Raw genomic sequence first — 144179 nt, 5'->3', positions numbered from 1 at the left:
TTTTTTAGTTAGCTTGTTTATGGGCAATTTCATGTCAAATCGGACAAAAATTGCACAATGGGTCATAGATTTAAAAAATATATATATTCAGCATATTGTGTATCAAGAGCATCAAACAATTACAAATGGAGCAAACTGGAGATCATTCGCCATACTATTTTGTTTTTGTCAGAGAAATGAGAATTTTAAATGTAACAAAATGGCATCGTTTGAAAGTGCCAAAAGCGAATGACCCGGTTCCAATTGCTGTGATAAGCGAAAAACTTTTTTTTTTCAATTTACCACCAAAGGACTACTCATCATTAGAGTGGTCCTCAAATACATGACAAAAGAAAATCGCGATTTCTTCTGCTCGCAACCCTTAAAGTGGTGACCTCTGGTGGGAAAATAATTCCCTATTTTTTATTTTTTTCATTTTTAAATAACTCGGGCTGCGGTGGGCCTCTGAATTTTTAATCAGTTGAAAAAATCCAACTTCAAAGCAAAATTTTTTAAATTCAAAAATTTCAAATTTTTCAACTCTTTTAGAACGTCTCTTTTGAGTAAAATGAACTCTCATTGTTAGGTTATTAACCCCATCCCTAGAAAACCAAGTAGGTCCCCTAGAATATCTGAAATTCTTCAAATGTTCAAATTTTACCGTGAATTTGTATTTTATGAAACTTTTAAAAATTGAGGGGCCCACCGCAGCCCGAGTTTTTCGAAAATGCAGACAATGAAAAATGGGGAATTATTCTCTCACCTGTGGTTACCACTTTCGCGGTTGGGAGGGAGGAAATTCCAACTTCGAAAATAAGGACCACCCTAATTTATCATTATAATTATGATGACAAAATCAGTGTTACCATTTTTAAAATCTATAAAAATCGATTCAATAAAAAAAAATATGGAGCTGGCGAGTTGAAATTTTGAAAAAATCCTCAGAATAATTGATTTTCATCATATTTTAACAAAAAAGGTGAAATTCCTGTCCCCCCCCCCCCCCGTGACTTAAAAGAGCACAAATATACAGCAAATCCGTGATTTCCATAAAATTACTTGCTTTAAAACATAGTGAAATATAATCAGATGTAATGTAAGTTGGTAGTTGAGTTGCTTTATACTATGTAACTTATATGTATCACTATCACTATTCACTTATTCACATTGGTGATTTATGAATGCAAGTTTCTTACAACTGCTCCTGATGAAAGTTATTTGAAAGTTAAAGTGAGTATTTTTATGAGACAAATCACAAAATTCTCTCGTAACTAGTTGTATATTAAAAGATAACACTTTTTCGTTTTTCTTCACATTTCAACAGGTGATAACTATATTTGCTCTAACGGGAGCTCTACGGTGTTCTGAAGTGTGTGACCTAGATCTTAAAAATATCAAGGATTACGGCGATCTCTATTTTGTTGAAATACCACTGACGAAAACAAAAACCAAAGTAAAAAAATCGTTCACCATTCATGGGGAATTTTACTATAATACCTATCTGCAAGAAGTACTTGAACCTCCGTCCGGAAAACGTTACGCATAGCCGAGTATTCGTAAATTATCAGAAAGGAAAGTGCACGGTGCAACCAATTGGTAAACAGAAAATCGCATCTATGCCTAAATGTATCGCCAAATATCTAAAACTACCAGAAGTTAAGAAATACACTGGTAAGCTTCAAGTAATCATTTAATCCATGTTCTTACATTTATTGCTATGTAAAATATTTCTAATCTATATTGTACGTTGCTTACTAGGTCATTCTTTCCGACGAACATCGGCTTCGATGGTCGCGAATTCCAGTGCCGATTCAACCACGTTAAAAAGACTGGGAAGTTGGAAGTCCGAAAAGTTGGTGGATATATACGTGCAAGAATCCTTGCACAGTAATTCTTGCACAGTAAAAACAGAATTTCCGATTTAGTTGGCTCTTGTATTAACGTTGATCCGAATCCGATTGTAATCCCGCATTTTGCTGATCAAGTTGTTGATCAAGTACAAGTAAATCAACTTGATGCCAATGCTGATACACCATCTACATGTACTTTGTTGAATCAACTTCATGTAAATACTTCATCGCAGTCTACATCGAATTTGACAGGAGGAAAAAGCTTATCTGTATCAAACCAAGTAACAAAGAACCAACGTGATAATGACGATGTATTTTTACCTCTGTCTCAAAGTACACCGAAGAACTCTAACAAATCTGTGATTTAAAAAAAACATCTTGCGTTGAAAGAAATGCCGAAATCATCATTTTCATCGAAGGGTAGTACTATTTTATATGCTTCGAAACGTACACAAGTGCATGAACCCATTCCTTTATCTAGGAAGAAACACGTTACTTACCAATCTACTAACATGCCGACATCAGTTTTTCAACAAACTGAACAAACATCTGATATTCTGCCAGAAAAAGATATCAACGTGATATTTGATTCTACATTACCTGTAATTCTTCAGTCTACTCCACCGAAATCATTGTCGCAATACGCCTTAGAAGACGAAGTTGATGATATGGATATGCTGAACATGACTGTATCTCAATCTAATACCTCTCTATCTCAAACAAGTTATCGATTATCTCAATATAATATAGAGGAAGAATTAGAAGAAGAAGATACATCAGCTATAAAACTTGTATTAAGCGTCTACCTACACCAATGCCTACACCAAAAATTGCGCCAATTTTCAATTTTTCCAACTGTAACGTTACAATTAATTACAGTTAATCTTTAGATTGTAAAAGATTAATCGTTAGAATTACAGTCCATGAAGAATTTCATTTTTTTTTTCTTTTGTAAGTACATACTTACAAATATTTATTTTTCGTTTTTGTTTTTATTAGAATCTCTATTTTCAAATTTTGTTTGTCTTTTTATGTGAAAGTGAAATACTGTTTTAGTTAGTGAAGTTTATTTACTTTGTAAAAAATTAATCGTTAGAATTACGGTTCGTGAAAATTTTCGTTTTTGTTTTTATTAGAATCTCAATTTTCAAATTTTGTTTGTCTTTTTATGTGAAAGAGAAGACTGTTTTTGTTTCAAAAATAAATTTATTTTGATTTGTTTTTCCTCATAGTACAATTATTATTATCTTTGACTCTTTGTATTTACATCGAACTCGCGTCATTTCATTTATGATTCATATTTGTTCGAAACAAATCGAGGGTCCCTGGAACATTTTTCTAAGTCAGATGTACCTACTCCAACTTTCGAGTTTTCAACACTAGTATGTAGTATAGTAACAACTTTCGTTAGTTTCGTTATCATTACGGCCTACCGGACTACGATCGAGATCATTCATTCATCAGACGATTTAATTTCAATTAAAATAAAATATAAGTGAAAACTGAAAAGTAATGTAATTGTTATCAGTATGCTATGCTTTAGCTTACAGACATATTATTCTTCCGAGTGGCGATTAATTACATAAAATGTTACCGCTAAGTGAAGGAAAATAAACACAAAAATCTCACTCCTCAAAAGGTTACCAGCACTCTCATTCACAATATGAAAATATTGATACCAATAAGTCAAGATTGTGAAGAAAACACCTGAAAGAAGTCTTTACCTACTTCTACATTCAATGCACCAACTGGGTACCTGATAGTACTCATAATGAAGATGCGAAAATGAAGAAGATGTTGACGTAGAGCAAATTCATACTTTTTTTTTAAATTTAGAAGTTGAAGAGGGTACTGAATCTCAGCCATTTCATATTAGAGTAAACCAAATTGTACGAGTATTTTTGGAATTTTTTTTCAAAGAGTTGAGAAGTTTTCCTGATTTTGAACTGTCCAACTAAAGAGATATTCGAACTAGTGTTACCTAAAAAAGATATTGCCATCCAGTACACTTTGTAAGTTGGTAGTGAGTTGCTTCATACTCATACTGTATCATCTAATCACATTGGCAGTTTGTGATTAGCTACATAGTTCATTTTCAAATTGAATTGTTTTAGGTGATTTTTCAGTTAGCTTGTTTATTCATTTTTATTTATTTTTCCAACTTTTTTTCAAATCAATCAAACAAATCAACCTATACTTAAACACACTGATCACAAAGATCACATTGAAATTGACTCGATTATTATTGAACAGATTAGCTGGTTTGTGATTGGTTTATGTTTGAATATTAAATATTGTTCTGGCGCTGTTTTTTTTTAGTTCACTTGTTTATGTGCAATCCCATGTCAAATTGGACAAAAATTACACAATGAGCCATTTATTTTCATAATATTTTGCATGTGTGTAGAGACCATTCAACGATGACAAAAAATACAAACCGGAGGTCTTTGCAATTTTTTTTTGTTTTGCCTGAAAAATAAGTATTAGAAATTTGACATAACAGTGTCGTTTGAAAATAAAAAAAGCGGACCGATGCCCTGGTTTGAGTTGCTGTAGACGAAAAACTTTTTTTTTCAATTCACTCTTCTGCCAAAGGACTATTCATATGTGATGACAAAATCAGTGTCAGCACTTTTATTAATCAATTTAATTAAAAAAAGCATGAAGCTGGCGAATTGGAATTTTGAAAAAAATTCTCAGATTATTTGGTTTTTTCTTCGAGATTTGTTTCAAATATTTCCATTTTCAGCTGAAATGATGATACCTAAAATGATTTTAACACGGTTTCAAGATATTCTCATCATATTTCAACAGAAAAGGTGAAATTCCTGCCCCCTCCCCCGTCACTTAAATGAGCACAAATATACAGCAAATCCGTGATTTCCACAAAGTGATATACTTACCCAAAATTCGCAAAATAACAGAATTATCACTACATTGGTGCTTGATTATAGGTGGAGCAGATGGAAGTTTTTTCACTTCTATGTTGAAATATTCTAAAAATATTCAATAGATTTTGTAAAAATCGTTTTTTTTTTGAATTTTTGGCGGCATTTTAGCTAAGAAACAGCAATCTGAAGGTCAATTCTGCAATGCTATAAAAATATTTTGATAAAAAATGAATCTAGAATACCATCAAGGAGATGTTTCACGAAATTAAAAAGCCATAATCAGCTATTTGCTGATTGCAAGATGGTTTTTGCATTTGCATTCACCTGATTGCATTGCTTGCTAAGTTCGCTTTTGAATATCAACTTGAAGCGGATTTCTTTATTTCTTGATCATTAATTTTAATTTATTTTTATTCATACTTGACGTAAGTGTGAATTTTGTATCGACCCTGATAATTTTTTATTCAAAATTTTCAAAGATGCTACATTATTTCAAGTTCAACAAAATGGCGTCTTTTGAAAATGTCTAAAGCGGATGCCCCGGTTACAATTGCTGTAATCAGTTGAAAACTTTTCTTTTTTCAATTTACTCTACTGCTAAAGGACTATTAAATATATGACGACAAAATCAGTGTTACCACTTTTAAAATCCCATAAAAATCGATTTAATTGAAAAAAAGTACGAAGCTGGCGAGTTGAAGTTTTAAAAAAGTCCTCAGATTAATTGGTTTTTTCTCCGAGACATTTTTTTGAAAGATTTCCATTTTAATCTAAAATGCTAATAAAATGATTTCTACACAGTTTCAAGATATTTTCATCTTATTTCAACAAAAAAGTGAAAATTTCCCCCCCCCCTCTACATAAATGAGAACAAATATACAGCAAATTCGTGATTTCTGCGCAGTAATATTCAAAATTAGTGAAATATCAGAACTTTCAAGTGCTCAATTATGTGGGAGGGGGAGGAATTCTTATCACTTTTCTGTCGAAATATTATTGAAAAATATTTAAGAGATGTGTAAAAATCATTTTTTCAAATAGGTATTTCGCACGCGGTAAATTAAAACAAAACGGGTTCACAATTAGGTAAATTTTTTTTGAAAACCCCGTCTCACAAGCAATTTTCTTGCCTCCCCCGTCGATTTTATAGAACCCACCACTTCTAATATTTAATTTTAAGGACGAACACCTGCCATGGTCTTGCAAGCTATTTTCACCCTCTGACATTGAGCGTTTCCCAAGCTTTAAAAAAATGTTAAAAATGGAAAAAGTCAAAATCAGCAAATTTTTCTTGGAATTTTCTCATTTTTGTTAAAAATTTGTCTGCTTACGAGTTTTTTTTTAAAAACAAAATAGAAAAAATCTCCATCGACTTGCCCCTCCCACAATAATATCACTTTCCTTGTATAGAGTCGAACTAAGTTCTTTAAAAATAAAAAATTGAAGTCCCCATAACAATGTTGCATTTTACTTGAATTATAAAAATTGGTACATGTTAAGTAAGTTGGTAATTGAGTTGCAATACCTAAATGTACTCTTATTCACATTGGTGGTTTGTGATTCGTCGACGATTAGCCGGTTTCCAGTGTATCTGATAGTTTCTTTCGAGGTCTTACAAGGACAGTGTTATCATTTTTAAAATCCTATACAAATCGATTTAATTATTAAGTGAAAAAAATATGAAGCTGGCGAGTTGAAATTTTGAAAAAATCCTCAGATTGATTGGTTTCTTCTTCGAGAAAATTTTTTTCAAAGATTTCCAGTTTCAGCTGAAATGCTTAGGTATAAAATGGTTTTCACGCAGCTTCAAGATATTTTCATCACTGATATCTCTCAGCAGAAAGGGGGTCCCCCTGCTTTACACCTCTTTCTATGCCAAAATGCTCTCCTATTACATCCGTAATATATCCTTGCTTTAAGATTGGTATACATTTCTTTTATTATTTTTACCATAGTCTTGAGAACACCCTGTTCAAGGAGAGCCTTTTGCAGAAAATTGTGTCGCAGAGAGTCAGAAGCTTTGGCGAAGTCTATGAAGGCTATAGGTGGACTTCAAGCTGATATTCAATGGTTTTTTGGACAAAAATTTTCTCAAAAGCCATAGAAAATAGAATAAGTACATATTAAATCAACAGCAAAAACGAGAACAAGCAGGTTTTAGAAAAAACAGCTTCTCAACAATCGATCACCTTCACACTGTTAATTTGATAATCCAAATTTACCATCAACTTGAGAATTGATTTTTCTGAATTTACCTTTTCAATTCGTAAATAGATTCTTAGAAAGATGCCCGATTTTCATAAAATTTCCGACGACTTTTATATCAGTATTATCAAAAATAAAATTTTGAATTAAATTCGGAATTTAGACATAAACAATATAAACATAACCAATTATTTTTGCATATTGCTTAGCATTTTAAAAATCTACTCGCTGATTGGCTTATAGCTGAAATACCACTCACTGATTGGATAATGTATTATTGATACGCACTCTGAAAAGGTGATGAAAACTCAGATGTTATGTAAGTTGGTAGTTGAGTTGCTTTATACATACCATATCACTATAGGTATTCACTAATTCACATTGGTAGTTGTGATTAGTAGGTTTTTGAATTGATTTGGTGGTCATTCGCAATTTTTTGTCAGAGAAATGGGCATTTTAAATTCAACAAAAGGCATCGTTTGAAAATGTCAAAAGCAGATGCCCCGAATTTTTCAACTCACTTTACTCTACTGCCAAAGGTGTATTCATATACGATGACAAATCAGTGTTACCAATTTTAAAATCCAATAAAAATCGATTCAATTTTTTAAAAAGTACAAAGCTGGCGAGTTGAACTTCATAAGAAATCCTCAGATTAATTAGGGTTTTCTTCGAGAAAAATTTTTTCAAAGATTTCTATTTTCAGCTAGAATTCTGATAAAATTATTTTCACGCAGTTTCAAGATACCTATTTTCATCATATTTCAACAAAAAAGTGAAATATTCCTCCCTCCCTCCCTCCCTCCCACTTAAATTAGCACAAATATACAGCAAATTCGTGATTTCCACGCAATGATATTCAATTAGAGAAATATGCATCGGAAGTTTCAAAACAATAGTGCTCAATTATGTGGGAGGGGAAGGAATTTTTCTCACTTTTCTGTCAAAATATTATAAACCCATCGTTGAGCAGCCTCACGAAGAAATCACTTTCAGATCTTAAAAGCGAACGGATTGATGATTGAATCCGAAATGGAACAAAATGCTATGCACAAATCCAGCCACATGAGCTAAACGTCCAGATATAAATAATTATAAACCGTTTAAAGATAATTATATAGAAACGTTATTAATTAAGTAGGTAAGCAAATTCTTCATCACTCAAATCTAATGTAGCTGGGTAATTTGAGACGGATGAATGACAGAACGCACTATCTGATTTTTTGGTCAACTTGCGAAAAATACAAAAACAGTTTTACAAAGTTAATATCCTCAAAAGTCAAATGCCCATAATCAATTTTCCTCAAGTGATCTTTATCTCTCAAATTTAAATGATAAAATAAGTCACAGAATAGAATTAACCATTCAAAATTGTGACTTCAAAATCAACTATTATTTTGATGAAGAAGCGATCACAAGTATGACGAAAAAGTGTTAATAATTCATTAATTATTTCAATACCTAACTAAAAGCATAAAGGTGACAAAAATTCTTACTTTTGCCCGATTCCGTAAAAAAAAAAAAAATGAAAAAAAAAATGTGCTTAAAGCAGTAAACTAGTGACACCTATACATGTGTCATATGTATACCAAGTTTTAAAACACGCAGTCGAAAAGATATTTTTTAGGCCCCACTGTTTTGAAAAATTATCCGAAAATGGTTGCTATAGCCAGTTAAAGAATCAAAAAAATGGAACCCATCATAATGTTTCAGTATTAAACAATCCCAGTAGGTATGTATCGGTAAGTTATTTTCAAAAAATTTGTACCTATTTTAAGAATGGTCAAAAAATGCGATTGGGCAACTACAACTTAAGGATTTGTCTTTCCCAGTCACATGTCCAGCTTCCCATGAGAAAGAAAGACGGGAATGCGCAGCTACGAGCCGATGTGTGGAGCAGAACATTTACATCGATAATTCTGACGACTCTACTTTGTCAGACGATGATGATGATCCAGAAATTAGGAAGTTAGACACGTGTACCTATCTACAAATATAAGAATACATGGTTGCTGGTTACTTATACCTTACCTACTCAACTTACATTTTGATTTTTGGTAAATAAACAGTTCAGTTGGTTTGGATATTTGTGTTCGGGTTGAAAATGGGCTTAATCGATACTTTAAAACCCTAAAACAAAAAACGGAATGAGGTTTGTCGATTTGAGTTGCTTTTGTGGTCAGGAGAGATGATCAATGTTGCAAAAATGACCGATTTTGCCCTACTTCACGAGTTTGTAGCGACACTCCTGACCACAAAAACAATTCAAATTGAAAAAACTCACTCTGTTTTTTGTTTTAGGGTCTAAACTATCAATTAAGTCCATTTTCAACCCAAACACAAGACAAAAATCAAAAAAAGTTGCATAAGGTAATTTAGACCACACGCCTATCCCCCCCCCCCCTTACTTGAAAATTCGTCCATCTCTTCACCTGTCGGTCGTACCAAAAAAAATTAGGTACAATATTGAAATTGTTCCTTGAAATATTCTTCAACAACGTGGTTATCAGGTTATCATCAATTTTCATTCGGAGTTATCGTCGAGCTTAAACGCTCAAAAAAACATTCCCAAAATCAGTTTTTTTTTTATTTTGTACCAAAAACTGAGATACATTAAAAAGTACCGGTCGAAAAAAATCTTGTAGTATCTATCATTAAATTTCTTTTCGAAACATCAGTATAAGTAAGTTGGTATTTGAGTTGCTTTATATGTACATACAATCTACTAGTTTGTTTTAAAATGAAAGTGTTTTCTGTATTTTTTTTTTTTTTTTTTTTAGTTAGGTTGTAGACGGGTTTTTCATCTAGGTCCAATCAAACAAAAGTTGCACGATGGGTCATCGACTTTTTTTTGTTTATAGTTATATTATTTAGCTTGTGCATAGAGACCACCAAACAATGACAAACGGCGCACACTGGAAAACTTTGCCACCAGAAATGAGCATTTCAAATTCAACAAAATGGCGTTTTGAAAAATTTTTAAAAGACGCCAATTTTATTTTCGTATGGTGCTGGTGGTCAAAACAAAAATTACCGTTGTAAAGTTTTGTTCATGGCTGTCAAAACAGTTCGATGTCGAAATGGAACACATTTTTCCTGTCAGAGGAAATAGGTATCTTCTGTAAGTAAACGGATTCGAGCAAGTGAAAGATTTAAAAGCTTTAACTTCACAATTTGTGAAAAATACATCGCTGGACACCGAAGGAAAAAAAGTTAATTGGCTCTTGATCAAGAGAACGACATTTTTAAAGACGAACCCTTACGTGGTAAATTTCTAGTATGAAGCTTCCGATGAATTCCGTCAGATGAATGTTCTACAAACAAAACGCTACAGAAAGCTCATTGAGCATCCTCCGTTGAGCAATAATTATAAACTGCAGAACAAGTACACTTCAATGCTTCCGATTTCAAGTGCGAAATACAAAGGCTTGATGTCACTTTTAACAAACGGAGTAATTCCATCCATCTACTTCGAGTTTTATGCAAATATGTACCGCGTTCTTCGAAGGTCAAAGATGACGTTCCTTACAATGTCGAACACGAAGAAAATGGAGTTCTTTGAAGAAATTGAAAAAAAAATCGATTAATTAAGTATTTTCCTTCTCGCTAAAAAACTGAGAAAATAATCGAATAATTTATTATTTTTATTAATTCATTTCTTGCTAAAAAAAAAAAGAAGAACATTAGGTACTTTTTTAATTTATGTTTTGTTAATGTTGTGGATAAAAGTTTGACTTGCATTTTTCAGAATTTAGCTTTTCATCAAATTTATCATTCTAAAATTGACAATTTGTAAGAGGTAGGTGGATTTGACTTTTTTTTCGTAGCTCAGCTGACCGCTCGCCAAAATTAATTAATAAGTTGAAAAAAATCAGTGCATAAAATAACATATAAAGTGGGTGACACTAGTGCCACCTAGTGAACCACGATTTTAGTTCTTTTTTGGGGGGAAAGCATTGTTTGATGTTGAAAAATCATGGCTACTGCCCCCCAGTGAAAATTTGTTATCTTATGCTCTGAAAAAAAATGGTACGTAATTAAAAAGTGATATGTCCATTTCGTTTTGTTTCAAATCAATGTTTGAAGTATTAAAACGCCTAATTTTAATTAATTCTAATGAATATCCGTTTTAGGACAATCTAATTATTGTCATAATTTTCAAAATTTCAAATATCAACTTGCTCTGATTAAAATTTTGCCACTGTTTGAAAACTTCATTTTCGATTTACTCAAAACTAATGAAAATGGACGTAGCACGTAGCACCCTTGTATTGGAAACCGACGATATAATCAGATGTAAGTTGGTAGTTGAGTAGTTGCTTTAATTAAGTATATTCACTATTCACTTATTCACATTGGTGGTTCAATACTTACTGCATAACGTTTGCACGCGTCGAAGTCGAAGTATCCGGAAGCATTCGGAACCGGATGTCTGAAATATTCGAATTACTGAAATAAATTTAGAGTCATGTGTAATTAATTAAGTAGGTAAGCGAATTCTTCATAATTCAAATCTAATTGCAGCTGGGTAATTTCAGAAGGTGAATGACAAAACGCAATTTCTGATTTGTTTGGTCATCTTGCAAAAAATACAAAAACTAGGTACTCGTATTTTGTAAAGTTGATATCCTTAAAAATCAAATGTCCATACTCAATTTTCCAAAAATGATCTCCATATCTATCAATCACTAATGTGTATTCGGAAATTGAAATTTTAAAAAATATTTGAAATTTTAAAAAATATTTGAAATTTCACGTTGCACATATCGTTTGATTATGCGTAACATCAAGTCCTTATATTGGAAATCAACATTTCGACTTTGGAAACAACATCCATGGATCAAAGCAGTATACTGGCCGAGAATAATTGTAATTTTTGGATTCCAGCATCCAATTAGAGTGGTTCTTATTTTTGAAGTTGCGATATTCCTTCCTCCCTACCTCCCAAAGTGGTAACGTCAGGTGAGAAAATGATTCCCTATTTTCTACATATTTTTTCCATTTTCGAAAAACTCGGGCTGCGGCGGGCCCCTCAGTTTTCAAAAATTTAATAAAATACAAATTCACTGTAAAATTTTAAAATTTTAAAAGTTCTGTTATCACTAAAAAGTTTCTTTTGAGTAAAATAAACTCTCATGACGAATTTAGCCCCCTCCATTGAAAACCCAGCATGACCTCTTAAAATAGCTGAAATTTAATGTAAAATACGAATTTCAGCTATTCTAGGGGTCCGATTTGGTTTTATGGGGAGGGGGTTAATATCCCGATTAGCGCAATGGCAATTCTAAAATTGCCATTTGTCACTTTTTTGGCAAATGGTTGGCAAAATGAAAATGGAATAATTTTGCCAATACTTTTGCCTAGCTTTTGCCAATATTTTGACATTATTGGCAGAAGAGTGGTAAAACTTGGATTAAAATGGAAAACATGACAAAATTGCCAACAATGGCACTTTTGAAAATCGTTGCAGAACAGATGACACTCTGTTTATGCTAGTTTTGACAAAAATTTGCCAACATTGACAAAACCGTGGCAAAAAAAACGATTTTTTCAGAAAAAAAATCATATACTTGAATGAGTTTTGAACAAAAAATTTTGAATTCACCTAAAATATCCAGAGAAGACATGAGTCTAGCCACAGGAATTTTTTCAACAATTTTTGACCTCGCAGGGGAGAGATATTGACAAAAAAAATTTTAAACCGCCACATCTCCAAACTTAATTCAAGCACACAAAATTTTTTTCTTCCAAGAATATACGTGCATGAGTAGGTCTAGGTACTACCTACATGTAAATTTGAAATTGAAATTTTTTTCAAATTTTTTCTCCAAGTGGGTAATTTTTAAGAACTTGAAAAACACTCAAAAATGTGTTTTGTGTGTCATGACACCTTCAAAAAAAGCGAAATGTACTGCCAGTGATGTGATGTAGCTTTGAAATTTTGCGTGAAGGCCTCTAAAAGTAGAAGAATATCAAACAACTTCTTGAATACCTCAATTTGAGCCAATAGACACCCCCTCTGGCCCCTCCCCCAATTTTGGGCGAAAGTAGATTAACAATATGGGTATGGTTATCACATGAATCGAACCCGCTGAATACGAATATGAAGTTAGATTTGCAGTTGATTTTCCTAAGGGCCACATTGAGGAAGGAGGTTGCCCAAAAATTGAATTTTTTGTGAAAAATGCTTCATTGTAGCGCTATTTACGTCTTGATCGGAAAGGTTGCATGGAATAAATACGCCATAGTGAAGCATTTTCACAAAAAAATTCAATTTTTGGGCAATCTCTTCCCTTCCCAATGAATTCAAAATTCTTTGATAAAAACTTGTTGAAAGAATGATTTTTTCTTTAAAAAAATCATTTTTTTGCCATTGTGGACAAGGGGATGGGGCGAGGGAAATTTTTTTGGGTCCGACATTGTTTTTAAAGGTACCCAACAATGTTTCATCAAAATTTCAAAAATTTGAGGGCAGGGCATATCACTTAGTTCACCCAGTAGTACCATAATGAAAATTTAAAACATTACAACGCGATGACAAACAAATATATTCTTTTAACGCACATACCATAATAGTGTAGGCATAGTGTAGTGGTTAGGGCATCTGGTTAGGAATCACAGAGACCCAGGTTCGAATCCCCGTTAGGTAGGTAAATAGTTCAGGGATTTTTCGTAGGAAGAGTTGAGCTGAAAAAATACTTCAAAGTGTATATATGCCAGATTGCAAATCAAAAATCAGAATTGCACCTTCCAACCCCCTCATTTTAATTTTTGAAAATTAAGTTCTGAAATATAATCGCCAAAAAACTGCCACCAAATGGTAAAAATAATAATGCCAAAAAACTGCCATTATTTTGCCATTCAATGTCAAAGACCAACCTTTTGCCATAATGGCAAAGCTGTAATGCTGCACGCTCATTGGCTGGAGCTTTGCCATACGCTAACCATTTTTTTGCCATTAGTACACTTTTTGGCAATGGCAAAATAATTTGCCATCAGCGCTAATCGGGATCCTTATGAGAGTTTATTTTACTCAGAAGAGACTTTTAAAATCCTTTGATAATCAATTTACTTAATTAAAAGAAGCATGAAGCGGGCGAGTTGGAATTTTGAAAACATTCTCAAATTGTTTCAAACATTCCCATTTTCAGCTGAAATGATGATAAAATTATTTTAACACAGTTTCAAGATATTGTCATTATATTTCAACGAGATAGTGAACAAAATTCTTCCCTCGTCGCCTCGTTTAGATGAGCACAAATATACAGCAAATTCGTGATTTCCATCGCAGTGATACCCAAAATTCGCGAAATATCAGAATTCTCAATACATTAGTGCCCGATTATAAGTGGAGCGGATGGGAGTTCCGAGTTTTATCGCTTCTCTCTTAAAATATTATGAAAATATTCGAGATATTTGTAAAAATATTTTTTTTTTTGAATTTTCAACAGTATTTTAGCTGAAAACAGCAATCTGAAGATCAACTTGATATGGTGAGATATGGCCCAACTACGTAGGTAGTTATTCGAAGCATAACTAGGTAGCGTGAACGTAAGTGGTGGGAACGTGTTAACTCCGCAAAGGTCGTGACGTAGGCAACGCATCGAGCAACGCATCGATCGCGATGCGTATATAATGCATCGCGAACGCACCAAAATTACTTAGCATAGGTATCTCGAGCTCGCCGGTGCTTCGTCGTAACGCGCATTTCCTCAGATATGAAACTTAGTAGATGTGACAGGCAGGTAAGGTATCCCGTAAGGGTACCTATCCCCTATTTATCCAGGCATTGCCCACTACATATAGTGGTTAAAATGAAATTAAGTCGTGATTCGAATAAGTTAACTATCCGATCGCGATATTATTGGGTATGGAGTAGATCTTCCCGGGCATCACTCCTACTGCTAGTAGAATAGGTACCTCGTGTAATACATTGCTGTCGCCTGGCCTAGTATGAGTGAGCCACCTTGAAAGAGACAGTAGAAGCGGACATTATGTGGACCTTGGTGAGTAACCTCATCATTTATTTAATAAGGTAATTTTTCCCATACTTACGAGTATTGAGAAGTAATCTCTTTCTTCGTAAGTATGTAAAATTAGGGTTTATTATCATCCCTGCTTAATTCATCACCTTCGATTACAATAATACTTTAGCGTATTATAACTTAATTCATTAGCGCGAGACGCATAATATGGACCGGTGTCCATATTAATGATGTAAAATTATGTAAATTCTTTTATATCTTGATTCACCTGACATGATCGAATTATAATAATAAATCAATTAGACACGTTGTATCGTATTGGTGTTATTGTTATTACATCGGATCATAAATGCATATAGTATTTCTGCATGATTTCTGAGCTCTCCGACACCCATAGACTAGCCAGGTATAGGGAAATATTAACTACTTACGTAGTAATATTTAGCCTTCTCCCCTCAGTAATATTTCTAATAATATTCTCTTCAATAGTTATGCCAGATTTAACTATATCATTTTGGCGCCCACCTTCCGCGTAATTCTCCTGAAAATTGCAAAATTTTCAGTCCGACTTACTAAAAAACCCACCCTTAAAATTTTAAATTTTTTCAAAATTTTCAAAATTTTCAATTTTTTCAATTTTTCCGAAACTTGAATTCCAAAAAGCTCTCTTCAAGAGCACAATTCAAGTGAAAAAATTAATCTAATACCTTCAGTAAACTCGCTAAAATACTCGTAAAAAATCCATAAATTTAAAATAATTAATTTCAAAATTTTCAAATTTTTTCAAATTCTTTTTTAAACTAAATATGGTGACAAATTCAAATATTAGAACATAGCGAGCCATACTCAAATGATAGTTCTGTAGGAGATAGATAAATTCCTACTTCTTTTTTGAAAAATTGCAAATAACCTTCTTTTGACTGAGATAGTTGCATTCATGATTTTTCGTAAAAACACCATGAAATGGCAAAGTATGCAATTCATCTGACTCAAAAGATATCTAAATTGCCTGTAAAATTAAAAATTAGTGATGAGTTAAAGTATACTAATTCGCGATTCTTTTTTACTAACATACTAATATTGCATGAAAATTGTCTTAACAGCTTTTTCTAAAAACTTCCGAGCATAACAAATTTTTTGTTTTTTACCAAAATCGTATGTCCCATTTACTGCAGAAAATAGACAAATTATTTAACTCGGAAATCACTCAAAAATCATAGTGTTTGCTTCTAAAAGGTCGCAAAGGTCAGAAAAGGGGCAAAAATTATGCAGTCTTTTTAACTAAAAAATTAATAAAATCCATCTAAAATCAACTTTTGAGCAAAATTCATGTAAAAATAGTCAAAATTAGATCCGAAGATAACTTTGAAAATGATTTAATCGAACTATTTCGTGTTAAAAATCTCACTAAATACATGTCTGAAAACTGTAAAAATGAACAAAAATAGTCTATTTTATGCTCTAAATCATAAAATAGTCTCAAAATGTATCTTTTTGTTAGGTTCTTTGTTCATAGCGCAAAGGCTGGCAAAGGTCTCAAAAGTCTCAGATGTTTCAATGTATTTCAAAATACATGATTCGAAACAATCCTAAATCCAATGTAAATCTCTAATATTCCTAACAAGATTTTTTTTTGATTTTTGAAAATATGCAAAATCTTAAATACGATCTTCCAAGATAGGTGGCCTGTCTAAATTGACTATTCATGTAGTCTGGCGCCTGACGTGGATTGAACCTCTTTTGGAAAAAGTCATACATGCCACGTATCTTCGAATTTCAGATACTCTGCTATACTTTCAAAACAGAAAAAATACTCCTTTTCCATAAATTCGGAAATATGCAAAATTCTAAAATTCCTGCATATATCCCAACGTATTTCCGAAAACCATTTTCTGAAAATAAAATTTACCAAAGTTCAAAGATATGCAAGTGCTAAATTCATATGTCCCAGCACATCCGTGAAAATTCTAACAGAAAATTCAGATTCTATAAGAATAAACCAATTTTTGACAAAAATTCATAACCTTTTGAAAACTAAAAAATCCGTTTCTAAATCAAAATAAATCATATTTAATAAGCTAAAAATACTCAAAAACATAATAATAGGAAACTTAAAAAGTCTCAAACAGTTTTGATCTAAAATAAAAACAATTCTAAGTTCGTTTTATGCAAAAAAAAAACTAGACAAAAATTACGTTTTGGGATACTAAAAATACGCCATTCTTTGTCTACTAGAATATATCAGCTGGAATTTTGGTGTTCTATAGTCTCGTAACGATAGCTATACATGCCAAAAAGCCTTTGCAAAGGTACAGGATAGGGGTCAAAGAATGACTATAAAATCATAACTATTCAAATTTACTGAATTTTGGATAAAATTCCCTAATTAAAATTTCTAAAATAACCCTCATTTTTCCATAAAATTCTGAAATATTTTGTTTCGAATAACTAGATCCGCATGCAGGATAGTTAGAACAATAGAAAAATTTAATTTCTCAATTCAGTCTTTTGGAAATATAAAATGAACTAATTTGTCTGGTATTCCTTTGAAGAAATTCAGGGGTTCAGGGGGCAAATGGTTTCAATGTATTGACCGACAATTTGCTAAGTGAATAAAATGGCATTGAAAGTTGAATCAATTCATCACCTACGAATTGCAAAATGACTAGACTATCACATATTTTAGGAGTTTTAATACTCGAAAATATGGAAATCCGGACTCTACCTGTGCTTATACAGACGACACATTTTTCTGTATTTTTCAGACTACGTAATGAGTTTGATTATTTTGAATAAGAAAAAGTGTCAATCTGGAGTGCAACAGAGCCCAGGTTATAGTAAAAATGCCGTAATATTCACTAAGTGAAAAATAGGTCAGCACAAGTATAATTATATTTTCCAAAAATCATGGTTTCTTCTACTCACTGAAACACATTCTAGGATGTGTCCAGTGAAGGGAAAACAAACCATATAAAACTTCCGATCAAATATTTCAAAATTCTCATTTTGAAAATCCCAAAAAGTATTTCATACACTACATAGGATCCTTATACACAATTCTATGTCTCACGAATTCGTTTCCTGTGTACTGGAAAAATGCCAGACAATATTTTGAGGTTTTAAGTGTCGTAAATGAAAAAATATGAAACTTATGCTCGGAGTATTTGCTGGTAAAATTACCCAGTGGACCAGAAAAGAATCTAAAAATCCCCAATAGATCTGAAAAAACCAAATTTCACCTTCTTTTCTAAATCTTTCTAAACCAAAATCTACCCCTATGAAGTTCTTTGTTACATAGATTTCTTCTCAAAAAAATAGTCAAACTCCAAACTATCAGGTTATTTCATATACCAACACTCTCGTTTTCGTTTCGAAACACTTTCCATAGCCACATTCCAAAGACCTTTTTGCCTTTGCAATGCACAAAGAGATGGTCCGTGAGAACCAAGCTATAAAAATCTTTGTCTTCCATGGGAAAATTATTCCGAGCATAAGAAATCAATAAATAATTATGTCTATTTAAAAAACATACATATTAGGCACAAATAAGCTATACTGCTTAGGCACATAATATGTGTATTAAGTAGCCAAGTAAATTTATGAGATTTCGAAACAATTAAACTGTCACTCAAAGATTTCGTTCTGAATAATTGAAAAAATATTTTGACATTTTTATGATCTGTAGATTTCTATTAAAAATCAGTCTTTTTATACACGCGAGTATATGCTTTGTTTCTGCCTATAAAAACGATTTAATCAAAAGCAACCAACCTCCAATTAACAAAAATGCACCTTTTTGGATGACACTAATGTCCAATAAAATATTCAGCTACCGTATTTTTCTCAAAATAAATAAACATAAACTAATCCGAAAATGAGAAGCAATAAATGTCACCTAATATGTCCAATGTTTTTTAAACAAACCCATTTAAAAATCACACGTAAAAATACCTTTAATATGCTAATCATATTAAAGGCTCGCGCCAAAAGGTATTAGCCTTAAGTCCAGTAAAATAATTAGGGCTATAAAACTGTCAAACAATCATATAGGTAACGAAAATTAACACCTATTATCTTGCCGCTTTTATACAAGTGATAAAAACGTCAAGATAAGAATTCGTTTACCTTTTTATCGTGGTGATAAAACTGTCATGAGTATTCTAGAATACAAAGACATTTTTATCACCTCGATAGCTTCTTTTTTCCAAATTAAAATACTCGGAGATGCTAAGAAAGAATCAATTTATTATATGCATATGTACATAATTAATATAAGAACATATAGAGTAATCTAGTCTAGGAACTATTATTACATAGGTATCCTATATTTATTTACATTGTACCCAAGCCCATAAATATGTCATCTTTTTCACATCTTAGAGTGTGGGAAAGATTTTCAAAAATCATAATGCATTTTGGCCGGAACCTTAGACAAATAAAAGCTCCGCCACATTACACACAAAAATCATTCGTGTTACAAGTAGCAACGTGTGCGGAGCTCTTCCTTCAAGTACTCGGCTACCTATTTGATTTCTTCCTTCACGCATCCAGCTACCTACTCAACTCATCTGTTCGAGAATCCAGTGAACTCCTGCTTACTCTAAGGTAATATTGCACAAGTTTTTTGGATTTCGAAAGCAATTCGTTACCCAAAACATTATTTTTCGCGATGGAACCGACTAAAAAACCTGAATCGGAACCCCCAACATCTATTTTTGAACCTAGGATCGAAATATTGACCCCAAAATCGCCTCAATATGATCCAAATTTAGGACCTGCAAAAGTTGTAGTGTTAGAGAATAAAACTGAGGCAAAAATAGATCACATGAAAAACACAGTTTTGGAAAAAGAAACTGAGGAAGAAATAGGAAAAATGTTTGATGAATCTGAACCCTTTTCGATATATGACTTGGATAAGAAAGAAATTGACAAGCCTTCTGATGAAAAACCGCATAAATTGGAAAAATTTGATGCTAATGACGAAAAAACTGATAAATTTGATGAAAATTTGGACAAATATGTCGAAGTGAAAGATCAATCCCAAAGTTTTCAAGAAATCTTGCACCCGGATATACCCATTGAAACTCTCGACGAGAGAATAAGTCGCTATTTGGACTCAAAAGCCAAAAATGAGACCCTATCTTTTGAGGAAAAACTAGCCAAATGCGCAGAAAAAGTAGAAAATGCGGAAAAACTCCCACCATTTGGAGAATCGTTCAAAAATGTGGCAACCCAAACCTTTTTGACTTTCAATAACAATTTGGATTCACAAATTCCCTCAACTGAATCAGCTAGTGAAAATATTGAAATGCAGGAAATTCCCTTAAAGAAAGAAAATAAAGCTGATTCAATCGATGAAAAAATGGAAATTCAAGAAACTCAACTTGACAAAAACAAAATTTTTGAAATTCCCGTGATTAAAGACGAAATTAAGATAAAAATTGAGTCACCGAAATCTATGGCTGGTCAATTAATCGATGAGGAAACAATCGAGAAAACAATTGCTCAAATTCAGGAATCACCTCAGGAATTAGAATCTCAAGCTACAACTGCTGCTTTGAATTTAATGACCACCGAAATTATGCAAGACTCTGACGACGATGAATCCACGCTTTCGGGAAACGAGTCACACTAGATGCTCCAGGGGCAGCTCCTAGTGAAGAATCAGCCCCAATTGAGGATATTTTTTCAAAATATGTTTGGATAGGCGATGGATTAGCGCATTATATGATGCGAGGCGAGAATGTCTTAGTGACACATTTACCCGAGCACCTCAGAGACCAGATCACTCTAGAGGAATTGCATAACAGGATATCTCAACTCGATATTCCTCAAAATTCAAAAATAATACTCTCGGCTTGCCAAATTGAATTTAATTATTCTCGAAAACCGTACAAAATCATTGAAGATCAATTAATTGACGTACTCGATCTACTTTTTCAAAAGAAAGCAGAAAGTATTATTTTGCTATTCCCACTGCTCAAACCTCGCATATCATCAGAGCCGTTAGTCAAAATTTCTAGGTACATTGACTTTAAGGAAATGTTTACCCGCGCTACAGCTGATCCTAGAATTAAATTTGTACAGAGCCCATCTATGCAGTTTCTAGAAACTGAGCTTATTAGCCGTGGTGGAAAACAGTTTCTTAGACCAAAAATAGGACCCCATGGAGAAATTCTGCCCGTACGTCAGAGATTCCATTTCGTCCCAATTTTACGAAGATTCTTTCCATCAATTTCGCAATATAAGGAAACCGAAAAATTAATCGAAGCTGAACTCAAACGAATTGAAAAAGCTGCCTTGTTCAAGACTGATCATCAAGATAGGAATATAGAAGGAGATACGAAACGATTATTTGAACCAAAGACAGCACCCTATATTCACCCTGGGGATAAGGAACCAGAAATCGAGCTTGGAGATAAACCCCCACCACCCATGATGGTATCAACTTCAAATCCCGAGTCGATCACACCGGAAGTTGAACTCATCACGGCTCAAATTCCACCACTCATGTCACTGGCTTCAGAAACACCTTCTCCACCACAAATTTATCAAAACATCCAACTCGACCCATTAACCACAGCAGAACTAACCATGGATAACACCCTCAGTTCATTAATGGCAGGGAATATTGAGGAACAAATTGAAGAACCCACTACATCAAGGAGTGCTCGCAAACGAAGAAGAAGGCGAGAAAAACGTTCAAAAACCCCAATACCCCCTGCTTCACCTCCTAAACCCTTCCGCCACTTACAAGATCCTGAAAATCTTAAGGAATCTACCATGGCACAGCTCTTACGTCCAGCCACAATAGACCCAGCGTGCATAGTAGGAGTGGCAGTTGGCCCAAAGTTTATATCCCTACAATTGGACACTGGGGCAATCCTCAGCATAATTTCTCAACCAGTAATCGATATCCTCACAACTTACGCACCCAAAGATCTTTCTTACATAGAATTGAAACAACAAATCTCCTTGACTTTGGCTGATAGCAAGACAATCGCGATAGCAAAGCATTGCGTAGAAATACGATTGATGTTGGGAAATCGAGAAATAAATATCCCATTTTATATAATCGATTCCGCGGAAAAAGTATTTATTATGGGTAGACTCTCTATGGATTATTGGAAAATATCGCTCAATTTGCATGAAAGAAAATTAATTTGTAATTTTGATCCCGAACATCCCATGGAAATTTGCTTTATTTCCACAGAAGGGATGTTTAAGCCAACTCTATGTTCAGCTAAAACCAACTTACAGATCGAAAACTTGAATGAAACCATAGCAACAGTTGAGGAAGCCGAACTAAGTATTTTTGAAATGATACAAAGTATGGAAACAGACCAAGACTTTTTCACTATAAAAAATTTTCAAGAAGGAATATGGGAACTAGATCTACCATCCTCATTTGAAAATATCGATATCGAGCCTAATTGTACGAAAAAATCGGTCAATAATAGTAAAATTTATGAGTTCAAAACTTTCCCCTATCGCTATAATTCATATACTAAAGTACCTAATTACTTACTAGATACTTTTATGAGAAATAAAATTAATAATTGCAAAATAGCGCACGAACAACGTGCGATACGTCGCAAGAATTATTTTTTCAGAAAACAATCGACCATGCGATATTCAGGGGCACGAGCTTCAGTTTTTGACACCCCTCCCACTACTCCTCCCGTCAGTACTACCCTAGGCACCCTAGAACAGTTACATCAACTCGCGGACGCATTAGAAATTTTGAAAATGGAGGCAGAGAGTGGACCGTACACAAAAGATAAGAAAAACACCAGAAAAAGGCTCCACTCCAGCAACCAATAATACGACCCCAGGATGACAAGTAGTAGTTAATGAAACTTAGGTGTTGGGTACTAATTTTAGTTAATAATTATATCCTTTAGAATTATAATAATTATAGAATTCACGTATCGTTATACCCCCATCATTCCCTGTATAAAAAGATACAGTAAAAAGAAACCGTTCATACCTCGCTTTATTACGCGGTACAAACAAACACTTCCACGCTCACCTTGACACACTACACCGCGGTCGGTCGTTCACCTTTTTATACCTGTGTTGTTATTACAACCCATTCCTATACGATTATTTACCTGCATAGGTAAAAATATAGACCCTCTTCATACGGCTCTCGCATCTCCGTTAAGGATAAAAAATACGTGGTTCTTTTCTGACTTACTTATTACTCAACAAGTGACAAAATTAGTCCCAAAAATTACAAGAAATGCGATAATAAAGTAACCATACCCTGCAATCATATGCTTCATTCTCCCTCATAAACTAATTCAAAATGCACCCAATAAGTTCTACGACTCATTGGTGGTAAATTTTTCTTTTACTGCATGAAATGTCTCTAAGGAATCCATTTCATGCAGCTCAATCCTACGTAAATTAAAATCCGCTTAGATTCAAATCGCCTCTCATGTGCATTACTATTTTACAAAAAATTACCATAGCATTTGTCCCAAATACCCTATTCGAAAACCACATGAGGGGATATATTGACCAATATTGTTATGAAAAAATCCTCCCCACCTTCATTAGATATCATGACAAAATTAATACAAATTAGTTCAAAATCATAACCTAACTTAGGCCTAAATCATTACCTTAATTCAGATTACGTAAAACAAAATTTAATCCTTATATTGAAAATTTATCAAATTTCTTCTTTCTTCTTTTTCACGCAAAAATCTCAAAATAGTTGACATTTCTTAGGAGTATTTGCTAAATAAGAAAGTAGTGGCGACTCACAAACTCGCGACCGCCACTTTCCTTCAGCAAACACCCTCAAAGGCCCCATAGTAAAAATGGCAGAATAATCGTTGATATTAATCAGGAGTGTGCGTTGAATAAGAAATCAGTAGCGACTTCGTAAAACACGTGGCTACCGTTTTCTTACACAAACACCCCCGATCATTTCATAATAAAACTAATTTGCCTAAAATAATCTAAGAAAATAGATAAAAATACGACACCTTACGGTAGTGATTACAGAGCTTAATAATTAGGATTGCACAAAATTATGAGAATTTCATCTTCTTTTCTCGCCGCAATATTCAGGTCAGAAAACTTCATTTTTCTCAAATCATTCCTGTTAACGATGAAATTCAAGATGAATATTTGCCCAAAGCTACGAAGGACAGAGAGCACCCACTGACACAGTGGGTTGTCTCCGTCCCCCGTTGCTTCAAACAAGCTATAGGTCATTTCGTTGTTCTTTCCCATAATTCCATCTTTATTAGTTCACAAAATTGGTAGGGGAGGAACAGCGGCAGTTTATCGACATAAAACTGGGTCTTCTCCTTCTTTGCCACCTGTCGCGATGATCAATTTTCTAAAAATTCGTGATCCCGTTGGTACTTTGGTTCCCTTGAAGATTTATTAAAGGGAAGAAAATGCGAGTTGCTTTCAAAATACGCAACTACCATTTTCTTACCTCCAATACCCCCAACTAATACCTAGACGAAAGCATTTCATAACTTTTCTGATCATTGATTGTGCAAAATAGCGACAAACAGTAAAGAATGCTGTACACACGTAAACATAAGTGTACGTCATTCTTTACCGCTGGACGATATCCGCTAGAATGACCGCAAGTCAGAGAAATAGCACGATAAATTTTCGGAGTTTGTGATCTTCGACTAAGCAAAATCCGCAGACCATATTTGGAAAATCCTGAAGGATTATTAGCTACGGATAAGGAGTACTGGATACTCTTTCATCATAGGTAGCCAATACTCCTTACTCATAACCACTACCCCATAATAAAATTCGTGAAATTTAAAATCTTCATTTTCTTCGATTCGAATACACATTATCCGTGTCCACATTTCTTCAAAAAATTCTTCTCGATCATAATCCAAATTAACAGCGTCTAAATAAATAAATTAATCAACTCTCACCCAATATTGAAGCATGAATCCGGTTGCTAAATTCTTCGGTCCCACGTCGCTCCTTTTGTGCACTCAAAACGATCATATATTTTTTCAAAAAATCTAAGAAGTACCAAAGAATTTTAGTACACAAAAAATTTACTTAAAAATCATTTGAATACTTCTTACCTGTATTAGAAGTAGCATTCAGGAACGATAAAATACATCGCTGAAGTATTTTATTCCTTGTACACGATGAATGAATCTACAAATTAGGATCTAGATCCGGTTCAACATCACACGTTTTCGCCAAAATTTGCAGTACGTTAATGACCATAAGATAAGGAATTTCAAATCAACACAGCTTCCCAAAATATCGTCGAAATTTCAAATTCTGAAAACCTGTACAAAATTACACACCATTCGAAAAATAGATAGGAATAGTATTCACACGTAAAATCCAAATTTATAGCTCACTTGTTTGTTATTCAAGAATTTCCCCCGATGATGGTTACAAAACACATTCCTAGTCGTCAATTCCATTTCACTTTCCCAAAATTCTAGGATAATGGGAAGCTCCCGTAGCCTCAAATAAATCTTGAAAGTACGATTGATTTAGGTCATTCCTTTTCGCGAGTCGACTTTCAACATCGTACCTGAAATAAGTAAAGAGATTACAAAAATGATCAAAATTAAACAGGAACAATCGTACTATATTGGTAAAAAATTGTAACTCACCTTTCAGTCGTTAATACTGTTTAGAAATCACGAACACGTTCACACCTGTCATCTCGATCCAATCCCAAAAAATTCCAAATTCTAGAATGAGGAATGCCAAAAATCCTTCTCAGGCTTAATCACGATATAAATCGACTAATACATCCAATACCAGTTGAACCTTTTCTTGTCGTCTCGATCATTTCTAAACACCCTGTAGAATTGAAAAAATCAATTAAAATGTTCATAATCCATGATAAAATAATACTCAAAATTTACTCACGAAAAAACCGGTTGATCCCACGTCGAAAATGTTGCAATCTATGTCGCCAATATCATCGATGAAAACTTGACCACTGTTTGATGGATGACCATAAATCTTCGACAAGCATTTTTCTTCCCCAAAAATCGAACACCTGCACATTCAAAAAATTACACATTGTTAACTAGGCAGTAATTTGGCGATCGTTAAAACATCGAACAAAGCAATAAAATATTATTGTACCAAAATTACGTCACCCCCGTTTGATCGTCTCCAGCCGAACGGATACGATTCTAGGAAATTCGCGATAAGGACCTATCTTTTGATATTTTATTTTTTTTTTCTTTTTTTATCAAGCGACTTCTTGTCTCGACTTTGTCGTGATTTTGTTGTCGACTTCTCATATTCTCAGCTCAGTAATAGTCGTACATTGGTATAAGCCAATTCGTGTTAGAAAGCCTCGCTTATAATTCGCCATTTTTTCGCGTTAATTTTTTCTTATTTTCAATTCGAGTTCATAACACCGGTACTAGAACCGACATTAGTCAAATTCGCAATATAGACTGCGGATTTTTTCGTTAACATATACATTCGCGATATAGAGTGCGGATCATTTTCTTTGTAATAAACATTCGCGACAAGTGCAGTTAACGTGATACGAAAAATTTGCCTGTAAGTACTCGATTACACCACACACAACCAGAATGCCGCCACTCGATCCTCTACCACCGAATTTCCTACCGAACGACCAGAACAACGTAGCACAAGATATGGAAGGCGACATTGGAGAAAACGGGATGATCATGGATGTGCACCAAGCCGCGGATTTGCTCCTTAACCTGGCGCACAACAACGTCCAGGTAATCCAACATCAAGAACCTTTACTTGAGGACCCGGAAATGGTAGCCGCCGGTTTGAATAACGACACTCCTCCACTCCTGACGTTTGCAGGCATCGCGGTACAGCGTCTTGCACGAGACGAGCACGTCTTACGCATAAGGTATTACCGTATCCATACCGTCAATGATGGCGTTTTATATGCTACCTGGCAGGAGCGCCAGCACATAATCTCGTTCCTAATTTCGCTGGGGATGCCTCCGGCTGCGGCAGCAAACGTAAGGCCGTACGAACCACCTGTCGAAGCAGAAAATCCGGCACAATAACAATGAAAGCTACCAGTTTCGAAAAGAATGAGAATCGAAAGTGTCGAAGTAAAAAACTCATCACACGCATCATATGACTTCCTGTATTTTATCTCGTATTACGAACTTGACGCTGTATATCGATTCAACCATACATTCTGTGTTCATGTTATAGAACTAAGCCATGCCTTTTCTTATATTTTTTTTTTGTTTCTTGCATTTTGTTTTAGTTTTGTAAATTTTTTTGTATTTAGCCATAGAGCATAAGAAATGAATAACAAAAATGGTATACAGAACGACTGTGTAAATTTAGTTACGTAAAAGAATACCTTTATTCGAGTGTGATTCAATTTAGGCATGTTACAATATGTGATATTACTGTACTTACACATGACATTTTTTCTATTGTTGTTACGTTTGTGTATCTTTCCCTCGTGATACTTAAAAATATAGACAAGATTATCACTGACTCCTAGTATTATTTCGTTAACACATACAAAACACAAGTATACTGTAACATCTCTGCGTAATATTATTAAAGTTCGTACACAATCATTCATTCGGCTACACAAAAATAAAATAGTAACAACACTACAAACAGCAAAAATAATACTTTCGGCCATGATTAAGGTAAAAAATTCGAATTCGGCATTTTTCCAACCAAAACTAATCAGCTGTTGATGCACAGATACTTGTTGCATGAGCAACTCGTTACGTTTCGGTTACAGTTAGTAGGCTAAACGCGCGCACGGATTGGTTATACTACACAATCCTACCAAACCAAAAAACATAAACAAAATCTCATTCCAAAATTTTTCAAAACACATTCACTGATAACCGTTCTAAAAGAGTGTTCCTTTCGAATTTAGAAGACTTGAATAGTGCACGATTTTATAATATTGAATGTAACTCTACGAAAATTACCGGCGTAATATAGCGACAAAAAGAGGTATGAACACTTCAGAGATTTCCCCATTACATAAAAATTACCATATTAATGATGTAAAATAGATACTCTAGAGTACATCACGTTTAAATTTCATTTTCCTTTCTTTTTCATTTTCCGACAAATACAGGTTTTTTCCGGCACTATGGCTGCAGAAAGATGTGACTACTGTCATTTGACAGTAGTACCGTTTAATGAAGAAAACACGACTTACATTTCGCAATGCCAGCACCTCTATCATCACCGCTGCCTAGCAGCTATGATGAGAGGGAGAACGGAAAGAAATAAGCGAAATCAAACAGTGACTCCCTGCGTACATCCCCGCTGCGTTAAGAAGTTGTCCATGGGCGATGTGGCCCAAGTAAGAAGAAGCCCTTCCTCATCCTCGAATCCTAAACTCGAAAACTACGAGACACGCAAGCGAGAAGACGAGATGGCGATTTTCAAACATCGCATGGCGTTGTTAGCGGTCGAAAATAAAGAAATTAAGGCACGATATAAATTAGTGCTACAGCATCGAGGTGACGTGGCTGAACCTTATCAACAGCGAAACCCAGCGACACTATACAAACCCCGTTCCAACCTAACAAACGACTTCGTACCTGTAAATGGTAACTATTTTCCAGCACCGCGAAATCCGACGTACTTCCCGATACGCACGGCCTCTACGTTCCACGTTGAATATACTACAGATGGAAGACCATTTATGGTCCAATCAAGCATTTTTCCACCAGCTCCGATCATCACGGATATCGATAATCGTTCTAGAACGATATCATTTAGGAACCAACATACCGGCAACCCTACGTTTGATTTACGAAATCATATAAACCATCGTCGATCAGGTGCTATGACCACGAACAACTCAGCTACGTACAACCAACCAAACGTACACCGGTCATCAAGTGAACCGAGATTTCCCAAAAAAGGACCTTCAATCTTAAAACACACTCAAGCCGAAGAACGATCTCTACTGCTTGAACAGCTTAAGGGTACGAGCGCCAACAAAGCGAGTCACCACCATAGATATTGGCTGAGATGGCATACCAGCTCCAATGAAATCCAGCCCTTTTACCCCCTTAATTCCTACCCCAAGTATTTCACCGCAGCGGGATACGAGCACGAGCCAAAAATTTACCGAAGCGTATACTTCACTTTTGATATACTGATGGTCGGAGATGGGCATGTTGAAGCGCTAGCCAGAATTCTAGAAATTAATCGACCGTTCGCCGGTATACTGGATCGCGACCTATACCGAAGGGACCTGTTGCTCGAGGACCTGATGGAATACTTAGATTCTTGGACAATCCTACCAAGACGTATAATGATAAGCATCGGTCACGCTAATATTTTACAGAGAACGCCGGAGGAGGAATTCAAGGAGACCCTACGATTATTAGGAAGCGTCTTGAACAAATTGAAGGTGCGAGAAGCAATCATCGTCCCTCTCATCCCCCACCCGTCGTTTGATCGAGCAACTTTCCACCGTATTCGTGCTGCTCTTGATCGCCATTGGATAGAAAATTTTAATGGTCTCGTGATCCGAATAGACGATCACTTCTCCGAGCTACACTCACGTCAAGCCCACTTCGATGAGATGGGACCTTACTACGACAATTCAGAATATACCCCAATATTTGGAACTCTAAAGAACCGTTTTATTCCCGAATTAAAAAAGAAGGTGAAAGATACGCCAATGGAAACACAGGAGCAGACGATTCAAGCGATAGTAGAAGAATTCCGCAATTCACAATCCCAACCCCCATCGTCTAACGAAGAAAAAACCAACGAAACGAGTTCTACGTCTACGGTTTCGTCATCGCAAAAATTTTCCGATAAAGATCAAGTATTGAATTCTAAATTTCAACATGGATCTGCAACCGAAGAAACTACTGAAACGCCGAATAATACTTCCCCAATTCCATCATCGTCAGAATCTGTCGAAAATAATCCAAAACCGAGTTCTACGTCTACGGTCACAACAGAGACGATTGAACAGATGATTACCGAACAAAGTCCTACATCGACGAACGATTCCGAACACTCCGAAGCGACAATCAATAATTCAAGCTCTAAGTCTACGACTTCATCGCTCGAGGATATGGATACGACGGATAATTTTGAACCTAAAAATACAGAACGTAGTTCTACGTCTACGTCTAACAAAATTAAACGAAGAAACGCTGCAAAATTTTCAAATCAAAAAGCGCATCTACAGCTCACAGAGAAAAAACTGGCTGATAAGCGAAAATCTGAAGAAAAACAAGTTCAAGCGAAGATTGCAAAGTTAGCGATAACGTCACCATCGCACAAAGCTGAATTACCAGCTCTACAGCCAGAAACACCTTCGACTTCACATACGAACCAACATTCACCCAGCGATACCACAAATCCCTTCCCATACTTCGAAGATATTGCATTTATAAAATGCGAAAACGTCGATACAGAATCCAATAACGATCGATTTTTCGATGAAGCAGTAAAAGAGGAAGATGAAGAACAATACACGCAATTTTATGCTGAAACAGCGATAGAATATGATTCAGAAAACGAAAAATCCGAAGACGAACATCCCCAAGACGTTGGCTACCAGCGAAAAAATGATAACTTATGAAAATCGACGAAAACGAACCCTTCATTTTATATTTCCCTTTCGTGCTTTCACAATATACTCCCTATGTCGTGTATGATGGAATTTAATACCCTATCCGTATTATTTTTTTTTAAATTTCGTATCATCTTTAATTTATTTTCGAAAAAGACATTGTTTGATTATTCTCTCGTATCTAGAAACCATTAGGAATAATTTACTTTAAAATAACTAAGTTATTTTGTGCAAAAATTTAGTATTTTGTACCCCTGTCATTTTTTCTCAATTATTTAATTTTGTACTTATGACGATAATCGTGAATTTTGTAGGATAATTAGTGTTATAATTTATTTATTTATAGACGTTTAGTGATATATTGATTGTCCCTTTAAATATCAACGTATTTACCTTACAGATATCGGCTAATTTATTGATCTTTATTATTTTTGAAATATTACGTTTTGTTTTGTACTTGTGTTTTTTGACTACAATTATACCATCGCTATACTGCAAGATAATCAAGTCTTTTCTTTTTAGATACAAATTACAGCCAAAACAAGAAATATGCCAGTCCAGAAAAACGGTAATGGTTTTAGTCTCTAGAGACTAAAAGACACTCATCGGAAAAACAAGTAATAAAGCTCCAATAATTACTAAAATCTTTCGATACTTCCTAACCAATCTACCCCAGAAAATCAATCTCTCCAGCGAATTTTATAGTTTGATCAAGTTTGATTTTGCATCGAAATCTCAAAAGTTTACTTTTTCTCTTCATACATTTAGCATCCAAAACAAACAAAATTAGATTTTTTTTTGAATAATTTTCTCTTTCCAAAATTATATACCTCAAAAAAGACAAGTATGTAATATGTTAAAATATACAAAACTTACCTTATGTTTTCACTCCCATAGCGCCATGACATTTTGACCAATTGACTGCAATGCTACATGCGACTGAACTGACTCCAGTGAGACGTAGCACAATGATCCATCTACCTCCTCCAATAAAAATTGACACAATGAACCATGTATTTCCTCCAGCGTGAAACATAAAAGCAATAAAGCATTTGAATCAATTATATGCGGACGATCAACATATTCCTATCTATTTTAAAATATAAATACTAATATTAAACTATAAGCTGCAAAACTACTCTATATGAAAAACTGACGTGTCAATTGTACCTTATAAATATAAGATAGGCAACAATGTAAACTTAGCATAAATACTTCTCGCTTTCTTCATCTTTCTCTCATATAATGTCTCTTGACCCTTCTTTATTTTCACTTCTTTTCTCTTTTTCGAATGATTACTATTCTTTCTCTATCTTTCTTTCTCTCTTTCTCAATAATTGAACTATTTATCTCAATTTTTTTTTCTTTTTTTTTGAGAACCGTTAACAACCTCTCTCCTTCAAATCAATCTAAATCTTACATATTCTTTTAATCTCTATCTTTCTTTTCTTTTCCTCTCTCTATACTAATTCTACTCTAAAGTACCCACTTATTTATTTAGTAATATTAATTATCTCAGTACGAAACTACCTAATTACCTTTCAATAATGGTGAGGAGGCACATTGGTCCAACTGTCCGTCGATTTCGTCTCCTTCGTGCAGGCCACTTTGTGAATAGGTCAACAACCTTTGGTCAGTCTGCTGTTTATAAACCAAAACACAATTAGGAGAAAATAGTATAAAATACAGACAGCTACAATTTTGGCATCAAAGTAGGGATAATGAAAAATTTTCCATTCTCTTACCTTGTATGATATCGATGAGCACTGACCCTTGGTATCATTTTCTTTTTCGATTTTCACCATTTTCAACAATTTCTGGCATTCTTCGAATCTGAAACACACATAAAAGAAACATGAATTAATAAGGTTGCAGGAAGCTTCCTATAAAAAATTATACTAAAATTGAAACGCATAGTCTAACAATAAAAGATCCCGGATTTCTGAAAAACCAAAAAACCTGCAACAAAAAGAAAAAACATACAAAAAATTCATTACAATTTTCAAAAAATGACCTACACATCAGTTTCATATGTACTTACCGATGCACCTACCTGCTGTACTCATGTACTTAAAATAGGAGATACCGTGCTAAGTAAGCTCCTCTTTTGACTGACCCCATTTTGAAGTTGTAAAAAACAATACAAATAGTTAGATTCTGTCACAGTATTCTACACTTTAGGTGTCTTCAACAAAATTTTTTTTTGAACTTTAAATTCTAAATACACCCCACAACAACACGTTAACACACCACCTCTACTACTCTCTCTAGTGGATATGTTTAGGGTCACTGACCTTTCCAATGTATCCCCTGGATCGATTGCTCGTTTGTGTTCTAAATTTTCGAATTTGCTCACTGACATCAAGTAATCGAGGGGTGCAGGAATCATATGGTGACCCTTGTTCCCACAATGCCTGCCCCCACCCATCTTTCGACCTCTCTTGTCAACTCAAAATAGTCTGCAATCGCAGCAAGTAACGGGGGGCAGGGGTGAGCTATAGCCTCATCAGTCTAGCTTCTGGATAGGAGGGGAAGAGGGGGGAAGTTGAGGCCTATCTCCCATAGCTTTTTTAAGTCATAACCGTGACTTTCCTCGATTGTTACTCAATTGAGTTAACCCCACGGGGGGCATATGATATGGTGAGATATGGCCCAACTACGTAGGTAGTTATTCGAAGCATAACTAGGTAGCGTGAACGTAAGTGGTGGGAACGTGTTAACTCCGCAAAGGTCGTGACGTAGGCAACGCATCGAGCAACGCATCGATCGCGATGCGTATATAATGCATCGCGAACGCACCAAAATTACTTAGCATAGGTATCTCGAGCTCGCCGGTGCTTCGTCGTAACGCGCATTTCCTCAGATATGAAACTTAGTAGATGTGACAGGCAGGTAAGGTATCCCGTAAGGGTACCTATCCCCTATTTATCCAGGCATTGCCCACTACATATAGTGGTTAAAATGAAATTAAGTCGTGATTCGAATAAGTTAACTATCCGATCGCGATATTATTGGGTATGGAGTAGATCTTCCCGGGCATCACTCCTACTGCTAGTAGAATAGGTACCTCGTGTAATACATTGCTGTCGCCTGGCCTAGTATGAGTGAGCCACCTTGAAAGAGACAGTAGAAGCGGACATTATGTGGACCTTGGTGAGTAACCTCATCATTTATTTAATAAGGTAATTTTTCCCATACTTACGAGTATTGAGAAGTAATCTCTTTCTTCGTAAGTATGTAAAATTAGGGTTTATTATCATCCCTGCTTAATTCATCACCTTCGATTACAATAATACTTTAGTGTATTATAACTTAATTCATTAGCGCGAGACGCATAATATGGACCGGTGTCCATATTAATGATGTAAAATTATGTAAATTCTTTTATATCTTGATTCACCTGACATGATCGAATTATAATAATAAATCAATTAGACACGTTGTATCGTATTGGTGTTATTGTTATTACATCGGATCATAAATGCATATAGTATTTCTGCATGATTTCTGAGCTCTCCGACACCCATAGACTAGCCAGGTATAGGGAAATATTAACTACTTACGTAGTAATATTTAGCCTTCTCCCCTCAGTAATATTTCTAATAATATTCTCTTCAATAGTTATGCCAGATTTAACTATATCAAACTTTGCAATGCTATAAAATGAAATCTTTTCGATCAATAATGAATTTAGAATACCATCAACACTATAAGACAGTGTCCTGAAGCTAAACAAGCCATCAGCTATTCGCTGATTGCAAGATGGTTTTTGCATTTGCGTTCGCCTGACTGCATTGAACAATCTAAGGTTAATTGCAGAGCAGAACGCTCAAAATACATATTAATTTCGTATTTTTATACAACAATATGCTTCGACTACTGATTTATGCACAAAATAGCACCCAAAAAATAGGTTCTTTTACAGGTAAGTGCAAAAAAACAGCGGAGTACCAACTGACGAAGAATTCGTGAGAAACACGAAGACATGAAAAAGGTATTTAAAGAACCAGTAATTAACAAAAAGGCACTCACAAATGCCAAAAAAATGCTTGAGGATATTAAAAATCTTCAAGAAAAAATGGAAAGACCTCAGATGGTTTGAGGTGATTTGCAATTCGTCAAATACAAAATGATTGACCGAAATTGTGTCAAAAACTCGGGAATTTATTTTTCAGATGAAATGCCTCATTTTCCTCAGGAATTTTTGAAAGAATTTGAGGATTTTTGTGAAGGAGAAAATGAAAAAATAACAAAAATTTTGCTTTATCACGTCTTCATACCGATATCCCAAACAAAATCTTCTCCAGATCTAAAATACCTGTTTATGTACCTACCTACATAAATGTATATTATGCTGAAAAATGAGACTTCGCATATTCTGGTCTATTATTCGCCAATTCTTGGGAACCTTAAAGTAAGTAATTTTAGTACAAAGTTCAATACTTGCCACCCGCAGCTGATTTTAGTTTTGTTTTCGCTACTTCAAACTTCGAGAACTTTCGAACGCTAAAAAATAAAGCTTTCGAGAAAAAACCAATTCAAAAAGGGTGAAATTCCCAATATTTTGTTTTTTTTAAAACATAAATGTGTTCACTGAAAATTATGAGTATGTAAACTCTGCTAATAAAAAAATGTCCTAAGATGAACATGTCGCCTGACGCAAAATAGCTTTTTGTTAAAAAAAAAAAAAAAAAAAAAAAACACAAAATGAAATTATCAATGATGAGAATTGGTAGTACTCTGAAAACCAAACCAATTTTCATATTGTGACTTTTTGCCCAACTTGAAAATTGAAGGGACTATCGCCAAATTTGAAGTAAAAACAGCTCAGCAGAAAAAAATGAATAGCGGAAATTAATTTTACGTTCAAAATTGAACGAATTTTGTTCTCTTCAAATTTTTGATCAGTTTTGAGTGTCGGTTTCTTCGTTCAATTTTGATTTTTGGCAAAAATTGAAAAGAACAGACTTTGTTGTAATATTGAATGTACATACATACAATCCATTTCTGCTGTTGAATTTTTCTTCTAGCTCTTTTCATTTCGAATTTGATCTCAGTCCCTTCAATTTTCAAGTTAGGCAAAAAGTCATCAAACGAGAATTTTGTTCAGTTCTCAAAGTACTAACAATTGCAATCGTAAAACATTTCATTTAATTTGTTTTTATGAAAAAACCAAATTGCCCCTTCGATTTTCAAGATAGGCAACTGCACAGTTAATCCAAATCCGAAGCTTTAGCAACCACTCTTTGGACACCTTGTATGTATCATGACAGGTCGCATTGTAATGGACAGGCTAAAGTGATAAGTTCCCCTTTCGGTTCCCTGTCTGTGCACTGCGTAATGCACAATGCCAATGCACTATCTTCTAAATTCACTCCTTTTGCAGTTAGTACGAGCAAATGTGTTGCTTGTGATGATTGGTTTCGTCGGTTTAATGCGTTCATTTCTATAAACTTGAACTTTATTCGTTAATAAAAAGTTTTCCACGTTCGCTACAGAAACCAGGTTTTTACTTCGCGAGAACTCATCTCAAAAATGCTTCGAACGAGATGTAGGTAAGTACATTTGAGTGGATTGATTGAGCGAGATAACAGAGTGTGGTATTGGAAAAAAAAAGAAGTATTGCATGAGTTTATGAAATCATCCGATCCCTCAAAATTCTAAAAAGTAAGGTAACATTTTCGATCGATTTTGTTTCAAAAGTAAGTTAACTAAATCGAATATCAAGCAAATTTCCTAAAATTTGGCAAACACGGGCCACTTGTTCTCTAATTCACACCTAAATCTTGTCAAAGAAATTTGAATTCCTTGGAAATCAACTTTTATTCTTTCAAAATCAAAATGTACAAAGTATGTTCATATTAATTTTTCACAAATCAAAAAATGAGTTCTCCTCGTGTATTCATAAAACACAAAACTTGTTCAAAACGAAAAATCGAAAATCCATAACTCTAATTATTTTATCCGACTAAGTAGGTACCTACTTCCAAGTACCTAAGTATAAAAATTACAAATCCGTTCGGAAGTGTGAAAATTCAGCAACCTCATTGGTTAAAAAATTTCAGAATTTCGTCACAACTCCGCAATTTCAAACCACCATCGAAGTGCAATTTAGGATGGTCCTCATTTTCGTATTAAGGATTTTTCTCCCCCCCCCCTCCTCCGTGGTGACCTCTGGTGAGAAAATAATTCCTTATTTTGTATGTTTTTCATTTTCGAAAAACTCGGGCTGCGCGGCGGTGGGCCCGGCCCGCCTTCAGTTTTCAAAAATTTCATAAAATACAAATTCACTGCAAAATTTAAAAAATTTCAAAATTTCAAGTTCTGTTATCTCTAAAAAGTCTCTTTTGAGTAAAATAAACTCTCATCACGATTTTACTCCCCTCTATTAAAAACCATACTGACTCCCTGAAATAGCTGAATGTAAAATACAAATTTCAGCTATTCTAAGGGACCGACTTGGTCTTCTAGGGACGGGGTTAATAACCTCATGAGAGTTAATTTCACTCAAAAGAGACGTTTTTTAGTGTTACAACTTGAAATTTTTGAATTTTAAAATTTTTGCTTTGAAGTTCAATTTTTTCAAATTTTTTCAAATTGAGAGGCCCACCGCAGCCCGAGTTTTTTAAAAATGAAAAAAAAATATGGAATCATTATCTCACTAGAGGTCATCACTTTGAGGGCTGAGAGCAGAAGAAATAGCGATTTTTCTTGTTCGTGTACTTAAGGACCACCCTAATGTCCAAACGACCCCTACGAAATGCCAACTGCTCCCCCCCAAACTGCCACTGTTTTCAGTTTCCAGAGCACCTTTTCTGATTTGAACTATATAGACTAAGTACAATGAGAGTAAAGATCGCATAAATCAGCACCTCACCCTCGGTTCCAATAATTAATTCTCTAAAAAGTAAAAATACGTTTAAAACTTGGTAATAAGTACAGCAGCATCTCAGTTGTATTTTGGAGTCTACAAAGCTTAGCCGAATGTAAACGATACCGCGCATAGTACTGACATATTGATGATGTTATGGCTCCAGCATTCTGTATAAGTGGTGTATTTGACAAATGGCGCTTTTGAGTCATTTTTATGGTCGTTTTATCTGATACGCGTCGCGGCATCGGCAACTTTATGGTAGCTCGATTTCCAACACAACTGAAGACGAACACACAGGGCAAATGTATAAGTGGACGAAGCGAAGCGCATTTAATGACCGAAATAAAAATAATCGGTTTCAATTTCGACGAACCGTTCGGTTCGAGTTTGAGATTGGAATATGGTTTTTTTCCTGCTTCCTTCTTATACGTTACAAGCGTATAGATAGGGGTCTTTTGAAACGTCTAAAAGAAGCGAGAAGCGGAGATGGTGCGGCGATCATGTCAAAATTTATAAGGATATAGCGAGGAGATGTGCAGTTTCGATGGAAACGCGATAAAACATTATTCGATCAGTCACGAGAGCAGTTTTGCGAAACATAAGCTACACTCAAGGGCTAAAATGTAAAGAGCTCGAGCGTTTGATATTTAGACGAGATATAGGTCGACTAGATGTGAATTATGCTCGGTGGTATTATGTCAATGCAAGCGATATATATGACACGTGAATCGAATGATTTTCAGTATCGGGAAGAAATACAACGAATCAGTAGAGTTTTGATGCAATAGTAAATTATTTCTAGGAAGTATTCTTTAGCATCTCAAGTAGCATTTTTAGTACCTACCTATCCCGAAAAACACAGAGTTGGAAATTCGTGAAAGGGCAACCACCTCCCTCCAAGTCGAGATCTTAAGAAGGCCCAACAGTACATAAATTCAACTTCATATTCACGTCCAGGAGGTTCGATTCATATGATAAAGACACCCATAAATCATCACTTTGCCCCTAAACTAGGAAATGGGCTCAAAATGCGGTTTTCGAGAGGTTGTGAAAAGCTCGTAAAAATTGCCAATATCAAAATATATACTTACATGCATAATATAAAAAAAAAGTCATCAGCGATTCTCTGATTGCAAGATAGTTTTTGCATTTGCTTTCCCCATATTGGTTGATGGTTGCATTGGTTGCTGAGTTCCCGATGTGCAAAAACGTCGACACAATGTGTCTGCTTGTGCCTGCTTTTTCAGACACATTGTGTCTGGTTTTTATGTTTCTCCTAATACAAATGTGTAGGCAAACTATTCCACCTTGCATGCTTTTTCTTTTACCACATAATAGTTCTCATTTATGTAGCCAAACAAAAGAAAATATTCTTTTGTGCTAGAACTACAGGTACAATTGAAAGAAAGATGAATTCTATCCTTTAACGTTGCCTGTACTGTGAACGATTTAGGGTAGGTGCAGGTACCTTGTATCATCTTATGTCTGTCTCCCTCCTTGCATCGGAAATGTGATGGAACCGGTTTTATTCCTACTTTTTCTCGGATGTTTGGAGAAGTTGCTGCTGGTTTCCTCCTCCCCACACAAAACCTAAGGGATGTTTCTCAACTTCGTTTACAGGAGCACACCACTGGTGCAGGTTCAAAAATAGGTATCAAATTGTGCATAGGTATGCCCATCGAGCCTCACTTAAGAACGTAATTTTTTTTGATCAATTTTGAGTAATTTATTCTCCCAAAAATATGTATGTGTAGCATATAATTTTTCAAATTTTTTGAGATATGTTTAAGCAGCGTGTGATGCATTTATGAGGATGAAATAAAATGTTAGTGTGCTGAACACCAGTGAACTGTGTGGGAGGGGGGAAAAAAACAGATTTTTAGACAAAAAAATCCAAATTTTTGGAAATTTTCCGAAACTTCTTTAAAATGAATGATTATTTCATCGCAAAAAAGGCAAAATTACTGCTTGAGCGAAGTAAGAGCAAAAACTTTAATTATGAAAAAGTTGTTTAAAAAATGAAAAAACGACCACTTTTGTGATGTTCTATTTTATATTTTCACCAGAGCACAATTTGGTGACTCAGTTTAAAAAAAAATTAAAAATTGCTCTTTTCAAATGGCTTAAATATTAAGAGTACATATTTCTGAAATTTTCCTTTCAATTTTTGAATTTTTGAATTCTTGAAATTTTTGAGAGGAACATCTTGGATAAGTAGTCAAAGTGAAGCGAGGGGAAAAATCAGCTGTTCGTTGATTGCAAGAGAGTTTTTGCATTTGCGTTCACGACATTGGTTGATTGTTGTATTTCTTGCCGAGTTATCTTAATAACATTATATCAACTTGAAGCTGATTTTTCATTTCTCAAATTTTCTAGGGATAGTGGACAATTAACATAACCCACATTTAATAATTTCAGGTTTGCAAAAATTTTCATAAGAATTTGTTTGTTTGGTTTTGGAAATTTGTGGCCTTTATTTTATACTTCAAACATAACCATTTCATGTCCATTCAGGGAAAATATTAGGCTATGTTTCCATACGTTTTCTAAAGTACGTATTCGAAATTTATTTAAATTTTTGATTAGGTATGCATTTTTTGAAATTTTTTTATAAAATTTAAAAATAGAATACACTAGGTAGTTTTCTTAAAATAGAATTGGATCCATTTCTTATAAATTCAAACATTCCAAGTTTATCAAAGCATTCACACAATATGAATAAAAAACATTCATCAAAATCAGTCTCGCATTGGGCTTTGATAGACAATAATCGCTGATTGGCTTAGATAGTGTATTATAATTCAGCAAAAAGCAACGCCTACTTTTTCTACCATATTAGAGGAGACTTCTTGGAACTTTTTGATATAATACAAGAATTTTCAGTAATTTCGAAATCTTCTGGTAATTTCTGGAAAATAAGTAAGACTTCTGGACAATTTTTGGAAAAACGTGAGGATATTCGTTTTTTTTCTGTCCAAAAAACGACGAATTTTTGCTAACTTTCAAAAAACCAAGAATTGGCAAAAGAATTCTTCTTCTTGACAATTTCTGACAAAAACGTGAGACTTAGGGCCAAATTTATAAATAATTCTCAAGTAAGCAATTAGTGTTATACTAGATACTAATGCTTAGCTGAGTAACTTAGCTGAGATACTCAGAAAAATTGAAATTCATAGTCCCATACTAAGTAAAGAATCTCTTTTGAGAAGTTGGCCGTGTTGCCAAATATTTTTTCAAGTATATGTTGTGAAAATAGCCATAAAATCGCACGATCACAAGAAAAGTAAACAGCTGTAAACACAACTTTGGATGTGGTTTTCCGTTAAATTTCCCTCCAAATAGTTGAACTTGAACTCTTTGAAGAAAAGTTTTGAAGTTTTGCTTTTGATCTGTTTTGATTTGAATTTATTTTAATTATTTTAATTCAGTGATTTTAAATTGAAAGAAAATGTACAACTCCAAAGTATCATTTTCTCCTGTTGAGCTGGATATACTATGAGCTTTAGTGAACAAGTATGGAGGTATTCTCCAATGATGCAGATAATTACCGAAGATTCGTTACAAGAGAAGATGTGATTATTTAAATTCTGTAATTTTAATGACATGTTTTAAACATTTATTTTATACATACCTTCGATTGTAAACTTTCATGTTTTATATGCTGTTTTTTTTAAATTAATGATAATTTTTTTCATATAATGTCGTGAGCTATTTTTAAATTTTTTAATAATATTTAATCAATTGTGATTTTTTTTTTTGAAAAATAATCCAAAAACATGAGTAAAAAATAACATTGGTTAAAAGCACTATTGGAAAATATTTTTGAAGAATCAATAGAAAAAAATCGTAATAACGATAGTGAAATAGGCTATCTGGTATACTAGTTCCCAAGTTGAGAAAAAATAAAAACCTGGAGAAAGAAATGCCTTTAATCAAAAAATAAGGCCATAAAGAGGGGATTTTTTTTATCAAGTCATAAAATCTCGTCGGAAAGCAAGCTGATAAATGACACAAAATTTGGTGAAATTGCGAGCTCTGTAGTGAGGGTAACTAACAATATGCCACATCTCGTGCTTCAAAGCAATAATGTTTTCATGATTTGTTACCCACTACAAAGCTCGCAATTTCCCAAATTTTGTGTCATATTTCGATCCAATTTCCAACAAGAACTTGATAAAAATCTCTCTCATATCTGCCTAGATTTTTGTCGTCGTTTTTTCTTCATTTTTTGGTCAAATGCATTTTTTATTTTTTTATCAAGTTTTTATTTTTGCTCAACTTGGGAACTGCCCAAATGACCTTTTTTACTATTTTTCTTCCTATTAATTTAAAAAAAATTATTTTCAAAAAGTGCTTGTTTTTCAACTAATGTTTTATACCTACTCATGTTGTTAAATTACTTTTGAAAAAATTTCGTAAACTTTTTTGTGATTCTGCCAATTGGGTAGGGTATTCTATTGCCATGTTCAAAGCAATTTTAGTTTCCCAAACATGGAAATCTTGAGAACCACCAAAGCGTTAAAAGCATTGACAGCAAAACAAGCCATAGAGCTTGCACATTCAGATACCATAGGACCTCTCCCGATCACGATTGATGGAAAGTCTTATGTGATGAATATAGACGTGGACGGCTACACCCCGACAACGTCCCGACAACACGTCCTGACAATGTAAGTACCTAGCATGTTCTCGCGAATAGGAGTGAGTTTTTTTTTTTTTTTGTATTTAAGAAATGTTTATTGTAAAATATTGGGGTTACACTTAGATGTACCCACTCCCACCACCTCAAACCAACCACGGCTTATATGAGGGACAGGAGTGGGTGGGTCAGGTAGCTCAACATTAACTTATTAATTGCATTTATTTAACATCTAGGTATTTACGTTCTAAGTATCCACAAAAATATATTTATTCTAGGAAACTTGGATTTTGTGATCAACTTATATGATGCATTAGCATCTATGTAAGACTACTAGAGACGGAACTACCCCATTCCATATCTCAAGTTGCAATCATTAAACGTCATTTAGGTACTAACGGTGACAGTCACGACCCTCTTCATTTAACAGGCCGGAACCACTAAATCTGGCAACAATCTTACTAAGCCCAAGTCAGTTAATATTGTTGTAATTAAAAAAATGGTTCTTTAGTAATTGATCATCTTGTTTAATGTTTTTCTTTGTTGTCTGCTATTAAAGTATTTGGATCGTGATAATAATAGCAAGCTGTAATACTCGTCACCATAATGGCATCGTTCTCTTCAATGGGACTGGATATGATGCATGGGCCTTCCGTGTGAAGACGCTGTTACGTAAGGAAACACTTTTAAGCTTATCAACAATCCTGTTCTAGTAATTGTATGGCAATCATAGTTGAGAATCTGGATAATTTGATGCTGCACATGGTAAAGAACAAAATTTTTGCCAAGGAAATGTGGTCCGCTCTTTCTAATAATTTCAAGCAAAAATCTGATATTCCTGTGGCTAGCTTATGCACCAAAGTGTATAGTTTGAAATTTGCATATGGTAGTGATCTGATGTTATATATTACAAATTTTCGAGCTAAGGTAAATGATCTCAAAGATCTTGGTGATACTACCTCGTAACGTCAGTGGATTATATCTATGTTACGAGCCTACCTGTTCAATTTGCTCAATTTTGTGTGTCACTGGAAAACCAGACTATTCCACTAGACTGGTATGAAGTTATGTCTAAGCTGAAAGATTACCTGTCCAGTCTAGATCCGAATTACATGAGTAGTGATACTAAAACCTCCGAGCCGGTTATTACCACACCTACATCAAATGCCGCACTTCCCCCTGGCACTGTTCACCTTGACCCTGCTACAGCGTTTCCTACATAAGCTCTGACTGCTCCTGGTTCAAGTAATAATGGAAAGGGTCAGGATTTTCTACAAATTGCTGGCAAAAATCAAGACTGTCAATTTTAGCAGAAAGCTAGACGCTTTGGCAATTATACTCGTACCTACACATTGACAAAAAATAATACTTTTCTACAATATTATTCTTGTCGCAAAACTACGACTTTTCTGTAAAAAAGCGAGACTTGGGCAATTTTAGCGAAAAGCAGGCCTTTTTGGCAATTATTGGCAATAGCTGATATGTACGTTGTGGTGATCTCTGACAAGAATGAGAGACTTTTGGGTATCTTTTTAAAAAAAGTGAGAATTTTTGTTAAAAAATGAAACTTTTACAAATAAGCAATACTTCTTTTCGGAAATTATTCACAAACAAAGCAATTCTTATCGATGGTGATTCTCGACAGTATTTCGAGATATTTTGGCAATAATTTCTGATAAATGAGAAAAAGTTTTGAACAATTTTCAAAAAAGTAAACACTCAACAACTTTAGCGCACAAAAAAAGTTTTTGGCAAACATAATTGACAAAATAATCAACCTGCCCGCAGAAGAGATACTTTTAAGCATCTTTGTGGTAAGATAATTTTTGGTAATTTTCGGAAGTTTTGATAATTATGTTCTGGAAATTGCTGGAGAAAAACAAGTGTGGCTGAAACAACTCGGCATTCCATCCGGAAGTTATTTTACACAACTCATCGGTTCGATCGCCAACCACATCGTTATTAGATCGCCAACCACATCGTTATTACGTACATCCTACTCGTTATATTTACCGACAGCCGTTCAAAACATTTTGTTCCGGGCGATGATTCAATATTCAGCATACCCATAGAATATGGCGTTCCCGATCTTGACCGTATGGCAGAAATAGCCTCCACTCTTGGACTTACTCTTAACACCGATAAATCAATTATTGCAACCCGCCCGATTGACCTGATCTTCGTAAAGAAAAAAAAGTTTCTAATATTGATTCAATTACCTATAAATTATTTCAATGAAGTATTCTTCAGCATTTCAATTAGCATTATAAGTAGTACCGATTTCGGAAAACACGAGTAGTTGCTTTGACCCTAAATTACGAAATGGGCTCAAAATTCGGTTTTCAAGAGGTTGTGAAAAGCTTGTAAAACTAACCAAAAAGATACCGCAACATTCCTATAAACAAAACTGCAAGTCATCAGCTATTCGCTGATTGCAAGATAGTTTTTGCATTCGCTTTAAACTTGAAGCTGATTTCTCATTTCCTGATTTTTTTAGCTTCAATAATTTAAAAATTCAATTTTTCTGATTTTTCAGTTATAGTGACATTTAGTGAAATTTTTAAAACAATTTTTAGCGAACAAGAATTTTTGTCAAATTTACAAAAACTTTCAAGAACAACCAAGACTTGAACAATCCTAGCAAAAATCACGCCTTTCTGGCAATTTTTGACGGAAAAGTGATACTCTTTGGCAATCCGTGGCAAAAAAGGCGAGACTGTAGGTAGGTAACTTCTGAACAAAAAAAAAAATACCATTAAAAACCCAACCATCGAAAAACAAGTCATCAGCTATTCGCTGATTGCATGAGAATTTTTGCATTTGCGTTCATCATATTGGTTGATGGTTGTACATAATTTTTGCTGAGTTAGCTTTTAAATACATATCAACTTGAAGCAGATTTTTAATTTCTCAAAATTTCTACTGGGATAGTGGACGATTAATATAACCCACATTCAATAATTTCAGGTTCCCAAACAATTTTAAAGGTTTTGGAAATAAATCTTCATTTCATGTCCATTCGGGGAAAATATTTAACTACTCGTACATATATGTTTTCATACATTTCTAAAGTACATAGGTAGGTGCGTATTCCAAATTTATTTAGATTTTTGATTACGAATTTTTCGATATTTTTTTATAATTTTTAAAATCGAATATACCAGTTTTCTTAAAATAGAATTGGATCCATTTCTTATAAATTCAAACATTCCAACTTTATCAAAGCATTCACACATGAATAAAAAACATTAAAAATTGAATTCGAAATCAGTCTCGCATTGGGCTTTGATAGACACTAATCGCTGATTGGCTTAGATAGTATTATAATTTCAGCAAAAAAGCAATACTTTTTCAACAATATTAGAGGAGACTTCTTGGAACTTTTTGATATAATACAAGAATTTTTAGTAATTTTCGAGATCTTCTGGTAATTTTTGGAAAATAAGTGAGACGTCTGGACAAAATTTGGAAAAACGTGAAACTTCTTAATTTTTTTTCTCTGCAAAACACGACGAATTTTTGCCAATTTTCGAAAAACCAAGAATTTTTAGACAGGTTTGGTCAAAAAGCAACGCTGAAGATTTCAGCAATTGGCAAACGAATTCTTCTTCTTGACAATTTCTGTCAAAAACGTAAGACTTGAAGTAGGGTGCCTGGCTTAGGATTTTTTACAAGAAGTGGCAAAAAGCAAGACTACCTAACGGATAAATTTTAGCAAAAAGCTAGACTTTTTAGATCAACAAACAACAATCATGCTTTTCCGCAATTTTCACCGCAAAAAACGCCTGTTCGGTAAAAACATTCCGGCGACAAGCCTACGGTCGAAGACCAGTATAATTTCGAAGAAGACGACGATAGTCCGAGTAGCGAAGAAGAGATGACTGGCCCAACTGAAGTGCAGGATACCTATTCCTAGCGCATTGAGTGAATTCTGTGTTTTCGAAAACTTAGCTCTGTGTACCACCATTTAAGTCTCTAAGTTTTAATTGTTTTGATTTATATTTTTTGGTAAGATAATTTTTGGTAATTTTCGGAAGTTTTGATATATTCTGGGAATTGCTGAAAAACAAAGACTTGCAGTTCTTGTCAAAAAGCAACACTGAAAATTTCAGCAATTGCCAAAATAATTATTCTCTTTGACATAAATGTCTAACAAAAACGTGAGACTTTCGGGTGATTTCCGAAAAAATAGTGTGCCTGGATTAGGATTTTTTACAAGACAGTGGCAAAAAGCAAGACTGTTAATTTTAGCAAAAACCTGGACTCTATAGCAATTAACTTAACTATACTTCAAAAATGTTGCTTCGAAGTTGGATTTTTTCAAATTTTTGAAAATGATTTGTTACCCCCACTACAAAGCTCGCGATTTTCCAAATTTTGTGTCATGTTTCAATACAGTTTCGACAAAGACATTTCTTATCAAGTTTTTATTTTTGATCAACCTGAGAATTGCCCAGATGACCTTTTTTACAATCATCATTACAATTTTTTTTCGTATTCATTTTTTGAAAATATTTTCAAAAAGTGCTTGTTATTCAACTAATGTCTTATACTCATCTTGTTGAATTATTTTTGAAAAAATTTCCAATATGTATTCATTTTGTTTTCTTAAAAATTGAGGATTCGGGTTTTTTTTTGAAAACTTTTATTTCCCGAAATGATTATCTATGAAAGCTAAACTTTTTTGTGATTTGGTCAATTGGGCAGGGTGTACTTGATTGCAATCTTCAAAGCAATCAGTTTCCCAGACATGGGTACCTAGAGAACCACCAAAGCGTTGAAAGCATTGACAGCAAAGCGAGTCATAGAGCTCGTACATTTAGACATCATAATGTGGTCCCACGTTCCACGAAAAACGAATGCTGTACATAATATGAGTTTCTTAGAGTGAGTTTTTTTTATTTTTTTGTATCACAAATCAAAAAATGTTTATTGTCAAATATATGGGGGTACACTTTGATATACCCACTCCCACCACCTCAACCTACCACAAGGCTTATTTGAGAGGCAAGAGCCGGTGGATCAGGGGGCTTAATATTAACTCACTCTTATAATATCTTGGTTGGCCCATGTTTTGAAGAATATGAGATGAGGGCAACGGCCAAATTTAAGATACGAGTAAAAATCGCGAAGCTTCGATGCGACAACGCTCTTGAGTAACTTTTCGATAAAAAAGCAAGACTTGGGCAATTTTAGTGAAAAGCAGGCCTTTTTGGCAATTATTGGCAAAAGCTGATAACTTGTGATAATCCTTGACAAGAATACGAGACTTTTGGGTATCTTTTTAAAAAAAAGGTGAGAATTTTTGTTAAAAAATGAAACTTTTACAAATAAGCAATACTTCTTTTTGGAAATTATTCACAAACAAAGCAATTTTTGTCGATGAAACGAGACTTTTCTGCAACTTTATGAACAACAAACATTTTTGGAAATTCTAGACAGTATTTCGAGATATTTTGGCAATAATTTCTGATAAATGAGGAAAAGTTTTGGACAATTTTTGAAAAATGACATTTTTCGCAAAATAGAAAACGACAAATAGGTAAGTACATACATATGTGTCAATTTTCAAAAAAACAAACACTTGACAACTTCAGCACAAAAAAAATTTTGGGAACCATATTTATAAAATAAGCATTGTAAAAAAGAAGAGAGATACTTTTAAGCATCTTTTTGGTAAGATAATTTTTGGTAATTTTCGGAAGTTTTGATATATTTTGGCAATTGCTAGGGAAAAACAAGTGTGGCTGAAACAACTAGCAAAAAGCATACTAGCTGTTATTTGATTGTTGACGAATATCGATTAGAGTACGATGTGTTCGTGCATTGTGATACACTGTGTGGTTCCGCCACGGGTTTCTCGAGTATTTGAAATGCTGATTTTGCTTCATTCCTTAAATTTGGGAACCGGAGGTAAATGTCAAAGTAACTGTGACTTGAATCGCCAGTAAACCACCCACTAATAATAGCGATAATATGCAAGATGCGAGAATTGAGGCAATCGTTCGAAAAGTCACGAAGGAAGGAGAAATTTGAACAAAGTCGACGTTCTCCAACTGAAAGTTGCTGAAAATAGTGTTCGTCCAATTTTGACTCTTTTGGAGGTTCTTCAAGTCCCCTGTTGGGGAAACAAACTGCTTCGAAGAGTGTAATAAGGTACCCATTACCCAATTGACCGAATCACAAAAAAGTCAAGCTTTCAAAGATGAAATCATTTTGAACATGAAAGTTTTGAAAACGCTGAAATCCTTCATTTCCAACAAAACAATTCAACAACATGAGTAAAAAAACATTGGCTAAAGTACCTACTATTTGAAAATATTATGACAAAGAGATACTTTTAAGCATCTTTTTGGTAAGATAATTTTTGGTAATTTTCGGAAGTTTTGATACATACTTATGTATATTCTGGCAATTTATGGGAAAAAACAAGACTTCTAGTCAATTTTTGGAAAAATGCCAGATTTAAGAATTTTTTTCTGTAGAAAAACAACTTTTTGCCATTTTTTAAAAAGCGAGAATTTTTGACAGTTTTTGTCAAAAAGCAAGATCAGCAATATTTCAACATTGGACAAAACTAAATATATTTTTTTGACAATTTCTGGCGGAATTCGAGACTTTTGAGTTATTTCTGAAAAAGTAGAAAGTCTGGCCTGGCTCGTCGGCCATTTTAAGCCAAAAAGCGAGTATTTTCATCAATGAGACTTGGGCAATTTTCGAAAAAAATGACACGATTATGAAATAATTTGGTAACTTTGACAAAGATCAGGATTTGTTTGGAGATTTCGACAATTTTCCATTTCCAAACTTGCTATAATATTGATAGGAAAACAATGAAATTTTTCCAACTGTCAAATTGATTTTAAATGTTTTCCAATTTGCATTCCAATTCAGAAGAAAACGTCCCCAATCCTGAATTCCTATTGCACCATGCCCAGCATTATAGGCAGCAGTCTCCTCGACACTTCCATCACACACGTGGTGGTCATCATTACGAGTCTGCGAATTCCCCTTAACTCGATAACAACACATCAACCAACCTTGAAATTATTCTCATATTTAAATGCTTCTGTTCAGACTCATCATCTGCACAGGTATCTAAATATTACGAGTACGTCGATAAGATTAAACACATACTACTAACGAGAAACCGCGACGAATACACGTAAACATTCCTCGCCGAAAGAAAGTACGAGTATTATAATGTAGGTACCTATGTACCTATATGTACTCGTATTTAATAAACAATGCACACGCGTCTTTGCTGAAATTTATTTACACGCACGAACACGTATAAAATATACATCTAATTATTAAACTATGTCATCGAATGACGAATGCAGTTCATCACAACAATATCAGTTTCAATTTATTTTGTAATATTGAGTCGAGTTCTATCGCGAGAGCGTTTCCCTGATGTGAGAATTTCACAGACTTTAATATAATTTCGCTTTCAATTTTGTTCGTTCGAGATAATATTCGATAGTTCGATTCGAAATGATGCGCTGATACGAATATTTTACATGTGTCTGGTGAGTACAATTATTCGTTTGATTACTTTTTATTCGTCGTAAGAAAACAAACGCCAGAATTTGACTGGATGTTGGTTCTGATCGAGGAGCTTTCTCGAGGAGGAAGAGACAACGATTGCAAATTAAAAACAGGATAATTAGATTTTGTTTTCTCAAAAGAAAAATCAACTCCTTATGTTTCATTCTTGCAGTAAAATTCGTATTTTTTTAAAGATTCGGTAAGTAATTGGAATTTTTTTTCGAATTTTTCCTCAGGGTGAATCATCTTTAAAAACTCAAGAAATTTTCAAAATTGTTTTTTTTTGTCCCATAACACCACCAAAAAAAAAAAAAAAAAGAAAAAACTACTAATTTTGGATGCAAACCTCTAAAAACAATAAAAAATTTGGAAAATTTCTCAATACTCACTTTGAACCCATGAACACCTCATCCCCGAATTTTGGGGCAAAGGAATATTGACGAAACGGTGTCTTTATCACACGAATCGACCCCCCCACACGCAAATATGAAATTATATCAACAGTTGACTCTCCTAAGGACCCCATTTGAAAAGAGAGCAGCCTCGAAAACGAATTTTTCGCCAAATAAGCTCCATTGAGAGCTTTTTCTGTGAACAAATTTTCAAAAAAAAAATACAGAAATGTGAACCTGATGATGCAAAATAAATAACTGAATGTTACTTTCTCTATTCGCAGAACACAATTTCAGAACGATGAGGAATCTCAAGACAGTTCCGAGAACTCCAAAACTGACCATTCAGCTACCGCATCGTCTGAATTACTTGGAAATTTCGTAACCAAACATCATACACAAAAGCACTATGGGAGCTTTGGCAGAACAAGCACGTGCTTTTACCCACATCACATACACTTATGGAGCCAGTGTGGCCTATATCGCCATGCTGTACGCTGGTCTCATCGCATTCCGCCCCGATATTCAAGATGGCGATAATCGAGTCGAAGATTTACCATTTTCCAAACTGTACGACGAGTATGACTTCATTATCGTAGGAGGAGGATCGGCTGGGTCTGTGGTGGCGAGCCGATTGTCCGAGAATGCCAACTGGACGGTAGGATTATAGAATAATTAAGTACTAAATGTGAACATCAGAAGCGAGATATTGACGACTTTTCATTTCATTTGTATAGGTTCTGCTATTGGAGGCTGGAGGTGAAGAATTTATTCTTACAGAGCTACCATTGATGTATCCTAGTTTACAACTGACACCTTTGGATTGGCAATTTAAAACCGAACCGTCGGATAAATTTTGCCTGAGTCAAAATAAAAGATGTAATTGGCCCAGAGGAAAGGTTATCGGAGGATCGAGTGTGTTGAACGCGATGCTTTACGTACGAGGAAATCGAGCAGATTACGATCGATGGGAGCAGCTTGGAAATGAAGGTGATGATTTAGTTCAATATTCATCTATGTAGGTACTTGATACATAAGTACAGTACGTCTTTTAATGTTTTCTATGTATTTACAAAATTTCTGAAAATTTAAAAAACACCAAACAGAATTATGTTAAAAACGAATAGTAGGAAGAGGTAGGGTACCAAGTCGGTCTATCGTTTCAAAATCGTAAAAGAGTGGAACCGTTCGCGATATTTCCTCGAAAGGGAGCCATTTTCCAACCCCGAAACCACCATTACATCTTGAGATCGAATAGAAAACCCGACTCGGGGATTCCCAAAGTACGTACCTAGTGAAAATTGAGCACCTCTTTTGCCATCTGTTTCGGCCAATAAATCCTTCCGAAAAGGGGGTGGGGGTGGTTATTTCAAAAATAACTCGTATTATAACTCGTATTCTATCACTTTTGAAATATCTGTCCGCGACCATTCTCATTCAATGATACTAAACATTTCGGTGGCATTCAAAGTTGAACTTTCATATTCCAAGTTTTTCAAGTCGCGCACTATTCTAGGTAGACAATTTCCGAAGTGAATGATCTTTTTTTTCTTCTTAGCATTGAAAGGAGTCGTCTTAAAGGGGAGGGGGTGGAACGTCAAAAAAAAGAGATGGAGAACAATTACATTATTGGACCTGAATTTGCAATTCTCGCAAGGTTTCACAGTTGAATTGTTGACTTCAATTTAACTAAACTTTTGAGATCGTTCCAGAAACATGAGGCCATCATCCAAAAGTGCACTCTCGACCCTGAATATATATTTTATTATAAGGTTATGCTGTTACGTTTTTGATATCAAGTGAACTTAGGATATTTTTCGATGCATGTAGCCCATATGTCCCCCCCCCCTCCAGCTGGGCATCCATTATAATTAAAAGTAAATTCTTGACCTTTAAAATTGGATTTTTTACGAGGTTTTGTCATTGATGTCGCTATGCAGTGTTGACAGGCTTCAATTTTAGTAAAATCATGGAGAAGTGACTTTGGCTTCAACATGTGATAGTAAGTAATCTTCATTTTATGACTTATTTCGAAGCCTCTCCTTGGAAAAACCTCTCTAGCAGGGGGCTTGTACACAATTTTCTCCTGAAGAAAGTAATTACAGTAGGTAGCCACAAAAGGTTCAAAAAAGTAACCAAAAAAGTTGCAATGACACAAGCAAAACATTTTACCCCTTTAGAGGTTCTCCATTAGGTTATGCTTCAATTTGTGTAATCGAGTACCCTACCCAATTGACCGAATCACAAAAAAGTTGAGCTTTCGAAGAAAAATCTTTTTTTTTTTAAATGAAAGTTCTGAAAAACCTGATTTCCAACAAAACAAGTGAATTTAAATTGGATTTTTTTTCCAAAAATAATTCAACAACGTGAGTAAAAAACATTACTCGAAAGCACTGAAAATATTTTTTGAAATTTAATCAGAACAAATCTCGCAAATTCGCCACATTTTGTTCCATATTTCGGAGCAAATTTCCGACAGAATTTTTTGACCCCAGAGGAAAATATCATTTCTTGGGGGACTAGATTTTTGGTTTAATTTTCATTTGTTTCGTTGGTAATTAAGAATTTGAGCTTTTTCAAAACTTTTTTTTTTCAAAATCATTTTCCTGTGAAATCTCATTTTTTTGCTATTTCTCTAAAGAGCAAGAACCTTCCAAGGGTTAATGAAGAAAAAAATCACAAAAAAGGTAAAACTTTTTACTGAAATGATGAGGTGAAAAAGCACTTTTTGGCGATTGCAAAATTCACGTTTCACCAATTCTTGTGAGAAGAGTAGACACTCTCGCAACTTTTTGATAACAGGCCGAAAGTAATAATCGAAATCCAAAACTTTTTTTTGGCAAAAAAGCAAAACTAGTAAGCAATTTTAGTTTTTTTTTTTGACAAATGATCTATGAGTTAGCAACTTTTAGAAAAAAGTTGAGAAGATTTCCTCATAGTTGAGTGAAAAGCGAGAATTGTCGTGAATGTTTGGTAAAAAGTGACACTTTTGAAATTTTTACCAAAAAAGTGAGGCTACTCAGCAATTTTTCGGTTAAAAGGTGAAATTTTTATCAGGAAATTTGGACAATAAATACTCTTCGATGATGGCAAGATAGATTTTGCATTTGCTATCAATATTTCATCATACTTCTTGGTTGATGGTTGCATTGGGCTCAAAATACGGTTTTCAAGAGGTTGTGAAAAGCTCGTAAAAGTAACCAAAAAAATCGCTCAACTTCATTCACCTTTTTAAAAAAACAAGTCATCAGCTATTCGCTGATTGCAAGATAGTTTTTGCATTTGCTTTCTACGTATATATGTATTGGTTGATGGCTGCATTGGTTGTTGAGTTCGCTTTTAAATATCATCTTGAAGCTGATTTCCCATTTCTTGATTTATAAAGGCGAAATGTATAATCACAGCCAGGTCTTACGACAATAAATCAAATTTAAAAAAAATTCCAATCCTCAATTTCCAACAAAACAAATGATAATAAATTGGAAATTTTTTTCAAAAATAATTCAACAATAACGTAAGTGAAAAACATTAGTCAAAAGCCACTTTGAAAATTAATACGAAAAAGCTCGCAATTTCGCCAAATTTTGATCCATATTTCGGCCCAATTTCCAACAAGATTTTATGACTTGATAAAAAACCATTTCTTAGGGGCTTGGATTTTTGGTTTTTTCATTTTTTGGTCAAAGACATCTTTTTTATCAAGTTTTTGTTTCTGCTTAATTTTGGAACTGATCGATGACCCTTTTTACTATCGTTATTAAAGATTTTTTTTCTCATCAATTTTTAAAAAATGTTTTCAAAAAGTGCTTTTGACCAATGTTTTTAACTCACGTTGTTGTATTATTTTTGAAAAATATCTCCAATTTATATTCATTTGTTTGGTTGGAAATTAAAAACTTGAACTTTTTCAAAACTTTCATTTTCCAAAATGATTCATCTTCGAAAGCTCAACTTTTTTGTGATTACTCCACTTGGGCAGAGTACCAGGTTGCACCATTCAAAGCAATGTTTTTCCCAACATGGGAACTTGAAGATCCTGTAAAGGGTTAATGTAGAAAATAATGAATAAAAAGATAAAACTTTTTACTAACAATAGGTACAAAGTAAAAAAGGACTTTTTGGGGATTAGGTAACTCTCATTTTTGACCTTAATTGGATTTTAACTACCTACTGGTAACGAAATTCACTTTTCACCAATTTTTGTGGGAAAAGTTGGACTTTCGCAAGTCTTTGAGGGATTACGGTTACAATTACACGTGCATCAAGATTGATTTTAAGTTCATTTGGAGTAAATAATTCAACAGCATAACTCCATAAGAAAAGCAATTTTAGGTTCAAGAGTGGTTATTACAGCTTTAGAGAGGAGAGGGGGTAGGAGAGGGCGTGGATTGTGGCTACACACACTACGCACAACGTTGTAGTAAAGTGACATTGGTTTCAACATGGGTAGTAAGTAATCTTCATTTGTTGACTGATGTATTCAAAATTTATTTCTAAGCATCTCTTTGAGTCAACCCTCTAGCAGGGCTCGTATGCAATTTTTTTCCCAAAGAAGTAACTTCAGTAACCACAAAAGGTTCGAAAAAGTAACTGAAAAGTAATAAAAAAAAGTTACAGTGACATAAGCAACACATTTCGACCCTTTGGAGGTTCCCCAGGTTCCTATGTTGGGGAAAAATTGCTTTAATGGTGTAATAGAGTACCCATCCCAATTGAACAAATTACAGAAAAGATGAACATTCGAAGAAAAAACATTTTGAAAAATGAAAGTTTTGAATAACCTAAAATCCTCAATTTCCAACAAAACAAATCAACATAAATTGGAAATTTTTTTCAAAAATAATTCAACATCGTGAGTAAAAAACATTGGTCAAAAGCACTTGGAAGATATTTTTTGAAAATTAATAAGAACAAAGCTCGCAATTTCGCCAAATTTTGTTCCATATTTCGTACCGATTTCCGACAAAATTTTATGACCCGAGAAGAAATCATTTCTCAAGGGACTAGATTTTTGTTTTTGTTTTTAAATTTTTTGGTGAAGGACACTTCTTTAATCAAAGATTTACTTTTCATCAACTTGCGAACTACCAGATGACCATTTTTAATATCGTTATTACGATTTTTTTCGCTTTATCAATAAAAATGTTTTCAAAAGGTGCTTTTGACTCAAGTTTTTTACTCGTGTTGTCAAGTTATTTTTGAAAAATTTTTTCAATTTATATTCATTTGTTTCGTTGGAAATTAGGGATTTGAGCTTTTTCAAAACTTTCATTTTCCAAAATCATTTTTCTGTAAAATCTCAATTTTTTGTGATTTCCCTAAAGAACAAGGTACCCTAGTACACTATTCAAAGCCATTTGTTTCCGCAACGTGAGAGCGAGAACCTCCCAAAGGTTAATGTAGAAAAAATCACAAAAAAGGAAAACTTTTCACTAAAAAGATAAAGTAAAAAAGGACTTTTTGAGGATTAGGTACATACTGGTAACAAAATTCACCAATTTTCGTGAGAAAAGTTGGACTTGCACATGTTTTTTTTTACTAAGGCAACACTTTCATAAAACAAAACTAGTAAGCAATTCTGTTTTTTTTTTTTTTTAGCAAAAAAGCAAAATTAATAAGTACTTTTTAGAAAAAAATTGAGATTTTTTGGTAATTTTTACAAAAGCGACAACTTTTAGCGAGTTTTGGCAACGCTAAGTTACCTATAGAAAGTTTTCGGAAAAAATTGAAACATTTAGCAAGTTTTCCACACAGCTGAGTAAAAATCGAGAATTTTTGTCAATTTTCGTAAAAGTGACACTTTTTTTTGCAATGTTATCGAAAAAGTGAGGCTGCTCAGCAATTTTTCAGTAACTTTTGAATATTTACTCAAACAAGCCATCAGTTATTCGCTGATTGCAAGGTAGCTTTTGCATTTGCTTTCAATTTCATCATACTTATATTTCACTCCTACATAAAATAAAATTATAGCACGAAAAATGGCATTTTTCGTCAATTTGTTGACAAATGGGGGGGAGGTAAGGGGGATTTTTTTTCACATATTCGTCTGTACACATTGATAAAATACTGCAAAAATGCAAAAATTTTCATTTTTTAGGTTTCTGATGGTAGTTTTGCAACAACTGTAAAACTTGTAATTTTTTTTTTCTCAAAAATGAAAAAAAATTCCAGTCCAATTTTTTGATATGTTATTTCACATGAAAAGAACTAAAACTGAGAATTTTTTCAGAATTTTTACTGGTGGATATCATGGTTATATCTAAATTATAAGTTTTTAAATAGATTTTTTTAGGTTACAGAAAGTGGCAACACTGATTTTGACATCACTTGTCGATTACCCTCTCAAAGTACTACAATTTGAAAAAAGTTCAAAATTCTATACCACGTACAACCGCAGCAATTTGCAACTGAAATTTTCCACTTTCGGCCATTTTGGAGAACTCTGAAGCGCTACAGCTCCGTCAAAAAAAATCGAAAAAATGTCCGGTTTGCGTCATTCGTCATCGTTTGATGACCTCTACACGTGATCTGATTTTGAAAAAAAATCGAAGACCCCTCGTGCGAAAATCCGCCGATTTGGCATGGAATGACGCATCAGTACAAAGCACGTTGAAAATATTTTTTGAAAATTAATAGGTAAGAAAAATACGTGCAACTCAACGAAATTTTGTTCCATATTTCGGCCCGATAGTAAGCAATTTTTAGAAAAAATTGAGATTTTTTTGGTAATTTTCACAAAACAGCGACAACTTTTTGCAATTTTTGACAAATAAGTAGAACTTCATAGAAATTTTCAGAAAAAAATGAAACATTTAGCAAGTTTTCCTCACAGTTGAGCAAACAGCTAGAATTTTTGTCAATTTTTGGTAAAAAGTGGCACTTTTTTGCAATTTTTGTCGAAAAAAGGAGAGAGGCTTTACTCTGCAACTTTATGATTACAAGATAGTTTTTGCACTTGATTCAATTTCATCATACTTATGGGTTGATGGTTGCATTGGTTGCTACGTTAGCTTTTAAATATCAACTTGAAGAAGCTGATTTCTCATTTCTTAATCTTTCTCATACCTAATTTATAAAGGGGAAATAACAATTGAACGACAAAAAAGGTGGTTTGAATGACAGCTAGGTCTTACGACAATAAATGAAATTGCTCACATTTTCTTTACAAAAAAAAAAAAAGAGACCACACATTATCACATAGTTGCGCGTAAAAAGTACACAAACACATCAGAAATGCACAAGTAGACTTTGAGGGATTGTGAAGGCTGAAGGGGGATGGGCATCGATATTAATTTCAAGTTCATTTGGAGTAAACAATTAAACAGCATAACATCCACGAGAAAAGCAATTTTAGGTTCAGGAGTGGTTCATACAGCTTTAGAGAGGGAAGAAGGGAGGAGGGGGCGTGGATTGTGGCTACACACATTGCGAACTAGGTACTTGCCACTATAAAATAATGGATTAATAAGTGACTTTGGCTTCAACATGTAATAGTAAGTAATCTTAATTTTATGGCTTGGGTATTCAAAATTTATTTCGAAGCCTCTCCTTGAGAAACCCCTCTAGCAGGGCTCCTACACAATTTTTTCCTCAAGAAAGTAAGTTCAGTAACCACAAAAGGTTCAAAAAAGCAATCAAATAAGTTACAGTGACATAAGCAAACCATCTCAACTCTTTTGAGGTCCTTCAAGTTCCCAAGTCGGGGAAACAAATTGCTTTAATGGGTGTATTAGAGTACTCTTCACAATTAACCGAATCACAAACAATTTGAGCATTCAAAAAAAAATCATTTTAAAAAATGAATGTTTTGAAAAATTTCAAATCGTCAATTTCCAACAAAACAAATGATTATAAATTGGAAATTTTTTACAAAAATAATTCTACAACGTAAGTAAAAAAACATTAGTCAAAAGCCACTTTGAAAATTAATACGAAAAAATCTCGCCTTTCGCCAAATTTCGATCCATATTTCGGCCCAATTTTCAACAAGATTTTATGACTTGATAAAAAAAAAAAAAACATTTCTTAGCGGATCGGATTTTCGTTTTTTCATTTTTTGGTCAAAGATATTTTTTTTATCAAGTTTTCGTTTTCGCATAATTTTGGAACCGATAGATGACCCTTTTCACAATCATTATTACCGATTCTTTTGTTCTTATCAATGTTTTAAAAATATTTTCAAAAAATGCTTTTGACCAATGTTTTTAACTCGTGTTGTTGAATTATTTTTGAAAAAAATCTCGAATTTACTCGTATATTCATTTGTTTGGTTGGAAATTAGGAACTTGAGCTTTTTCAAAATTTTCATTTTCCAAAATGATTTATATTTGACAGCTCATCTTTTTTATGATTCTTTCACATGGGAAGAGTACCCTATTACACACTATTCAAAGCAATTTTTTCCCCAATATGAGAACTTAGAGATCCTGTAAAAGGTTAATGTAGAAAAGAATAAAAAAAATAAAACTTTTTACTAAAAATATAAAGTAAAAAAGGACTTTTTGGGGATTAGGTACCTATTGGCAGCAAAATTCACTTTTCACCTATTTTTGTGAGAAATGTTGGACTTTTGCAACTTTTTGATGATAAGCCAACACAATCAGTGAACTTGCAGGACTTTTTTTTTTGGCAAAAAAGCAAAACGAGTAAGCAATTTTAGTTTTTTTGGCAAAAGAACAATTATTAATCAATTTTTAGAAAGAAAAACTGATTTTTTGGTAACATTTACAAAACAGCTGAAACTTCTTGCAAACAGCGAGAATTTCTGTCAATTTTTGGTAAAAAGTGACACTTCTGCAATTTTTATTGAAAAAGTGAGGCTACGCTTCAATTTTTCGGAGAAAATGAACTCAAACAAGCCATCAGCTATTCGCTGATTGCAAGATAGTTTTGGCAGTTGCTTTCAATTTCATCATACTTATTGGTTGATTGGTTGCATTGGTTCATTTTGGGGGAGGAAGAAAGACTTCAAGGGCTATTTTTCACCAAAAATGACAAATGAAAGTGAATAGCCATTTTTTCCCTCAGTTTTTACTCCGTCAACTTTGGTTCTACATTACTATAAAAACACTATTTCATGTTTTCGATCTGCCCTCCACCAAAAAGATGAAAAAAATGGAACTTAGTCCCTCCCTAAGTTTCTAAAAATAATCTCATCAGTTGAATGAAACATCAATTTCATAGTTATCAGTTACATACTTTGATTTTCCAAGTTTTATTGCTACTGGATGAGTTAAACCAGCGAGATTATTGTTTTGGGGATCAATAAGGGATCGATTTCAACAAATTGTACCCTATTGATCATTTTCCGCGTTAATGGCCAACTGCAATAATGAAAATAAAACATCTAACAATTAAGGGGAGGTTCATTCTGAAACAGGAAACCCCAGAGAATTGTTCTAAATTTTAAAAAAAATCTGCTATTCGCTGATTGCAAAATAGTTTTAGCATTTTTGCTTTCACTATGTTGGTTCATGATTGCATTGGTTGCTAAGTTCGATTTTAAATATCGACTTGAAGCTGATTTCTCATTTCTTGATCTTTTTCGACATATGTAGGTATATAATAATCGAACGACAAAAAAAGCGATTTGAACGACAGCCAGGAATTTCTTTTATCAAGTTTTTATTTTTGCTCAACTTGCGAAACACCAGATGACCCTTTTTACCCTCGTTATTACGATTTGTTTTTCTTATCAATTTCTAAAAAATGTTTTCAAAAAGTGCTTTTGACCAAAGTTTTTCACCCTTATTGTTGAATCATTTTTGAAGAAACTTTCCAACTTATATTCATTGGTTTCGTTGGAAATTAAGAATTTGAGCTTTTTCAAATTTTTTTTTTCAAAATCATTTTTCTGTGAAATCTTATTTTTTTGCTATTTTTCTAAAGAGCAAGAACCTTTCAAGGGTTAATCGAGAAAAAAATCACTAAAAAGGTAAAACTTTTTACTAAAATGATGAGGTGAAAAAGCACTTTTTGGGGATTACAAAATTCACGTTTCACCAATTCATGTGAGAAGAGTAGACTCTTGTAACTTTTTGATGACGGTGCAAAATACATAATAGAAATAATGCGGAACTATTTTTTGGCAAAAAAGCAAAACTAGTAAGCAATTTTAATTTTTTTTTTGACAAATGATCCATGAGTTAGCAACTTTTTAAAAAAATTGAGAAGATTTCCTCATAGTTGAGTGAAAAGTGAGAATTGTCGTCAATGTTTGGTAAAAAGTGACACTTTTTTGAAATTTTTACCGAAAAAGTGAGGCTACTCAGCAATTTTTCGGTTAAAAGGTGATGTTTTTTCCGCAAACATGGACAAAAACTCTAATAAGCCATTAGCTATTCGCTGATTGCAAGATATGTAGGTTTTGCATTTGCTTTCAAATTTCATCATACTCGTACTTATTGGTTGATGGTTGCATTGGTTGCTAAGTTCGCTTTTAAATATCAACTTGAAGCTGATTTCTGATTTTCGGATCTTTTTCATAATTTACAATCAAAGGGAAATATACTCGTATAATCGAACGACAAAAAAGGTTGTTTGCATGACAGCCCGGTCTCACGACAATAAATCAAAGTGCTCACATTTTCTTTTTTAAAAAAAGAGACCAAACATTATCACATACCTAGTTGCGCGTAAAAAGTATACACAAACTTTGATGTTAAGCCAACACAATACAATTAGTGAAATGCAGAACTCTTTTTTGACAAAAGGGCAAAAATGTCACCTAGATCATTATGGTTTTTCTTGACAAAAGAACAATTAGTAAGCAATTTTTAGAAAAAAATTGAGATTTTTTGGTACTTTTGACAAAATAGCAACAACTGTTAGCGATTCTTGACAAAAAAGTAGAACTTTTTAGCAAGTTTTGGCAAAAAATAGAAACACTTAGCAAAATTTCCTCATAGCGGAGTAAAAAGCGAAAATTTTTGTCAATTTTTTGTAAAAAGTGAAATTTTTTGCAATTTTTATCGAAAAAGTGAGGCTACACAGCAATTTTTCGGTTAAAAGGTGAAGTTTTTTTCGGGAAATTTAGACAATAAATACTCAAACAAGCCATCAGCTATTTGCTGATTGCAAGATAGCTTTTGGATTTGCTTTCAATTTCATCATACTTTTTGGATGATGGTTGCATTGGGCTCAAAATGCGGTGTTCAAGAGGTAGTGAAAAGCGTGTAAAAGTAACCAAAAAAATCGCTCAACTCCATTTCATTTATAGTTGAAATTTTTTGTGATTCTTTCACTTGGGCAGAGTACCCTATTACACTATTCAAAGCAATTTTTCCCAACATGAGAACTTAGAGATCCTGTAAAAAGTTAATGTAGAAAAGAACAAAAAAAATAAAACAAAAAACCAAGTCATCAGCAATTTTCTGATTGCAAGATAGTTTTTGCATTTGCTTTCCCCATATTGGTTAATGGCTGCATTGGTTGTTGCGAGTTCGGTTTTAAACATCAATTTGAAGCTGAGTTCTCATTTCTTGATCTTTATCATACCTAATTTAAAAAGGCAAAATATAGGTATAATAAAACGACAAAAAAGGTGTTTTGAACGACAGCCAGGTCTTACAACAATATATCAAAGTGCTCACATATTTTGACAAATGAAAGTTTTGAAAAAATTCCAATCCTCAATTTCCAACAAAACAAATGATAATAAATTGGAATTTTTTTTCAAAAATAATTCAACAACGTGAGTAAAAAAACATTAGTCAGAAGCCACTTTGAAAATTAATAAGAAAAAAGCTCGCAATTTCGCCAAATTTTGATCCATATTTCGGCCTAATTTCCAACAAGATTTTATGACTTGATAAGAAACCATTTCTTAGCGGCTCAGGTTTTTGGTTTTTTCATTTTTTGGTCAAAGTCATTTTTTTATCAAGTTTTTGTTTCTGCTTAATTTTGGAACTGATCGATGACCCTTTTTACTATCTTCATTACCGACTTTTTTTTCTTATCAATTTTTTAAAAATATTTTCAAAAAGTGCTTTTGACCAATGTTTTCAACTCATGTTGTTGAATTATTGTTGAAAAAATTCTCCAAGCCAAGTTTATTCCCAAAAAAATTTTTTGACAAACTCAAAAAAGCCATCAGCTACTCTTTGATTGCAAGATTGTTTTTGCAATTGCTTTCAATTTCATCATACTTATTAGTTGATGGTTGCATTGGTTGCGATATGTTCACTTTTAAATATCAACTTGGAGATTTTTTGAAAATGTTTTCAAAAATTGCTTTTGACTGATGTTTTTTACTCGTGTTGCTGCATAATTTTTGAAAAAATTTTCAAATAATATTCGTTTTGTTTCGTTGGAAATTATGGATCTGGTCTTTTTCAAAACTTTCATTTTCCAAAATCATTTTTCTGTATGATCTCATTTTTTTTTTTGTGATTTCTCTGAAAAGCATTCAAAGCTATTTGTTTTCCCAACGTGAGAGCCTAGGGAACCTCCCAAGGGTCAATGTACCTAGAAAAATTATACCTAATGAAAACCGAACCTACCTATCTCGAGCTCACCTGTAAATGATGGTCAACAGTTCGATCAATCAGGGTCATCATCTGGCCAATTAATCATCAAAAATTCAACGGTCATGAGAGATAACATGTATAACTTTACCTCGAATGAGAGAGGACGCTCAAGTGATAGGTATACAATTCCTTCTCTATCGTCAAGAGACTCCGATATCAATTTTGATTCCATATTTGGCGATCCGGCTCCGGTAAAATCATCACAATCATCTCCACAACAAAATCAACAGCGCGAAAATCCACGTTTATCTTCTAGTATCGAATATCCTAAAGAAAAAGGACTCGTTAGCTACTATAGTACTCCAAAATTAGGTAAATTTGGAAAATTGAACATCCCCAAATTCACCTCGATTAATACGACGACCTTCCATCAATTGGTATCCGAATAGCCTTTTTTCATCAACCCATTTACTCCTAGAGATGTCCATCAGCTATTCGTTGATTGCAAGGTAGCTTTTGCATTTTTTCTTTTAATTTCATCATACTTCTTGGTTGATGGTTGCATTGGGCTCAAAATGCGGTTTTCAAGAGATTGTGAAAAACTCGTAAAAGTAGCCCAAATAAAATCATAACAAGTCATCAGTTGTTTGCTGATTGTAAGATAGTTTTTGCATTTGCTTTTCCCATATTGGTTCATACCTAATTTACAAAGGCGAAATATGTAATCGAACAACAAAAAAATGGATTGAACGTGCTCACATTTTCTTTTTTTTAAAAAAGACCACAATATTATCACATAGTTGCGCGTAAAAAGTATACTAATAACACATACAAAATGCGCAAGTATAGACTTTGAGGGATTATGGTGGCTCAAAGGAGGTCTTAGATCATGATTACGTGCATCGAGATCCGTTTCAAGTTTATTCGAAGTGAACAATCTAACAGCATAACTCCACAAGAAAAGCAATTTTATGTTCAAGAGTGATTCTTACAGCTTTAGAGAGGCGAGGGGGGTAGGAGGGGGCGAGGATTGTGGTTACATACATTGCGAACTATGTAATCGCAAAATCACAGAAAAGTGACTTTGGCATCAACGTGTGATATGTAGTATCAAGTAATCTTCATTTTATGACTTAGGTATTCAAAATTTATTTCGAAAGCCTCTCCTTGAGAAAACCCCCCCAGCAGGGCTCGTACACAATTTTTTCCCCAAAAAAGTAACTGCAGTAACCATAAAATGTTCAAAAAAGTAACTAAACAGTACCTACCTAATCAGAAATGTTACAATGGCATAAGCAAAACATTTTAACCATTTGGAGGGTCTCTAGATTTTCATGTTGGGGAAACAAATTGCTTTTATGGGAGTAATAGAGTACCCTACCCCATTGACCGAATCACAAAAAATGTGAGCTTTCAAGAAAAAATTCTAATCCTCAATTTTCAACAAAACAAACAATTATAAATTGGAAATTTTTTTCAAAAATAATTCAACTTAACGTGAGTAAAAAACATTAGTCAAAAGCATACTTTGAAAATTAATACCTACGAAAAAAGCTCGCAATTTCGCTAAATTTTGATCCATATTTCAGCCCAATTTCCAACAAGATTTTATAACTTGATAAAAACCATTTCTTAGCGGCTTAGATTTTTGGTTTTTTCATTTTTTGGTCAAAGACATTTTTTTTTATCAAGTTTTTGTTTTTGCTTAATTTTGGAACTGACCCTTCTTACTATCGTTATTACCAATTTTTTTTTCTCATCAATTTTTTAAAAATGTTTTCAAAAAGTTCTTTTGACCAATGTTTTTAACTCATGTTGTTGTATTATTTTTGAAAAAAATCTCCAATTTATATTCATTTGTTTGGTTGGAAATTAGGAACTTGAGCTTTTTCAAAACTTTCATTCTCCAAAATGATTTATCGTTGAAATCTCAACTTTTTCGTGATTCTTCCACTTGGGCAGAGTACCCTATTGCACCATTCAAAGCAATGTTTTTCCCAACATGGGAACTTGGAGATCTTGTAAAGGGTTAATGTGAAAAAGAATGAGTAAAAAAATAAAACTTTTTACTAAAAATTGGTATAAAGTAAAAAAGGACTTTTTGGGGATTAGGTACCTACCTACTGGTAACGAAATTCACTTTTCACCAATTTTTGTGGTAAAAGTTGGACTTTCGCAACTTTTTGATAATAAGCCGGCACAACAATTAGCCTATTAGTGAACTAACAGTACTTCTTTTTGGCAAAAAGCAAAACCAGTAAGCAATTTTAGTTGTTTTTTTTTTGGCAAAAGAGCAATTAGTAATCAATTTTTAGGAAAAAAAATGAGATTTTTTGGTAACATTTACTAAACAGGGGCAACTTTTGGCGACCCAGGGAAAAAAGTTCAGACGTAGCCATACATGATGATGTATGGTCGAGCATGCAATTTTTAGGTTAAAAGGTGAAGTTTTTTTCAGGACATTTAGACAAATACTCAAACAAGCCATCAGCTATTCGCTGATTGCAACATAGTTTTTGCATTTGCTTTCAACTTCATTATGCTTATTGGTTGATAGTTGCATTGGTTGCTAAATTCGCTTTAAAATATTAACTTGCAGAAGCTGATTTCTCATTTCTTGATTTTTTTCACACCCAATTTAAAAAGGGGAAATAGGTATTATAATCGAAACGACGAAAACTGTGGTTTGAACGACAGCCAGGTCTTACAACAATGAATCAAACTGCTCACATTTTCTTTTTTAAAAAAAGACCACATATTATCACTTAGTTGCGCGTAAAAAAAGTACACAAACACATCAGAAAGTATAGACTTTGAGGGATTACGGAGGCTCCAAGAGGGGGGGGGGTATGGATTACCACTACGTGCATCAATATTGATTTTAAGTTCATTTGGAGTGAATAATTTAACAGCATAACTCCATAAGAAAAGCAATTTCAGGTACAAGAGTGGTTATTACAGATTTAGAGATGAGAGGGGGTAGGAGAGGGCATGGATTGTGGCTACACACGCTGCGGACAAATTGCAGGATAGAAACATTGGTTTCAACATGGGTAGTAAGTAAGTAATCTTCATTTGATGACTGATGTATTCAAAATTTATTTCTAAGCCTCTCCTTGAGACAACTCTCTAGCAGGGCTCGTGCGCAATTTTTTCCCCCAAAGAAGTAACTTCAGTAACCACAAAAGGTTCGAAAAAGTAACTGAAAAGTAATAAAAAAAAAAGTTACAGTGACATATTAAGCAACACATTTCGACCCTTTGGAGGTTCCCCAGGTTCCTATGTTGGGGAAAAATTGCTTTAATGGTGTAATAGAGTGCCCTTCCCAATTGAACGAATTACAGAAAAGTTGAGCATTCGAAGAAAAAACATTTTGAAAAATGAAAGTTTTGAAAAACCTAAAATCCTCAATTTCCAACAAAACAAATATTTTTTGAAAATTAATAAGAACAAAGCTCGCAATTTCGCCAAATTTTGTTCCATATTTCGTACCGATTTCCGACAAAATTTTATGACCCGAGAAGAAATCATTTCTCAAGGGACTAGTTTTTTGTTTTTGTTTTTAAATTTTTTGGTGAAGGACACTTCTTTAATCAAAATTTTACTTTTGATCAACTTACGAACTGACAGATGACCCTTTTTACTATCGTTATTACGATTTTTTTTCTTATCAATTTTTTGAAAATGTTTTCAAAAATTGCTTTTGACTAAAGTTTTTTACTCGTGTTGTTCAATTATTTTTGAAAAAAAAGTTTCAATTTAAGTATCTTCATTTGTTTTGTTGGAAATTAAGGATTTGAGCCTTTTCAAAACTTTCATTTTCCAAAATCATTTTTCTGTAAAATCTCAATTTTTTTGTGATATCCTTAAATAACAATGTACCCTATTACAGTATTACATTATACTATTCAAAGCCATTTGTTTCCCCAACGTGAGAGCCTAGAGAACCTCCCAAAAGTTAATGATGTATTTAAAGGCAACACTTTTATACAACAAAACTAGTAAGCAATTCTAGTTTTTTATTTTTTTTTGGCAAAAAAGCAGAATTAATAAGCAATTTTTACAAAAAAGCGACAACTTTTATCGATTTTTAACAACAACGTTACCTATAGAAAGTTTTAGGAAAAAATTGAAACATTTAGCAAGTTTTCCACGCAGCTGGATAAAAAGCGATAATTTTTGCCAATTGTTGGTAAAAGTGACACTTTTTTTGCAATTTTTATCGAAAAAGTGAGGCTACTCAGCAATTTTTCATTTAAAAGGATGAAGTTTTGTTCTGAAAATTTACACAATAAATACTCAAACAAGCCATCGGCTATTAGCTGATTGCAAGATAGCTTTTGCATTTGCTTTCAATTTCATCATACTTCTTGGTCGATGGTTGCATTGGACTCAAATGCGGTTTTCAAGAGGTTATGAAAAGGTCGTAAAAGTAACCAAAAAAATCGTTCAAACTTCATTGGTTAAAAAAAAAAACAAGTCATCAGCTATTTTGCTGATTGCAAGATAGTTTTTGCATTTGCTTTCCCCATATTGGTTGATGGTTGCATTGGTTGTCAAGTTCGCTTTTAAATATCAACATGAAGCTGAGTTCTCATTTCTTGATCATTTTCATACCTAATTTATAAAGGGAAAATATCTTAATCGAACGACCAAAAAGGTGGTTTGAACGACAGCCAGGTCTTACGACAATAAATCAAAGTGCTCACATTTACTTAAAAATAAAAAAAAAGACTACACATTATTACATAGTTGCGCGTAAAAAGTACACAAACACATTAGAAATGCACAAGTAGCGACTTTGAGGGATTATGGAGGCCCAAGGGGGGTGGTAGATTATGACTACGTGCATCGAGATTCATTTCAAGTTCATTTGGAATAAATAATTTAACAGCACAACTCCAAAAGAAAAGCAATTTTAGGTTCAAGAGTGGTTCTTACAGTTCTAGAGAGGAGATGGGATAGGGGGGGGGGGCGTGGATTGTGGTTACACACATTGCGGACTGCGTAATTGCGACAGGTGGTAAAGTTACTTTGGCTTCAACATGGATAGTAAGTAATCTTCATTTTTATGACTTAGGTATTCAAACTTTATTTCGAAGCGTCTATGAGACAACCCTCTATCAAAGCTCGTACACAATTTTTTTCCCCAAAAAAGTAACTTCAGTAACCACAAATACTTCAAAATAGTAACTAAAAAGTAATCAAACAAGTTTTAATGACACAAGCAGAACATTTCAACATTTTTTGAGGTTCTCAAGGTTTCCATGTCAGGGAAACAAATTGCTTTGAAGAGTGTAACAGAATACCCAGCCCAATTGACCGAATCACAAAAATTTGAGCTTTCGAAAAAAATCATTTTGAAAAACCTCGAATCCCTAATTTCCAACAAAACAAGAATATAAATTGAAAATTTTTTCCAAAATAATTCAACAACTTGAGTAAAAAACATGAGTCAAAAGCACTACGAAAATATTTACTTGATAAAAAAATCATTTCTCAAAGGCCTAGATTCCTGTTTTTTTTTTTTTTTTTTTTTTTTTTTCAGTGAAAGGCATTTCTTTTACAATGACCCTTTTCACTATCGTTATTGTGATTTTTTAAAATCAATTTTGCTTTTGACTAATGTTTTCAACTCTTGTTGTTGAATTATTTTTGAAAAAAAATTCCAATATCATGTTTGGTTTGGAAATTATGAATTTGTGCTTTTACAAAACTTTTATTTTCCAAAATGATTTTTCCTCGAAAGCTCCATTTTTTGTGATTCGGCCAGTTGAAAAGGATTACCCTATTACACTATTCGAAGCAATTTTTTCCCCCAACATGGGAACTTAGAGATCCTCTAAAGGGCTAATGTAGAAAAAAATCAAAAAAAAAAAGAAAGTAAAACTTTTTACTAAAAAGATTGGGCAAGAAAGGACTTTTTGGGGATTAGATACCTACTAGCAACAAAATTCACTTTTCACTCATTTTTGTGAGAAAAGCTAGACTTCCACAAATTTTTTGATAATATAATTGTAAGCCAACGCAAACCAATTATTGATACGGAATAGGAACTTTTTTTGGGCAAAAAATCAACACCAGTACGCAATTTTAGTTTTTTTCCAAGTGAGAAATTAGTATGCCATTTTTAGGGGGAAAAATTTAATTTTTTGGTAATTTTTACAAAACAGCTAAACTTTTGACGATTTTTGACAAAAAAGTAAAACTTTTTAGCAAATTTTAGGACAAAAATGATACATTTTTAACAAGAGTTCTTCATATTTGAGTAAAAAGCGATAATTTCCGTCCATTTTTGGCAAGAAGTGACACTTTTTTTTGGCAATTTTTCGTCGAAAAAGTGAGGCTATAACTCTGTAGGTAAAATTATTTGGTTAAAAAGTGAGGTTTTTTCTGAAACCGCAAATTTCTGCGATAAATTCAAACAAGCCATCAGCTATTCGCTGATTGCAAGATAGTTTTTGCAATTGCTTCCAATTTCATCATACTTATTACTTTTTAGTTGATGGTTGCATTAGTTGCCAAGTTCGCTTTTAAGTATCAACTTGAAGCTGATTTCTGGGTCTGACTTCGGTAAACACAAAAGGCTCAAAAAAGTAACTAAACATAAATCAAAAAAGTTACAATGGCATAAGCAAAATATTTTGACCCTTTGGAGGTTCTCCAGGTACCCATAGGATACCCTACCCAATTGACCGAATCACAAAAAAGTTTGGCTTTCGAAGAAAAATCATTTGGAAAAATGAATGAAAAACCTCAAATCATCAATTTCCAACAAAACAAATTAATATAAATTAGAAATTTTTTAAAAAAATAATTCAATAACGCAAGTAAAAAACATTAGTCAGAAGCACTTTGAAAATATTTTTTGAAAATTAATACGAAATATTTCTGTCCGATTTCCAACAAGATTTTATGACTTGATAAAAAATGATTTTTTTATCAGGCTAGATTTTTGATTTTTTCATTCTTTGGTCGAAGGCATTTCTTTTATCAAGTTTTTATTTTTGCTTAGCTTTGGAACTGACAGATGACCCTGTTTACTTTCGTTATTACGGTTTTCTTTTCTTATCAATTTTTTAAAAATATTTTCAAAAAGTGCTTTGATTAATGTTTTTAACTCATGTCGTTGAATTATTTTTGAAACAAATCTCCAATCTATATTCATATGTTTGGATGGAAATTACGAATTTGAGCTTTCACAAACTTTTATTTTCTAAAATGATTCTATCTTTGAAAGCTCAATTTTTTGTGATTCTTCCACTTGGCAGGGTATCCTATTGCCCTATTCGAAAGCAATTTGCTTCTCCAACATGGGAACCTTTAAACTCTCCAATGGGCTAATGTAGAAAAAAATCACAAAAAAAGTAAAACTTTTAACGAAAAAAATTGGGTAAAATAGAACTTTTTGGGGATTAGGCACCATCTCACCTACTGGCAAGAAATTTCACTTTTTACCAATTTTCAAGCAACTTTCGTTTTTTTTTGGAAAAAACCAATTTCAGTGAGAAAAGTTAGACTTTCGCAACTTTTCAATAATAAGCCACCACAATACAATTAGTGAACTGCAGAACTTTTTTTTGGACAAACATAGCAGAATCATTAAACTACATAAATTTTTTTTTTGAATAAAGAGTAATCAGTAAGCAATTTGAGATTTTTTGGTAATTTTTACAAAACAGCGACAGCTTCTAGCGATTTTTAGCAACAAAAATTGAAACATTTAGCAAGATTTCCTCACAGTTTTGAGTAAAAAGCGAGAATCGTTGTAAATTTTTGGTAAAAACTGACACTTTTTTGCAATTTTTATCGAAAAGTGAGGCTACTCTGCAATTTTTCGGTTGAAAGGTGAAGCTTTTTCCGCAAGGACAGACTATAAAACTCAAACAAACCATCAGTTATTCGCTGATTGCAACATAGTTTTTGCATTTGCTTTCAACTTCATCATGCTTATTGGTTTATGGTTGCATTGGTTGCCAAGTACGCTTTTAAACATCAACTTGAAGAGGCTGATTTCTCATTTCTTGATCTTTTTCATACCCTAACTTACAAAGGGGAAATACATCTTATAATCGAAAGACAAAAAATGTAGTTAGAACAACAGCCAGGTTTTACGACAATAAAACACATTATCTCATATTTACATATAAAAAGTACACAAACACATCAGAAATGCACAAGTAGACTTTGAGGGATTATGGTGGCTCAAGGGGGGGGGGGTGGTGGATTATGACTACATGCATCGAGATTCATTTCAAGTTCATTTGGAGTGGACAATTCAACAACATAACTGTTAGGATCGATTCTATCGAAATCTCACGAACTACAGGGTGGTGGAGAAATACGAGGTTTATTTCTCAACCATTAAAGTTATTCTGGCTGATCCGTTAAACCTCTGAACGGAGTCTCGATCCTCGAAGAAACGAGTAGGTAGTGTGCAGTAGGGTCTATAGGGGCGCCCCGAAAGATCGCACCTACTTACAATAACTCAATAAGAAGAGCAATTTTAGGTTCAAGAGTGATTCTTACAGCTTTAGAGAGGAGAGTTGGTAGGAGGGGGCGTGAATTGGGGCTACACATATCGCGAACTATGACGTAATTACAAAATCTCAGAAAAAAGTTACTTTGGCTTCAACATGTTATAGTAAGTAATCTTCATTTTATGACTTAGGTATTCAAAATTCGTTTCGAAGCCTCTCCTTGGGGAAACCCTCTATCAAGGCTCGTACACGATTTTTTCCCCGAAAAAAGTAACTTCAGTAACCACAAAAGGTTCAAAAAAGTTGCAATGACATATAAGCAAAACATTTGAACCCTTTGAAGCTTCTCTAGGTTTCCATGTCGAGGAAACAAATTGCTTTAATGGGTGTAATAAAGTACCCTGCCCAATTAACCGAACCACAAAAAAGTTGAGCTTTCGAAGAGAAATTATTTTGAAAAAAAAAAGTTTTGAAAACCCTCAAATTCTTAACTTCCAACAAAACAAATTCATATAAATTGGAAATTTTTTTCGAAGATATTTCAACAACATGAGTAAAAAAACATTAGTCAAAAGCCACTTTGAAAATATTTTTTGAAAATCAATACGGAAAAAGTTCGCGAATTCGCCAAATTTTGTTCCATATTTCGACCCGATTTCCGACAAAAAGATTTCATGACTTAATAAAAAATTCATTTCTTGGCGGCCTATTTTTTTTTTTTTTTTCATTTTTTGGTCAATGGAATTTCTTTGATCAAGTTTTTATTTCTGCTCAACTAAGGAATTACCGGATGACCATTTTTACTATCGTTATTACGGTTCTTCTTCGTATTAACTTTACAAAAATAGTTTCCAAAAATGCATTTAAGTAATGTTTTCAACTCATGTTTTTGAATTACTTTTGAAAAAAATATCCAATTTATAGGTATTTATTTATTTGTTTGGTTAGAAATTAGGAATTTAAGCGTTTCCAGAACTTTCATTTCTCAAAATGATTTATCATTGAAAACTCGCAACTTTTTTGTGATTCTTCCGGGTAGCTATATTACACTATTCAAAGCAATTTGTTTCTCCATCTCCAACATGAGAATTTAAAAAACCTCCAATGAGTTACGTAATGTAGAAAAAAATCACAAAAAATGTAAAACTTTTCACGAAAAAAATTGGGTAAAAAAGAATTTTTTGAGGATTATAGGTACCGTACCTTCTGGCAACAAATTTCAATGTTTACCAATTTTTAAGCAATTTTAGTTTTTTTTTTTTTTTGAAAAAAAAAACAATTTTTGTGAGAAGTTGGTCTGTTGCAACTTTTTGATAATAAGCCAACACAATACAGTTAGTGGAATGCGTAATTTTTTTTTTGGCAAAAAAACAAACCTTAGCGTGTCGGACTTCAATGTTTTTTGACAAAAGAGCAATTATTAGTAAGCAATTTTTAGAAAAAAATTTAGATTTTATGGTAATTTTGACAAAAAAGTGACAACTTTTAGTGATTTTTGACAAAAAAGTGAAACTTATTAGCAAGTTTGGGGGAAAAATTGAAACATTTAGCAGATATTTTCTCATGGTTGAGTAAGAAGCAAAAATGTTTGCCAATTTTTGGTAAAAACTGACACTTTTTCGCAATTTATATCGAAAAAGTGAGGCTACTCCACAATTTTTCGGTTAAAAGATGCAGTGTTTTGTGAGGAACTTAGACAAAGACTCAAACAAGCCATCAGCTATTCGCAGATTGCAAGATAGTTTTTGCATTTGATTTCAATTTCATCATATTTATTGGTTGATGGTTGCATTGGTTGCCAAGTTCGATTTTAAATATCAACTTGAAGCTGATTTCTCATTTCTTGTTCTTTTTTATATTTTTTGAAGTAAAATGTACCTATACTATTACTTTTATTGAAATGAAGTCGAAAAAATTTAACGTAAAATAGAACATTTCACTAGACAACTATCGATGGAATAATCAGCGTAATCTCGCCTTAGACATGTAGCATCAATTGGAAAAAAAAAAATGATTCTTCAGTTCCACTTCTTGCTGATACATAGAAAGATGTCTGAATTTTATAATTGAAATTCAAAAAATAATTTACTGTACCATTTAAAAATTTCTTGACAATTTTATGTGCATCGAGATTCACTTCAAGTTTATTTGGAGTGAACAAAATTCAAGGTTCAAGAGAGTTTCTTACAGCTTTAGATGAAGGAGGGGGTAGGGGAGACGTGGATTATGGATACACACATTGCGAACTATTTCAAATTCACTTTGGGCCAACAATTTAATAACATAACCGCATTATAAAAACAATTTCTGGTTTTGCCTATCGAGGGTACCTATACTGCTCAAATTGTATACGTGTATTGCAAAATCGGAAAGTTACTTTGGCTTCAACATGTGATAGTAAGTAATCTTCATTTTTGTCTTTGGTTATTCGAAATTCATTTCGAAGCCTCTCCTTGAGAAACCCCTCTATCAAGACTCGTACACAATTTTTCCCGAAAAAAGTAAGTAGGTAACTTCAGTATAACAACAAAAGGTTCAACAAAGTAACTAAAAAGCAATCAAAAAAGTTGCAACGACATAAGCAAAACATTTCAACCCTTTAAAGATTCTCTAGGTTTCCATGTAGGGGAAACAAATTGCTTTAATGGGTGTAATAAAGTACCCTGCCCAATTGACCGAATCACAAAAAAGTTGAGCTTTCGAAATTTTTTTCGAAAATAATTCAACAACATGAGTAAAAAACATTAGTCAAAAGCCACTTTGGAAATATTTTTTGAAAATTAATACGAAAACAGTTCGCAGTTTCGCCAAATTTTGTTCCATATTTCTGCCCGATCTTTTCAACTCAAGTTGTCGAAATTATTATATGTTTTTTTTTAAATCTCCAATTTATATTAATTTGTTTGCTTAGAAATTGGGAATTAAAGCTTTTTAAACACTTTCATTTTCCTAAATGATTTAATCTTTGCAAGCTCAACTTTTTTGTGATCCTTCCACTTCGGTGAGGTTTCCTATTACACTATTCAAAGCAATTTGTTTCTCCAACATGTGAATCTAAAAAACCTCCAATGGGTTATGTAGAAAAAAAATCACAAAAAAGGTGAAACTTTTTACGAAAAAAATTGGGTGAAAAGAACCTTTTGGAGATTAGGTACCATACCTATGTACTTGCAACAAATTTCACTTTTTACAAATTGTTGAACAATTTTTAAACAATTTTGTGAGAAAAGTTAGACTTTTGCAACTTTTTGATAATAAGTCAACACAATACAATCAGTGAAATGCAGAACTTTTTTTTTGAAAAAAAAGCAAAACTACACTAAGTAACCGACTTTAGTTTTTTTTTCTCATAAGAGCAAATTAGTATATAAGCAATTTTTAGAAAAAAATTTGGGTTTTTTGGTAATTTTTTTCAAAACAGCGACAACTTTTAGCGATTTTTGACAAAAAAGTGAAACTTTTTTGACAAGTATTAGGAAAAAAAAAGTTGATACATTTAGCAAGATTTCTTCACAGTTGAGTAAAAAGCGAGAATTTTCGCCAATTTTTGGTAAAAGTGACACTTTTTTGCAATCCTTATCCAAAAAGTGAGACTATATTACAAAGTTTCGGTTAAAAAACGCAGTGTTTTTAAACTATTTAGACAATAACTCAAACAAGCCATCAGCTATTCGCTGATTGCAAAATAGTTTTTGCATTTGATTTCAATTTCATCGTATTCATTGGTTGATGGTTGCATTGGTTGCTAAGTTCGATATCAAATATCAACTTGAAGCTGATTTCTCATTTCTCGATCTTTTTCATATCTAATTTATAAAGGGGAAATACGAGTATCTTGATCGAACGACAAAAAAGGTGGTTTGAACGACAGCCAGGTCTTACAACAATGAATCAAAGTCCTCAGCTGCTCACATTTTCTTTTTTAAAAAAAGACCACATATTATCACATAGTTGCGAGTAAAAAGTACATGAACACATCAGAAATGCAGGTAAGTAGAGTTTGAAGGATTATGGAGGCTCAAGGAGGGTGCTGGATTATGACAACCTGCATCGAGATTCGTTTCAAGTTCATTCGGAGTAAATAATTTAACAGCACAACTCCATAAGGAAAACGATGTGATTTAATCTTTGAAAGCTCAACTTTTTTGTGATTCCTCCACTTGGGCAGGGTACCTCATTACACTTTTCAAAGCAATTTGTTTCTCCAACTCCAACATGGGAATCTAAAGAACCTCCAATAGGTTAATGTAGAAAAAAATCACAAAAAAGGTAAAACTTTACACGAAAAAAATTGGGTAAAAAAGAATCTTTCGGGGATTAGGTACCATACTTATTACTTACTGGCAACAAATTTCACTTTTTAGTAATTTTTAACCAATTTTCAAGTGATAGAAGAGGGGGTAGGGGAGGCGTGGATTATGGCTACACACATTGCGAACTATATTTCAAATTCACTTTGGCGCCAACAATTTAATAACATAACCTCACTATAAAAACCAGGGGCGGATGGGCAACAGGGGGAACCGGGAAAAATTCCGGTAAGAATTGGATTTCGGCGCTAATTTTTACACTAATTTTGGCTCGAATTCGGCGCCGCAGCAGCGCCGAAATTGTAGCTCTGATATGAAAGAAAAACATTATGTTTTACTTCTTGAAACACAAATTTTCAAAAGCTTTCGCCCTCGCTTCGCTCGGGCTTGTTTTATTTTCTTTTTTGAAATCATAGATGAAAATTTCTGAAAAAAAATCAAGTTGTAAAGCAGAAAAATAAATTTTTATCCTCACATCAAAAAACATCGTTTTTATGCCTCTCCTCGAAGTACAAATTTGCAAGAGCTTTCGCCCTCGCTCGAGCTTGTTTTCTTTTTTTTTCAAAATTACGTAACTTCCTAAAAAAAAAAATCATTTCTAATTCTAAAATTAAAAAACCAAAAAATGAACTCCTTGCATTTAAAAAACCTCGTTTTTAGGCATCTCAAAATAAAAATTTTCAAAAGCCATCGCCCGTGCTTAGCTTGGGCCAATTTGTTTGTCATGCTTCAGAATTTGCACGTTTAGCAACAAAAATAACATTTTTTCACACCTTTTAAGTTTGAATTTTCTAAAATTTTCGCCCTCGCTCCGCTCGGGCAAAATGTTCACCCTTTCATGCCTCTTTTATTCAACTTAGGTATTTGGCTCAATTTTGTGTAGGTGCAAGTACATAATTTTTTAGTTATAAAACTCTAAATTTTTCAAAATTTTGTTTATCCTTTTACGAATACATGCTTAGGTTTTAGGTTGACTAAATTCAGAATACAAATTTTAATTTAATTCAGTAAACAAATCTAATACATATACGTACTAATTTCAACTTCGTCAAATTGTTCCATTTTTAAAAAAATCACCAACTTTTTGCGTTTTTTTCCTTCCCCCTCAAAAGTTGATCAATTTGTAATTTTTATAGCCCCCTCAAAATGACCACATTGGCTAAAATATTCAAGGTAAAAAAATTCAAAAAAAAGTACACATGATTTTATTCCTTTGTTACCCCCCCCCTCCAATCATCGCCCTCAAAAAACTAGCGTCGCACCGGCGCCAAATCCCGGTAACTTGAAAGTGCCCCATCCGCCCCTGATAAAAACAATTTCTGGTTTTGCCTTTCGAGGAAATATCGTTCACTACCTTTTGAAACTCGAAAAGTTACTTTGATGGCTTCAACATGTGATAGTAAGTAAATCTTAATTTTATGACTTTGGTATTCAGTATTCATTTCGAAGCCTCTCCTTGAGGAAACCCTCTATCAAGACTCGTACACCATTTTTACCGAAAAAAGTAACTCCAGTAACCACAAAAGGTTCAAAAAAGTAACTAAAAAACCATCGAAAAAGTTGCAATTACATAAGCAAAACATTTTAACGCTTTGGAGGTTCTCTAGGTTTCCATGTCGGGGAAACAAATGTTTTAATAGGTGTAATAAAGTTCCTATACCCTACCCAATCAACCGTATCACAAAAAGGTTGAGCTTTCGAAGAAAAATCATTTTGAAAAATAAAACTTTCGAATAACGTCAAATCCTCAATTTCCAACAAAACAAAAATGAATATAAATTGAAATTTTTTTAAAAAAATAATTCAACAACATGAGTAGAGGAGAAGTTACAAATATGGACCCCCTCTAGCTTTTTGGCTTTAAAGGGTAGAAAAAATTATCAATTTTTTTTTCGAGTATACCATTCAAAAGGCCAAAGACTCTAGTATATTGTGTAGAAAAATTCATTTTTTTTGTTGAAAACTCACGGAGAAATTTGAAGTTTAGAAAAGTGACATAAAATGGTACAAATATGGACTCGGGTACAAATATGGACCCCCCTCAAAAAATGTATAAAAATGTCAGAAAATTGAACAAAAATTTATTTAAAGATGTTTTTCGATACTTTGGACTTGTCTTATTTATTAATAACACTTTTCTCGGTATTCTAAAAACCATTGAATCAAAATTAGATGAAAAAAAATTTAGGGGTCCATATTTATACCATGCAAAAAATTGGCCAAGTTTATGAAAAATGAAAAAATCGTGGTTCCATTTTCGACACTTTGGACTTGTCTTCTTTGTTAATAACACTTTTCTCGACATTCTAAAAAATATTGAATCAGAATTGGGTAAAAAAATTTAGGGGTCCATATTTATACCCATGCAAAAAATCGGCTCAGTTTATGAAAAATGAGAAAAATTATGAGAATCAGTTGAAGCACAGACAAATATGAAAGTATATTTTGAAAGTACAAATTGTAAGCTACTTGCTTCGCTAATAATTTTTTTTTCAAACTTCATTTGAAGTTGATGAATTACCGAATGAAAAACTTGTAAAATTTTCCATTGGCAAGAAAATAATGCGCAAAAAAAACAAAGTTTGCATGGATCCGAAATAAGTACATGGATCATCGATACTACACTAAGTACTAGTATAATTTTTAGTACTCAGCATGACCGTAGCGCTAGTGGTTGTACACTAAACCATGGGGGGGGGTCCATATTTGTAGTTGTACCTGGGTCCATAATTGTACCTTCTCCTCTAATAAACATTAGTGAAAAGCATATTGAAAATATTTTTTGAAAATTAATACGGAAACAGATCGCAATTTCGCCAAATTTTGTTCCATATTTCGGTCTGATTTCCAACAAGATTTTATGAAAAAATCATTTCTTAGCAGCCTAGATTTTTTGTTTTTTTCATTTTTTGGTCAAAGGCATTTCTTTTATCAAGTTTATGTTTTCGTTTAACTTTGGAACTAATGGATTGCCATTTTTACAATCGTTATTACGATTTTTTTTCTTATCAATTTTTAAAAAATATTTTCAAAAAGGACTTTTGACTAAATATATTTAACACATGTTCTTGAATTATTTTTGAAACAAATCTCCAAATTATAATCATATGTTTGGACGGAAATTACAAATTTCAGCTTTTACAAAACTTTCATTTTATAAAATGATTCATATTTGAAAGCTCAACTTTTTGTGATTCTTCCACATGGGCAGGGTATATCCTATTACCCTATTCAATGCAAATTGGTTCTCCAACATGGGAACCTTAAAAACCTCCAATGGGTTAATGTAGAGAAAAATCACAAAATTTAACGAAAAAAATAAGCACACTTACGCAACTTTCTGATAATAAGCCACCATATTTATGTACTTAATACAATTAGTGAAATGCAGAACTTTTTTTGGACAAACAGCAGAATTTATTAGCCGACATCAGTTTTTTTTTGACAAAAGGGTAATCAGTAAGCAATTTGAGATTTTTTGGTAATTTTTACAAAACAGCGACAGATTTTAGCGATTTTTAGCAACAAAAATTGAAACATTTGGCAAGATTTCTTCATAGTTGAGTAAAAAGCGAGAATTTTTGTCATTTTTTCGTAAAAACTGACACTTTTTTGCAATTTTTATCGAAAAAGTAAGGCTATCTGCAATTTTTCGGTTGAAAAGCATTTTTTCCGGACATTTATCAATGATTACAACTCAAACAAGTCATCAGCTATTCGTTGATTGCAAGATAGTTTTTGCATTTGCTTTCAATTTCATGGTACATACTTATTGGTTGATGGTTGCATTGGCTGCTGAAAGTTTGATTTTAAATATCAACTTGAAGGAGCTGATTTCTCATTTCTTGATCTTTTTCATACCTAATTCACAAAGAGGAAATATGTAAGGATACTCGAACGACAAAAAACGTGGTTTGAACGACAGCTAGGTCTTACGACAATAAAACACATTACATATCTCATAGTTGTGTGTAAAAAGTACACAAACACATCAGAAATGCACAAGTAGACTTTGAGGGATTATGGACGAGGTTCAAGGGGGTGGAAGATTATGGCTACATGCATCGAGATTCATCTCAAATTCAATTGGAGTGAACAATTCAACAACATATAACTCTATAAGAAGAGTAATTTTAGGTACAAGAGTGGTTCTTACCGCTTTAGAGAGGAGAGTGGGTAAGAGGGGGCGTGGATTGTGGCTACACACATCGCGAACTATATAATCACAGAATCCGATGAAAGTAACTTTGGCTTCAACATAAAATAGTAAGTAATCTTCATTTAATGACTTAGGTATTCAAAATTTATTTTGAAGCCTCTCCTTGAGACAACCCTCTAGCAGGGCTCGTACACAATTTTTTACCCAAAAAAAGTACCTTCAGTAACCACAAATAGTTCAAAAAAGTAACTAAAAAAAGTTACGAAACATTTCAAATTTTTTGGAGGTTCTCAAGGTTTCCATGTCAGGGAAATAAATTGCTTTGAAGAGTGTAACAGAATACCCAGCCCAATTGACCGAATCATTAAAAAGTTCAGCTTTCGAAGAAAGATAGTTTTGAAAAATGAAAGTTTTGAAAAACCTAAACTCCTCAAATTCCAAAATTCAACAACATGAGTAAAAAAAATTAGTCAAAATCCACTTTGAAAATATTTTTTGAAAATGAATACGAAAACAGTTGGCAATTTCGCCAAATTTTGTTCCATATTTCGAACCGATTTCCGACAAGATTTTATGACTTGATAAAAAAATCATCCGTCCACGGCTCCCAGCACCTTCCCAAGGGGAGTATCCTAAAAACATGGTTTCATTCTGGTGACACATGAAATAGGTAGTACGTTTTCGATATCGCTGAACACGAATATAGCCTTAGTTTTTCAAATTGACGTCATCCATTGCTCCCAGAACCTCCTCCCATGGGTAATTGTCCAAAATTTTTTTGGGGGCCATGGATGGGGTCCAATCAAAAATCTGACGTCATATTCGGTTTCAGCGTCGCCAAAAACATACTATTTCATGTGTCGCACGAACAAACCTTTTTTTTTGAATTTTCATCTCATTTGGGGAGGTGTTGGGGGCCACGGGTGGGGTCCAATCAGAAATCTGACGTCATATTCGTGTTCAGCGTTATCAAAAACATATAATTCGATATGTCACATGCCCCAGGTTTCTTTCTGAAAGTTTCGCCCAAATTTGGGGGAGGGGGTGCTTCGCTGCCCCTAAATGGGAATTTGTGAATAACGACTCTCAAAAACATCATTCTCATTTAAAAATTACAACATTATAAACAATACTCCAGAAATTACTTCAATAGCAGTGGCGTAGGTACCACATTAACCTTATTACTGGTGAGGGGGTGTTGGTTTTGGTCGAATTTGACTATGGCGCACCCGAGGTACAATTTTGGGTAAATTATATGTTGTTCTAGGATCAATACTGCATCTAAAAAATATTTTTCGAAAAGTGTGCCAAAAGGCCTTGGGGGGTAAGGGGGACCTCAAAAAATTGAATCTAAATTTTGAAGGGGGAAAAGTGGGGGGAGGGGGCTGTTGATTTTTTTGGGGAAAGCCCTTATGTATACGTACACTTTGGTTCAAGTTTGAAAAAAATCGGCCGAGTCAATCCTGAGAAAAAAATTAAAAACGATTTTCGATTTTTGAGGAATTACTCAAGAACCACTCAGAGTTGAGGTCCAAAACTTGGGGAAAATACTTATCTTGGGGGTACCTATACACCACATGAGTTTCATCTCTGAAGGTCCCGGGGGCCGCTCGACCATACTTATCTGCCTAGGGCCTTTAAATTTTTACCAATTTATAAGCAATTTTAGGTTTTTTGGAAAACCTCAATTTTTGTGAGAAAAGTTGGACTTTCGCAACTTTTTGATAATACGCCCAACACAATACAATTAGTGAAATGCAGAACTTTTTTTCACCAAAATGCAAGAATACTGTACGGCACTTAGTTTTTTTTGACAAAAGAGCAAATAGTAAGCAATTTTTAGAAAAAAGTTGAGATTTTTTCGGTACTTTTGACCAAACAGCGACAACTTTTAGCGATTTTTAACAAAAAACTGGAACTTTTTAGCAAGTTTTGGCAAAAAATTGCAACATTTAGCAAGATTTCCTAACAGTGGAGTAAAAAGTGAAAATTTTTGTGAATTTTTGGTAAAAAGTGACACTTTTTCGCAATTTTTATTAAAAAGTGAGGCTACTCTGCAATTTTTCGGAGTAAAACTAAAAAGTGAAACTTTTGCAATTTGCTGATTGCAAGATAGTTGTTGCATTTAATTTCAATTTCATCGTACTCATTGGTCGATGGTTGCATTGGTTGCTATAAGTTCGCTTTCAAGCATCAACTTGAAGCATGATTTCTCATTTCATGATCGTTCATTTGTAGTGAACAATTTAACAGCATAACTCCATAAGAAAATCAATTTCAGGTTCGAAAGCGATTCTTACAGCTCTAGAAAGATTGGAGGGGGTAGGAGAGGGCGTGGATTGTGCTACACGCATTGCGAACTGTCTCAAATTCACTGGGGGCCAAACAATTTATTAACGTAACTTCATTATAAAAACAGTTTCTGGTTTTGCTTTTTGAGAGAATATCGCTAAAATTTTATATCTTTACGATCCCATTTTTCAAGTACATTTTCCAATCATTCTAAAATCTGCAAAAGTTCAAAATTTTCTGTAGTTCTTTTTATTTATTTATTTTTAAATTCTGCGAACAAACTTCAAAACTGCTGAAAAATACCTAAATTTTCAATCTGATTTTTTTGGACTCGTTCTCCAAATTTTAGTTTTGTTCAAATTGAGCATTCCAACTCGTAAGGGAAGCACAGGATACCACCACCACAAAGTTTTCTCACTGGAGGGCAAATTCTTATCAAAACACATTGTTAACAAATTAAATTACACAGATTTTTTCATTTTTCTCAAAAAAAGAACGAGTAGGGGGTGAATTTTTCAGTATACATGAATTGAAGCTATCAAAATTTTCAATCGATGTGGATTTTTGGGTATAGGTACATCAAGTTTGAATGAAAATTACTCCAAATTTCAAACAAAACCTGTTGATGTACCAAGAACGTAAACTATTCAGAATTTTACTCCCTTCAATATTGGTTTTCATCGAGAATTCACACCAAACTACCTACATCAACTAAACAGGGTCTCGATAATTAGCTGAAGTTGATTAGCAAATGTTCTGATCGAATTATCTACACATATTTGTACATCGTTTTCAGTGCAACAAATTGAATTTATGAGTACCTAGTGATATTCTAGTTTTCAGATTACTTCGACCACATAGTGAGACAAAATAATCTAAAGAGAAAAGAAAAACGTATAAATAGGTTCCTTTTGTTTTAGCTCACGGGTTTACAATATCTACCCACCCAGTAAGTAAGAAAGCCGCAATCAGTTTGGTCCCAGGCCCCTCAGGGGGCGGGCGGGGGGGGCTTCCATTATTTTCACATTATCTCGAGGTACTCAACTTCAGCAGCCCATTCCTCCAAAACTATGATACTTTGATCAAAACTGATTTCACAGTTCGAAAGGGCTTTGAATTTTGAACTTTTTAAGCATTTTGAAATTTTCAAAAGTTGAAAGTTGAACTTTCAATTTGAGAGTTCAAACTTCAAAATGGCTCTGTAAGTGGGAGCTACCATTTAAAAGTTTGAAAAAATTTCCATAGAAGTACATTTTGATACTTTTTCGAAATATTTAGGTTTCGAGATGGCACTCTTGACGAAAGGGGAGCACCCCCACCCACAATTTTGGGTGAAACTTTCAAAAGAAAATCTGGGGCATGTGATACATCGAATTGTATGTTTTCGGCGACGCTGAACACGAATATGACGTCAGATTTTTGATAGGACCCCATCCACGGCCCCCAGCACCTCCTCATAGGGGGTAAAAGTTCAAAAAAGCGTTTTGTTCGTGTGACACATGGAATAGTATGTTTTTGGTGACGCTGAACACGAATATGACGTCAGATTTGTGATTGGACCCGTCCACGGCCCCCAGCACCTCTCCAAAGGGGGCAACCCTCCCTCCAAAAATGGTTACATTCGTGTGACACATGCAATAGTATGTTTTCGATATCGCTAAACACGAATATTGCCTTAGTTTTTCGAATCGACTTCACCAGTGGCCCCCACAACCTCCCCCAATAGGTAAAAGTTCAAAAAAATTGTTGGGGGCCGTGGATGGGGTCCAATCACAAATCTGACGTCACTTCTCAATTGACCGAATCACAAAAAAGTTGAGCTTTCGAAGAAAAATCATTTTGAAAATGAAAGTTTTGAAAAACCTTAAATCCTCGATTTCCAACGCAACAAATGAATATTGTTTTAAAAAAATTAATTCAACAACGTGACTAAAAAACGTTAGTGAAAAGCACTTCGAAAATATTTTTTGAAAATTAATACGAAAAAAGCTCGCAAATTTCGCCAAATCTTGTTCCATATTTTCGGCCCAATTTCCAACAAGATTCTATGACTTGGTAAAAAAATCCTTTTTTAGCGACTTGAATTTCTGTTGTTTTTTTTTTTCATTGTTATTTGTTTGGTCATGGCATTTCATTGATCAAGTTTTTATTTCTACTCAACTTGCGAAATACCAGATGACCATTTTTATTATCGTTATTTATTACCTACGAGTTTTCTTCGTATCAACTTTTTAAAAATATTTTCAATAAGTGGTTTTGGCTAATGTTCTCAACTCGTGTATTGTTGAATTATTTTTGAAAAAATCTCCATTTTATATTGGTTGATGGTAATAAGGAATTTAAGATTTTTCAAAACTTTCATTTTCCAAAATTTTTGTGAAAAAAGCTAGACTTTCGCAACTTTTTGATAATAAGCCAACGCAATAATACAATAAATTAGTGAAATGAAAAACTTATTTTTAATAGAATAGCAAAAATGTTTCATGACTCTCAAACAGGCCATCAGCTATTCGCTGATTGCAAGATAGTTTTTGCAATTGCTTTCATTTCATTTATTATTGGTTGATGTCTGCATCGAATGCTAAGTTTGCTTTCAGGTATCAACTTGAAGCTGATTTCTCATTTCTTGATCGTTCATTTGGAGTGAACTAAAATTTAACAGCATAACTCCATAAGAAAAGCAATTTCAGGTTCGAAAGTGGTTCTTACAGCTCTAGAGAGAGTGGAGGGGTAGGAGAGGGCGTGGATTGTGCTACACGCATTGCGAACTATCTCACATTCACTTAAGACCAACAATTTAATAACGTAGGTAACCTCATTATAAAAACAGTTTCTGGTTTTGCTTTTCGAGCGAACACCTTATCGCTAAATTTTTATATCTTTACGATTCCATTTTTAACATTTTCCAAACATTCTAAAATCTGCAACAGTTCAAAATTTTCTGCAGTTTTTCTTTTAATTCCGCGAACAAACTTCAAACATTTGAAAAATACCTACATTTTCAATCTGATTTTTTTGGACTCGTCCTCTAAGTTTTAGTTTCGTTCAAATTGAGCATTCCAACTTGTAAGAGAAGAATAGGATACCACCATCACAAAGTTTTCTCACTGGAGGGCAAATTCTTATCAAAACACATTGTTGACAAATAAAATTACATAGGTTTTTTTCATTTTTCTCAAAAAAAAAAGAACGAGTTGGGGTGAATTTTTCATATTTTCAATCGATGTGGATTTTTGGGTAAGTATATAGGTACATCAAGTTTGAATGAAAATTACTCCAAATTTCAAGCAAAACCTGTTGATGTACCTAGAACGTAAACTATTCAGAATTTTACTCTCCTTTATTTAATATTGGTTTTCATCGAGAATTCACACCAAACTACCTATGTAATTCAACTAAACTGGGTCTCGATAATTAGCTGAAGTTGATTAGCAAATGTTCTGATCGAATTATCTACACATATTTGTACATCGTTTTCAGTGCAACAAATTGAACTTATGAGTACCAAGCGATATGCTAGTTTTCAGATAACTTCGACCACATAGTGAGACAAATAATCTACGTAAAGAGAAAAGAAAAACGTATAAATAAGTTCCTTTTGTTTTAACTCACATCACATAGCGTCTGTGTAATCAGATTTTTCCCAGGGTGTCGTGAATCGCCATCTGTTTAAAACTGTTCTTCGCTCTATTTTGTTGCTCACGTATTGGTAGATAAGAAAAATGCATTAGTCTGAACAAGTTTAGTTCAAATCTTCATAAACGCAAGGGTTCGAAAAAAGAAACAAATATCGCGTCGAAGTCAAATGGATGGTTATTCAGTTGAATGAGATTAAAATAATCAGTTAATTGTACTTAGTAAAATATACGAGTAGATATAGCCAGTGTACTCTTGGGAACTGGAGTTAAAAATTCTTTAATGATGAGAGATACGCATCTTCCTAAAACTAATTCAGCTGCTGTGATGACCCTTGTATTATTTCGCAAAAACCCCCACCTATTCGCTGGTTCCTTTCAATTTTTGTTAGCATAATAAATACCCTGAAAGTCTTCGAAACTTCAACATTATTGAATTTACATCTCTTCTGAAGTGTGGATACGTCTTGAATTCGCGCGTGTGTGTACCTACTTATTTTAAAAATTTACTTTGTGCGAAAATCGACTCGACTTATTTATTAGTGTTTCTTATTGTGATAGTAGGTATTACAGTGTTCGAGAATTTCGTGTTTAAATACATCGCGTAAAACATTTTTCACGATTATTTATCGTACCTATTTTGTACTCGTACAATGGCCGAAAATGAAAACGGGGCATCGACTGCAATTATGCAAGATATGTTCAATTTAGTGAACAAAGCCATCGAAGAGAAAATGAAACAACAACAAGATCGACACCAGGCCGCAATTAAGCGCCTCAACGATGTCAATGGTGGCATCTTATTACAATGTGCAGATTTAAAAAGATCGTTAGAGAAAGAAAAGGCTACGAATAAGACTCTAGAATCCGAAATTGAAAAAATCGAGCAACAGCTAAGAGAAACGAAACAACAATTGAGAGATGAACGCCACACGAGGTTTACTGAAAGGAACAAGGTGCAAGCTTCCGTCAAACTGCTTTGCGAATTGCATCTCCCAGAGAACGAGTTCCCGATGCCAATGCAGGTGAAAGAAGAACCCGAGGAAGAAGACGAGCAACATATGGAAAACTGACCAATGCCCTCTATACTAATACAAGATACCTGCAGAACATATTTTCTTTTAAAAAAAAATCGTTTGGATTAAGTCATAAACATAATTCAGGTATTATGTACTCAATTTTATAATTCTATCGTATATTGTTTTTTATACTTTCTAATTCATTTTTTACTAAAATTTTATATTGTACGTGGGTCTGGGTAATTCTCAAAAAAAAGGTCAATAATATCACATGATAATAATAAGTAAAATTTGACATTTTCCCCCTCCCCACGCCTCACCCTCCACCTGTACAAAAAACATAACTCTACATTAAAATTCTACGAACTCGAAAACCGTTTCAATCGACATATTACACATCGATGAGGGTCGAATCCTAATTATCGCCGTTTTAGGGGGGTCAGGGCCCACAGTGGGGTGGATTGAATTGAGGCCAACACTACAAAAGGGATCTGCACACACATAAAAAAGATTCCCACTTGAAATGCGTGAGAAGCGCGCAAGACAGGGAGCAGTGGCGCACGATTACCCGCAGGATTACATAATTCGAATGGTCACGATACCCCCGCGCGGGGTGATACGATTAAATGATGATGATATGTCGATATATGTTTTCGAGGCCGAAGAGTTCAAATGTGGTCTTATTTTTTTGGTAGGGGAGGAGATGAGGCTTGGGGAGGGGGGAAATGTCAAATTTTTCTTATGTTATCCTGTAATATGTACGTCGACTAGCGCTATAAAAGTACCTACAGCTGTCTGAAATTTGGCCAAATTGAAGGACAAATGAGCGCTGCACAAGCCGAAGGACAATCTCAAGGTTTTTTCATTTCTAGCCTTACATACTGGACATTATTTTATTTTTAACACATAATAAATGCGTGTTTATATCATGTATAAAAACTTCCCTTTCTCAAATTATCGTTGTTGGCGGGTTCATTGGGGTTTGGTCATTCCACGTTAATTGGACCAAGAAGTGGTAGGGGGGTTCGGCGATTTTTTTGAAATTTTTTCTGTGGAAAGACCTTCCGAAGAAATGACCATATGGCGCAAATGGCAGCTCTCTATCCCTTTATCAAAGACAGCCAGGGGGTGTCAAAGTTTACAGTGAACCCAAAATATCATCCATTTCAGCAGTGGATTACTCGATAACCGCGATTTCTACCAAAATGGAACATTTTCTCATAGTTAGGGGTTTTGAAAGGCTTTTTGGTGACATCATAAAAATCAGTGTTGCCACTTTTTTCGTAGAAAAAATTAGCTCAAAAAGTTTCGAAACGTAGTTTTCATATCGTTTCGACTCTCACACATTCTGAAAAAATATATTATGGACAACTTTTTATGCTGAACAACATATTAAAAAATTGGGATGGTAACGTGTTGCAAAGTTAATTTAAAAAAATTTTAAGTTTGCAAAAAAATTCGCATTTTTTGATTTAAAACATGAAAAAAAGTTTTGATAGGTGAAGTTAACCCATTTGACCCCTATTTTTACCAATCTGTTGAAAAAGTTGAAAAACGTCCCCTTTCACTCGATGAAATGAACTTCTCACAAAAAAATCAAAATTCGAAAAGATTCAAAAAATGAACGAATTTTCAACTTTTTGTCGTGATGGTAATTTTTATCAACTTTTTTATGAAATACGCCAGAAAGAGGTCAAAATAAGACGACTGAATAAATGTAAACTTTTTTTGATGTTTGAAATTGAAAATTGAATTTTTTCGAATTTTGATTTTTTGTGAGGAGTTTATTTCATCGAGTGAAAGGGATTTTTCAACATTTTCAACAGATACGTAAAAATAGGGGTGAAATGGGTCAACTTCACCTATCAAAATTTTTTATCATGTTTTAAATCAAAAAATCGCATTTTTTCGCAAACTTTAAATTTTTTAAAATCAACTTTGCAACATGTTACCATACCAATTTTTTAATACTTTGTTCAGCATGAAAAGTTGTCCATAATATATTTTTTTCAGAATTTTTGAGAGTCAGAACGATATAAAAACTACGTTTTTAAACTTTTTGAGCTAATTTTTTGTACGAAAAAAAGTGGCATCACTGATTTTTATGATATCACCAAAAAGCTTTTCAAAACCTCTAACTATGGAAAAATGTTCCATTTTGGTAGGTATCGCGGTTATCGAGTAATACACTGCTGAAATGGATGATATTTTAGGTTCACTGTAAACTTTGACACCCCCTGGCTGCCTTTAAAAATGGGCTAGAGGGCTGCAATTTGCACCATTGGTCATTCCTTCGGAAGGTCTTTCCACATGAAAACTCTTAAAAAAATCGCCGAACCCCCCCCCCACCACTTCTTGGTCCAATTGACGTGGAATGGCCTGTAAGTAAAAACGCAAGCCGAAGAACACAGATTTTTCTAAATATCAAAACTTCACAGAATATATGTAGTACGATCAGAACGAGCGGTGCTGGGTAACATTTCTATGAAAACAGTGAACCAGTGCAGCCACTCACCAGAAAAAAATATTGGATTGGGAAGCTAGCAAAAATAATCAAAAATTGCTCTAAAATTGGCGCAAAAAGTGTGTGGCAGTTTTCAAATGTGTCTATCCCCCCCCCCAAAATGAAGTTCATGACACTTTTTATGACATTTATTTTAATAACCATGGAGTGTGACAGCCAAGTCGAAGTACATTTGGGGTATAAAATTGAATGTACACCAACGAAAGGAGGGGCTAAATTATATCAATACTAAATGTGAAATGTGGGGGGGGGGGGGTGATCTTTCCATGGACCACAGAAAAAAAACCATGCTAAAACCTCTGAGAAATTTTCCATGTACCTACACAAATTTTACCCTTTTTGAGAATTACCCTATATATTATGTATTGTTTTTATACCTACTTTATAATTAAAAGCAGATTTGGATCCTGATCTTAAAAGGAGTTTTCATTTTGCTCCAAACGATGATGGATTGCTTTGTTTATATTGTTGAGTTTTTTGTGGAATTTGGGTCTTGCATTTTAGTTTTTTGTTTGTTTTTTTTTTTTTTCTTAAAATTTTATATTATTGCATTATAACCTAACCTTTATTTTTTTATTTTAATTGTGTTTTTTATGTTAAATTTGAAATAAGTTTTAATTTTTTCAATCTAATTTTTTAGTTTACTACTTACTCGTCAAGTTGATTTTTGTAAATTGTTAGTAAGTAAATTTATTGTATGTATTACTCAGAAATTTACATAAAATAATCAGAATGTGTACTGGTGTAGATTTACTTACTTACTTACTTACTTATGCAGGTAAAGAGGTATCAATCTATCATTTTCTCAATCTGAGTAGTATACGTCTTATATTGCATTGAAAAAAGTGTTTCCTAAAGTTCATTTGGATGACCAAAGTTACGTAATGTTGAAAATTACTCAACAAGGTAAATAATGTGAATTTTTTTATAAAATGTGGTTGCAATACATGATCTTTTCTGATAGTGCATGAGTAATATCTGCAGTGACGTCGCGATCAGTACAGGTACTCACCATATTTTTCAAATTTTTTGGCATTTAAAAAAGATGCTGGGTCAATTGGGTCATTCCAATCCAAATCGGCGGATTTTAGCACGAGGGGTCTTCGATTTTTTTTGAAAATCAGATCATGTTTAGAGGTCATCAAACGATGACGAATGACGCAAACCGGACATTTTTTTCGTTTTTTTTTGGCGGAGTTGTGGGGCTTCAAAGTGTTCTCCGAAATGGCCGAAAATGGAAAGTTTCAATTGCAAATTGCTCCGGTTGAACGTGGTATAGAATTTTGAACTTTTTTCCAAATTGTAGCACTTTGAGAAGGTAATCGACAAATGATGTCAAAATCAGTGTTGCCACTTCCAAAAACCTAAAAAGGTCGATTAAAAAACTTGTAATTTGAATATAACCACGATGTTCGCGAGTAAAAATTCTGAAAAAATTCTCAGTTTTAGTTCTTTTCATGTGAAATAACATATCAAAAAATTGGACTGGCATTTTTTTTTCATTTTTGAGAAAAAAAATTACAAGTTTGGTACTAATTGCAAAAATATCACCAGAAACATGAAAAATGAAAATTTTTCCATTTTTGAGATATTTTACCAATGTGTAGACGAACATTTGAAAAAAATTTCCCTCCCTTGCAATTTTTCAACGAATTGACGAGAAATACCATTTTTCGAGCGATAATATCAAGAGGGAAACATAATGAAAAAATTTCATCGCTGTTTTAAACAAAAAAGCAGAAGCATAAAAAATGAATATTTTTTTACTTACATTTTTGAAATATTTCACCAATAAATGGACGAGGATGTGAAAAATCCCCCCTCCCCCTAATTTGACATCAAATTTACGAGAAATACCATTTTTTGGCTGTGATTTTGCAAGCGATCCCATGCGAAAAAATACCGAATTTTTTTAGGATTAGTTACTGGCAACAAATTTTACTTTTCACTAATTTTTGTGAAAAAAGTTGGACTTTCGCAACTTTTTAATAATAAGGCAAGAATTTTACAGTAATGGTGAAATACAGAGCTTTTTTCGACAAGAAAGCAAAACTTATAAGAATTTTAGCTTTACCATCTATAAACTACTTTGATACGAGTATTTACTACCAGGGAACCCTCTATGCGAAGGACCATACGATCATTATTGACTTTGGCTTAAAATTGTGATAGTAAGTAATTTTTTATAACTAGTATTCCTTCTCCATTTCCCATAACTCCTTCCAATATGGAAAAGTGATACTAGGAAATCGCAGAAATTGTAATATTTTTGCCAAAAAAAATAATTTGAAAAGTTATAGGTTATGAACATTGTGTCATTCGGTAAAATTGTCATTTTATAATTTTGGTAATATAGACGTTGAAAAATTGGAATTTTTCCGATGTGTTTATCGAAAAAAAAATTTTTGAAGCCTCTTCCTCTACCTGAGAAACCTCTCTAGGCTCTAGCAAGACTCTTACACAATTTTTCCCTAAAGAAGTAGGTTCAGTAACCACAACAAAAGTTCAAAAAAGTAACCAAAAAAGTTGCAGTGACGTGACCAAAACATTTTAATGTAGAAAAAATCTCGCAAAAAAGGTGAAACTATTCACAAAAAAATACGTAGATAAAAAAAGACTTTTGGGGACACTGGCAACAAATTTCATTTTTTCGGAATTTTCGTGAGAAGAAGTGAAATTTTCGCAACTTTTTGATAATACAGACATTCAAAGAAGTTTCTAAGGGGGTCAATTCAAAAATATGTTTCAAAATCAAAATTGAGCCTTCAAAATCCCAAAAAAGGATTTGGGTCAAAAAACTTTAAAAATTGCAACGTTTCGAAAAACATAATATGTTTTCAACGGGTGCTGATTCCAATTCTGCAACTTGATTGACCTCAAAACCAATATAGAACCGCCTAGGAAAGGCGTTGGGCTCAAAATAATGAAATATGCCACATGGGTATCGAAATATAGGTTTTCGAGAACAGTGATTTCGATTTTGAAACTCGTTCGACACCAAAAGTAAGATTTAGTCTCCATAATAGGAGGAATTGAGACTCAAAATTTCAAAAATCGTAAAATAGGCAGGCATGTAAATATAAGTTTTCAGTGACGCTTATTCCAAAATTAGGTCAAATTCGAAATGCAAATTGAGCTGTCAAGGGTTCTTAGAACGGCTTGAGGCCAAAAATTGAGAAAATTGCACAAGTTGGTATCGAAACGCAGGATTTTTGAGGCTGTTAATTCCCATTCTGAAACTCGTTTCACCCCAAAATCCAAAATGTAACACCTCAAAGATGAGCTTATAGGGCCCAAAATTTCGAAATTGACTCTCTCTGAAGGACTCAAATTTTATTTTGAGACAAATAAATTTCAGAATTATAATTCAGCGACAACTTCGGTGATTTTTAGCAAGAAAGTGAAACTTTTTTTTAAAGCAAGTTTCAGCAAAAAATTGAAACATTAAGCAAGATTTCCTCACAGTTGAGTGAAAAGCGAAAATTGTTGTCAATTTTTGGCGAAAAGTGATACTTTTTTGAAATTTGTATCAAAAAAGTGAAGCTACTTTGAATCTTTTCGGTTCAAAAAAAGCGAAATTTTTTAGGAAACTGTTCACAAATATTTAAACAATCAAGACATTCATCTACATTTTAGCCAATGTCAGGGATTTGTAACCATAGAGCTGATGAAAACAGACCAAGTACGGAGTCCTGACTCCAATTTGGTCCTTGGAGAAAGGGGGCGAAACGATATGTTTGCTCCCGGTCTGAATCAGCTCACAATTGCCCTGGGAGAAGGTTCATCATAAATTATTTCACGTAGTTTGTGTCAGAATAAAAATGAAAATAAAACAACTTACCAATCAAAGTATGTACTTACTCACATTTTCTTTTTAAAGATAACCATTCACACACATCATTTCAAAATTGTGCGTAAAAAATACACAATCACGTCCGAAATGTAATTGATGTCAAAAGTAGACTTTGAGTGATTATGGTTGCTCAACGAGGTGGAGGGTGGTGGTGGTGGATTATGACTACGTGCATCGAGAATTATTTCAAGTTTCCTGGGAGTCAACAATTTTACAGCATAATTCCATAAGAAAAGCAATTTCAGGTTCAAGAGTGATTATTACAGCTTTAGTGAAGGGAGGGGGTGGGATAATTTAAGAAGAAATGTCGAATTAGAGGTCGAAAGATTTCCATGCCAAAGTAAGTAAATTCTATATACTGGTATAATTTCAACCAAACCGATATTTCTACAGGCTGGAGCTACGAAGAAGTATTACCTTACTTCAAGAAATCCGAAGACATGAGAATAGCCAATCTGCAAAACTCCCCCTACCACGGAACCGGAGGTTATCTCACCATAGAAGAGCTTCGTTACCAATCAGCCATCACAAAAACTCTCTTAGACGCTGGCCAAGAACTAGGCTACAAGGTGATCGACGTGAATGGAGAATCGCAAATAGGGTTCACCAAAACTCACGGTACTCTGCGAAATGGTCTACGTTGCAGTACAGCTAAAGGATTCTTGAGACCGGTCAAAAATCGTCCAAATTTACATATCAGTTTATTCTCACATGCGACCAAGATACTCGTGAACAACGGTAGCAAAACGGCCGAAGGAGTTGTGTTCCAAAAACACGAAGGGAGATCCAAGACTGTCAAAGCACGTAAAGAAATAATACTCAGCGCAGGCAGCGTAAAAACACCGCAAGTATATAAAGTTCTAACATAAAATTGGCAGGGAGTATTTAGAAGGGTGTGCATTGTTGATTGAAAGCAAATTTTTCCTCCAAAATGCACTCGAAGGGGTTATTGGAGGTAGAATTTAAAGCAAAATATATTTTTGATCAAGAATGCACACTCTTCTGACTCGAACCATTAGTTCAACTCTTTCAGGATTAAGTAAGTAATGTCTTCTTTTTTCAATATTTAGCTTCTAATGCTATCTGGAATCGGACCCGAGAATCATCTACGTCGAAAAGGAATAGAAGTCGTGCATCATTCACCTGGTGTCGGTCAAAATCTCCAAGATCACGTGGCTATTGGAGGTGTGACATTTCTCTTCGATTCTCCTCCTACAACCAAACCTACAGGAGCAGGAATCGTACTACCGAGGTTATTCACCCTGAAAACCTACTATTCGTTCATCAATGATCACACTGGACCAGTTTATAGTTTACCATTTTGCGAAGTTATGGCTTTCATTAACTCGAAGTAAGTTTTGAAGAATTCGCCACTACTTACGTATAATTTCGTCCTTTTCTCATTAAGTACCTACCAAACGTTAAATTCCTTCTTCTAGATACAATGACAACTCTAGCTGGCCCGATATTCAACTTATAATAGCTACAGCAGGTGATAACGATGATGGTGGCTTGTTCAATCGGAAAACCAACGGATTGACTGATGCAGCTTACGCCAAAGTTTTCGATCCTATTCTTTATAAAGATGCATACACTGTGGTGCCATTACTCCTCAGACCTCAGAGTGTCGGACGAATCGAGCTCAAGGATAAGAATCCACGATCTAAGCCTCTGATTTACCCAAATTATTACGATAATCCGCACGATATGAAAGTTCTGGTAAGAATCATGCTAGTACAAACTTTCGTTACAACAAAATAAATTAATTTGTCTTGCTTTTTGCTAAAACTCATAAAAAGTTATCGCTTTTTCAAAAAATGACTGCTTTACGATTTTTTGCTTTGTAAACAATTTTAAGCATTGCTTTTTACTTCGAAAATCAACGAATTTCTCGCTGATGTTTTGTCTAAAGGTGCCCAAATGTTCAAAAAATCATGTTTTTTTTTAAACCAAAATTCATCGACATTTTTTATTTTTTCAAAAATGAACAAAAATTTTCGCTGCTTAGCAAAAGGATTTGTTTTTTGGTTGAATTTGCCAAAATGCCCTTTTTCAAGGCTGCATTTGCCAAAAAGCCCTTTTATGTAGCTGAATTTACCAAAAAGCCCTTCTGTGGCTGAATTTGCCAAAAGGCCCTTTTTTTAGCTAAAATTTTCAAGCTCGTTTGTTTGCCAAAAATAGGTTTTTTGCAACAATTTGTGGAGGGCGTCAAAGGCACATGATTTCAGGCTGTAGCTTGATCAGGCGGTAACAAATAGGTAAAATAATTCAATTAAATTCGAGATATTCATCTTTATAATTTAGAATCGCGAATAAACCAGTATATTTGGCATCCGTCGAAGTCGAAGTGTATTGCTGTAAGTAATAAAGAATCAACCAGAATGATTCAAAATAAGTCTAGTTTAGCGGGTTCGTACTATCTCTTTTGCAAACTTTTAATAAGAAAGTGAGTCGTTTTCTGGCAATTTTTGTCAACCAAATAAAAATTCAAGCAATTTCTTGTAAAAAAAAAAAACAATTTTTAGCAAAAAACGAGAGCTTAGCAATTTTTGTAAAAGAAAGGCATTTTTGGCAAATTCAGGCAAAAAAAGGTCTTTATTTCCAAACAGAGAAAATTTTTGATAATTTTTTCAAAAAACGAGACATGTTGATGAATTTTAGCAAAATGCAGAATTTCTGGGCAATTTGACGTAAAATAGCGAATAATTAGACTTGGAGAATTTTTTGCAATGAGCAAGACAGACAACTTCAGCCAAAATCAGGACTTGGACCATTTTCAAGCCAAGTAAGACGTTCGGGCAATTTAATACATTATAAAGGAATACACATTTCGCAATCACCCATTGTTATTTTTTTTTGCCATTTTTGTCGAAGGTGAGTTATTTTTTTTTTTTTTTGCAACTTTTTGGTTAATAAACGAAACTTTCTAGCAATTTTTGGCAAGGTCTGACAAAAAAGCAAGGCTTGAAATTTTCTACGAAAAGATGTGAAAACTTCAGCGAATTTTCGAAAAAACTCGAATTTTTTACAATTTTTTGGCAAAAAGCAGGGCAGAAAATTCCAGCAAAAATCTGAACTTCTTCAATTACAGGATAAAAAATATAGGTTACTTATAGTCAACTTTCTGGTCAAGTACATAAGACTTCTATTTACCATTTTTGTCGAAAAAGCGAGTAAGTAATTGGTTTTTTTTAGCAACTCTTTGCAAAAAACAAGACTGACATACCTCAGCAAAAATCAGGACTTTTTGGAAAATTTTCAGGTCAAGTGAGACGTTTAGCGTTTAAGCAATAATCTAATAAAAGAAAAGAAAATGCGCCAGCTCCAGGGGTGGCAACTTGGATTTTTTCCGTGTGTAGCACAAAAACTTCGACACAAAATTGCGATATAGCCCCCTCCCCCTACGCAAGCTCAAACTGTAAAAAAGTCGATAATTTGGAGAACAAAAACGAACTTTATTTGGTTATTAGGTAATACGAGCAGGTACCTATTGAAAAATTTGTAATTGAGAAATTTTTTTAGAATGTCCAAAATTATTTCATTGGCTAATTGCACTCTTAATTTTTGTGCCATGTGTAGCTGTAGCATGTTACACACGAAATCGGCTCGTGTGTATAGCGGAAGCTACACAGGCTACAGGATAGTTGGAACCAATGGTCAGCGCTCTATAGGGGTTTTTGCCATTTTCTCAAAAAAGTAAGTAGGTAATTGTTTTTTTTTTTGCAATTTTTTGGTACCTAAACGAAACCTTTCAGCAATTTTTGGCAAGGTCCGGCAAAAAAGCAAGGCTTCAAATTTTTGGCGAAAAAATGTAAATTAACGTCGGAAAATTTCAACGAAAGCGATACTTTTTAACCATTTTTGTCGAAAAAGCAAGTAGTTCATTCGTTTTTTTTTTTTTTAGCAACTTTTTGATAAATACCTAAACGAAACTTTTCAAGAATTTTTAGCAATTTCTGACAAAAAAGAAAGACTTGAAATTCTTTGAAAAAAAAAAACGTAAAATTTTGGTCAATTTTTTAAAAAACGAGAATTTTTCATTTTTTTTGCAAAAAGTATCAAGACACATAATCTCAGCAACAATCGGGACTTGTTGGATAATTTCCAGGCTAAGTGAGACTTTTAGATACCAGGAGAAAAGAACCAGAAACGACTTTTTTAGTCATTTTTGTCGACTGAGCTGTTTTTTTTTTATCTTTTGCAACTCTTTGCTAAATGAACGAAATCTTGGCCAATTTTTGAAAATAACGAGACATTTTAAAGATGTTTTGCAAAAAGCAAGACAGAAAATTCTAGCAAAAACCAAGGCCTTGTTAAATTATAGGCTAAAAAATATAGGTAGGTACCTACTACTTTAAGACAATTTTCTGGCAAAATGAGACTTTTAGGCAATTTTTGGAGGAAAAAATGAGACTTTCTCGCATTTTTTTTGCAATTTTTGTCGAAAGGGTTGATTTTTTTTGTAAAGTCAACTTTTTAGCATGTTTTGGCAGTTTCTGACAAAAAAACCGAGACTTATTCTGAGTAATAATTTTATAAGAAAAAAAAATATTTCAAGAAATTTCACCACAGCACAAATTTTTTTACCAATTTTAGCAAAACGCAGAGATTTTGAACAATTGGCAAAAAATTACACCCATGTTCGCAATTTTTGTCAGAAAGTGAGGCTTCTTTTCATTTCTAGGCAAAAAAACGAGATTTCGGATCATTTCTGGAAACAGAAGTATGACTGTTTGTTGAAAGTGAAGCTGGTAAACCCCACATTGATCAGTTATAATTAATGTAACGACTGCGTTTGATGCAGCAGTCTATATTGAGCACAAACATGTTTATTTAGGGAGCCCTCAAATGCTTTCAACGAACATTCATATATTCGAAACTATTTGGGACCCCAATTTTTGAAAATTATCGAGTTTTTGAAACGATTTTTCGACTCCTTTCTCAAACATTATGCCTTGAAAGGAAAGCCTGAAAAAACAACGAACCGATAGCTAACGTCATTCTCACGGGCAATTAATGGTTCATTCGACTTTGTTTATAAGTAAATAATTTTTTTTTGAAGGGCTCCGACGAGTGGGAAAAGTTTATCAACTATTAATAGGCTATAAATAGTACGTCTCATCCATTAATCTCCATGCCAGAAGGCTTATTGCGGACTAATGGTTGCCATTCAATGAACAACTTGATATCTGCACTTCTGAGTCAACAACTTCGAAGGGACCTCATGAAATGTCCCCAGGGGTTTGGATAGAAAATGGTCTCAGTGGTAGCCCTTGATCTAAGTACCACGCCGTTCAAATTTGAGCTGATAATTTTGAATTTAGCTCCCACAAAACAAATTTGAATTTTAAAATTCTCAAAAACTGCTACACAGACACCTAGATTTTTTCCACGGCATTTTCGTGGGGAAATTTATACCCACGCGCTTGACCATTGTGCAAGTTTTATTCTCGCGCTCAACTAAATTTTTCATATTATTATGTTTTTCCAAGATAAGTAATTAAATTTCTTTATTTTTTAAATGAAAATTTGAATAATTTTCGAAAGATGTACCTAATACAAAAAATTTAGTTGAATTGAAAAATGAAAGAAGTTCTCTGTACAACAGAAAAAGAAAAAAATCGATCTCGCAGCGAAAATATCAACAATCACGAAACAAAAACAAAGCCTACAACGAATGAGGCTTCCGAAGGAGCTGAAAGAGCATGGGTCAGAATTGCCCAAAAGTTCAAAAAATCATGCTTTTTACCAAATTTTGTCGACATTTTTCAGTATTCTAAAAAATGACCAAAATTATCGCTGCTTAGTAAAAGAGTCTTTTTTTTTTTTTTACCAAAAAGCCCTTTATTGACTGAATTTCCCAATAAAAACTCTTATTTATCTGAATTTGCCAAAAAAAACTCTTTTTTTGGCTAAAATTTCCAAGCTCTGTATTTTTTGCCAAGAAAAGATTTTTTGAAACATTTGCTGTGTGAGGGGGGCGTCGAGGGCACATAATTTCAAGCTGTAACTTGATAAGGGAAAAGAATCCACCAAAATGGAGTAAGTCAAGTTTTTAGCGGGTTCGTACCAACTCTATTACAAACTTTTGATAAGAAAGGGAGACTCTGGCAATTTTTGGCCACCAAGTAAGAATTCAAGCAATTTCTTGTAAAAAAAAAAAAAAAAAAACAATTTTTGCCAAAAAACGAGAGCTTGGCAATTTTAGCAAAACAATGGGATTTTTGGCAAATTCAGACAAAAGAAAAGTGTTTTTTGCCAAACAGAGAAAATGTTTGCCAATTTAAAAAAAAACGAGAAATAATGATGAATTTTGGAAAAAGCAGGATTTCTTGCCAATTTAACGCAAAATAGGGAAAAAATTGGTATAATTTTTTTATAAAAAACCAGACTTCGAGAATTTTTTAAAATTTTTTGCAAAAAGCAAGACGGACAACTTCAGCAAAAATTAGGACTTGGATAATTTTCAGACCAAGTGACACTTTTAGGAAATTCATATTAATGGAAAGAACAGTTCGCTTTGTTTGCGATTTTTGTCGAAAGTGAGTTTACGAAACTTCTCAGCAATTTTTGGCAAGGTCTGACAGAAAAGCGAGACCGAAAAAACGTAAAATTTTGTTCAATAGCGTGAATTTTTCACAATTCTTTGCAAAAAAGACAAGACAGAAAATTTCAGAAAAGATCAGGATTTGTTGGACAAAACGAGATTTTTTTACGTATCATTGTTGTCAAAAAGGCAAGTACTTACGTAATTTGTTAAGTTTCTTTTAGCAACTTTTTAGCAAATATGCGAAACTTGATAGGAATTTTTGACAATCTCTGACAAAAAAGCAACAATTTTCAGGACAAGCGAGACTTTTAGGTAGATAATTTAAGGTAAAAAAAATTTCCGATGCCGCAGTTAATCATATTTTCTTGCCATCTTTATCGAAAGTGAGTTTTTTCTTTTTTTTTGCAACGTTTTGGTAAATAAACGAAACTTTCCAGCAATTGTTACATTTTGGGATCACGAAACTGAGTAGGTGATCAACAGAAATGATTTTATGATTGTGAAAATACCTGCAATTGATCAAAGAAGCCCTCACCTGCCCTGCTCTGAGAAAAATGATCAATATGTTCCATCATTTCAAAACGTCTTTTTCTGATGGAAATGATGAGTAAGGTAATTTCAGAAAATGAGCTGATTTCGAAACGATTTTTCAGCTCTTTTGTTAGACGCTGAAAGATCTCACGTTTTAAATGGTTCCTTCGACTTCGTTCAAAAGTAAATATTTCATGTTTTTTTTTTGAAGTGACCCGATGGGAGGGGAAAGTTTATCAAATATCAATGTAAACAGTACATCTGATCCATTAGTCTTCATGCCAGAAGGCTTATTGCGGACTAATCTATTCAATAAACAACCAACTACAAAGGGAACCTCAAGAAGTGTACCCCAAGGAATTTGGATAGAAGTGGTCTCAGTGGTAGCCCTTGATCTAAGTACCACACCATTCAAATTCGAGCTGCCAGTTTCGAGTTTAGCTCTCAGAATAAAATTTGGAATTTCAAAATGTTCAAAAACCACTACCCCGACGCTAAGGATTTTTCCACGGCATTGTCGTGGGAAAATTTTGACCCACGCGCTTGACCAAGGCGCAAGGTATGTTTTCCCGCTAAAGTAAATTTTTCATTATATTATTATATTTTCTCAAGATTATCAAAATTCTTCATTTTTTATGAAAATTTGAATAGTTTTTGAAAATTTAATTGAATGGGAAAATAAAATAAAACGACCTCGCAGCGAAAATATCGTCAATCACGAAACACAAACAAAGCCAACAACGAATGAGGTCTCTGAAGGAGCTGAAATAGCATGGGTCAGAATTGCCCAAAAGTTGAAAAAATCATTCTTTTTACCAAAATTCATCGACCTTTTCCGGTTTTCCAAAAAATAACAAAAATTTTCGCTACTTAGCAAAAGCTGAGTCCTTTTTTTGGCTGAATTTACCAAGAAACGCCTTTTTTTTACTGAATTTTCCAAAAAGACCTTTTTTTGGCTAACATTTCCAAGCTATTTTTTTTTCAAGAATAGGTTTTTGGAACAATTGCTGTGTGAGGGGGGCGTTGAGGGCACATAATTTCAGGCTTTAACTTGATAAGGGAAAAGAATCCACCAAAATGATTCCATACAATTAAGTCTAAGCGGGTTCGTACTAACTCTATTGCAAGCTGTTGATAAGAAAGCGAGCCTTTCTGAAAATTTTTTGACACCTAAGTAAAAATTCAATTTTTTGTAAAAAAAAAAAAAAAAAAAAAAAACTATTTTTGGCAAAAAACGAGGAGCTTGGCAATTTTAGCAAAAGAATGCGATTTTTGGAAAATTCAGACAAAAGAAACGTGTTTTTTGCCAAACAGAGAAAATTGTTGCCAATCTAAAAAAAAAAAAACGAGAAATAATGATGAATTTTGGAAAAAGCAGGATTTTTTGCCAATTTCAGACCAAGTGAGACTTTTAGGCAATTTATAATAAAGGAAAACACGGTTCGCAATAAAACGTAACCGACATCCATTAATTTATTTTTTTTTCAATTTTTGTCGAAAGTGAGTTATTTATTTTTTTTTGTAGTTTTCTGCTTAATAAACGAAACTTTTCAGCAATTTTTGGCAAAGTCTGACAGATTTTTTTTGAAACTCTTTGCTAAATGAACGAAATTTTGATCAATTTTCGAGAAAAAAAACCGAGACATTTTAAAAATGTTTAGCAAAAAGCAAAACAGAACATTCTAGCAAAAATCAAGGCCTTGTTGAATTATAGGCTAAAAAATATACTTAGGTATAAGTACCTACCTACTTTCAGACCATTTTCTGGTAAGTGAGACTTTTAGGCAATTTTTGTAGAAAAAAATGAGACTTTCTCATATTTGTTATTTTGCCATTTTTGTCGAAAGAGTTGATTGTTGTTTTTTTTTTTTGCAACATCAACTTTTTAGCAATTTTTGGCATTTTCTGTCAGAATAGTGAGACTTCATAGTAATTTTACCTGAAAAAAATATTTCAAGAATTTGCTCCGCAACACAAAAATTTTCATAAATAGCAAAACGCAGGGATTTTGGACAAATGGCAAAAAATTACACCAATGTTCCCAATTTTCGTCGGAAAGGGGGCGTATTTTCATTTTTGGCAAAAAAAAAACAACAAGATTTTGGCTAATTTCTGGAAACAAACGTAAGACTGTTTGTCAAAAGTGAAAGCTTGTAAACCTCACATCAATCAGTTATGATTACGTAGCAACTGGGCTTGGTGAATGCAGGCTTTTAAGCACAAACATGTTTATTTAGGGAGCAAGGGAGAACTCGAATATTTTCAACGAACATTTACATATTCGAAACTATTTGGGATCACGAAAACAGAATTTATTTTATGATTGTGAAAATACGTACAAATGATCAAAGAAACCCTCATCTGTCCAGATATGAGAAAACTGACCAATATGTTCCATCATTTCGAAACGTCTTTTTTTGATGGAAATGATGAGTAATTTTAGAAAATGAGTAAATTTTGAAACGATTCTTCGGCTCTTTTCTCAAACATTATGCCTTGAAAGGCTGGAAAAACAACCGACTGAACCGCACAGATCGATCATTTGATGGTTCTTTCGACTTCGTTTATGAGTAAATAATTCATTTTTTTTTTTGAGGTACCCCAATAGGTGAGAAAGTTTCCAAATATTGATATAAACAGTACATCTCATCCATTAGTGCCCATGCCAGAAGGCTTATTGCGGACTAATATGGTTTGCTATTCAATAAACAACTTGATATCTGCACGTTCAAGTTAACAACTTACCAAGGGCGAACCTGAAGAAGTATCCCCCAAAGAATTTGGATAGAAAGTGGTCTCAGTGATAGCCCTTGACTCAAATACCAATCCATCAAAATTTCAGCTACCAGTTTTTAATTTAGCTCTTACAGTAAAATATTGAATTCCAAAATTCTCAAAAATCACTACCCCGACGCTTGTGTTTTTTCCACGGCGTTGTCGTGGGAAAATTTTGAGCCACAAGCATGACCAAGAGGCGTGTTTTATTTTCTCTTTTAACTAAATTTTTCGTAGGCTATTATATTTTTCGAAGAATAATCAAATTCTTTATTTACGACGAAAATTTGAATAATCCTTGATAGGCGTGATATAAAAAATGCAGTCAAATGAGAAAATGAAAGAAGTTCTTTTCTGCAAGAGAAAACTGCAAAAAAACGATCTCGCAGCCAAAATATCGATAATGACGAAACAAAAACAAAAGCCAACAACGGATGAGGCCTCTGAAAGAGCTGAAAGAGCATGGGTCATAATTGCCCAAAAGTTCAAAAAATCATGCTTACAAGGATGGTCACTTGTCCCTAATATCCCTTACAGGAACGTCATATATCACTCATCTCACAAGGAAACGATTGTTTCTGCCATTTTTGCCAAAGTGAGCTGTTTCTTTTTTTTTTTGCAACTCTTTGCTAAATGAACAAAATTTTGGCCAATTTTTGAAAAAAAAAACGAGATATTTTGAAAATGTTATGCGAAAAGTAAAAGACAGAAATTGGCCATTTTCTGGCAAAGTGAGACTTTTAGGTACTTCTAGGAGAAAAAAATGAGACTTTCTCGCATTTGTTTTTTGCCATTTACATCGAAAGAGTTGTTTTTTTTTGGCAACATCGACTTTTTAGCAATTTTTGGCAGTTTCTGACAAAAAGCGAGATTCCTGACAAGGGAGCTACCCAAGGTCTGACACGCGGATCGAAAAAATGTTTTCACAGGCGGATAGAGCATCAAAAAATATGTTATGAGCCAAAATTTTAGCTGCTGAAGTTGACAGGGGGAGAAACCACGGGGGTTTGAATATCGAAAAATCACAAAAATATGCAAAAATATGCTGAAAAAAGTATAAAAATTGAAGTCATTCGGCACCCTGTTCGCTTCAGCAGCTAATTTTTTGGCCACGACCTACCATCGATATATGACAACTTATGGTGGACAAGTCGCCGCGATCTGCGTGTCAGACCTTGGGGGTGAATTTTCCCCCACCCCCTAATTTTGGGCGAAACTTTTGAAAGAAAATCTGGGGCATGTGATATATCAAATTGTATGTTTTCTGTGACGCTGAATACGAATATGACGTCAGATTTTTGATTGGACCCCATTCACGGCCCCCAGCACCTTTCCAAAGGCGATAAAGTACCTCTTAAACAAGTAAAAATATCATACCACGGGTATCACAAGCGAATCCAGGCGGCTTGTCCACTCTTGGACATCATTTATATCGACGACGATGGTTCATGGTAAAAAAAAAAGCTGCAAAGCAAATAGGGAGGCGAGTTATTTTGATTTTCCATTTTTTAAATTATTTTTAATAAGTTGAAAATTTATCCTCAAGGTGTTACACACGGATCGCAGCGACTTGTCCAATCAAAAATCTGACGTCATATTCGTATTCAGCGTCACAGAAAACATACTATTTCACGTGTCGCACGAACAAAACACTTTTTCGAACTTTTACTCCCTTTGGGGAGGTGCTGGGGGCCGTGAATGGGGTCTAATCAAAAATCTGACGTCATATTCGTATTCAGCGTCACAGAAAACATACTATTTCATGTGTCGCACGAACAAAACACTTTTTCGAACTTTTACCCCCTTTGGGGAGAGGCTGGGGGCTGTGGATGGGGTCCAATCAAAAATCTGACGTCGTATTCGTATTCAGCGTCACAGAAAACATACAATTTGATATATCACATGCCCCAGATTTTCTTTCAAAAGTTTCGCCCAAAATTAGGGGGTGGGGGAAAATTCACCCCCAAGGTCTGACACGCAGATCGCGGCGACTTGTCCACCATAAGTCGTCATACATCGATGGTAAATCGTGGCCAAAAAATTAGCTGCTGAAGCGAACAGGGTGCCGAATGATTTCAATTTTTATACTTTTTTCAGCATATTTTTGCATATTTTTGTGATTTTTCGATATTCAAACCACTGTGGTTTCTCCCCCTGTCAACTTCAGCAGCTAAAATTTTGGCTCATAACATATTTTTTGATGCTCTATCCGCCTGTGAAAAAATTTTTTCGATCCGCGTGTCAGACCTTGGGTAGCCCCCTTGTGAGTATAATTTTACAAAAAAAAAAATATTTCAAGAAATTTTTCCTTAACACAAATTTTTTTACCAATTTTAGCAAAACGCAAGGATTTTGGACAATTGGCAAAAAATTACACTTATGTTTGCAATTTTTGTCGGAAAGGCGAGGCTTCATTTCATTTTTAGGCGAAAAAACAAGATTTCGGAGAATTTCTGGAAACAAACGTAAGCCTGTTTGTTAAAAACGAAACTCGTAAACCTCACTTCAATCAGTTATGATGAATGCAACAACTGCGTTTGATGCATGCAGTCTATACCTACTGAACACAAACATGTTCAATTGTTCATTAAGGGAGCACTCAAACATTTTCAACGAACATTTACATGTTCGAAACTATTTGGGATCAAGAGACTGAGTTATCAATAGAATTGATTTTATGATAATGATAATACCTACAATTGATCAAAGAAGCTCTCATCTGCCCTGCTCTGAAAAAACTGATCAATATGTTTAATCATTTTGAAACGTCTTTTTCTGATGGAAATGACGAGTAATTTTAGAAAATGAGCAAATTTTGAAACGATTTTTCGGCTCCTTTCCCAAACATTATGCCTTGAAAGGCTGAAAAAACAACCAACGAATATGTACTGCTAAGATCGCGTATTTAATGGTTCCTTCCAATCCGTCTATCAGTAAATAATTCATCTTTTTTTTTTTTTTTTTTTGAGGTGCCCAGAAATGAGAGGAAAATTAATCAAATATTAATAAAAACAGTACATCTTATCCTTTAATCTCCACGCCAGAGGGCTTACTACGGACAAATGGTTTCCATTCAATGAACAACTTGATAGGTACCTATCTGCACTTCTGAGTTAACGACTTACGAAGGGAACCTCAATAAGTGCCCCCCTCAAGGCATTTGGATAGAAAGTGGTCTCAGTGGTACCCCTTGACTTAAATACCACTCCAATCAAATTTTAGCTGCCAGTTTTGAGTTCAACTCCGATCGGTGAAATTTTGAATTTCAAAATTCTCAAAAACCGCTACCCCGACGCTTAGGTTATTTCCACGGCGTTGTCGTGGGAAAATTTTGAGCCACGCGGTTGACTAAGAGGGGTGTTTTATTTTGCCTTTTTTAACTAAATTTTTCACATTAAGTAGATATATTTTGCAAAAATTATTAAAATTCAATATTTTTGATGAAAATTTGAATAATGCTTGAAATGTGTAATATAAAAAAATTGAGTCAAATGAGAATATGAAAGAAGTTCTTGGTGCAAGAGAAAAGAAAACAAAAGCGATCTCGCAGCGAAAAGATCAATAATCACGAAACAACAACGAAACCAACAACGAATGAGGCCTCTGAAGGAGCTGAAAGAGCATGGGTCAAAATTTTTCCACGACAACACCGTGGGAAAAAACTGAGAGTCGGGGTAGCAATTTTTTTAAATTGTTAATTTAAAATTTTATTGGGGGGAGGTCAACTTGAAACTGGCAGTTGAAATTTCGATGTGTGGTACTTGGGGAAAGGGCTACCACAGATGATGAGCCCACTTTCCATCCAAATCCCCAAGGGGCATTTCATGAGTTTTTCTAGTTAGTTGCATGTCTTGGTATTGATTATGACATCACAATCTGCAGCGAGGGAGTCGTCAGGTGGAATCGTGCTCTTTCCTTCAGAGATCTCGAATATTATTACAAGATTTGGTCCACTTTCAAGGTCTTCAACTACCCAACAGTCTGAAATCCTATCGAATCTGATTTCTCACAAAAATAATCATGTTATCTTGGCATTTATTCATTTTTCAATCTCATTGCATTATTTGAAACTGAATAATTTTTCAATGTCTATTTGCCCCTTCAACGGACAGACACGCAACATATCAGTCTTACGATCGTTTCTTCGTAGTGTCGTAATTTCATTTTCATCTCCTTACTTTTTGAGACTCCAAAATACTCGATTCGCGTCCACAATATTTCACACTAGTTTTTAATTTCAACCTTGAAAAGCAAAAAAAAAAAATCAAAGGCCAAAATAAATCTACGACACAAAATTACCAGATAGGTACCTACTATTAGAAAACTGTTAGTTCTTCAGTAAGTAATTGTTTTCATTTTCCATTTGTTACTTTTTTCAGATCGAAGGAGCAAAAGTGGCATACTCGCTGAGTCGAACGAACGCCATGAAATTGTACAATACCAGTTTTCACACTATTCCTTTTCCTGGATGTGAACAGCATGCCATATTAAGCGACGAATACTGGGAGTGCCAAGTTAGTATGATTAGCTTTTGATACAAGCTTCTTTTTTTCCTCGCATTTTAAACCTGCTCATTTTATATTTTGAGGAAAAAAATAAACAAGTAAAACAAAAAGAAACGATAATCCCAAATTTCAAACCAATTAAACTCATCTCAATTTTTCCACTCTTTTTACAGGCTCGTCAATACACGTTGACAATTTATCATCCGGTAGGAACTAGTAAAATGGGCCCGGACGACGATCCAGATGCAGTAGTCGATCCTCAACTACGAGTACGAGGTATCTCGAAGCTACGAGTAATCGACGCCTCGATCATGCCAAAAATCGTCAGCGGTAATACAAACGCTCCGACCATAATGATCGCAGAAAAAGGATCAGATTTGATCAAGTACGATTGGATGCCTCCTTCGTTAAAGAAATCAAAAAAACCTCGTAAAAATAAAATGAAACCGAAAATTCGTCGTCATTGAAATAAATTCTTTGCAAAAAGTCGAGTTTATTGCCAATTCATGTTTCACTTCAGCTGAGAACTGCTGGAATGATGAAAAAAGTCTCACAGACAGGTCAAACATAAATTTTTTGTGTGACAACTTTGCACAGCGAAACTTTTCCTGGAGAAGGATCACGGGGCAAGGTGTTGGAAAAAGACTTGCCTTGGAAATTCTTCAATGGACCGAATGTCTCGTCGAACTATGAATTTGAAAAATTCTCATTATAGGCTTCGCAAACAACTCAAGATACGTATAAGATTGCAATATTTTTATAATCTCTATCTATCGGTAGGTACCTGTTTTTGAGTAATGCAATATCCAGGATTAGGTTTGATAACGACGACGGTTGAACATTTGTAAGTCTTTCCTGTGTCAACATCTCGAATCGTGCCACGATACGAATAATAAGGTGAGTTCAAAGGTATGAAATCTATAGATATGATTTGAGTTCCAACAAAAGCAGGTGTAAAGGATCCAGCTCTGGCCACTCTCTGAATTATTTTACTGAGCTTCTCGAATACTAAATTCGTAGTCGAGCACTAAAAAATGGAATATTTGCAAAATCCAGATTCATTGGACAGATAATTTCACCAAACAGAATATGTCTAAAGTCACACTCACGATATTGAAAAGGAACACAAAATCGAAAATACCATCCTTGTGTTCCACAGCTTCTTCCAATGTAGCATATTTATTATTTTTGTTGAATAATCTGGCTTCGTAGGGGAAACTGGAAAATTATCAACATGGTAGATTTGGATTATAGTAAATGAGTAATGTTTGAATGGATAAAATTCAGTTCATTTTACAGGCTGTAATCGAATCGATTCCCAAATAATTTTCCTTGAAAAAAAAGTAGATGGTTGAATTGATTCCAATATTTACTTTTACATACAGTTGAATTGATTCTAGTAGAGGAGAAACGGGTGATGAAAAGTGAATTCGTCCAGGTCAAAAATCAAAATTTAACACACTCTTGAAAGTAGAAAATTTTTTGAAAATATCAAAATTCTTACAAAGTTGAAAAATTTGATTTTAAAAAGGGAAAAAATAGGTAAGTAATCATTTCTGTTCAATTTTAGTGAAAAAACAGGACTGGGAGCAGACATTTTTCCAAGTGCTGCAGGGGGTAGAGAAGGGGTTGAAATTTATTCAAATCGAAATTATATTTTCGAAATGAGCAGGATGAAATAAAAAACAAAATTCTGAATTCTGAAAGAAGAAAGAATAAAAAAAATAAACGAAACATATCAAAATGATCCGAAAATTTTTTTAAAAAGCGAAATTTTTTGAAATAAGGTCGTCAGCAGATATGCCTGTCTGACCACTCGAGGTCATGGTCAGCTCACCTTTCAGGACTTTCAAGGCCATTGACCCGTATGTGACTGGTTTAATCCATGTTCGTTTCTTTGGCCAAAAAATCAGACTGGGAATCAATTCAACTACACTCAAAATTAAGTTGAAATCAATTGAAACATTTTTCAAAAATTGAAAATCAATTCGATAACTCCCATTTGAGTCACCCTTTGCCATCGATTGTAGTTCCAGTGATTCCTTTAGAATTATTACCAGCCCAATAATACAAGAAGTTGACTAAACTGTAACCATCTTCTCCTAAAACACCCCCAGTGGCATTGGCACCTTCTTTTATTTGGTTTGTGGTTTGAACTGTAAAATGATTATACGCACTGCAATTGAAAAAAAACCTGCCCTGGTATATACGAGTAAGTAGATTTTCAAAAATGATTTCATACCAGAATATCCTGTATTGACCACAAGTGATCCAGCAGTCGCTACTGCAGTTACAAATAATGGACTTGATATTGCACTAGCAGCACATTTCTTCAAATTTTTGGTATTTATATTAATTGCAGAAGGTATGTACCTGCGATTCAGATTCTCTGGTTGCGAATAAACTGGTAGAGAATATTGACAAATAATGAAAAAAATACATATCCACGTAGTATACAAGTTCATTTTTGTTTTAAAAAAATTTTAAAATTTTAAATTTTCATCGATTTGAAGCCTCGAGCACCTTTATACTGCATAACATAAATTCTGCTTAAAGATAAATGTTATTTTGTTTTCGTTTGTATCAGTTTCGAGTGAATTGGTTTGGGTATTTTATGAAGTAATTTTGCAACAAAAAAAAAACACGTGTTGTAAAACATTTGTTCGAGGTGATAAACTGATAAATAGAATTTCCTGTTTACTGCGCTCAACCTTCGTATAAAGGGTTCCCATTAAGAAATAAAATTTTCAGAATTTTATCACTCTGGTAATAATGATAAAAAAAGATAAAGATGTCTGCTTCTCATCGAAAAATTACCAAATTATTCGAATAAACAACGCAGAAAAAGTTGTCTGTTGCGAGGGGGGGGGTCTTTTGGTGCAAAAAATATTGTGTGAAGGAGTTGCCTACTTTCAAAACTGAAGGGACTAAATATATACGATTTTGACCTTGGGAGTGGAAAGTACTGCGAAAAATGAACAACATTTCCAATCATGACTGTTTGCCTAACTTGCAAGTCGAAGGGACCACGAATAAATTTCAACTTCGAACGCGATGAACAAAATAAGGTGCGGAAATGAATACACAGAACGTTGAAAAATGAAAAAATTTTGTTACGATAATTTTTTCCCTTACTTTAAAATTTGATAAAGCGTTTGAATCTGAAAAGATGTCAATTCAATGCATTTTTTATAGCGAATCGAAAATTTTCGATTTCCAAGAAATTTGCAAATTTTAGAGTAAGAAAAGAAATGATCATAACAAAATTTGTTCATTTTTCGACTTAGGTACTATTCATTTCTGTACTTACTTACAATTAGGTATTTTCTGGTGAATGTTATTTTTCAATTTTACAGCACTTTCTTACTCGTCACGTCACTATTTCTCAAGTGATGCGCTAATTCGTTCTTTTTGTAGATAATTTTTTATACCTATGTATTTACTGATTAAGTATTTCATCAAGTTTCAAACTATACTGATGTTGATGAGAAAAATAAATGAAGCTTGAAATAGGTAAATTCATTTTTTTTGTAATTAATTGATCAGAAATAGAGTTTTTAAGATGTTTCCTTCAAGATAGTAACAGTACGAAGAACTATATTAATATTGTATGCGGCAATGCCCACAGACATCCTCCATTCGTTGTCTCTGAGAGATAGAAGGCTTAAGTTTCTTTTGAGAAGGTAAGCAACATTTCATTTCAAATCTAAAAATTGAAATATGCAGCAGTGGGTTCGTTAGTAGGGTGATCCTTAAACACATGACAAAAAAAATTGCTATTTCTTCTGCTTCCAGCCCTCAAAGTGTGGTGACCTCCAGTGAGAAAGTAATTCCCTATTTTTAATTTTTTCCATTTTTGAAAAACTCTGGCTACGGTGGACCTCTCAATTTTCAAATTTTTTTAAAAATTCAACTTCAAAGCGAAATTTTTAAAATTTAAAATTTTCAAGTTCCAAAAGTTTTAAAAAGTCTTTTTTGAGTAAAATAAACTCTCATTAGGATATTGACCCCCTCCCTATAAAACCAAGTCTGTCCCCTAGAACAGCTAAATTCGTATTTTACATTGAATTTCAGCTATTTGGGGGTGTGGGGTCAGCTTGGTTTCTAATGGAGGGGGCTAAAATCGTCATGAGAGTTTATTTTACTCAAAAGAGACTTTTTATAGATAACAGAACTTGAAATTTTGAAATTTCAAAATTTTTCAGTTCTCTCACCAAAAGTCATACCATATTTGAGGGCTGCGAGCTGAAGAAATCGCGATTTTTTTTTTGATGTGTATATAAAGACCACCCTAATATGTACCAATAATGTAGAAGATGCTCAACCATACTTGCAATATCATACCAATAATTACACGGAAATAAGAATTCGAATTTTCAAAGACAATGTTTTGGAAGGAACGTCTCTGGAGCTACCCTTTTGAGGTGGACGTTCACAATAAAAATTTCAATCAAATCAGTGCAGATTATCTAGCGCCTCTCGGTCCCTCTATGTTCTTATCAATAAATCAACCTTCAGAATCACCAATTTAAAACGTGACCATGACCTAGATTACATTTCCATCCAAGTCGATCTCCTATAAGGACAAACCTGATGCTAAAATTGGACCCCAAATGACAAATAAAATAATGGAGATGGATAAATTATGGCGGGAACTTTTGACGGAACAAGCTAGAATGCGAATAGAGTTGACAAAATTGACTAACGCTACAAAAAAGATAATTCCTAATTTGAAACGAAAAAAGACAAAAACGAGGTACGAGTAAGTATGTACAAATATTTAATTAACTCGACGCTATATTTATAATTTTGCAAATTAACTGTGACTTACTAATTTTCAATACAAACATTTCAAAATGTTAATATGGCCCATTATTCTGCTCAAACTTATCACTTATTGGAAAAACTCCGAATTCTTGCCTAGTATGACGCTGTACTTCTTTTCATATGTACACTCCTTACAAATTCACTGTATAATTTTAAAATGTCAAAATTTCAAGTTCTGTTATCTCTAGAAAGTCTCTTCTGAGTAAAATGAACTCTCATCAGGATATTATTAACCCCATCTCAAGAAAACCAAGTCGGTCCTCTAGAATAGCTGAAATTCGTATTTTACATTAAATTTCAGCTAATTAGCGGGGGGGGGGGGGTCAGCTTAGTTTTCAATGGAGGGGGCAAAAATCGTCAAGAGAGTTTATTTTACTCAAAAGAGACTTTCTAGAGATAACAGAACTTGAAATTTTGACATTTTAAAATTTTACAGTGAATTTGTAACGAGTGTACATATGAAAAGAAGTACAGCGTCATATACTAGGCAAGCATTCGGAGTTTTTCCAATAAGTGATAAGTTTGAGCATGTGCATATGGATTTGGTTATCTTGGAGGAGTGTCAAGGTTTTCATTATGCATGCACCATAACAGATTGAGCCACAAAATGGATAGAGCGATTCCATTGAAAGAAATGACTGCAGAAGTTGTGGCAAATGCGTTTGTAAGACACTGGATAGTTCGTTATGGTGTTCCTTTGAGATTAACAACAGATAGAGGTGCGCAATTTACTTCAACTTTATTCAAGGAGCTCTCAAAATTATTAGAAATTGATCAGATCAAAATAGCTACAATCCGAAAGCCAATGGCGCAATTGAGCGAATGCATCGTAAATTTAAACAGATTTTGAGGTGTCATGGACAGAATTGGGTTTCAAACTTACCTGTTGCTCTTCTGGGAATGCGTTTGCTGCCCAACAATGATGGTATATCCATTATCCAGTGCTGAATTATCATATGGCGAAAGTTTGAGATTACCTGGAGAATTTTTCGAATCGTCGGAAGGAGTGCAAGATGAGTCAGAATCTCAGACTTATGTCAAGAAGATTAGGAATGTTTTTCATATGCACAGGCCAGTTCCAAGGCCCACAAGTCGTAATGTTTTCATTCATCCTGATTCGTATTCCTGTAAAAAAGTATATGTACACGTAGATTGAGTAAAAATGCCTTTAGAAATGCCTTATAAGGGGCCTTATGAAGTTTTATGTAGATCAAACCACTGGTTCGAGTTGAAAATAGGAAATAAAACGAATACTAATAGGTACATGTACATACGCTACAAATTTGTATTTTATAAAATTTTTGAAAATTTACCATCACAAAATTTAAAACATGACCTCGACTACATTTCCATCCAAGTCGATCTCTTGAGGACAAACGTGATGCACAAATTGGACCAAATAACAAATAAAATTATGAAGATAAATGAAAGACGACTTCAAAAATAGCTGCGGTGAGAAGAATTCCGAAGAAGAAGTCACAGCAGTTGAAGTGGTCGCCATTAGCCCAAGTTACTGAAGCTCTTAAATCGATTATAAATGTACCAGACGCGAATTTCCCATAGAAAATAAACGATGACGAGACGGCGATTTTGCTGTATTCAACAAACTCTCGTTGTAGTAGCCCATCATTTTATTGATAACACTATAGGCAACTGTATATTTGTGTTTGGGTTGAAAATGGGCTTAATCGATACTTTAGACCCCAAAACAAAAAACAGAAGGGGGGGTCTTCAGTTTGAGGTGTTTTGCAATTTGACAGTCTCTCCTGACCACAAAACAACTTAAATTTAAAAAACTCGTTCTGTTTTTGTTTTAGGGTCTAAACTATCCATTAAGCACATTTTCAACCCAAAGCTCAAACACACAAAAAAAGTCAAAAAAAATGTATCCTAGTGTTATTTTATCAATACTTGAGATGAATATTTCATTTCTTTCATTGATTTATCAGAAATGGAGTTTTCAAGACTTTTTCTTCAAGACAACTACCTCCATTGTAAAAAAGGCTCAAGTTTCTCTTGAGAAAGTAAGTAAGCAAATTTTATTTTAAATGTTTTGCATATTCGTAATTAAATTTCTATCATAAAATACCTCATATGTGTTCTTATTCCTCTCAAAGTATTTCTATATGCGCGTTCAGATTAAAATTTCGACCATATAATACTGTTGTATTCATATTCCTCTCAAACACCAAAATCAACGCAAAGGGGGAAATTAAATCAGCAATGGATAACCTACCTACTTGTATTTAAATCGCCAATAGGACATCAAGAAGAAGTGGTGTTCAACAGTTGAACCACACTTGCAATATCATACCAATATTTACACAGAAATAAGAATTGGAATTTTCAAAGAGACAATGTGTTTGAAAGGTTGAAACTTTATTATACGACATCATGGCTTCATATGATTTCATAATTGACATTCTTCAAGTTTTTCTCAAGTAAGCAATTTTTATTTTAAATGTTTTCCATAATCACGATTAAATTTCCATCATAATTCATAAATCATAATTTTCTTGTGTTCTTATTCCTCTCACAAACACCAGCCAAAATTATTTGTACACTTTACTTAAAATATTTTCACAAATTTACATTTCCGAGTCTCGACGTCTTCCAGATCCACAATTTAGGGGGCTGAGCCTCACGCAAGGGGGAGAGAGGGGACGATGGTTTCAATGGTGAAAATAGAAAGTGCTGATCAATATCAAACAGCAGACACCATAATATTGGATTTCTAATTAAAACTCTAACCACAGGAAAATTTGCAAAATTGTAAGTCCCACCCCCCTCGAGGAGCTCGAGTGAGTACTGGTCTTAAATCCTTCATTTTTTTTGGTTCAAAAATTCATCATACCAAAATTCACGCTGCAGTAGTTATTATACATATTATTTTAGTAGGTAATATTTTTTTTTTTTTTTTTTTTTTTTATATGTACATCTTACTATGAAGTACATAAGTATGCAGCTTTCTAGTAAGTAAATTTAATTTTGAAAAAAGAGAGAAGTAGCCGGAGCAAAGCGAGAGCAAAGACATTTAAATATTAATAATTCAAGAAGAATGGATTACAGGAAATTGAAGAGGTATGGAACAAAAATTGAAACAACCGACAGTTTTGATGAGGACGCCATTCTTTTTTTCTTTTTTTTTAAATTTTCGTGCTTTTTGAAGAAACCTCTATCTCGAATTTTCTCACTTTCATTCATTTTTTGTGCCATTAGGCTATTTTCGGGTGAATTTTTTTTCAATTTTTTGGAAGTACTGAAATATTTCAAATTAGTGAAATCAAAACATCAAAATACATCATTTCTGGAATGAGGAGAATATTTGGGAGTGCAGTGGTGGCAATTCTTAGAACATTATTGCGAATTTGAAAAAAAAAAAACTAAAAAAATTCTATGGTACTTTTTTCGCTACTGTTCTCAATTAATAATGGCCAAAAACATTCCACCACTGCATTCAAAAACATTATCCCAGTTTCGAAAACGATGTTTTTACTTCAATTTATTGTGAAATTTTCACCATTTGAATAGGAACATGAAATTCGCACCTACCCTTATACATTTTATTATCAGTAGGACAAATTTGAAAAAACTGCTCCGATAACCAAATGAAACGTGATATTTCTGCGTTAATTTATTTTCAGTGAGAAAATGGGTGAAGAAAAATATATTATGTGGTACCACCGGTTGTCCATCCTGCATTAATAGGAGAAAAATATGAATTGTAAAAAATGGACGAACGAAAAAAGAGAGAAGACGTTGGAAATTTGGTTCCAGGGCCAAATGAATGGATTAGAAATTTGTTTGAGTGGTGATCAAAAATATACACAACTATTTTTGTATAAATTATGAACATATCCACCAGGCTCGGGCAAGACATTTGCCATTCTTCAAGTTTCCCTCAAGTAAGCAATTTTTATTTTAAATGTTTTCCATATTCGCGATTAAATTTCTATCACAAGTCATAACACTGTTGTGTTCTTATCCATCTCAAACACCAGAATTCTTCGAAATACTTATTTGGTGGATGCAAGGAGTGGATTTTGTGAATCCAACAATACGAGGTACATACATTTTGCAATTATTCGACCGAGATTGTCAAATTTTTCGATCTTAAAACATTATTTTAGACTTGAGGATCGGTTTTATGGACCTCGAAATTTTTCAAATTTGTAGTTTGAAGGATGTAGCTTTTTAGTAAATATTAATTTTTAAAAAAAGAGAGAGAAGTAGCCCGAGCAAAGCGAGGGCAAAGACATTTGAATATTTATAAATCAAGAAGAATGTATCAGAGGAAAGTAAAACTTGAAAACCACAGTTTTGGTGACAACACCATTTTTTCATTTTTTTAGAAATTTTCGTGCTTTCGTGTCCTTTTTGTTCCATTAGGCTATTTTTAGGTGATTTTTTTTGTTTTAATATTTTGGAAGTACTAAAATATTTTAAATTAGTCAAATCAAAACAACAAAATACATAATTTCTGGAATGAGGAGAATATTTTGGAGTGCAAGGGTGGCAATTTTTAAAACATTATTGCGAATTTTAAAAAACCTAAAAAATTCGAAATAAGTTTTTCGCTATTTTTCTTAATTTTTAATGATGGTCAAAAAATTTCCACCACTGGAACCAGAAATATTCCCCCCGTTTGGAAAATGATGTTTTTCGACGTTTCGAATCCATTAATGTGAAATATCTCAGAAAAAGAAATTTCCAAAATATGATCTTACCCAAATATCAGCGATTAGAAGATTTTCAAGTGCCGAGTAGAACCCAAAAAATGTTCTCGGTCGACACGTTTTCTCAAATACTTTCTTTTGAATATGGGCCATTTCCTCCAAAACAGGTGGAGCGAAAAAACAACAATTTTTTTTAAAAAATGTCCCCTCTTTAGGGACCCATATCGCCCTTCCAAGAACGTCTCTGGAGCTATTCTGTAGAGATGGACGTTCACAATAAAAATGTCAACCAAATCAGAGCACAATAACTAGTGCCTCTCGGTCCCTCTATGTTCTTATCTATAAATCAACCTCCATAATGTGAGTAAAGCCTGATGAAGATACAAGAGCATATTAAGCGGCCGGCATATAGCTTTCTCTTGAGTAAGCAACTTTTATTTTAAATATTTTCCATATATGTACGTGATTAAATTTCTATCATAATACTGTTATGTTCTTATTCTTATCGAACGCCAGAATCAACAGCTCACCTTACACTTTCTTTCTGGAAAATATCATCCCGTACAGTTGAAATTATCACATTTTTACTCCTCGATAGTTTTTTAAGGTTAGATTCAAACGCGCAGGTAATTCTCGTCCAAATTATCTCGACACATTTATCATTATTATTTATCAAATTAGAATCAGGATAGGTATAATACTTCGATCAAAGTACATCAGATAATTTTCAAGGTAATTAAGTACTGAGATCCAATAACATTTTCCTCTTACCTAATTTTTATTCTATGTGTATCTACGAATAGGTATGTAACAGCTCTCTAGGCTTTAAAAACAAAAAAGTGAGTACTTTTTGGTTCTATGTTGATAATTATTTTTCAAATAATCCAATAATCTATCGATTTGATTACATTTTACAGTAGTTGTTAATCCTTTTTCAATTTGGCCATCTACCTGGCTGAACATGAGGTCATCGCGAAGCCTATTATTATACATAGCAAGTAGGTTCATTATACGAATATGCTCTGGATCAGCTATTATCACCATAAGCAAGTATCGTTTCAAATTTATGCTAATCAATTTTCGTTTATATTTCAAGTTTCTGTCATACTACAATTATCATTATGCCAAAAATGGAAGGAGATGGACATCGCCCAGCGACAACTCTCCTCATTCCTAAATTCTACGACACCCGAACTACTATTAAACGAACTCGTAAACGAGCTAACTCCAAGTAACACACACTTTTCACCATTTCGTTAGATCATTACTATGCCTATCAAACAATAACTTCAAAATACGAGTAGGTACATATACCCATTTTGATCTATCCTTTTTGCAGACCGATCATCATCACTCGAATGCTTGATATTCGGTAACGAAGGCTGCCAATTCATCTGCAACCTGAAATGCATAATGTACGGATGCGTCAGCAACGCAATCTGCATTCCCTCCCAAAAGGTATGCGATTGTCGCGAAATCTATCAAATTGGAAACGAATACGTCAGCTCTAGATTCTTCCGATTCCTGCCATTCGTCGATTTATGGGATTACCGTTTCGAGCACAATATCGCCTCCATCTTCGTAACCAGTGCAATCAAAAAAGACATCAAATTAACCCAAGCTATTGGTTTTCTACTACAAGATCCTCACATCACCGGTACCCAAATAAAGAATAAGATGATTCGAATGTTCCCCGAAAACGAATGGCTGTTAACTAATTTGAAACCGATTGTTCGGGCTAAAATTGATTCATTTCTCAGTTCACGTAGGCATTTCGACTATCCGGCTTTTACGTACTATTTGAACGAATACATTAAAGATAAATACGAAGATATTCGAAGTAATATTAAGATCGAGGAAAGTAGTGGCATTGAGGATTACCTCAAAGATCGAGAAAACATCAAGTACATGGTCAGGCAGTTGTTGCTGTTTCCTTCCGAGTACATGAGAAATGTCATGGATACATTTAGCGCTATTACTGGTATTTCGTACGAAGAAGTGGCTAATGTGACTCATATTGACTTGTACACAAGTCAGAATCCTCAGCATCAACTTACTTCTCAACAAATCGATGAAATTTTACAAGCTGGAGCACTGAGTCAATTGGTAGAATTTAAAACGATATTTAATAATAGCGAGAAAGACGATGAGAATGCGAATGAGCTGAAGACACAGACGTCATCGTGATACCTACTCTATTTCACGTATCCTCAATGTATGAATCGAAATCAAATTATAGTCATCAAGAATCGAATAATACTGTATCAATTTGGTAAAACGGATTTATAAAATGGAAAATTTCTAAAATTAGGGCCTCATGGCCAAGGACACAGTTCAATCTGCTTATCAGCGAATGACAATCCAGCAACATTCAAAGCAACATATTCATTTGTTACTGTTTTCCAATACCTATACAATATATTCTTCAACACAGAATCGCTCAAATCATACGATAGAACCGAAAATTCGGGATTTTAATATTCATAAAATTTCATAGCAGTGTTAATTATACGAGTATAAATCAAGAATTGTTTCATACATTTTCTCGAATTCTAATTTTTGATTGATTGGCATCTGTGATCGTATACCCTGCTTTGATCAAAATGTCGAACCATGCAGCCTTTTTCAGGCTTGCAGTTGCTACATTTTCCACTCGAAGATGATTCCTGCACTGTCCGCATAAGAATCTATTGTACCCCCCCCCGTCGACCCTCCGGGAAGGCTTTTTTCTTGAATGGGGAGTCCTAAGGAACATTTCTAGACCTTATCCTAAAAAAATGACGCTAACTTACAAAATGGCGGCCATTTTGATTAACAGGTCAGCTGAAATCGCAGATTTTGCGTTCCAACATAGGAATTGCACGACATTTTTTAAACCGTACAAAAGTAGATCGAAAGATCAGGTAAAAATTTATTACGTGTCAAAATTTCAAGTGCTGAAGGTCCTTTTTCGATTTTTGGTGAATTTAAAAAAATCAAATTTAGATAAAAAAAAATGATGAAAAAAAATCAAAATTTCACTAAATTGGCCAAGAAAGCTGAAATTTGGAATATACTCCATTTTCGACATGCCAAATTGATTGGAAACTGTTTCAAACCGTTTTGCGCAGTTCTGGAGCCTCCAGCAGATTTTTGAAACTCAAAATTCCCACACAATTTCATCAAAATTCTGCAAACTAATTTCAATACACTACGAAGACAAATGCAGGCGGATTTCAAGGCGATGTGAAGCCTCCAGAAACTTTTTGAAAATTACTGGAGCCTCCAGTAGATTTTAGAAACTTGAAATTTCCCAAATATTTCATCAAACGGGGATGGAAAGCCTTGCATTCCAATTTTAACACCTTTTGAAGACGACTTCAGGTGGGTTCAAGTCATTTTGGAGCCTCCAGCGACTTTTTGAAAGTTACTGGAGCCCACAGTAGATTTTTGAAATTTGAAATTTCATCAAAGGGAGATGAATAGCACAAATTTACTCTGCACTCCAATTTTAACACCCTCTGAAGACGACTTCGGGTGGGTTCAAGTCATTTTCGAGCCTCCAGCGTATTTTTGAAAATAACTGGAGTCTCCACCAGATTTTTGAAACTTTAAACTCCCACATTTTATCAAATGGAGAGCAAGCTGAAATTTACTTTGCAAACTGATTTCAATACGATATGAAGTCGACTGTATGGTGGCTTCAAATGGTTTTGAAGCTTCCAGCTACTTTTGGGAAATTTAAATTTTCCAAAAAACGCCATACAACCTTTCAAAAAGTCGCTGGAGGCTCCAAAACGACTTGAAATCCACCTGCAGTTGGCTTTCCATCTCCATTTGATGAAATTTTGGGAAATTTCAAGTTTCAAAGATCTACTGGAGGCTCCAGTAATTTTCAAAAAGTCGCTGAAGGCTCCAAAAGACTTCAACCGTGTTGAAATTGGAGTGCAGAGTGAATTTTAAATTTCCAGTTCTCTTTGGTAAAATTTTACGGAAATTTCGAGCATTGAAAAATCTGCTGCAGGCTCCAGTAATTTTCAAAAAGTTGCTGGAGGCTCCAAAGGGCTTTTACCGTGTTAAAATAGGAATGCAGAGTGAATTTTTAATTTCCATTTCTGTTTGGTAAAATTTTGGGGAAATTTCGAGCGTTGAAAAATCTGCTGCAGGCTCCAGTACTTTTCAAAAAGTTGCTGGAGGCTCCAAAGGGCTTTTGCCGTGTTAAAATAGGAGTGCAGAGTGAATTTTAAATTTCCATTTCTGTTTGGTAAAATTTTGCGGAAATTTCTAGCGTTGAAAAATCTGCTGGAGGGTCCAGTAATTTTCAAAAAGTCGCTAGAAGCTCCAAAATGACTTAAAATCCACCTACGGTTGACTTCGTAGCGTATTGAAATTAGTTTGATGAATCAATTTTGGCTTTCCATCTCCGTTTGATGAATTTTGAGAAAATTTCAAGTTTCAAAAATCTACTGGAGGCTCCAATAATTTTCAAAAAGTTGCTGGAGGCTCCAAAAGACTTCAACCGTGTTGAAATTGGGTGCAGAGTAAATTTTAAATTTCCAGTTCTCTTTGGTAAAAAGTGCAGAGTGAATTTTAAATTCCCAGTTCTGTTTGGTAAAATTTTACGAAAATTTCGAGCATTGAAAAATCTGCTGCACTGAAAGAAATGATTTTCAAAACGCTGTATTCAATCCCGAAATTGATGCAATGGTTACTGCACGGTACAGTAATTTTCAAATTACCTCATTTTGATGTAATGATTGCATAGTTCAAATCAGAGAATGCATCAAATAATGGAATGAGTACATCGGCAGGATGGATTTATTGCATCACTTTTGAAAATTCAATTCTATGTTCTCATTACATTTCTTTGGGGACTCAGTCCTGCAGACATGGTATTCAGAACATCATTTGGTGGGTAATAGTTACATCGTATAGTAAGCAATGATTACATTCCTTAAACATGGCTGAGAAACATGTAGTGATTTACTGAATACAGTAAACGATGTACCTACTGAGTACATCGTCAGTGGAAAACATTCCCAAACAGTGAAAAATTTATAAATACTTCGAGGGCCTGAATTAAACATTCTACTCGCGGCCATGTCGTTAAGTGCAGGCAGTTAGAACGAGAGGTCGCAGGTTCGAATCCCAGTTAGGTAGGAAAATTTTCGTAGGGATATTAGGTCTTGAAAAATTCGGTGCAGTGAAAAACATTTAAATGTGCGGAGAGAAACTTGAAATTGATAAAAAAAAAAAAAAAAAAAAAAATACCTAACCCCACTTTTTAAAATTTAAATACTGTTGAATAAAAACGATGGAATGGTTACTGCACTTCTGTGTAATAGTTACTTCTCTAAATGTGTACTGATTAATGCGTTTCATTCCTATACCAAAATTACCGCGTTTTAATGCACTGAGTGCATCGTTTTAATGTAACGATTACTGTTTATTTCTTTCAGTGTGGAGGGTCCAGTTATTTCCAAAAAGTCACTGGAGGCTTCAAAATGACTTAAAATCTACCTGCAGTTAACTTCGTAGCGTATTGAAATTAGTTTTAAGAATGAATTTCGGCTTTCCAACTCCACTTGATGAAATTTTGTGGGAATTTTGAGTTTCAAAAATCCACTGGAGGCTCCAGAACTGCTCAAAACGGTTTGAAACAGCTTCCAATCAATTTGGCATGTCGAAAATAGGGTATATCTCGAATTTCAGCTTTGTTGGTCAATTTGGTAAAATTTTGATTTTTCTCATCATTTTTAGCTTAACACTTGGTTTTCAAAAATTCGTCAAAAATCGAAAAATGCATTTTAGCACTTGAAATTTTGGCTGGTGATAATTTATTGCACTCCCTTTTGATCTAGCTTTGTTGAGTTCAAAAAATTTCTTGCAAGTTTTATGTTGGAACGCAAAATCTGCAATTTCGGTTGACCTGTCAATCAAAATGGCCGCCATATTTTGTAAGTAGGGCCACTTTTTTTAGAGGACAAGGGCTAGAAATGTTGTTTAGGATTCCCCCTTCAAGAAAAAAGTTGTTATCTAGGGGGGGGGGACAATAGATCTTTATTTGGGCTCCCCAGCAATTGTCGTGTACACAAATGGTTACCATTTTTTGAGAATTACCCATCAACCAATACATACTTGAACAGCGGAAATAAACGAGTACCTACTCATTTTGTTTGTTTTTGTAAGTATTTTTTTTTTTTTTTTTTTTTTTTTTTGAAATTGCTGAACAATGTACTCACTGCCAATATCCTCAACCGAGCCATAGCAAATCTAGATATACTTCTATCTTGCATAAAAATTTACATACGAGTATTATCTATATCATTTATACTGAAGGTAATCTCTCAACCTACATCCCGCGCAACAAATCAAATCTTATCAGAGCGACGTGATAAACCATCCTCTACTAATCTCACATAATCACAAATCGTTAATATCAATCCACCATCTCAAGTAGAAAATTTTCTCATCCATTAAAGAAAAAAAAACTTGTTCATTCGTTACATTTTTTGTAAATCATTGTACAGTGTTTCTGGTTGGTGTGTTTTAATTTTCTAAAAAGACCAAAAAATAACAACAACATGCATGAAGTGTCCTCCACATCATCAAAGTACCAACGTATTATAATCTTCGTACTAATGTCTTTCTGCTTGAGCATTTGTCTTTTGTAAAAGAAGGAATAAAAAAGTTGCATGCAGAACGACTTCAAATGTGAGTATGTAAATAAAATTCCTTTTTACATCCAATACATCAAAACAAAAAAATGATAAAATCGTTGAATATTTTTTTTCTATTTACAGGTCACCATGAAAAATCCGTCATGGTTCGTCTTCGGCGTAATTCATCTTCTTTGTGGTAAGTGCTGTTGCATTTTTGATATTTCATACACCCACCTCTCATAAAATGCTCATATTTTCAAAAATGAATGAAATCTAACCCGACGTGTTTTACTTTTACAATAAAGCATGCACTGCAACTGGAGAAGCGAAGAAGAGGAGACCACAAGAAGTACACGTTCAACCCAACGGACCTCAAAGTGAGTAGATTCATCATTTGATATTTCGAACTATTTTTTTAGGAAGGTATTATCATTTTTGAACCTATGCAAGTATGCATCGAAAGAAAAACCTCGTCTTTGTTTCACTTCATCACACTCACGTGATCATACAACTCTTTTCTCCCAATCTCACCTCTCTAAATGCAATTCATCTTTGTACAGTGGGCCAAGCAGGCTACCTAACCTGCCCAGTCTTCGGCGACAACGGCTGCCGAATAATCTGCGAAATATTCTGCGACTTTTACAACTGCCAAAGTCAAGGCCAGTGCTCAAACGACACCATCTGCAACTGTTACGAAAAATACAACATTTTTTCCCAACAATTGACACCTCATCAATACCAAACTCTTCCAACTTCTACCATATGGCGATATAAATTCGGTTTCTCGCCAAATGCCACCTCGTTATACTACATCTTGCAAAAATCAGGCGACCTTTGGGAAAACTTCGAACCAGTTTTACGCAATCCGGCTCAAACCGCCATCAGTATAAAATCGCATCTTTTATATTTACACCCGGATTGGTCCTTTATTCGCAACCTGATACCGAAAAGACAAGGCTACGTGGATGATTTCATCAGCCATCATGCCAGTAAATACGACGACGAGCATATTGAATTTTACAACGATATGGTAATGGATTACATCGCCGATAAGTATTACTATAGTTTAAAAGGGCTCAGAAATAAACCGCATCAAACAATGGGTAATCCGAAATCGCGCCAACAGACTAAATACTTTTATAAATTAGTGAATTTGTGTCAAAATGCTTGGCTTATGGATTACGTCAAGGATTTCGTTCAAAGAAAAGGGTACGATGATTCGTACCTGATGGAGTTATTGGATCCGAAAGGTAGGAAGCAAATTGCAAGGAGTGGATTGCTAAGTCTATTGATTATATCGACGATCGATTTCTTAATGAATTACGAAAAATATTATAATAAGAGTACGATATATGGTAGTCAGAAACATACTGTTTATTATCTTTTAAGTAAAAGACAAATTGACGAGTTGAATGATTTGGATTTCGACGATTTCGAAGAGGAAATGGCCAAAGCGATGGGCCAGCAACCTTGGACGTAACGCAGTGGACTTTCAGGGTATTAATTTTATATGTAAAATTTAATTTTTACAAATAACTCGTGCTTACAAAAACTTGAAATAATTTGAATTTTAGTTCCTGAAATTATTTTTTGATCTGTGTTTAGATCAATGGCAGGGCTCGTACTCAATATATCACAAAACAAGGTAACTTCTGGAACCAAAAAAGTTACAAAACAAAATTTAAAAATTTAATCCAGAAAAAAAATACCAAAAAACTCGATCGAGATTTGGGACAATTTTAGCAAAAGGCACATATTTTTGGAAATGATCTGCAAAAAAAGAAATACCTACAAAAATCCTTTGTAATTTTTGTCAAAAAGAATTATGTTCGTTCACAGAAATAGAATAATACGATGATTAGATTGATTACTAACTAAAATATACCTACTTATTCATTGCATGAATTCTTTTCAATTTCAACTGAATGAGGACAACACCTACCTATACCTAATGCTCTATATTTAACTTCCCAATGAGGATCTGACATTGAATGTGCTAAATAAATGTTCGTAGAAATTTCTCAGACCGAATTAAAGTTTGTAAATCTATTTTTGGCAATTACCTATTGAAAAAAAAATAGGTACCTACACACCTAAATAAAATCCTCAAATTGAGCCGAAAATGAGATTAAAATACAAATCGAACATTAATGAATTTTTTCATTAAAAATAATCCAAACTTATGTTGCATAATCTCAACATTCTATTTAGGTCTTCAAACAAATGCGAACTATTGTTGAATATGATCATAAATTTTTTTTTTAAATTTTCGACATACCATTCATTTAGTACTTTTTGGTAAATGTTATATTTACAGCACTTTTTCACTCGTGACGTCACTATTTCTCAAGTGGTTCGCAAATTCGTTCTTCTTACATAAGCAGTTGTTCACATCAGCACTTGAATAATTTTTCGTACCTATTTACTGATCATTTCATCATCATTTTTCGAGATGAATATTGAAGAAAAAAATGAATGAAACTTGAAATAAATTCATTTCATTTGTAAATTAATTGATCAGAAATGGAGTTTTTAAGATATTTCCTTCAAGATAGTAAAAGTATGGAGGACTTCAATATTGAATGCGGCAATGCATATAGACATCTAGCTGCCATTTGCTGTTAATGGAAGGTAGAAGGCAAGTTTCTCTTGAGAAAGTAAGCAAAATTTTATTTTGAACCTAAAAATTGAAATATACACAGCAGTGGGATCTTATGTAGTAGGGTGGTCCTTAAACACATGACAAAAAAAATGCCATTTCTTCTGCTCTCAGTCCTCAAAGCGGTGACCTCTGGTGAAAAATTAATTTTTCATTTTTTCCATTTTTGAAAAACTCGGGCTGCAGTAAGAGTTCTCAATTTTCAAAAATTTTTAAAAATTCAACTTCAAAGCAAAATTTTTAAAATTAAAAAATTTCAAGTTCCAACAATTTTAAAAAGTCTCCGTTGAGTAAAATGACTCTCGTGAGGATATGAGGATATTAACCCCCTCCTTAGAAAACCAAGTCGGCTCCTTAGAATAGTTGAAATTCATATTTTACATTAAATTTCAGCCATTTTATGGGGTCAGCTTGATTTTCAATGGAGGGAGCTAAAATCGCCATGAGAGTTTATTTTACTCAAAAGAGACTTTTTAGAGATAACAGAACTTGGAATTGTCAAATTTTACAGTGAATCTGTATTTTATAAAATTTTTGAAAATTTTCAATCATAAATTTAAAACATGACCTTGATTAAACGTGATGCTCAAATCGTACCAAATAACAAATTAATAATGCGAATAGAGTTGACAAAATTGACCAACGCTACACAAAAGATGATAAATCAGGCAAATTCAGCCCAGCTAATCAATACAGAATTGAAATCACAAATCAACAGTCTACAAATTCTTCTTCCCAGAATTGTCATGGGAGAAGTTAGCGAAGTAAAAAATAATTAATAATATGTGCAAACCCAAGCAACATCAAACCCAATGTTCCAATAAATTTTGAGCCTCGATAGGACATACATACCAACTGCCACTGTTCATCACCCGCCAAACGATGTAATATCTGACCCACTGGCAAATTCGAGTATTTGGGAGTTACCTGCTTGGGAGTAATTCAGCGTTTGTCAATTTTGCGAAAAATCCACACATTCCATCATAAAAAGGCTCAAGTTTCTCATAACAAAGTAAGCAATTTTTAATTTTAATTTTAAATGTTTTCCATATTCGAGATTATATTTCTATAATTATGCTGCTGTGTTCTTATTTCTCTCATAAGTAAACAAACTTTGATCGACAAGCCATTATCGTTAAAGAAAACAGACGATTCAAAAATCTACACTGTCTCCACGTGGACGCAGGAAATGGTCCAATCGCAACGTACTCCCATGTACACAACAAGGTGGACATACGAATCAAGATAATGGCGCAACGAATGAAAATTATTGAGGAAATTATCGAGGTAGAAACTACATCCTGAATTTTAGACGAGACAACTATCATGGCAATTACGATACACGCGACTAAAGAAACGATCAATTCCAAAATCAATTTCAAAACCATACCCAAAATCCGCCACCACACCAATCACCAGGTGGTGACTCGATACATACTCAGCGATTTGTTCCGTCAACGAGTCATCAATCTGGACCTCAACCGCAGCCACATTTGTCGGCCTCTGGGTCAAGAAACGCTCAATTGACACGTACTCGAGACCTGTTCCGCAATTAAATAAATTGGCATTTAAAAAGCACAATTACATTTTGTAGGAGATAATATAATTTAATTGATTGCAGGGCAAACGAGCCCACGATTGCCTACTATGGCAAAATATGTATTTATGACTTTTGTAGTGGGGACTAGGGACTCCCAAGTTACCCACTATTGTTGGGAACTTTAAAGTCCAAGCGTAGGTAACACTGAGCTTGCTCTGAAAGCTCCGCTCCCTCTGGTGGTTTAGTTCACCAGAGGCACTACCGGAGCTGCCATTGATGGCCACCTTGCAGTTTGTTACTTTCTATAGACGAAGGATGTTTAATGCTGAATCCCTAGCTCTCTATGTAACAGACACTCAGCAGAAGCTGACTTAACGTCAGGTATTGTGCTATATTGTAATAACATGTAGTACCGTGTGCACAACTTGATACCAATAAACCAATACACCAACTTGTTGTCTATTTGGGTTATTGGGGGTTGTTTCATTTGTTGGACTTGGGTCATAAGGCAATAGCCTGTTAAATCCCAGGTGTATAGGGACCCCATAGGGAAGTTTTTTTGAGTGGTGATTAAAAATATATGATCTACATCGCAATAAGGCAAAAGTGAGGCAAAACGACATAAGTTTCCCTCAAGTAAGCAATTTTTATTTTAAATGTTTTCCATAATAATAATATAATAATAATCCTTTATTAGCGAAGAATGTTATAAATTTCTTAAAGAATAGATTTACAAAGAGATAACGAGTAACTATAATTAAGTAGAACCCACCTGCACTAGCCCCAGAAATGGGCATAGGATTCCTGCAGTCTCTCCCACTCAATTCTATCTTGTGGAACCCTATGGAATAATTAATGAATTAAAGATTTTTGTCAAGCTCATCTGTCCACCTAGCCTTCTGCCTTCCTCTTTTTCTCACTTCATGCCCCAAAAACCAAAAAGTTGTCTTATATAAGTCTGCCTATTGTCCATCATCATATGCACATGCCCCACCCATTTCCATTTATTTCTTCTAACCCAAGTGTTTGAAATTGAGATTATTTCTCGATTTTCTCTTCATTATTCTTATTTTCATTTTTTAAAATTCAGCATGGACCTTTCTAACGAGTTTTGTGTTGTCTCTTTTTTTTAATAATTATTTTTGTCAAAGTCCATGTTTGGGAGCTATATAGTTTAGGCAAATAAGCATCATATTTCGAAAGAAAAAACATTTTTGGCTACCCAAGCTTTTATGATGAAAAATTGTCTGGAGTGGTCCCCTGAATAATTCCTGAGAACTACCACCTCACAGACCCCCGGCTGATTTTTTTATGGGGGGTTGACCTCCCCCCCAAAATGGGTTTTTTGCAGTTTTATCCTCAGGGGTTGATTTCATGTCGAATGTAGCTTTAGTATTGTGTTCTACATCAAATTTCAGATCTAGTGATATATCAACTGTCCTTCTACCCCTAAGGGGGGTGGGCCTAGAACCATTCAAAAATGGGGGGTTTTCTAAAAAACACAAAAAATTATCGGCGCATATGAGGGGTGAAATGGCCCCCAAGAGCGTTCGGGCTGATACTAGCATGGAAGGTGGGTACTAGAGCTGAAAACGGTACTCGCTGACAGTGGGTAACTACTGTACCCGTATCGTAAACTCTCGCTTCTCGCTAGTAGCAGATAGCGAGTTGAAAGAATGTCGCACTGGTTCACGATATAACTAGTAGCACATTGAATGTGTAGCTGGTGTACTGGCATGACATCATCATTGTCATCAATCATGTCAAACGTCAATCACACATATGAACGACAGGTGTCAAAGCGTAACTCCTCCCACTTACACATTATCAAGTTTTGGGGTGCGTGCGCAGACCAAGTGCCAAAACATTTGGGTTGTACTTGCTATACGCTACTAATACTATCTATATCCGAATCAACCCAATACAACCACTAGCGGGTTTAGCCGGTATTTTAACCAAATACTGGTTAGCGAGTAGCGTAACCGTTTTCAGCTCTAGTGGGTACCATCAAAAACTACGGCGTGAGAAATTTCAGATCCACACCACCTACCTTTTTTGGGGGAACCCCCTTTTAGGAAATTTCAATAACACTTTTCACAGCCCCATTTCAACCGATTTTGAAAATTTTTCAGTATGTTATGCATATCTTTAGTAGGTATCCACACAAAAATTTTCAACCCTCTACCTTCATATTTACCCCTCAAAACGGTGTAAAGATATGTCTTAGGGAGGGTTGGGGTAAAATGGGAATTTTGGGGAAAATAACCAAATATTAACGAGTAGGGTGTCGTTTTCTCATGATTCGATACCGCTGAGCACGAATATGTAGTCAGATTTTTTGCTACACTCATCTAGCCATCTCCAGAGCACTTAGCCCCCTCACACTAAGTACAGGTAGGCAACCTGCAAGGAAATTACTTTTAGGCCGGTGAGATAATTCAAATATGAAGAAGTCTCTTTTCTTTTACCGACCTATAATTGACCTGTTTTAGTATTAAGTATTAAAAATCATAAAATAAGTTGAAAAACGCTGCTTTGAGGGGTAAATATGAGGGGAGGTGGTTGAAAATTTTTGTGGGGATACCTACTAAAGATATACATAACATGCTGAAAAATTTTCAAAATCTGTTGAAATGGGGCTGAGAAAAGTGTAATTGAAATTTCCGGAAAGGGGGTTCCCCCAAAAAAGGGAGGTGGTGTGGATTTGAAATTTCTCACGCGGTAGTTTTTCGATAGTACCCACCTTCCATGCTAGTATCAACCCGAACGATCTCGGGGACCATTTCACCCCTCATATGCGCCGATAACTTTTTTGTGTTTTTTAGAAAACCCCTCATTTTTGAATGGTTTTAGGCCCACCCCCCCTTAGGGGTAGAAGGACAGTTGATATATCACTAGATCGGAAATTTGACGTAGAACACAAAACTAAAGCTATTTTCGACGTAAAATCAACCCCTGAGGATAAAACTGCAAAAGGGGGTTGAACCCCCCATAAAAAAATTAGCCGGGGGTCTATGGGGTGGTAGTTCTCAGGAATTATTTAGGGGACCACCACTGACAATTTTTCATCATAAAAGCTTGGGTAGCCAAAAATGTTTTTTCTTTTTACACACTGGAAAAATACAGATTTTTCCAGTTCAGATAAAAGTAGATAAGCGAAAAATTTTCTTATGCTTCTTTTTCCTTTTGCACACGTGTAACATCTCTGAGTACATTTTGTACAAAGATTCAAAAGAGACATTCTTCCTCTTCTTTGTCATTCAGTTCGTTACAATAAATTGTAACTTATTTCTCAAATACTTGCTCCAATTTTGGCAGAGTACGGCTCATATGAAAAATCTGAGAATTATTCCTTAGGAAAGGAATAATTGCTCAGAACCTGACTAGCTCTGGGAACAGGCTCTTAGTCGATCTTTACCCATGTACATAATAAATTGAGAGTACAAGTACCAAATAAATACTCGAAAGAACAAGTAATGTATCTGAGTCACTGTTCGACCTGTAAAATGTCAGATTTTATTGCTCTATTGGTAACGAATACCCGGCATTATTTGTAAACATTAATATTTCAGATCAAATGTTTCCGGTCCAGTTTGTGCAAGAAAAGACATTTTTTGAGTACATAATTAAGTAAGCAATTTTCATTTTAAAAATCTTTTCCATTTGGTGGATGTAAGGAGTGGATTTTGTGAATGTAAATCCAGCAAACGAGGTAAATTATGCAAGCATTTGACTAAGATTTTCAAATTTTTCATGTTAAATTCGTGCTTTCGTGCTATCTAGGTCAAATTCTAGCTTTTTTCGTGCCGTTAGCCTATTTTTGGCTGAATTACTTTTTTTTTAATATTTTGGAAGTACTAAAATATTTTAAATTAGTAAAATCAAAACATCAAAATGTACATCATTTCTGGAATGAGGAGAATATTTTGGAGTGCAGCGGTGGCAATTCATAGAACATTATTGCGAATTTAAAAAAACCTAAAAAGTTCGATAAGTTTTTCTCAATTTTTAATAATAGCCATAAAACCTCCACCGCTGGATTCAAAAACATTCTCCTTGTTCAGAAAAAGATGTTTCTCGACGTTTCGACTTCATTAATGTGAAATACCTCAGAAAAAGAAATTTTCAAAATAAGATTTTACGCAAATATCAGCGATTAAATAATTTTCAACTGCCGAGTAGAACCTACAAAATGGTGTTCGTTAACGCATTTTCTCAACTTTCTTTTGAATATGGGCCATTTCCTCCAAAACAGGTGGAGCGAAAAAACAACAATTTTTTTTAAAATGCCCCCTGATTAGGGACCCATATCACCTTTCCAGGGAACACCTCTGGAGCTATCCTTTAAAGGTAGGTGTTCACAAAAAAAGCTTCAGCCAAATCAATGCAGATGAACTAGTGCCTCTCGGTCCCTCCATGTTCTCATCAATAAATCAACCATCACAATCACAAATTTAAAACATTTCCACGATCTTGACTACATTTCCATCCAAGTCGATTTCTTAAGGATGAACCTGATGCTGAAATTGGACCAAACGAATTTTGAGTATCAATAAGACGCACCCACACCAACTGTCATTGTTCAACATCGGCCAAACGAATATCTGACCCACTGGCCAATTCAAGTACCTAATTGGGAATTGCCCGCTTGGGAGCAATTTGCTATCTGTCAAGGTTTTGAAATTTTCTATAGGCTGGATGAAAATTTTTCTTAGGAGGGAGGTGATACATACGACATCGGATTGGCATATGCAATCAGAAATTTATATCTACGTATAACATACCTTTATTTGTTATAGACCTTGAAAAATATGAGAAAAAATTTGGATAAGCAAAGCTTAGCCATTCGGGCGGCCAAAAAAGCCAAGCTTTAACGTCTTCTCCTCATCGCTTACAAATACATTTTATGATACTCGTAACGTGAGCAAGGCATGATCACACCGAAGAGATTGTTAATTTTACCTCATCAAGGCTCCCGCGTTTCTCTTCCTAGAAAAAGGCTCCGATTTTTCGGAACAAAGTAAGGCTATTTTCATTTTAAATGATTTCATATTTGCGATTAAATTTCTACCATAATAGTGCTGTGTTCTTATTACTCTCTAACACCAGAATCAACAGCTCATTTTACACGTTCTTTCTAGAAAATGGAAAATGAAACGAAAAAAGATACAAACGAGAATAAATAGGCTTACCTATGTACAAATTTTTAATGAACTTGTCGCTAGGTACATTTATAACCTCGCAATTCAACTGTGACGTATTAATTGCCAATGCAAACATTTCGCAATGTTGAAATGTCCCATCAATCATAATTTTATTGGTAACCGCTGGTACAATAAAATGTTGCTGGTAAGAGAAGATTCTATATTCCACCCTAGAAAAAAATTGGCATGTCCAGCTTTTATGATAATTGAAATACAGGTTCGAATTTTCAAGACGGTGTTCTGAAAAGGGTGACATCTTAAGCAACGCCATGGCCTTGATTGATTTCATACATACTTAGTTGGAAAGGTTCCAGGACCAAACGAGTGGGTTCGAAGTTTTCAGTAACCAAACAAATATTTGCCAGGCTGAAATTTCCTTTGAGTAAGTAAGCAATTTTTATTTAAAATGTTTTTCATATTCGCGATTAAATATGCGAATCCAGCAAACGAGGTATTTTGCAAGCATTTGGCTCAGATTTTCGCATTTTTTTCAATGATAAAATATTATTTTAGACTTGAGAATTAGTTTTTGGACCTGCATAAATTTTTCAGATTTGAAGGAAGTAGTTTTTTTAGAAAATTTAATGCAAAAAAAAAATGAGAGAGGTAGCCCGAGCAAATCGAAGGCTAAAACTTTTAAAAACTTGAAATTCAAGAAGAATGAATAATAAGAGGAAATTGGATAAAATTGAAAACGACAGTTTTGACGTTGACGTCAACGTTTTAGAAATTTTCTTGTTTTCTGAAGAAATCTTTATACTTACTGATCTGTATTTTGGTGCTTCAGGCTATTTTCTGGTGAATTTATTTGTTTGTTTTTTTAATGTAAGTGGGTAATTCTCAAAAAGTGGTAAATTTTGTATCCACAGCAAATTTCTCAATGGTTTTAGCAGGATTTTTTTTTGGTCCATACAAGCATCACCCCCCTCACATTTTACACTTGATATTGAGCTGTTCAGCTCCCGCTTTCATGGGTGTACATTCGATTTTCTACCCCAAATGTCCTTCGACTTGCCTGTCTCAAACCATGTTTTTGAAAATAAATGTCATAAAGTGTTATGAAATCCTTTTTTTTTTTTTTTGGAAAAATTGACACATTCTCATCATCATCATAGAACAATAAGGTATATTATTGTACAAATTGCAATCTCAATAAGTCCATAGGAAGCTCACATTTCACAATGAAAACTGTCTCACAGTTTTTGCCCGGGAAAAAATGTTCAGATCAAATTTGATCAAAGTAGGTCAATTTTAATGAAAATCTTGATACAGTTTGATAAAAGTTGATCAATATTGATTAAAATCTTGGTATAGTTGTATGAAAGTTTATCAAACTAGATCAAATCATAATTCAAGGTAGATAGACTGGTCTCACCCTTGTTTGATCAATTTAGATCAAGTTTGATATTGCGAATTACCTGATTTGATCAATTTAGATCAAGTTTGATATACCTATTTCGATCGAACTTATTGAGCTAGATCAAATCTTATGCAATTTTATCAACCTTTATCAAGTTGTATCAAGAAAGATACACTGGCCCTAGCGTTGTTTGATCAATTTAGATCTAGTTTGATCAAGTTGTATCGAATATGATATGAGTGATTTGACCAACCCTATCATGTTTGATCAAATGTTATGAAATTTGACCAACCTAGATTAGGTCATATCAAGGAATATACACTGCTCACAGAGGTTTTTGATCAATTTAGATCAAAAGAGATATCCTTATGTCAATCATGTTACCTAATTTGATCAAATTATATGAAATGTTTCAACCAACCTTATCAAGTTAGATCAAACAACGTTCAGATTTTTGCATGCACCTGATATAACTTGATCTAATTTGATAAAAAAATTTCAAATTATGCCAACTTTTTGATCAATATTGATCGAATTTAATCAAACTACATAAAGACTTTAATCAATGTTAATCTACTTTGATCAAAACATTTTTTTCTTTCAATTTTCACGAATAAAAAAAGAAGGAAAAAAGGGGGGAAAAGTTGTATTGAGTATGTGGATGGGTTATGCATTCAATTCATGTGTCAGGCCCAATAATTATGCAGTGATACAGTTTCCAAAAATATTTTCATTTCATTTTGTTCCCAAAAAAATACTATCACATTCAGTATCAATAAAAATGCATAATTCACATTTGAAAAAATGTTCTGAAGTTGATGAATTAAGCAAATTTTTGAAAATCGTTGAAATCTGCTCTTGTATGATAAGCAATAGGTGAATTTTTTCAAGTCCAGACCTATCAAAGGAGAATATATACTCCTAATGTCCCTCAACTCACAAGGAACGGGGTAGCCTAATGGTTAAGGACAAGGTCTGGAATGTGAGAGGTCATAGGATCAATCCCATCTCCAGACACAAAATTTTTGAAAATTTTTCCCCTACTTTTAAATAAAAAATTGCAACCAACATCTCATATGTATTATGCGAGGCTTACATTTTTGCAGTAATTTAAGCAATTTTACTAGTAAATATGGCTATTTTTAAAAAATCTGCATTACATTTGATCCAACTTGATCAAAGTTGATACAGGTGATCTAATTAGATCAAAAAAATGTCTCGATCAAAATAGATCTTATTATATCAATTTTTTTTTGAGTGGTGGTTAAAAATGTGTCTACATTGCAATAACATTAATGACGAATCAGGCTGAACGACATAAGTTTCCCTCAAGTAAGTAAGCAATTTTCATTTTAGTAATGTTTTCCATAATCATGATTAAATTTCCATCATACCTAAATCATAATTTCAATGTGTTCTTATTCCTCTCACAAGCACCAGAAATCTTCAAAATATTTGGTGGATGTAAGGAGTGGATATCGTGAATGTGAATCCAGCAACACCAGGTAAATTTTTCAATCATATTCGGCTGAGATTTTCAATTCGAAGTTTTTTTGAGTGGTGGTTAAAAATGTGTCTACATTGCAATAACATTAATGACGAATTAGGCTGAACGACATAAGTTTCCCTCAAGTAAGCAATTTTCATTTTAGTAATGTTTTCCGTAATCATGATTAAATTTCCATCATACCTAAATCATAATTTCAATGTGTTCTTATTCCTCTCACAAGCACCAGAAGTCTTCAAAATATTTGGTGGATGTAAAGAGTGGATTTCGTGAATGTGAATCCAGCAACACCAGGTAAATTTTTCAATCATTCGGCTGAGATTTTCAAATTTTTCAATGTTAAGACATTATTTTAGACTTGAGGATCGGGTTTTTGGACCTAAATTTGTCATATTTGAAGGATGTAGCTTTCTAGTAAATTTAATTCAAAAAAAAAAAAGAGAAGTATCTCAAACAAAGCAAGGGCAAATGCATTTGAATAATTATAATTCAAGAAGAATGGATCAGAGGAAATTGAATAATAATAAAAACCAACAGTTTTGACGATGACGCCATTTTTTTCTAGAAATTTTCGTGCTTTCTGGATATTATACCTAGGTACTATATATATTTTCGTACTTTCGTGCTCCCTCGGTCAAATTCTCGCTTTTTTCACGCTTTCGTGCCTTTTTCGTATTGTTAGACTATTTTCGGGTAATTTGTTTTTAATATTTCGGAAGTAGGTGCTAAAATATTTCAAATTAGTCAAATCAAAACATCAAAATATGTACATAATTTCTGGAATGAGGAGAATATTTTGGAGTGCAGTGGTGGCAATTTTTAAAACATTATTGCGAATTTAAGAAAACCTAAAAAAATTGATGAGTTTTTCGCTATTTTTTTTCAATTTTTAATAATGGCCATAAAGCCTCTACCGCTGGTTTCAAAAACATTCTCACAGTTTTGAAAACGATGTTTTTTTTATGTTTTGACTTCATTATAATAATGAGTTGAAAATTCGCCCTGTTTTTCTCACTTCATGCCCCAAAAACCAAAAAGTTGTCTTATAAGTCCACCGAAGACGACTTTAAAAATTACTGCGAACAATTGACCAACGCTACACAAAAGACTAATAATATTATGAAAAGAAAGTATGGAATATCTTAGGCACTCTGCATTAATCGATGTAGAATGATAAATGGGTAAATTGCACAGTGATCAGAAAATCGAAATTTACGGTTGAAAGTATTGTACTATGCGGCAATGCCTACAGACATCTTCCATCCCTTGTTATTGGAAGGTAGAAGGCGAGTTTCTCTTGAGAAAGTAAGCAACATTTTATTTTAAATCTAAAAATTGAAATATGCAGCAGTGGGCTCTTAGTAGGGTCGTCCTTAAACACACGACACAAAAATTTGCTATTTCTTCTGCTCCCAGTCTTCAAAGTGGTGACTTCTGGTGAAAAAGTAATTCCCTATTTTTTATTTTTTCCATTTTTGAAAAACTTGGGCTAAGGTGGACCTCTCAATTTTCAAAAATTTTAAAAATTCAACTTCTAAGCGAAATTTTTAAAATTCAAAAATTTCAACTTCCAACACTTTGAAAACGTCTCTTTTTGAGTAAAATGAACTCTCATGAGGATATTAACGCCCTCCCTAAAAAACCAAGTTGGCTCCCTAGAATAGCTAAAATTCGAATTTTACATTAAATTTCAGCTATTTTATGGTGTCAGCTTGGTTTCAATAGAGGGGCCTATAAGGAAAGATGAGTTTTCGGGAATGGTCGTATCGTGATCCCCACCCCTCAAAACGTAAAAAAAACTCACTCCCCCGACCCAACTTCCACCAACGCAACAAGGACAGGTAAAACATGAGACAACACCGTATTTGCCAAGTCTCAAGTTTCCGTTGAGTAAGCAATTTTTATTTTAAATGTTTTCCATACTCGCGATTAAATATGCGAATCCAGCAAACGAGGTAAATTTTGCAAGCATTCAGCTCATACGAGTATTTTCGCATTTTTTTCAATGATAAAACATTATTACCTATAGACTTGAGAATCGGTTTTTTGGACATAAATTTTTCAGATTTGAAGGAAGTAGTTTTTTAAAAAATTTAATTTCAAAAAAAATGAGAGAAGCAGCCAGAGCAAATCGAAGGCTAAAGCTTTTAAAAACTTGAAATTCAAGAAGAATGCATAATAAGAGGAAATTGGATAAAAATTGAAAACGACAGTTTTGACGATGACCTCGACTTTTTAGAAATTTTCGTGTTTTCTGAAGAGATCTTTATACTACTGATCCGTATTTTGATGCTTTAGGCTATTTTCTGGTGAATTTATTTGTTTGTTTGTTTTTTTAAATGTAAGTACTAAAATATTTTAAATTAGTCAAATCAAAACATCAAAATACATAATATCTGGAATGAGTTCTAAGAGAATATTTTGGAATAGTAGTTGCAATCCTTAGGACATTTGCAAATTTAAAAAAATAAAAAAAAAAACTTTGACAGGTTTTTTGATATTTTTTTTGATTTTTCAAAGTTTTTAATGATGGCCAAAAACTTTCCCACAATAGATTCAAAAATATTCCCCCAGTTTCGAAAATGAAATTTTTTGACGTTTCTACTTCATTAGTGTTGAATACCTCAGAAAAAGAAATTTTCAAAACACGACTTTAAGCAAAAATCAGCGATTAGAAAATTTTCAACTGCTGAGTAGACTCCCAAAAATGGTCTTTCTGGACGCAGTATCTCAAATACTCTCTTTTGAATACGAGCCATTTTCCCCAAAACAAATGGGTGCTGGCTGGAGCAAAAAAACACAGATTTTTTCGATAATGTCCCCTCTGTGGGGACCCATATTACTCGTTTTCAATTTTATTACATATTTTTCTTCAGCAAATAACCCCCTCCTTAGAAAACCAAGTCGGCTCCTTAGAATAGTTGAAATTCGTATTTTACATTAAATTTCAGCTATTTTATGGGGTCAGCTTGGTTTTCAATGGAGGGGGCTAAAATCGCCATGAGAGTTTATTTTACTCAAAACAGACTTTTTAGAGATAACAGAACTTAAAATTTTCAAATTTTACAGTGAATCTGTATTTTATAAAATTTTTGAAAATTTTCAATCACAAATTTAAAACATGACCTTGATTAAACGTGATGCTCAAATCGTACCAAATAACAAATAGGTACATACCAACTGCCATTGTTCATCACCCGTCAAACGATGAAATATCACTCCCATCCCGTCATAAAAAGGCTCAAGTTTCTCATAACAAAGTAAGCAATTTTTAATTTTAATTTTAAATGTTTTCCATATTCGCGATTATATTTCTATAATTATGCTGTTGTGTTCTTATTTAACTCATAGTAAACAAACTTTGATCGACAAGCCATTATTGTTAAAGAAAATAGACAATTCAAAAATCTACGCTGTCTCCACGTGGACGCAGCAAATGGTCCAATCGCAACGTACTCCCATGTACACACCAAGGTGGACATACAAATTAAGATTATGGCGCAACGAATGAAAATTATTGAGGAAATTATCGAAGTAGAAACTACATCCCGAATTTTAGACGAGACAACTATCATGGCAATTACGGTACACGCGACCAAAGAAACCATCACTTCCAAAATCAAAATCAAAACCATACCCAAAATCCGCCACCATACCAATCAACAGGTGTGGTGACCCAATACATACTCAGCGATTTGTTCCATCAACGAGTCATTAATCTGGACCTCAACCACAGCCACATTTGTCGGCCTCTGGGTCGTCAAAAAACGCTCAATTGACGCGTACTCGAGACCTGTTCCGCAATTAAATAAATTGGCATTTAAAAAACACAATTATTACATTTTGTAGGAGATAATATAATTTAATTGATTGTAGGGCAAACAAGCCCACGATTGCCTACTATGGCAAAATATTTATGACTTTTGTAGTGGGGACTAGGGACTCCCAAGTTACCCACTGTAGTTGGAAACTTTAAAGTCCAAGCGTAGGTAACACTGAGCTTGCTCTGAAAGCTCTGCTCCCTCTGGTGGTTCAGTTCACCAGAGGCACTACCGGAGCTGCCATGGATGGCCACCTTGCAGTTTGTTACTTTCTATAGACGAAGGATGTTTAATGCTGAATCCCTAGCTCTCTATGTAACAGACACTCAGTAGAAGCTGACTTAACGTCAGGTATTGTGCTATATTGTAGTAACATGTAGTACCGTGTGCACAACTTGATACCAATAAACCAATACACCAACTTGTTGTCTATTTGGGTTATTGGGGGTTGTTTCATTTGTTGGACTTGGGTCATAAGGCAATACCCTGTTAAATCCCAGGTGTAGGGACCCCATAGGGAAGTTTTTTTGAGTGGTGATTAAAAATATATGATCTACATCGCAATAATTTTACCGCCAGGATCAGGAAAAAGTGAGGCAAAACGACATACGTTTCCCTCAAGTAAGCAATTTTTATTTTAAATGTTTTCCATAATAATAATATAATAATAATCCTTTATTAGCGAAGAATGTTATAAATTTCTTTAAGAATAGATTTACAAAGAGATAACGAGTAACTATAATTAAGTAGAACCCACCTGCACTGGCCCCAGAAATGGGCATAGGATTCCTGCAGTCTCTCCCACTCAATTCTATCTTGTGGAACCCTATGGAATAATTAATGAATTAAAAATTTTTGTCAAGCTCATCTGTCCACCTAGCCTCCTGCCTTCCTCTTTGTTAGATCGTGGCTGTACTATACTGTACTAGCCACGCCCTATGTATTCCCAGATGATCGTGTATACTTACGAGCATAGGTACGCGGCTAGCGAGCTGGGCCTAACCAGTTCGGTGGTGTCGCGTATGTATAGAAGTTGGCTATATGTACGTGTATGTTGACGCGATGTTTTTAATTCTAAATAAAGGCTTTAAGCCCCGATGGTGTTTTTATTTCTATCGTTACGATTCGCGAGTATATTAGAGCCGAATTATTCCAACATGGTGGAGGCAGCCGGAGTATCCCCCCCGGAACGAATATTCGAGTATTCAGAGAAGTGACAAGATGCTGAGGAAATGAAAAAGCAGATACCTACGAAGACGAAGATGGTACTTGGCACATTGGACAAATTGGGTATGATCATTTCATTTTTGGTAAACTGTATCAGTTCGTACATGGGTATGATTGTTTCGTTTATTTATTGCTTGATTATTTACGAATTACGAAATTACGAATTGCATATTATGATACCTACTAAAAGTCTTTAAAGTTGCGCAACTTAGGCAGGTACATACGAGTAGAATATTTTAGATTGTGTTGCATGTGAATTAAATACTCGTAGATACGTAATTTATAGATAATGTGTATATGTGCATGTGTGTAGATAGATACCTATCCACGTAAGGTGCACATTCGTGGATATGATAGGTACCTACCTACCTTAGGTGCGTTTATATGGCCATATTGGTGTGTTAGTATGTGGTACGTAAATGTGTGCATGTAAAACACATTGATAGAGCAGCGTAAGGTATTCTACCCTAGCTGTAGGCACCAAGATGCGTTACGAAGGGGAACCCCCATGGACATACCCGCGGATGATATTTTAAAACGTTAACGATATGGTGTGGTGGCGGCATGCGGCCTTGGTGCAGCCGTAGACAAAGTTACTACCTGTGATAGGTACAGGGTTTTAGTTACTTTTGTCAATGTTATCTTTTATTAGATAAACTTGCCGGTTAGATGTGATGGCCAGTAGGTACGAGAGGTACATTGGTGAGATGGCGAGACGCGGCCTTTTATTTTTAACAGCGTTGTTTGTACCTGGCGTGGACACAGCCCTTGATAGTGTCGAGTATGTAAATACGAGTACCTACGAGATGCGATGCGCGCAGTCGTTTTTACGACTTTAATTTTTGTTTGGCCGTATGAGACGCGAAGGATAATAATGAGATGTGAGGTGCAGCACATGTGCAGGTGCGTTGACTTTTACTGTCTTGATTTTTACTGCCTAATGAGCAGTACGCATCGTGAGAAAGGTGCGTTGATTTTTACTGCCTTTAGTTAATGAGCAGTACGCATCGTGAGAACGGAAATTGATTTTATAAAAATCCTATTATTCTAGAATAAATGTAACGATGCAGTGAATATTGTATATTTGTTGTGAGATGCGAGACTTGGTACCAAGCCATAAATATGTCGATTTTTGACAATTATTTGAAATGAAAAATAAAAATATTGTCTAGTTTTAGAGATGATAGAAAGGGGTGGAAAGAAACTTGCAGCTGCAACCTCTGCAAGGTACCAGCACAGAGTCGAGATGAGAATACAATTTTTATATTGTGCTACCTGGTGAAGGTGATAACTTGTATTGTGCTCTTGTGCTCTTGTGCTCTCGTGGTATAGAAAAGACGTACGTACGCATTTCTCGAAGTATTCTTATCAACTGTTGGGTGAGTCGATATTGATTATTTAAACTTTGAATATTTTGATGTGTCTTTGAATTTTTAATATGTGCATGTCTTTGAATTTCGGATTTATGATGATTAATTTACTGGAGCAAATTTTGAGTGTAGATTGCTATGAATTTACTGAACTGGAACATAAGAGTCTAGTTTGATATCATGTCTTGAGCTGTGTAGATTGCTATGAATTTACTGAACTGGAACATAAGAGTCTAGTTTGATATCGTGTCTTGAGTTGATAAATTTAATTTTCGAGCTCATGTAATTAGGATTTTTGAATTTTGATTTTTGATAGATGGCTGTTTGGTTCAGACATATGAGCGTTCCATATACCTACCTACAGCTTGAAATCATTGACTATCGAATCTGAGTGGGTTCTATGTATTCACTTATACCGTGATGATCAATCTACGAGTGACCTTAAAAGTGATTTCTAAATTTGAATAATCCGAGAAAAATATCGAATAATTTGACATATGAGCAAATTTGAGAAACAGTTGAATAGTTTGAGCACATTACTTACGTATGGCTGACGTATATGAGTGTTCCTTATACTGAGGCTGAGTTGTGAATACGTGTAGCTGATGTGTATGAGTGTTCCATATACAAAAGCTGAGGTTAGAAATTTGAAATTTTGAATCTGAATAAATTGAATAAATTGATTCGTCGAATATTTCAGATATGTTGAGATCTGGTAGAGGTCGTAATCAGGGTCAGGACCAAGGTGAAGGTCGTGGTCAAGATGGAAGAGGTGGTTTAATACCTCCTCAAGATCAATCTAGAGATCAATTACTTGACTTGGTTTCAAATTTGATACAGCAGAATAGCGAATTGTTACGAAACATGAACCCTGGAGAAGCAGACGGTGAGCGTAGCGTTAATTTGAATATTAGAACGGATTATAAGCTTACTTCCCATGTAAGGTACGATGTGTGGTATGATAATTTTACGAGTGAGTTGTCCGCCTTGAATTTATTGGATATTGTTGAACCTACTACACCTCCTCCTCGAGTTTTCACTCAAGGTGAGACTCAACGGAGAAAGGCAAAAGTGAGACACATTTTGATCAATCGTATTGATGAAACTTATCACAATAAAATAATCAGCATTCGAGATCCCTATGAGGCTCTCCTCAAAATTCGTGAATTTAGAATCGCAGAAATTAACACTACTTCATCGACTCTACTTAAACAACTCGAAGATGTTAGGTTTAGCAAACGTAAGGAGTCTGTAGCTATTTTTGCAGCTCGGTTTGAGGCAGCTGTCGAAAAGTATGAAATGTTAAGTAGCCCTCTCGATATTTCTGCAAAATGTAATCGATTCATCATAGCTGTGCGTGAGGAATTCGATCAATTTGAGCTTACTGCTGAAAACCGTTTTCTGACTAAAAACTATGAGGAATTATACAAGTTAGCTCTTTGGTTCGAAGCAAATGAAAAGGATAAAGGAACCTGGAAATCAAATGTTTCAGGTGAACAGGGTGCGTTTGTGTTTCATGGTCGCAATCGTGGTGGTCGTGGATACCATTCTGGTGGTCAAAATTTTAATTCTGATTGGCAAGGTCGTGGGCGTAGTTCTTGGCGAGGTCGAGGTCAACAATCTGGACGAGGAGGACGTGGACGTGGATTTGGACGTTTTCAAAGAATTGAACCTAGAAATGAGCCTAGGACTTTCTTTAATGATCCAAAGCAACATTGCTATAATTGTGGCGCGAACAGACACAAATCTCACGAGTGTCCTATTGACCCTAATAGTGGTATAAAATTTTGCTACAAATGTAAAAGGTATGCAACGCATATTTCGTCGTCCTGTAAAGGAATGTCCTCTGATTCGAATAATCCGCCAAGAACAGGTATGAAAAGAAAATTCAAGCGGTCTCAGGAGAAGGGGGAGACTGCTATAACTAAAAAGAAATAAATTTTACAGATAGAGTAAACGACCAAAATGAAGCGGGCGTGGCAGAAAATAATATAGGTGGTGCGTTTCTGCAGCTTCAACGTAAAAGTAAGTCGTTGATCTCATTTATCGCAGATAGTGGTGCGTGCGAACATTTAATTAAAGATAGAGATGCGTTGATTAATATCAGGAAGCCAAACAATAGGCTGTCCTTAATAGGTGCGAGTAATGATAGCAATTTGGTCATTACTACATGTGGTGATTTATTGGTATGTGATGAGAAAAACAAAGTATCTGTACTTAGCAATGTGCTATATTCAGATAAAGGAAGTGAAAATTTACTATCCTTGAGAAAATTTACTGATTTGGGTTATTCAGTTTTGCTGAATTCAGAAG

The 144179-nt window shown here is 34.1% G+C and overlaps 4 protein-coding genes and 1 long non-coding RNA gene across 7 annotated transcripts; 3 read left to right on the top strand and 2 right to left on the bottom strand.

Moving 5' to 3' along the window:
• Positions 1-24737: 24737 nt before the first annotated feature.
• Positions 24738-26263, bottom strand: LOC135834858 (uncharacterized). Its single transcript, XR_010556786.1, has 3 exons — positions 25545-26263; positions 24996-25462; positions 24738-24929 (listed from the first exon to the last, which is right to left on the bottom strand). It is a non-coding gene; the product is annotated as an uncharacterized LOC135834858 (long non-coding RNA).
• Positions 26264-49251: 22988 nt separating this feature from the next.
• LOC135834856 (glucose dehydrogenase [FAD, quinone]-like) lies at positions 49252-107530 on the top strand. Its single transcript, XM_065348833.1, has 8 exons — positions 49252-49523; positions 50219-50592; positions 50672-50924; positions 93067-93521; positions 93744-94024; positions 94113-94392; positions 106909-107043; positions 107208-107530. Exons 2-8 carry the CDS (start codon positions 50344-50346, stop codon positions 107499-107501), a joined length of 1947 nt encoding a protein of 648 aa, XP_065204905.1. The 5' UTR covers positions 49252-49523; positions 50219-50343; the 3' UTR covers positions 107502-107530.
• Positions 107514-109600, bottom strand: LOC135834857 (carbonic anhydrase 2-like). The gene is made up of 5 exons (XM_065348834.1): positions 109277-109600; positions 109046-109190; positions 108144-108252; positions 107819-108061; positions 107514-107721 (listed from the first exon to the last, which is right to left on the bottom strand). Exons 1-5 carry the CDS (start codon positions 109497-109499, stop codon positions 107596-107598), a joined length of 846 nt encoding a protein of 281 aa, XP_065204906.1. The 5' UTR covers positions 109500-109600; the 3' UTR covers positions 107514-107595.
• Positions 109601-117219: 7619 nt separating this feature from the next.
• On the top strand, positions 117220-119093 carry LOC135834855 (uncharacterized). Of its 2 annotated transcripts, none has more exons than XM_065348831.1 (4): positions 117220-117376; positions 117455-117535; positions 117634-117768; positions 117877-119093. In XM_065348831.1, the coding sequence occupies exons 2-4, from the start codon at positions 117499-117501 to the stop codon at positions 118722-118724; spliced, it is 1020 nt and encodes a 339-aa protein (XP_065204903.1). In that variant the 5' UTR covers positions 117220-117376; positions 117455-117498; the 3' UTR covers positions 118725-119093. The 2 variants fall into 2 exon arrangements, with proteins under 2 accessions (XP_065204903.1, XP_065204904.1); XM_065348832.1 differs by having other exon boundaries at positions 117299-117376; positions 117458-117535.
• Positions 119094-122911: 3818 nt separating this feature from the next.
• On the top strand, positions 122912-125079 carry LOC135834854 (uncharacterized). 2 transcript variants are annotated; one of them, XM_065348830.1, is made up of 4 exons: positions 122912-123234; positions 123320-123374; positions 123484-123555; positions 123739-125079. In XM_065348830.1, exons 2-4 carry the CDS (start codon positions 123326-123328, stop codon positions 124656-124658), a joined length of 1041 nt encoding a protein of 346 aa, XP_065204902.1. In that variant the 5' UTR covers positions 122912-123234; positions 123320-123325; the 3' UTR covers positions 124659-125079. The 2 variants fall into 2 exon arrangements, with proteins under 2 accessions (XP_065204902.1, XP_065204901.1); XM_065348829.1 differs by having other exon boundaries at positions 122916-123230.
• The last annotated feature ends 19100 nt before the right edge of the window (positions 125080-144179 follow it).

The sequence above is a fragment of the Planococcus citri genome, chromosome 2, assembly GCF_950023065.1.
Source record: "Planococcus citri chromosome 2, ihPlaCitr1.1, whole genome shotgun sequence".
NCBI lineage: Eukaryota > Metazoa > Arthropoda > Insecta > Hemiptera > Pseudococcidae > Planococcus > Planococcus citri.
This window is presented reverse-complemented; position numbering and strand designations above follow the sequence as displayed.

What these genes read in the sequence shown, in the direction of transcription:
- LOC135834857 (XM_065348834.1), bottom strand. Translation starts at nt 109,499, where the DNA reads ATGAACTTGTATACTACGTGGATATGTATTTTTTTCATTATTTGTCAA. An exon ending in ACTACAATCGATGGCAAAGG is followed by an intron (nt 108,253 to 109,045) that starts GTGACTCAAATG and finishes ATAATTTTCCAG; the next exon opens with TTTCCCCTACGAAGCCAGAT. An exon ending in TTGTGTTCCTTTTCAATATC is followed by an intron (nt 108,062 to 108,143) that starts GTGAGTGTGACT and finishes TCCATTTTTTAG; the next exon opens with TGCTCGACTACGAATTTAGT.
- LOC135834855 (XM_065348831.1), top strand. Translation starts at nt 117,499, where the DNA reads ATGAGGTCATCGCGAAGCCTATTATTATACATAGCAA. An exon ending in CCTATTATTATACATAGCAA is followed by an intron (nt 117,536 to 117,633) that starts GTAGGTTCATTA and finishes TTATATTTCAAG; the next exon opens with TTTCTGTCATACTACAATTA. An exon ending in CGTAAACGAGCTAACTCCAA is followed by an intron (nt 117,769 to 117,876) that starts GTAACACACACT and finishes TCCTTTTTGCAG; the next exon opens with ACCGATCATCATCACTCGAA.
- LOC135834854 (XM_065348830.1), top strand. Translation starts at nt 123,326, where the DNA reads ATGAAAAATCCGTCATGGTTCGTCTTCGGCGTAATTCATCTTCTTTGT. An exon ending in CGTAATTCATCTTCTTTGTG is followed by an intron (nt 123,375 to 123,483) that starts GTAAGTGCTGTT and finishes TTTACAATAAAG; the next exon opens with CATGCACTGCAACTGGAGAA. An exon ending in TCAACCCAACGGACCTCAAA is followed by an intron (nt 123,556 to 123,738) that starts GTGAGTAGATTC and finishes ATCTTTGTACAG; the next exon opens with TGGGCCAAGCAGGCTACCTA.
- LOC135834856 (XM_065348833.1), top strand. Translation starts at nt 50,344, where the DNA reads ATGGGAGCTTTGGCAGAACAAGCACGTGCTTTTACCCACATCACATAC. An exon ending in CCGAGAATGCCAACTGGACG is followed by an intron (nt 50,593 to 50,671) that starts GTAGGATTATAG and finishes TCATTTGTATAG; the next exon opens with GTTCTGCTATTGGAGGCTGG. An exon ending in GCAGCGTAAAAACACCGCAA is followed by an intron (nt 93,522 to 93,743) that starts GTATATAAAGTT and finishes TTCAATATTTAG; the next exon opens with CTTCTAATGCTATCTGGAAT.